The sequence below is a fragment of the Cupressus sempervirens genome, chromosome 7, assembly GCF_028749045.1.
Source record: "Cupressus sempervirens isolate cs-2001-9-10 chromosome 7, ASM2874904v1, whole genome shotgun sequence".
Lineage (NCBI taxonomy): Eukaryota > Viridiplantae > Streptophyta > Pinopsida > Cupressales > Cupressaceae > Cupressus > Cupressus sempervirens.
Genome location: NC_143124.1, coordinates 676,543,447 through 676,687,625, shown reverse-complemented (window position 1 = coordinate 676,687,625; position 144,179 = coordinate 676,543,447). Strand labels below are relative to the sequence as shown.

The 144,179-nt window shown below is 35.5% G+C and overlaps 1 protein-coding gene and 1 long non-coding RNA gene across 2 annotated transcripts; one reads left to right on the top strand and one right to left on the bottom strand.

The window, feature by feature from the left end:
* Positions 1 to 39,587: 39,587 nt before the first annotated feature.
* LOC149548471 (uncharacterized) lies at positions 39,588 to 41,855 on the bottom strand. The gene is made up of 4 exons (XM_089792530.1): positions 41,586 to 41,855; positions 41,037 to 41,437; positions 40,494 to 40,899; positions 39,588 to 40,359 (listed from the first exon to the last, which is right to left on the bottom strand). Exons 1-4 carry the CDS (start codon positions 41,728 to 41,730, stop codon positions 39,779 to 39,781), a joined length of 1,533 nt encoding a protein of 510 aa, XP_089648656.1. The 5' UTR covers positions 41,731 to 41,855; the 3' UTR covers positions 39,588 to 39,778.
* A 22,903-nt stretch (positions 41,856 to 64,758) lies between these two features.
* Positions 64,759 to 85,482, top strand: LOC149548470 (uncharacterized). Its single transcript, XR_016354030.1, has 3 exons — positions 64,759 to 64,997; positions 83,743 to 83,841; positions 84,368 to 85,482. It is a non-coding gene; the product is annotated as an uncharacterized LOC149548470 (long non-coding RNA).
* Positions 85,483 to 144,179: the final 58,697 nt, after the last annotated feature.

Below are 144,179 nucleotides of genomic sequence, written 5' to 3'. Positions count from 1 at the left end.
ATCTTGTCATATATCTATTTTGTACATACCTCAAAGATAAACAACAGAAATGCTTCCTTTGCATTCTTTTACTGCTCTTTGAATAGCTTAAATGAAAAACCATTGCAACAGATATATTTGATCCTTATACCATACAAATTTTGACAAGAAAGGTACAGGCTGATAATGAAAACAAATACTTTAGTTACTTTTGTTTCAAAAGCCCATGAGCAGATCGCAAAATATAACAACCTCATGAACTGATTCATTCTCAGCTTAAGTCTCCTAATACATTTCAAGCTGGACAAGGAACTCATCTGTCTCATTAAGCCTTGTCTAAAATATCACTTCTTTCATACCCAGATCTGATTATATTTGCTTAATAAATCGAAAAGATCCCCCCACTAGATACCAAATTTTACCGTCTCTAATATTGGCAACTCTTCTTCCAGTTCTTGCTTCAATTGCCTTTAGCCCATACTAGGCAATAGCTATTATATTTGGTTGGTTACCTAAATTATAATGATGGTCCACAGAAGAAATAAGACCCCTGCTGTTAAAATCAACATGATCTAACAAATGCAATGGAGGCCCATAACTCAAACTTTTAGGGCTCCATCAATGGCTCTTGCTGGGGACGTATGCCCCTTGCAGGCATAGTGAGAATCTCAGCTATCTCTGGGTGAAGGAGACCTGTCCAAAACAAAAGCAATAATTAGTCCATACAATAATACCAATAGAAATTTAAAATAAGTACGGAAAAGAAAATAGAGAAATAAAAGAGAACTCCCCAAATATCTTTATTGAAAAAATGGCTTCAAGTATTGTTCGTGGACTGGGTAATCCTGCATGCATCCGTCCGTGTCCTACAAAAAATATGAGTTTTTTCCAGCCTTTTCAAAAATGACAAATGGTCCTAACCATAGTTTAAATTCTCGTTCTCTGCCACTTCTTTGTGAGGCCAAAAATTAATTTCTCAGCAAATATCGGTGAGAAATTGGCAACTTCTCGGGAAAATATCGAGAATTTAAAAAATGACTTTAATTTAATTAAAAATGCATTTTTTTCACAAAATTCAATAAGTAGATGCATGTATTGAATCAGTAAATGAGTAAACAAACCAAATAAGCTGATCTAGATATATATAAATGCAATAAGTTACAAAATCGCATCCTCATGTGGAATGGTGATGTAGTTAGAGACTTTGAACTTTGAAGTAAGCTACAAATATCGAATTGTTTTTGTCAGAATATAAGCAAATACAAATGTCAAGTTTAATATGAAACTAGTCTACATCTTCCTCTTCCCCTTCCTAGTAGTTCTAGTAAAAACTATGGGAGAGGGAGGAGGTCTAGCAGCTCTAGCCGTAGTAGTCATCTGTGGTGGTGTTGGTGTTGGCCCTAGCAACGACTCCTCATCCTCACTATCACTGCGCTCACTGTCACTATCGTCATTGTCACTGCTTTCCTCCTAAATGTCATCTAGTCCCATTGCAAAACCACCTTCCTCCATAGCCTCCCTTTCAAACTCATATATGTCATCCTCAGGGAACAGTGAAGGCTGCTCCTATGCTGTCCAATCGCCAAAAGGATCTATGTCATCCAAATCAAGTGGCTCAGTGGCTGCTGACATTACCTTTCTTATGCACAACTTGAGGTTATAATGCACAAAGACAAGGTCATTTAGGCGTTTTTGTGCCAACTTGTTCCTCTTCTTTGTGTGAATAGATTTGAACAAGCTCTAGTTATGCTCACAACTGGATGAGCTACAAAGCTGACATAAGATGCAAAGAGCAAGCTTTTGTAGATTTGGGACATTGCCACTAGAATTTTGCCACCAAGCATCTGCAAGATAAATATTAAAGAATTAGAAAGCACGACGAGGACAATTTTTTGTAGCTTAGTATTTATCTACTTATCATGCATGTGAGAGACGCCAAATTCCAAATATTGTACCTGGGGTTTGAGTGTGTCTGCCTCACTTTGTCAAGGCTGAGGAGAATAGTTTGCCCGTTGCACTTTGATACACTTCCATCTCGGCCACAATGAGGTCTCTCACTGTAATGTTAGGTACCATCCTCTGCATGCATTCACTAAAGCCCTCCATGACCTCTCCATTGGGATCCGCATATGATGGAGAGAAGGGGTAACAAGGGCTGAGGAAATACCCCATTGCATGAATGGGTTGGTGGAGCTGATTGCTCCATCTCCTATCAATAATATCCCATATGGGCTGAAATTTTAGGCTCTCTACCCTGTACTTATTTCTTACAGCCTCTTTCACCCTATCCATGGCCTCATAAAGGGACTCCATTGGGGTTTGTTCCCCATCTACCAAGCAGAGAACTCTAACCAAGGGCTTTACCACCTACAATTGAAAAATAGAAAACAATTATTAATTAGAGAGTAGGGTTATAAATTAATAATAAAAGACTTGATTAATAATTACAAAAAAAAAAAATCAAATTTTGAAGTTTCCAAGTTACCTCCACAATTTTTGTAGCTCAATCAAAAAATGGATGTCAAACACAATGCATGCAACACTCTATCCATCGACCTTCTTTGAATAACTTGACTGTAGCCATTTTGGGCACAAAAACATCTGCCTTAAAGGATTCATATGATGAACACTTTGCGACGTTAAATTTTTTTATTGCAAATCTTGTGATCGTGGGTCTAACCAACTCCTTGTCTTCAGTGTAGTCTCTCATCAAGTAAAGAACCCAAGGGTGATTGTAGATATATTTTGTTACCTTCCTTGCTTCCTCTACAACCGGTCAACCCAATCCAATTTCCCTATATCCTCCAAAACAAGGTCAATAACATGCGTTGCACAAGGAGACCAAAAGAGTATTTTATGCCTTTCTTGTAAGATCCTAACCACTGCCACATATGCCGCTGCATTGTCGGTTATGATTTGCACCACATTTTCTGCCCCAACCTCCATCACAACATTCTCTAGCATTAGAGCCAAAGTCTCAGCCGTCTTCATCTTGTCCGAGGCATCCGAGGATTTAAGAGAGACTACTTGATCCTTGCAAGAAACTAAAAAGTTGATTATGGTACGGTTTCTTCCATCCGTCCATTCACCTAAAAGTATGGTGCAACCATACTGTTTTCATTGTAACTTTTGCTCTTCAACCACATCTTTTACCCCTAGAAACATCGCTCAACAATCTACAAGCACAAAATAAAAAATGAGATTAACTTTAAGTACACAACTTTGATTAAGAAAAATTACTTTCAACAAAAACAAGTAAAATGTAAAATTGTAAAAGTATTAAAGTTAGAAACAAGTGAACTAACCTCCCATGGAAGGCTGCAGAAAGTAGGTGGCTTGTAGCCCTTTCTCGCTACTATAAAACCAGTCATAAAATTCAGGAAATATGGACTTGCTGCAACATTGAAGGAGAGCTTGTTAAAAAACCAAAAATCAGCACATTGAATGTCAAGTTACTCATGCACATTACGGTTCCATCCAGTACCCTCCAATGGTGGTTGTGCTCCAGGTGTGTTTCTATGCACAAAATAACCATCAATATAAGAGTTTTGTGGTCTACTAGAACCAGCAAATGTGGAAGTTGAGCCTAAGGTCTTGGTAGGTGTGTTCTGTGCATAGATCCACGGGCCACAAAAAGAGCCCACTATCCCCTCAAGTGCTTCTTCTTCATCAAGGGTGACTGGGATACCTAGTCACAACCCATTGTCATTTCATTATGAATCATGATAATTGTGTTAGCACGATCATTAGTCGTGATTAGAAAATAATAAATGATTCTTAAAAGGAAACATACCTTGTGATTCCTAAATGGATGCCCTCATGGCGAATTTTGCCCTTTCCCTTTTCATCTTCTTCTCTTCTTGGGCACTAAGCAAAGCAATCATCTCTCTTTTTATTTCCTCTGTAGTTGCATCATAAACCCTTGTGTCACATTTTTTTATACTAGCAAGGTGGTACTTCAAACGAGATATGCCTCCATGAATTTGTTTTTCACATTTCATGCATATGACACTATTATACTTTGTTCCTTCGAAGGCATATTTCCATGCAAAGTCTCTAGCCCCTTTAGGGCACGTGCCTATGAAACCAAATGGACATGCTAGGGGACCATTAGGAGATGTTGTAGCTGACCCAAATGTAAAGGAAGCCATATTTGCTGGAAAATCAGAGAACAAAACAAAAAATGTATTAGCCTTTGGGTTTTGAAATTATTGAGAAAAACTTGATTGTTTTTGGAAAAATTGCAAAAAGATGGTGTTAGATCTTTATCATTACACTCTAAAACGTATTAGAGAACATTACAAATGGTATTCCTACAGTCTTAATTAAGTTAGATGCAAGATATACCAGTATGGGAAGACAAAAATAACTTTAACTCAAAAGAACAAAAACTTGAGAAATTTACTTGTGAATTCGGATTTGCTTGGAAAGAGCTTCAAATCCGCTCCTAATCCACTAGAAATCGCTTCAAATCAATGCCAAACACTTCGATGCTGCTCCAAAACCCTTCTACACCCAAGAAGTTGAATGCAGCAAGCAAAATAATAAAATGATGTTTTTGTGCATAGGTATTTATTGGCATGCTGCTCGCAAGAAGTCAGTAAGTTATCGTGAGAAATAGCGATATATCGCCGAGTTATTTTGAATTTCTCACTGTGAGAAGTTCAAAATCTCGTTCCACAAAAACGATGATAAAATCACAACTTTTCTCACCGACTAAAACTTCTCGCAAGAAAACGATTTATTGCTGATATATTGGCGAGAATTTGAACTATGGTCCTAACCACAAGGCTTCGAACTTTCCATGTTTGCCCTTTTCCTGATCCCTGGCATTCCACTTTATAACCCAATCACCTATTTTGAAAGACCTGTTCTAAGTCCTTTTGTCATGGAGAAACTTTACCTATTGTTGTTTATTAATATTTTTCTCTTGCGCATGCCTCCTAATTTCATCAAGTTCAACCAACGCATTCAGTCTATTCTCCATAAAATCAATATCATCTAATTGTTCTTCAGTAACATACTTGTAAACCGACAATAAATTGTTAAGAGGAAGTCTTGCTTCCTTGCCATAGATTGAATTAAAAGGAGAGAAATTGGTAGACTTTTTCACAGTGATCTTGTCTGCCCATAGTGCTAAACTTAACTTAGAGTCCTAGGCACGTTGCTTGTTGTCTAACATCCTTCTAATAATTTTCAGAATATTTTTGTTACTAGACTTAGCTTGTTCATTGCCCTAAGGATGATAAGGTGATGAATATGACACATTTATACTATATTTCTTGCAAAAGTCAGTAAACTCGTTAGACCGAAAACACATGCCATTATTTGCTATAATCTTCCAAGGGACCCCAAACCTGATTAGAATATTCTCTGTAGGGAACTTGATCACGACTTTGCTCGTAGATTGTTGGGTAGGTATGGCCTCTACCCATTTGGTGAAATAGTTGGTCGCTCATAGGATCCAAATATGACCTCCACTTGATTTGTCAGTAGTTTCCCCAATGAAGTTGATTCCCCACATTTGGAATGGTTCCGCTACTTGTAATGTTCTTAGTGGAAGGGCACCATCATATTTTAGTTTACCTGAAAATTTCTTACATGCTTCACATTTTCGTACATAGGCATGACAATTCCTAAAAAGTTGGGGCCAATAATAACTTGCTCGCAAAATTTTATGTGTTGTGGTTCTTGTTGAAAAATGACCACCACAAACTCCACAATGTATCTAAGCAGTAAAGTAGAACACCATCTTGGTTCTTCCAATACAAAACTCCTTGAATTAGAACATACTTCGCTGCTTGTAACTTAATGGTCATTTTCTGATTATCATTTAGATCATCTTTACATTTCATATGCCTTAGCTAATAAACTATATCATTATACCAAGGACACTTTTCGATACTAACCTCAGTGTGGTCACAAGTGATCTGATTAACTTGCACAGCTTCCAAATTCAATTTTGCCTTAAGATTAGCTAATCCTTGTCCACTAACTAGTTTTGTAATTTGAATGTCTATGTTGAATTCTTGAATCTAGTTTATCCATTTACATCGTCTTCCTATAGTCTCAGATTGTCTAAAAATATCTTTGATAGTTGCGTTAGGCACATAGGCAATGCTTTCGGCTCCAACCAAGTAAGGTCTAAAAGACCTGACCGCTTTAACAAGGGTGTAGGCTTGCTTCTCATTGATATGGTAATTAAGTTTGACGGCTTGTAAGCTTTTACTAGAAAAGGTGATTGGCTGCTCATAACCTTCTTCATTCTTTTGGAGCATCACAATAGCTATGGTATGGTAAGAAACAAATGAGTAGATTTGGAAGGGTTTCTTAAAATTAGGAGATTCAAGAACGGGAGCTTTTTTGATAGTTGTCTTTATTATTGCAAAGGCCTCTATAACTTCATTTTTCCATGCGATTTTAGCTCATTTCTTAAGCATTTTAGCGGCTACTTTAATAATTTCAGGGAAATTAAAAACAAACCTTCTCACGAAATTAATTTGTCCGGAAAATGACTGGATGCCCTTAACTGTTTTAGGAATCTGAATGTTGTCAATAGTGGCTACTCTCTCAAGATCTATCCTTACGCCTTCTTTAGAGACGATATGTCCTAAGAGTTTTCCTTCCGTGACCCCAAAATGACATTTCTTAGGATTAGGGGAAATTCCATACTCAAGGGCTCTTTTAAATTTTTTCTCTAAGTGTTTGCAATGATCTTCTACCCTTTTAGAGTAAGCAGTAAGATCGTCTTGATAAACCACCATGATCAAATCAATAAATCCGTCAAAAGCAACATCCATTGCTCTTAGAAAAGTAGCCCTAGCATTGGTTAAACCAAAAGGCATTTTGGCATAGACATAAGTACCCCAAGGAGTCGTGAATGTTGTTTTATACTCCTCAGATTCTCTAACTTTAACTTGATTATATCCTGAGAATCCATCCATCATAGACAACAATTCGTTTCTAGATACCTTTTGTAATAAGATTTCTATATTTGGCAAAGCATAGTTGTCTTTCAAAGATGATATATTTAAATTTCTAAAATCTACGCACAACCTAATATCACTGTTCTTTTTTCTAACTGGAACTAGGTTGGAAACCCAGGTTGACTCTCTGATGGGTTTAATGATACCGACATCCCTTAACTTAATCAACTCCTTCATTTTAGTGGCTAAAGTTGGGTTAATAGGTCTCTACCTTTGCCTAAAGGGTTTAGCATCGGGCTTCAAAGGTATCTCATGTTGGAATAAACCTTCCCTATAAGCTTTCAACTCATCATAGCTCCATGCGAAAACATGCCTATATTTTCTTAATAGGGAAATCAAGTCAGACCTAATCTTGGAAGGCAATTTCTTTCCTATAAAAACATTCTTAGGCAAATGCTCATTAACTAAGTTAATCTTCTCAATGTCATTCTGAATTTTGGCAGATTTACTAGGTTTTAAACCGTCTCTTTCATCAAAGATTCTTTCTAAAGCTACTAGACCCTTAGGATTTTTATTAGTTTTCAACTGAACTATTTCCTTACCAAATAATATTTCTTTCTCATCCTTTTCTTCTACACATTGTAACATCCAGATTTCCCAGGTCTTAATTAACAACTAACATATCCAAGAATTATAGATATTACTTCTTTTTCATAGGAAGACAATTATGCCAGTCATGTTCATGTGAAGAAGATTTACGGTTAAAATTAGTTAAAGAAAATTTCATAACTTTGAACTAAAAACACCATCAATGAATTAACTATGGAAATTAAAATCTACATACTATGGAATTCAAGATCGAAAACAAACTAGGGATGCTTCTGCAACCAGCCAGGTTAGTTCAAAAATACCATTGTAACATTATCAAATGACGACTACGATCCAATACCGCTATATCAAAATCAAATGACGATTACCATTGGATCGTTTAGGGCATCAGATACCACTATATTTTTTAGGGCTTCAGATACCACTATATCATTTAGGGCATCAATTACCATTGGATCATTTAGGGTATCAGATACCACTGTATCATTTAGGGCTTCAGATACCACTGTATTATTTAGGGCTTCAGATACCATTGTATCATTCATTTCTTTCTAATTTGCTAAACTATGGCATTAACATAAGATTAGAAGATATGCTCATAATCATTATTCTTATATATGAAAAACTTAATTAACAATCCTATATATATATATTCCATATTCAGTTAGAAGATCAACCGATCTAACTAGTTGCCAATTATATTGATGATAAGAATTGCTTTCATTTTAAGAAATAATTGTAACGATGATACAATTCAATTAATCTTACCTTCTACTTGAATATACATCATAAAAGTAAAATTACCTGTTTCCAACAAATGTTTGAATGCATAGCTTATCTTTGTCTATTGCACGTCCAACAACTTGTGGAGAGGTGAAACATTGTCAGAGGCTTAACCACCTAACCTCAGACCATAACTTATCCCCACACAATCTCTAACGAAAAAGACCCTCCCTAACCGGAATAGACATGGAACATCTTGTCATCCAATTAGCATCCTGGTATCTAATCACACCACTCAACTTGGTAGCAGGAGAACACAATAAACATAATTAAGCACGAGCTGTTAAGTAAGATTATTTAATTTATTTAATCATATTTGATTTCCACTTCCGTATTCTTGCAGGTTTCATCTCATCTCTTCACCTTTACATGGCTATACAGCTGGTGAGTCCCTGGTGTTTAGAACTTCTAAGCAATCTGCTTTATGCATAAATTCTAAAAGGATTCGTTGATTAGTAATTCTTAGCACAAATTGTGACTTGGAAGAATATGTTCTTGAGACCAATTGAAAATATTATTGAATTCTGATTTCCAAACAGAATATTTCATTTAGGTTTTATTGCATTTAGAAAACTCTCTTAAGAGGTTCTATTCGACTTTATCTATGATGATTTTGACTGTTATGAAAGTTAAAATAAATCAATAACAATTGACATGGAACATTCAACAAGGCTTATAACGTAACATGAGTGAAATCTGAAAAGTGAAGAAGTCTCTGAGCCTAGCTAGCTTCTATGGAAATTGATTTAAAACATTGGAATAACACAATTTGGAATGATTAACACATGACCTGATATAAATTTGGAAATGCTTGAGCCTTTGCTAGACACTGAATATTTGCTTTTCTTCAAATGATTTCACAGTGTATAGAGGTGGCTTCAACTTCAGCAAAGAGAAAAACGCACGGTAACCAGTACAAGGACGACAACACTTGTAGAAAATCCCGTGTCTGGCAGAGGTTCGATGGTTGATAAAATAACAGAATAAGGGAGGAGTCGGGTTTAAAAAGGAGCCGAACTTGATTATGATAGTCGAGTGTATGGAAAAAGGCAGAATGTTTTTACCAAAGTAACGAGAATCGGAATCGTATCGGAATCGGCACGGCCGAATCGAATCGTGAATCGGGGGTGAATCGCCGGTGAATCGGCGATGAATCGGCAAATTTGAAAAAACCCTTTAAATGTAGAGATTTTAACAATTTAAGACTTATTTCATGCACCCTTTATTGAATATAACTTAAACACACTATAACATCATCAAATAGAAGTTGAAACTTAACATATATAAACATGGAAGTTTGTGTTTACCACATGGGGTAAAGAGTTTTTATAAGACAGCTTCACATCCAACACCTACTCCAAGTGCTTCAAAGCATATAACCCCTCTCGAAAGGCTTGCTCTATTGTTCTCTCCACCACAGACACTCCATGCCTGCAACAGCTTCAGGTCTCATCAACTGGTGAGACTTCCCACGACTGATAACTGCAGCGACTGGGGGTCTAGGGGGCAACGCCCCCAGCGGGATCGAGGGGCAGCGCCCTCGCGGGGTCCTGGGGCAGCGCCCCGGGCGCGCTCCCTGTCGCGATACAGGGCGGGGTCGAGGGGCAGCGCCCCCGTCGCCAAAACCAAATTTGCACTCTAAAACCCACACAAAACTATATGGAACACAGTGTTTTTGTGATTTTCTTCTGATCCCACACTCTTTCTGGGAACCGCTGATGTTTTACTACCTGATTATGTCTTTCCCTTCCCTTGGGCATCATCCGTTATGCATTCTAAACATTTTTTATTTCTCGTCGTTTTTTTTTTTTTTTTTTTTTATAACCTATGGTTCTTCTTTTCTCTTTTCCTCTCTTCCAGTCATGCTTAACAATTAGAAGGCCCTTTAGGGTTATAACAAAGAGGAAAGGTAAAAAAGAAAGCAAAAAACATAAGTGATTTTTTTATTATTTCCAACTAAACATGCATGCTGTTGCCAGCCGATTTTTGGCGATTTCTAATGGCGATTCAGGCGATTTTTTGAGTGAATCGCCGATACATGCGATTCAGGCGATTCACCCGATGAAATCGCCGATCACGATTTCCGACTCCAAAAAAATCGGGGTGCATGAATCTGATCGCTGAATCGGCGATTCACGCGATTTTAGCGCGATTCTCGTTACTCTGGTTTTTACTGAATAATATCGTAACACAACAAGGCAGTCGGGTGTATTTAAAAAGATGTCTGCCTCTATACACGGCTCCAAATTAAAAGGAATAGTTGTGACTTCTTGGCTTTTGTAACTTAAAAGATTATTTGTCAATTTATTTTGCCAAGTGTTTAATTGGTTACAATCAAGAAGAAAAATAATAAGGATGGAAGAAAAGTAGGAAAGTTATAATTTGATTATTGTTATAATTTATTTTTACATACGTTCATGTAAATATATTAATGTGGTGACATCATTTTATTATATTATTATAATATAATGGTGCCATTTCATTTTTATATCTATATGTACGTATATACTTGTATATATTATAATAATATGGTGAAAGATCATTTAAAATCCTTTGAGGTACGTTTTAAATTTTAGTTAGATTATTTTATGTTTCTTAGATTATTTATTTAATAGCTCATGTGCTTCCATCGATTGTATCCTAATGTTCAAGTTGCTAGGTCCTCAACCCATTTGCCTAGTGATGGTGATGCTTTTGTGCCTAATTCTTTTCTGACAATGCTTCCACCCCTTCGATATGCTTCCTACAAGGAAATTCTCCGCAGTTAAATCATACTACCATAACAAGTTATTTAATTATAAATAATCATAATGGCTAACCGCTTATTCAATTCTAAGAATTCGTGATAAATAATCAACTAGCATGTTATCTTTACATGAAAGTATAATGACTAACCATCTTACCATTTCGTAGGATTATAACAAATTTAACTGTCAACTAACTTCATGTGAACCACAATGGCTATATTTTAAATTAGGGCAAAAATTGGGATGTAACACAGATCCATTCTAGTTGATATTTTGGTTCTCGTAATCCTCTTCACATGTCAAGAACCTAATAAGGTCCTTATCGTCTTCCAAAACTTGCCAATTCTGCCCATTGTCGGGTATCGATGGTCTATTCTTCATTTCTACTTGCACAATCTCATCAAGCGGGAGATCAATTTGCCTGATTGCAAGATTAGCAATTATGTCAGCCAAATAGATATTTGATCTATATGTCCATTTAATAGAAAATGCATCAAAATATTCTATCAAATCCCGCACATTATTTCTAAATTGTTTCAAACTTGGTTTTCTAGTTGCAAACTTGTGCCTAATTTGATATACGATCATATCTGAATCCTCTAAAACAAAAAGCAACTTTATCCCATAAACATTAGCATTATTAAGGCCAATGATTAAAGCTTTGTATTCTGCAATATTGTTTGTGCATTGAAACTTAAGCAGAAATGAATATTTAAATGTTTTACCTGATGATGAAACCATAGTAACGTGAATCGGAATCGTATCGGAATCGGCACGGCCGAATCGAATCGTGAATCGGGGGTGAATCGGCGATGAATCGGCAAATTTGAAAAAACCCTTTAAATGTAAAGATTTTAACAATATAAGACTTATTTCATGCACCCTTTATTGAATATAACTTAAAAACACTATAACATCATCAAATAGAATCTAACATACATAAACATGAAACATAAAATCCATCACATACGTAACTATGTTATTATTATGTACTAAAATGTAAATTATATGCTAGCTAAAGTAAATAAAAATCAAATGATCATAATGATTCAAATCATAGAATCAGTAAGATGAAATCATGAAGATCTATAAGACATCAAATCATAAATGTATCTATAAATCTAAGATGAAGATTCATGAAAGTTTGAAACATATGTCTATCAGTGATTCAGTATCACTATCAATATCTATACAGTGTAAACAAAATATAAAAACAAGGCTCCAGCTCAAGCCTTATCATCCTCATCATCATCCTCTAGGTTTGTTGTAGCTTCAACCTCAGCCTCTGAGTATCCAGTTTGCCTATGAGAAAGGCGTGTAAGGTAGGTCCTAGAGGACCGCCGAGCCATGTCCCCTGCATGGGCAATGGGCTCACGAATAACGGCGCTAGGGCCTGCGTCTGTGCGTGCGCATGTGTGTCTACCAATGCCTGAACGTGCTATAGCTGACTCCTCTGTCCTGGCCACAGCCTTAGCTTCTACATCCACCTAGTCAACCCACGCGCGGTCTTCCTCAGTGAAGACTGGGTCCACGGTCTCTGTGATCCACTCTGATTCTGGATCAATCTCCTCCAGAATGATCGGAGAGGAGTCAGCGCCCAAAATCTGTCTGATCCTAAGACGAAGGTTGTAATGAACAAAGACAAGATCATTCAACCTCTGCACTGTCAACCTGTTTCTCCTCTTCGAGTGGATGTGCTCGAACATGGACCAATTGCGCTCACATGTAGAAGCGCTGCTCAGCTGACTCAGAATGCGGATGGCAATTTTTTTAAGGTTTGGGGTTGTGGCCCCAAACATTTGCCACCATCTATCTGAAATAAGGAAAAAACAAAAACAATTAGTCTCATTTACAAATTACAACTCTAAAATTAATGCATTATATAATCAACTTTAAGTTTAGAATCTAGATTCATGAACATTGAATATATTATTTAATTTTTACCTAGCTGTAGTGTTGTTTGAGCATTTATGGCCATCCTGCCAGAGAAAAGTGGCCCCTCCTTATTGTTGAACTGGTCTAGCTCAACAATCGCAGCAGCGCTATTTTCATCACTACTCAATCTTTGAATCATTGTGTATAAGCCAGTGAGAACCTCTGCATCCGCCTTGAACTCAGGACGAAAACGAAATGTCGGATTCAGATAGTAAGCTGCTGCGTGGATGGTTCGATGGAGCTGATTCTGCCATCTCCTATCGATGATGTCCCAAATAGGGCCATACCTCTCTTGCACTCTTGCATACTGGGCTCTGATGGCCTCCTTGGCCCTATCCATGCCCTCATAAATGAAGCCCATAGAGGGCTTCTCCCCATCAGCAGTTTGTAGCAAAGCTACAAGGGGCTCAGTGACCTACATATAAAGTAAAACGAAAAATTTGAGTCAAAACTTAAATATAAAATAATATAACTTAAAGTAAAAGCAAAATACTAAATGTTAAATTGCAATAAATTTACCTTAAGGATTTCTCTAGCGGGTTTCCAAAAACCATCCTCATCAAATATGCAATCCGCCACATCTAACCCTACAGTGGTCGTAGCATAGGAAGAGCAAATCCACTCCTACCCAACAAACATGCTCCTCAATCCATCCCTTGATGTCAACAAGGACTACAAGGTGATGAAATTCGAGGCAAACTTCGTGATACTTGGGCGAGCTAACTCCTTGCTTTCTGTGTACTTCCTCATTGTGCTAAGGACAAATGCATGATTATAGATGAATTTGCATATGTTTTTTGCCCTTTCCACACATGACTTGACAAACTCAAGTTTGCCAATTTCCTCCAACATGAGGTCAATGCAGTGTGCCGCACAAGGGGACCAAAATATGGTGGGGTGCCTCTCTATCAAAAGTTTACCTACAACAATTTTAAGTCAATTAGAAACTCAAATTTCAAAATTCAAATAAATTTATTTTCAAAACTTGAAAAGTTAAAAGTTTACCTGCTGCAACATAATTTGCTGCATTATCTGTCACCACCTGGATCACATTTTGTTCCCCCACCTCTGCTATAACTTCCTCAATAGCCTCACATAAATATGTGGCATTTTTCACATGTGCGGAAGCATCAATGGATTTTATGAACATGGTATATCCTACAAGTAACAAAACAACGAATTATAATATTAAATGGATCATTAACGAATTAGCATTCAACAAATCAAAATTTACAGTTATGTATGTAAGAAAGTAGAATGATCAATCACCTCCACAGGATACAAGAAAATTGAGGAGTGTTCTATTCCTTCTATCGGTCCAACCATCAGTCATGATGGTGCAACCTTTTGCAATCCATTCCTCTCGGTTCTCCTCAAGGTCAACCCTCATGTCCTCTACCATCTCATCCAGGAGGTATCCGCTCAACTCAGCCTTAGTTGGGGCTTTAAACCCCGGACCACAAATAGCAACCGCATCTATCATATTTTGCCAATAAGGAGCCCTGTCACAAATAAAAGTTTAGATGTCAAAGACTCAAATTATAAAACAAGTAGATATAATTAAAGTTTTACTTTTACTTTTAATTTTAATTTTAAAGAAAACAAAGAAAAAAAAATCAATTACCTGGCTGCAATAAATGGAATGTTGCAAAAGTACCAAAATTTGCATATCTCCTTTCTGGCAGCATTGTGAATCTCCTTGTTCAAACCCATGCCCTCAAGCGTAGGTTGGGAACCAGGAATAGTGCAGGGCACAAAGTAACTATCCATTCTATTTTTCTGCACTCTAGGCTGCAATAGGTTGGTGTGGGACTCTGTCTCAGTATGTGACTGACTAGCACTAGCACTAGCACTAGCACTAGCACGAGCAGAAGAACTAGGATAAAAAAGGAGGCCTAGAAGAACCCTCTCCAACACAACCTACGGATGTGGAAGCTGATGCAGATGCAAATGTGGATGCGGCTGCGAATGCGGGAACATGGGAGCCAATACCCCTTAATACTTCAACTTGCATTTTTCTATTTTCTTTGTCTTTTTCAATTTTTTCTAATGCCATTAAGCAAGTGCGTTTTGCCTCAGGAGTTTGGTGAGTGCAAACTGTAACATCGTGTCCAGGTATAGCAACAATATGGAATTTCAATCTACAAATACCCCCGGAAGTTATTTTTTCTTTACAAAACATGCATTTTGTTTGATATTTGGTTCTTCCAAGAAACTCTTCATTATATTTCCAACATTCATCTTTTTTACCCATTGGAATTTGCGAAAAATGAGAGCAAAGGCTGCTGCAATAATTTTTTTTATGTAAATATCAAAGTTTGAAGCTAATAAAAGTTAGAAAACAACAAACTCTAGCTTGCAACTTAGTAAAAATAAAGGACTTTCAAGATTTATACTAAAATTCTTGAAAACTATAGAAATTTAACAAAAAACACATAATACACTAAAAATTTAACAAAAAATGCATAATACACTAACATGCAAGAAAAAAATAAGCACTTACTTCTTGCAAATGAGTTGAGGAGTGTTGATATTGGCTCCTTAATGCTCCCAAAGCAATTGATGGGCTCTCCAAATGGCCTGCTGATCTCTTTGGTGCTCTTCCTTCTTGCCGGTTGGAAACTTATGGCTTTTCTTTTCTATTCTTCTCTCTCACTTTTTCTCTCTTCTACTCATGCTTAACAAATAGAAGGCCCTTTAGGGTTATAACAAAGAGAATAGGTAAAAAACAAAGTAAAAAAAAACAAGTGATTTAAAAAAAAATTTCAACTTCCCTTTTTACATGCCGTGGGCGATTCATACCCGATTTTTAAAGGCGATTTTGGTGATTTTTCCATGAATTGCTTGAATCGGCGATTTAGGCAATTCATGGCCCAGAAATTGGCGATACCGACACACGATGCAAAAAAAATCGCACAGCATGAATCTGGTCGCGGAATCGCCGATTCAGGCAATTTTTGGGCGATTCTCGTTACTATGGGTGAAATGAATATAACGCCGACTCCATTACCCTCTTTACTACATGCCCCATCGAAGTACATCTGCCAAATATTGTCATATCCTTCCTGCACATGCATCTTAATGGGATTATTAACCTTAAAAACTGGTTTGGATACGCTTACCTGAAAATTGTCCATGTCGGATTGGCAAAATTTAACTTCAAAATTTGGATTATAATTTTCGATGAGGTAGTACAACCATGGTTCTCTTTCAATCTTGATTTCCTTACCTCCTACTGGTATGGTAGCATAAGATAAATCGAGTTGCACATGACCACCTACCAAGTTTGACTATTGTTGAGATATTAACATGCCATAACTCGTTGAAACCTCAACTACAATAATGTTAGTCCTATATGATATTGAGGAAATGCAGGAAAACAAAATTCAACATTTTTTATAATACCTACTATGTAATGTCCCCTTTTTCTGGGACATTATAATTCTGTGTGCCAGATCACTTCGCCTAGGTTTCGGGACGGGGTTCAATGTGAGGTTTGGCCTAGACACTTCCAGTTTCAGATCCATCAGAGTAGTTTTGGCAGGTTGTTCGGATACTTAGTATTTTTAGTAAGTAAACAGAGCTTAGTGTTCTTGATATCCTAGTGTTGATTTGGAAACGTCTTGCCGAGAGCTTTCCAACGAGCTACTGCACGTGCTTATCCGAGTTCGTTTGATCAGTTATTTTAATGTTTGATGATTATATGGTTTACTAACTGAGTGACTATTAAAGTTCATTTAACTTGTCACTTTATTTTTAAAAAGGTACTATGTTCACTTAAGTGACTAAAGGACAAAGTTTCTTTATCCCACATTGCTTAAAAGAGCCTGCATCACATTGGGAAAAGTGATAAAGGTACATTAGACTTCACTTGGGATGATATGAAAATATAATATTTAAACAAATATTAATCTGGGAGCTGGAAATAGTTGTTGGTTATTTCTTCGAGGACACAAACCCTTGAAGAAGCTTTGGAGGTTGGACGCAAACCTAGTCTTCTTACAGGTTTTATCTACATTTGCCAATTTGACTGTTTTTACTGTTTTTAAGATTGGATCATTTGGATATTTGCATGTTATTGTATTACTGTTGTAAAATACAGTAACACGTTTGACGGTTATCTAAGTTAACTCTTGGTTTATATATGCACTTTTTGAACATTGGAAGAATAAACTAGCTTTTCTAAGTTTTATTGTATGTAAATTTGCTAATTAGAAATTGATTTAAATTCTGGGATTTAGATTGGATATTGGTTTACTGTTCGGTTTTAAATCTGCACTTTAATATTACGGGTTTTTGGGGAAATATTCGGAAGGGGATAGTATAGTGGTATCAGACCCAAAAATCTTGCCATCTTGTGGAAGTTTGTTCAGAAAGAAAAATCCCTTGAAGTTATAGGTCTATTACAGACAGAGGATTTACACATGAGAAGATTTTAAGAATTAGATGTTGGCAGCATTGCTAAGGGAAGATAAGGCAGAACGTCTATCTGCATTGTGCAGGGATTAGAGTTATCGACAGACTTGAACGTGACCAAGTAGGCCCATATTTGACACATAGGTAGCTCACCGATTGACAGGCACTCACGATGGTTACCCAGCCCTTCATATTTCTTATTAGGGTCTAGGTAGGAACCAAGGGGGAGATACACAAGTTGGGTTTGGTGGCATTGACAGGGCCAAGACGAATAGCCCAGAGTGAAGCTCGTATATATTGGCAAAGAAGTCCTAGTCGTGGGTATCGACAGATCTTCCCATGTCATCGTTTATTACACACAACACACTTTGATGGCATTGGAAGTGCAGGTGTGGTGGTATTTACGAGTTAGGCATGTAAGACAGTATTCTCCAGTTGCGGAAGGTGCCGATTACGCTAATACTAACAAGTCACGAGGTTGATAACGGCAGCTAAGGAAAGATTGAGTCGAGTTCGTAACAGTTGTGGGTGAGCAGGCCATTCGTAATTAACAACTCCAACTCCCATTATCGAGTCGACATATTGCACGTGAACGGTAAGGTCATAGACAGAATGAACACGTTGGTTAGCAGCCTCAACATTGTTAGAGTCATTGTAGTCAGGAAGAAGTTCGAGTGAGGGGGTCATGCATTTGGACTTAGCATCATTTCAAGCCAGCACCCGTCCATTTTAATGAGTTCAGTTTTCATACCGTGGCAGGAATAATATCCAGCAAGAGGTTCCAATGGTGGTTTTGGGATTGCCTTCCAGTCCTCATTTTCCTCTATCTCTAGCAAACTCGGGTTTCTTTTTGAAAGCTATTTTCCTTGGACCTACTGGGCAGATACCAAGGATAGGTCTCAGCGCAGGGAACTCCATTATGCATGTTCGGCAGTTTTGAAGGCATCATGGGTTGAAGGGAAGTGTTACTATAGTTGGCGTTCACCATCATATGCAATACGTGGGTCGGATATACCAGGTCGAGGGATAACCGTTTGTTATAATACCAGTTTCAGATCAGAACTTCCTGATGAGAATCAACCTATAAAATTACAAAGTGGATACTATGGCATTGTTGAACAATTGGAAAGCGGTGGTTTGTTTGGAAATATTGCTATATGGTAATACATTGCAAGGTACAACACTTTGATCATAGAATGCAAGTTTAGATCATTTACAACATTTTGGCCTCAACATTAGTAATAATCACACTACGACAGGCACTAGGGTGAGGACAGTCGGGTTACTCTTTTAACAGGTGCATAAATCAATTCTTTGTTTTTCTTCATTGAATGAACTTATAATTTACGTTGGGTGTGAGTCGGATATACAGGACTATCGTGTTTGCTTGATTGGAAGAGTTGGACTAGATTTTTGCAAGAGATGGTATGCAACGAAAGGATTGGCTTTCCTTGGTTGCTGTGCATAGTGATTCTTGGTTGCTTGCTGTTGCTTTCTACCATGATGCCAGGCTTAACCACAATGATAGGAAACGACTTTTTAATATGATAAATGATCTCCCAACTATTTTTGAAGTAGTTTCTGATAGGAGGTAGATAAAGGATAAGATTCCTACAGATAATATTGGGAAGGAAGTAACTACTAATTGCAGACCTGTGATTTGAGTTTGGAGCTAATCGTGCAAATTTTGGGTGGCTAACGTTCATCTTGTAGCAGAGTTCGGTTTTATACATCTGCTGTTGAGAGATATGTGTTGCTTGTAATTTTAATTGCAAATCAGAGATAGTTTGATTGCTGAAAGGGAGGCTGGTGTTGAAGGAAAGTGTGGTTACAATTATTTTATTATTCCAGCATTTTGGTCATAACTTAGGCAAAGAATATTACAGTGGTACGCTCCAAGTTAGTACATACAGGTTAGTTGGGAGTTTAAGTTTGGAATAAGGGATGTGAGGTTGGAGGTCTGCAAACTATGTATTTTATCATACTAGAATTTACACCACAAATTTAGAGTTCCTAGTGACTTGCATAGTTCAGATAGTTTTAACACCAATGCCTTTTCCTAGTGAATCATTAGTTTTAAATCCAGATCAAGAGTTGGTTGGAACCAGTGGTTATCATCGCCATTTAGAGATATAGGACTCCTGCAACATTGTGTTATTCTTTTGCAGGGTTGTGTAGAGCATAGGACTTTTGAGGACTCAAATCAACAGAAATTGTAGCAAATGAAATTTAGGAAGTCTAAGTTTGCTAAAACCAAACATTGTTTTTAATATGAAGTCAGGTCCCAACACATGAGACTTTAGAATCTTAAGAGAGAAGCTATGGGAGAGATGCATAGTCTAGAAAAATATCTTATTAAAGTGCATAAACAGTTAGCCCAAAATTTCTAATCCAATATGAGGACTGAAATAATGGGCATATATGATGATTACCACAAATTTCCGCCACAGGTTTAGAAAGAATTACCTTTCACGGACTATGTTGACTTTCAGCTAGAGTTGCAAAACAAGACGGATATGATAAGAAACAAATACTATGATTTGGCCCGAGGTCTCTTTGCAGAGGACAGTTACAGAGAATTGCATAGGGAAGATATCAATCAACCTGACAGTAGTACTAATAATGGCACAAGTATACTAATAGGTAATTGGAGACAGAAGTATCTTATGGAGTTGTTTACACTAGTCCTTCTGATGAGCAGGTTAATGGCCCATGTAGTAGAGTTGACCAAACCGCCAATTTTGGCAACTCCAACAACTTTTTTGGTGACACAGAAATTAACTTGGATGAATTTTATGATGATACTAGGTTGGAAATTGTGTCAAGTTTTGAGGAGGAGAAAATGGATTGCAATGTTGGCAGGATAGATGATCTAGTACACATCGAGTTAGAGGATATATCTGAAAATGTTGTTCTCCTAGGTAATGAAAAATCAGAAAACTCTATGGAGAACAACTCATTTGTGTTTGAAGGAGCTGGTCAAAAACCATTATCACTCCTTGAGTTATTGGATATGCTTTTGGTCAAAGAGGACAAGATTGTCCAAGTGTTGACGAGGTTGGATGATTCTGTCCAATTTGATTGAGGATCTCATGCGGAAGATTGTGATAGAAGAGAATCATGAGAATGTTTGCCGTATCACAAGTCCTCTTTTACATACTATTTTTGAAACTTTGAAAATGATTAAATGTGAGTACTTGCAACTATTAATGGATAGAGATTTAGCAATAAAATTTGTAAGGGACAAGGAGAGTGAGGTAGATGAGCTATGTCTTCAATTGAGTTTAACACATTATTCCATCCACAAAGCTGAAAATCAAACAAGTGGGTAGCCACTTATGAAGAAGATGACAGCGGTTCAAGGGTACAAGAAATCACACAAATCATTGAAGGAATTCATAAATTGGATAGATGTGAAGGCAAGCAATCTGATTCAATCACGTATTTGCCGTTTGAGACTATCTATGGTGAGAACAATTTTATGGATCAGCAAGTTGATAAGACTGAAAATTCTGATTTTTATGACAACAACTGTACATTTTCACAAGAGGACACGGTTAGTGATACAAGTGAGGATAATTCAGAGTTTTCAGCTAATGGTGAACCATCCTTTTATAAAGACTTTGACATAAGTGAGAGTACTTATGGTGGAATAGGAAGTTCAGATTTATCCTTAGCATGCTTTGAGGAAATTTTCAGCTTGCCCAGAGTTTTATCACCTAGCTCTTATGAGATGGCCACGGCCTACTTGTTGATTGGTGATTTTTCTTGTTGGTATATTTCTCTTATCAGTGATTTGCCTGTGTATGTTGGTAATATATTCGCTAATTCTATTTGGCTTTCTAGGGTCAATGAGTTATTTGCAGATGAGTGGAGAGATCACACATTACCCTACATTCCACATGAGGTGTCTACATTTTTATTTCAGCAGGGTATTGAAGGCAGTGTTAGCACTCATGATGTTGGTGATTCACCAACCACTCTTTCATTTACCTAGGCTCTTGTTGTTTGGGAAGTCGGGGATCTAGGTGTTAATAGTATCTTACATTTGGCGGATTATGTTGTGTTGCTACATAGACACATGATTATGATCTGTATGTTTCAGCTTTTTGACATATCACAGTTCTAGAGATTAGGACTACTCTCCTCTTACACTAGAGTGATATGGTGGTGGAGTTGGATTGGCCATATCTATCATTGACATCGGAACAGATATTACAGGAGTGGTACAGTAGTACAATGGTGCAGGTATTACAAGAATTGGTTAGTGGTATCTCAGACAACGTACAGGTCCTCACTTGGGATCCAGGTGGAGCATCCCTAGGTATTGCCTTTGGTCGAGGAGCTAGGAGGAGAGTTTGGTTGCTATTATCTTAGGGTGGATATGGGTATATTGTTGAGCCCCCATTTTCACTTGACAGTACAGACTCGCAGGATCACTCATGGAGTGAGGCATTCATTCTGACCAATGGTATTGGCACACAGGGCAACAGTACGTGGGTAGTTGGTGTCCCTTTATGATGAGCCTTGGGATTTTGGCATTCAGTTATTTGACACATTGATTCATTTTATACTGATTCACCCTTCTGAGTTTGGGAAGATGCATGCCGGGGTACATGGGTTGAGGAGTAGAACCTCATTCTCAAGGCGAGTATGGGATCCTGGCATTTGGTTTTTGTAGGTATGAGCGGATCGCTTGAGGGCAAGCAATCTTTAAGGAAGGAGGCTTTGTAATGTCCCCTTTTTCTAGGACATTATAATTCTGTGTGTCGGATCACTTCACCTAGGTTTCGGGGGCAAAAGATTCTTTATGGGGTTCAGTGCGAGGTTTGGCCTAGACACTTCCAGTTTCAGACCCATTAGAGTAGTTTTGGCAGGTTGTTCGGATACTTACTATTTTTAGTAAGTAAACAGAGCTCAGTATTCTTGATATCCCAGTGTTGATTTGGAAACGTCTCGCTGAGAGCTTTCCAATGAGCTATTGCACGTGCTTATTCGAGTTCGTTTGATTAGTTATTTTAATGTCTGATGATTATATGATTGACTGACTGAGTGACTATTAAAGTTCAACTTGTCATTTTATTTTTAAAAAGGTACTATGTTCACTTAAGTGACTAAGGACAAAAAGTTTCTTTATCCCACATTGCTTAAAAAAGCGTGCATCACATTGGGAAAAGTGATAAAAGTCACTTGGGATGATATGAAGATATAATATTTAAACAAATATCAATCTGGGAGCTGGAAACAGTTGCTGGTTATTTCTTCGAGGACACAAACCCTTGAAGAAGCTTTGGAGGTTGGACCCAAACCTAGCCTTCTTACAAGTTTTATCTACATTTGCCAATCTGACTATTTTTACAGTTTGTAAGATTGGATGATTTGGATATTTGCATGTTATTGTATTGCTGTTGTAAAATATAGTAACGCATTTGATGGTTATTTGAGTTAACCCCTGGTTTATATATGCACTATCTGAACATTGGAGGAATAAACTAGCTTTTTTGAGTTTTATTGTATGTAAATTTGCTGATTAGAAATCGATTTAAATTCTGGGATTTATATTGGATATTGGTTTACTGTTCGGTTTTAAATCTGCTGTTTAATATTACGGGTTTTTGGGGAAATATCCAGAAGGGGATAGTAAATACTACTGGAATTGATCTATTGTTCATAGCATAACATTTTCCATAAGGCGTATCAACTTTAAGACCAATTTCTTTCATGACATCGATAGACATAATCAAAGTTTAAAAACTTGATATTGACAATATCTTAGTTGGCCCAATTTTTTTGGAAAACTCGGAATTGACAAAAACTCGGTGAAAAATTTGGCAATAGATCGATACTTTTATCGAACATTTGAAAATATACAATTTCTTAAAATATTCTTAAAAACACATACACACACACACCAAATTTGTAGAATATATAATAATTTGAGATAATGACCATATATCAATCAAAGTTTTTAGTTAAATAGTAATTCATAGCAAGTAGAACTTAGTAGATTAACTGTTTAACACAGTGCTAGAATCATATACCAAAAAACAAGTATAACATCTGAATATAAATAAGTTTAATACATAGAAGTCAAACTCCATGAAACTACTACTTTTGAATACATATTAAGTTCAAGTTTCAGTATCAATGAAAACTAAAAGTAGCAATCATAAATTGCGTCTGCGAGTAAAACTCAAAAGAGATCATTGCTACTCAGTGGGTGGTGTTGAAGTAGTTGTTGTGGCAACATCCTCAATAGGTGCCCTAATAGGTGCCTCACACTCAACATAAGCCTCTAATGGATGACCAAGCTCATGTTCCTCCTCACGTGCTACCACATCCACATCCACTCATCTGCTTCTCTCTCAAACTCAGCTAGCTGCTCATCTATCAATAAAGGTTCACCCACATCTGCATCTGCATCCTCACCATCAGGAGGAGCAATCCAATCGACTAAATATGGATCAATGTAATCCAAGTCTAGTGCTTCGTATGAAGCTTTCCCTTTCAACTTCTTCTCGTGCAAGAGAAGGTTGTACTTCACATAAACCAAGTCATTCAGGCGCTTTGGAGTCAACCTATTACGTTTCTTTGTTTGTATGTTCTGAAAAGTACTCCAATTTCTTTCGCAACCAGAAGCACTACAAGGCTGCGATAAAATTCAAATGGCAAGCTGTTGAAGATTAGGCGTTGTGGCACCATAATCTTCCCACCACAGATTTGCAAGGATTGAAAAAACCATTTATGATGTGGTAAAACTTCCAATAAACTTCACCAGCAAAATAATTGGTATGATAAAACTAAACACATGCTCTTTTTTACCTGGCTGCAAGGTGTATCTCCTACATTTGCAATCAGGAGAAGAAAAAAATGGCCTCTCTTCCCTCTTGTAGCTCTGCAACTCATCAAGTATGAGGTCTTAGAGGTCTGTGTTAGAAACCAATATTCGAACACATGTGTCTAACCCAATTTGAACCTCTGCATCTGCTTTAAAAGTGTTGGAGAAATAGTGCTTGGGGTTCAAGAGGTAAGCAGCTGCATGAATGTGTTGGTAGAGTTGTCGGTTCCACCTACGATCAATGATGTTCTATATGGGTCTATATTTGGTCTCATTTGACCTATACAAGTGTTGAATGACCTCGTTCGCCCTATCCATGGCTTCATATAGAAATCCCATGGGGTTTTTGTCCCCATCCACAATTTGTAGACCCTTCACCAACGGTTCTGACACCTAGATATAAGAAAACATACAAAAATCAGCAAATGAAAATATTTCAAAATTAAATACTAAATCATCAATGAAGACTTGAAAACTTACTTTGAGGGTCTCCTCCATTAGCTTTTCAAAGCTAGCATCAAACACAATCCTCACAATCTTCTCTGCTTTAGGCTTCCTAGCATAAGGACTCTCTAACCGTTTCTTATCAAGAAACATGCGTTTGAGGTCTAAAAATGTCTCAGATATGCTTTGCAAGTTTAGAAAATTAGTAGCAAAGCATGTGACCCCTACTTGTACAAAATCCTTACCACTAGAGTGCTCTCGTGTAAGACTCAAAACCCATGTATGATTGTAGATGTACTTCCCAATATTCCTTCCATCTTCAACCACCTTCTCCACCCAACTCAGTTTCCCTAGATCCTCAAGAAGCAAGTCAAGACAATGGGCAGCATAAGGGCTCCAAAATAATGTGGGATGTCTCTCCATCAGAAGTCTACTGGCTGCCACATACGCAACTGCATTATCAGTCACAATCTGGATGACATTAGCCACTCCCACTTCTATTACCACCTCATCCAACATATCACACAAATTTTCTACATTTTTTACTTGATTAGAGGCATCAATTGATTTTAGAAATACCAACTACCCCCTTGAAGCAACTATAAAGTTGATGAGCATCCTATTCCCGCCATCTGTCCACCCATCAGATATAATAGTGCAACCTTTTTGTTCCCAAACTTTTCTTTGTGCATCCACAAGCTGATGAATATTTTTACCTCGTAATCTAACAATGACCCACTCACCTCATAGTGAGTTGGGGGCTTGAACCCCTTAACAGACAAAGAAATTGAAGTTACCACTTGATCTTAATACGGACTACATAAGGCATTGAAGGGAATATCATTTTGGTTCCAAAATCATGTAATTGCCACCTTTTTCTTCTCATGCATCTCTTTGTTCCATGCAGTAACTAGCAAGTCGGATTGAGCATTAGAAGTGTTACGTGGAACCCAAAAATTTGCAAGAGACCCACTCGTACTTCCCAATCCTTGTATCATAGGCTCAATAGAAGAACCCTCTCCACCTGTTTCTGGTCCTGTAGAACTAAAAGTCCCCATTGGGCTTCCATGGCCTTGAATGTCCTCTTTTTTTTGTCTTACTTTGTGCATATTTTTGTAGGCTTGTCAAAGCCTCTGTAATATCATTGCATGGAATCTTCACAAGATGATTTTTCAATCGGCTTATGCTTGAAGTCATATGCTTATGGCAATGGATACATTTGACATGTCTATTGATTACCCCTGGGATCCCATGTTTCCATAAAGGGTCCTTACCTCTACTGCCACCAGTCACCCTGTTTCTATAGGTATATCACTCTCACTTGAAGTCTGCACTTTGCAAGTATAAGAATGAACAATCAAATATTAAATAAGTTTAAAATTTGAAGGACGGTATGAGGAAAAAGAACTTCATATTTTAAGGCTACTAATTGTTATGTATAGGAGTTTTGTATAACATTTAGTAAGTCATATACAACCTGTGATTAAAATGACTTCTAATTTAGAGTAGGTTAGTTACTTCATCAATATTTACGCTTTATAAGCACACTACATAAATTGGAAATGGACCTATAGGTCTTATGAAATAAATTGCAAGCTTGTCTTTTTAAAAAAAATTCCTTGTATGATTTATTCTCAAACAGGTATTTCTTAACATCTTTTGCAAGTATCTCTTAACAAAACACTAAAACATATAATACTAAACAATATTATAAATTTATAATATTACAAGATAGTAAACAATAAAATATAAAACAAAATTAGTATATATTTAAAATTGCAAAAATATAGTATTATAATTATTTTTATCAAAATAAAATAGTTAAATAATTATATATTTTAATTTTTACAAAATAAATTAAGTTCTAAGCATAACATTTAAGTTTGATTTTAAAATCAAATATATTAAAATTAAAAAAGAAAAACATACTTGGAAATCCAACTGTGAATGCAGTCGTGCAGAGTCTAGATGGAAGTCAAATTGTGAATGCAGACATGGTTAGTTGCTTACATGAAAAGTCCAAATGGAAAGCACAAAAACTCCAAGTCAAAGGCACAAAAACTCTAGGTTGATCGTGAAAGATTCTAGATTGGATGCAGAGCAGCTTGGTCCAGATTGAATGCAGAGGCTCCAAATGTAAATCACCTTGCAGATAAATGCAACCAAATAGAGTTGTAGACAATCGTGTTGCAAAAAAAATGTGACTAAAGAGTTGCCGTCACCAAATGCCCTTCGTTTTTGCCAGCGTCGTGTAAGACAAAAAAAGGAACTAAACCTAGATTCGCCGATGATGACTTTTCAACAGTTTTTTGTAGTGATTTTTTGGATTTATTGCAATATGTTCAAATTAAAGTGCCATGATATCTTCATTTATTTCAGCGCTGATAAATGGTACGTTAAATTCGGCATGGAAATCTACCCTCAAAATATTGCAAGATTGGCGATATCTTGCCATTTTAAAAAAATATGGACATAATATTAATTGCCGCACCAGAATCAATCAAACAATTTTTAACCAACTAGTTATTAATCAATAAAGTTAAATAGAATGGATCAACTTGACTTGAATTCTTATTTAATGCAGTTCCTAAATATATAACTGGAGGATCTTCACTATTTCTTGTATCATTCTCATTAGTAACATCTTTTATGCTAGATAGGATCTTCATAGTTTCCTCCTTGTAGTTAGGAAATTTCATCATCTCCATTAGTAGAACAACAATTTTTAACTGGGATAATGCATTATTAATAAAAGTATGACAATCAGATACTTGCTTACCATTATGCTTGGTCTGCTGTTTGGTCAATTTAGGAGGCTAATTAGTCTCTGCTTGTTTGGCTTGATTTTGTTTACCATTCTTCTTAGATGTCTCTTCGTGTTGTAAATTCTTTGCAAATATATTGGTAGGATTACCTTGATCTGTACTCGAAGTTTTGTTTCTTCGCTGGTATGTTTGTTTGGCCTGCTCGATCATTGCGATGGTATAAGCTTTCCTTTCCAAAGTCGTCAATCTTCGAAGAGTAGGTGTCTCCTCATTTGAAAATACTTGTTGGATGTGGTGTTGCTGATTTGTTCTCAAATGATAATATGAATTTTGATCTTCCTCTGAAAAGTCATCATCTCTGCCCCATAAGGGTTTAGATGATAAAGCATTAATAACATGCTGCTCTTCTCCTTCTTGATTCTTTTCTAAGATGGATTGTGCTATGACAATTTTTAGGAGCATGGGGCAATCTGCAAATTTCACACCATGGACCGTCATCAATCATATTAACCTTCTTTAAAGGATCTGGAGTATCTTTGATATGATTTTGTCTTTTCGGCTTTCCATCTTTCCAACTCGTGTTATATGACATATCTTGCAGTCTTGGTCTATCACTTCTCTAAAAAGGTGGCCTGTCATTCTTGCTTTGTTTCATTTTTATGTCCTTAAGCATATCCATTATTTCTTTTCATTCATCATTCTTAGGTGCTTTAGGATTATATAACTTTGCATCATCCCTCTTGTTTACCTTGCTAGCCACTTTTATGTTGTTTTCTATTGTCATAGCCACTTTGAAAGTGTGTGGTAAGGAACTTGGTCTATGAGATCTTATCTCATATTCGGTCTTGCTGTCAAATGCACTTAGATAGAAATCAATCAGAAAAGAATCAACTAGTCTAGTTTCTCTTGGAATTCTGTTTAATACTTTATTAAATCTTTTGTTAAAATCAGAAACTGATTCATTGGCATTTTTCTTGATACTCTTTAATTTGTGTGAAGCAAAAGATGTATCATTATGATCTCCGAATTGCTCTATGATCAACAAAGTCGCACCATCCAGTTATAGACCTATCTAGGAGACTCCTATACCATTCAGCTGCGTCCTCTGTTGAGGATTGGACAAAAAGTTTGATGAAGAGATCCTCATGATCTTCTTCAAAATCTTCAATTGTATTTCTTAAATTATGATATGTTGCTCAACAAATTCCATTCTATTCCCAGAAAACTTTGGAATAGCAGCTCTCAAATTATTGGAGATCAAGTTGGGATATCCTCTTATTCCATCAAAATCAAGCTGTTTTGATATCTTTCAATAACCATAGGTTGTCTCATGGCTTGATTTCTCATCCCCTGATCTTGTGCCACATAACCCTGGTTATTTTTGGTTAATACTTCTATCATTCTGATTTACACCATAGGGCTGCCTAGGATTTGAAGTATTTTGTGGGATACCTCTAGTATGCTGTCCTGAATTCCCAACATACTGATTGTTGTTGTGACATCTTGCAAAACTACTGTTCTGATTTTTACTTTGTCTATTATCATACAATGGGTTTACATGGCTGGTAGGAAATTACGAGTTAAGTTTTTCCTATGAGGTGGGTTATATTTTGATGATGTGTTCACCTCCTCTTGGACTTGCTATGCTCTTTCCTCTCTCCATCTATCCAACCTTTCTTTATTGCTTTCTTTTCTTTGTGGAGACATAATATTATCTCTTGATATTCCTATCTTTTCCAAGATATCATTTGGTTGCATCTTAAGAATTTTTGCTAATATTGCGTTGCTATCATTAAGTGTTTCAGCCATCTTCTTTATGATTGTGTCCAACTGTAGTAACTCCTCCTGATTGTTGTCATCATCTATTTGAGTTATTTTGCAGTGTGGTTCTTCATCAACTCTAGGGATTTGGAAAAATGGGTTGAAATTTTCTTCTTCGTTTGTAGGACTACTGTGATTTGAACTATTTCTTTCATTTTGTCTTTTAGTCCTTTTCATGAAAATGCTTGCGACCTATATAAAGCATTTTTGATTTTTGCTTTTTATTCTTCTTTTTTCTTGGTTTTCTCTCGAAGGTTAATTGTGCAAATCTCTTAGGTCCTAGATTTATTTACCTTCGGCCCCACATAAATTTTAAAAGCAATGGTTAATTCCTCAATATAAAATAGATTGAACAATTCACAATAGAGTCGCTACCCTTTTAGGGAATAATAAAATAAATGTCTAGGTAATTCCTCAGTAGAGTGTGCCACAAATGACTTCGAACTTTTAATGTAAAAGAATGATTCTGAAAAATTCACACTATGACAATAATTAGAATTTCAGATTTAATCACTTTTAAAGCTTGCGTATTCTGAAAAAGAATTAGAGTTTTGAAAATTTCAATTTAAGAATACTTTCCTCAATTATATGTTGAAAAATTAGAACTTTGAATATAAACTAGAATATTCAGATTTAGAAAGGATTTGAGATCTTATGTGTTTACGCTCAAACGCTGACATACAAAATTTGAATTCTAAAATCTGAATAATATCAAACAACAAATATCGAGTGCTGAAATGAAAGTAAGAACCTTTTCACAACTTGGAATAAGCTTTGATATTCAAGAAAATATTAAATGCTGAATAAACAAAATCTGAAACTCACCAAAGGTTGTGATTAAACTAATCTCTATACTGGTCTGAGGTAAGAAATTCACAAAGCTTACTTGCAACTTTCCCCAATAGAGTCGCCAATCTATTGGTTCCCAAAGCTGCAGTTTGGAATCCTACAAGTCTTGCCAACTTGATGTTGGGATATACAACCGATTATGGCCAATGTGACAGGATTGATCGATACAATCCAAATCCCCCGCGCCTCTGGCTTTGTAAGGCTAAGGCGAGTGTTCATGATCCTGAACGAATCGCTTGAGTCCAAGATACTTATAGCAGATTGGTTAGAATGTGAATGCAACAAAAGTTTCCCAAGGGGCAAGGATTAAAGAAAACTTTTGACTTCCTCAAATAAGTTCAACATTTAATGATAACTTCAGAATATGAATACTTTGAACTTGTAAATTCTGAATTGAAAATGAAACAAATCATTATATAACTAGTAAAAGTAGCTGAAATGAAAAGATATTATAAATTGCAAAAATGAGTGGATATATCAACTTTTAAAGAAAAGACACAGAATGGTTGCCAGCATATGGATTTGGAGCTATAAGAAAATTAATGACTAGTGCTAGAATTTAAAGAAGACAATAGAGTCAATATTACAAGTTTTAACATACAACTTTATGATATCCTATATATTTATACTATAAACAATTTAATTACCAAGATGCGATGAATCAATTGCACTTATGCATATTCAAACTAGTCTAAATTGTTTTTAACTCGCATAGAGACAAAATAGACACAAACATGGAAACAATTTGGTGGTATTTCACAATATCCATGATTGTCAAGCTTTAAAAAGCTATAATTGATTCAATCCACTTATCCTGATAAAAAAATATTTATAGAAAATAAAAAATGATCACAAAGGATGAACTATATAATATTCTAATTCCAACGCTTTAAATAAAATAAAAACTCTTACTGATTATGCCAGAGATAAAATTGCATTGAAGACGCTCAGTGATGATGCTCTATTTGTTGCAATTCAATCCCAAAGTTAACAACATTAAAATTTTGCTCAACATTCCAAGATCCAGCAACTTGGTTCAAGAATCCAGTTTTTTGCCAATGAAAAATTAATATGTCGAGAGTTCGTATATAGAATGCCAAAATTTCGAAAGTATATATGAATTGTTATTTTCTTTGATTTTCCATCTCATATTTATAAATGATGAAGAGGTGCTTGCTAAAACAAAAAATCCCTTCAGAGCACCTAATTACTGTAACTGATCAATTACAATATTTAATTAAGATGCTTAAATTTGTCCAAATAAAAACTAATGCTTCTTTATGTCTGGCACCATTGATAAATAATCCTGAAAGGCTCGGAATTTGAACATGTGATGCTATTCGTTGACATGATACGTGATGTAGGAATGCAAATGTTCTCAAAAGGTATCAAATTAGACGCTTTGAATCCTTGCTTCTGCATGCATTATTTTATAGAAGAGCTTTGTTTCAATATATATTCACACAGGTCTTGGATTTTCCATGCATGTTCACTGTGTATATCTTCAAATAACATAATTCTCACCCCAAGCATTTCGTGACTCCAGACTTTGAATATGACTTCAATGATTTGGCACCTGAATTGCACATAATCTATTCTTTCCACCATCGTACATCTTGTAAACCTGCACAAAAATAATAAATCATTAGATTTAAATTACCGAATAATAATTATTATTAGAAATATAATCTCCTTGCTCAGGCGGCTATATTATGCGCATGATAAAAGATAATCCTCGTATGCCATTGATTGGTTGTGAATTCATGCTCTCCGGTGCTATGAGTATTCGATTGGACCATGAGATCCTTGTTTGCCACACATATATCAAGGCGCTAACTATACATATGGAATGCTCTGCTTTTGTTCAGATAAGAGTTCTTGTTCAATAATGTTTTATGGGAATGACTTCTGGGCACATATATCGTTCCACTTTACAGTTTTCACAAAATCTTTAAAAGACATTAATTCCTTTTGTATAGCAACCTGCAGCAAATTTTAGAAATCATTGCCCGTGGATGAAAAACTATGGGACAGGCTTAGACATTGATACAATCTGCAGAACATAGGGTATATTCTGCGAGGCCACAGCATAAGACATCATTTATTTTGATGCAAAGGTCAGTCCAAGCACTCATGACCAGTATGAATATATCCAACCTGCCTTTAAGTTTGAACATACAATAACGCTTTGTAGATGATCATCCTCGATAATTGTCATGATTCAACTTGTTTGTATGTTAAGTATATTGAGGAAAATATTTTCCCTCTTCATCATTAGAAGATTTGATTTCCATCCTATGGTTCCCTTTGTCAGCCACTAATATATATGTTCACTCTTTTCTTCAAATTATACAGGATGCTGAAACATTTAGATTCTTGCTTTGTAACAGAATATTTATTTCCACGGTTAAATTTATCAAAAACGGCAGGGAAAACATCTTCAGCATGAACCTGAATATAGACTGGTAAAGTAGTTTCTTTCATTTGTCCAAAACCTTAATTTTAATATTCTGATACCACAGTCTGGACAAACTGTTCTAGAATCAAAATCATTCGTTTTCTGGAGAATATCTGATATTTCTTGTAATGCTCCACCAAGGGATCCAAAAAATTACACTAAGTTTGGTAACATTTTTTTTTTTAAACATGAAAGATAAAACCATTCATAACATTTGCGGAAGCAATAGCAATAATTCAAATGAAAATGAACATAACATATATACATAACAGGCTACATTCTTTAAAGATCCCTTAACGTTGAGTTACATCTAAACTAACTAACATACATGAATCTATCTAGTACAACATCCACATAAATAATAATGATAAGTCCAATGTACTTAAACAATATTACAAGTGTCCTTTTTGTAACTACATTTCAGATTGCTCAATCATCCACTATACATATCACAGTGTGTGAAAAAGCTTAAAGGAATAAAGCATCCACGTAAATAAAGTACATCATCATCCAATATTAATCCATGATGCAATTAAAAGTAAATGAAACCACATATCATACATGATACATCATCATCATAAAGATCAAACAAAATAAACTAAGTGCAGAGTTCCTCCCAACCGTAAATAGCATCATTAGATCATCGTGGATCCTAGCCATCCTTCCGTGCGTAACATTCCAAAGCACCGAAAAGATCATCGGTATTAACATAGTAGAAATGTCACTTCTAAAACATCCTACTAACATGCAAAGTAAAGCATAATAAATCATCAACTAACATATGCAAAGTAAAGCAAATCATCAATATAAGAAACATACCAGTAAATACATCCATCATAAGGTATATTATCTATCATAATGCTCCAAGAACATAATGAAGAATAAATACCAACCAAGGATACTCCAGCCACGGTGTCTCGGACGGATCTCAAATGATAAGAGTGAAAATACACTACCACCCGACCGCGTGGAACCTAAGTGGTCCACTCCCACTGTGCTGAGGAGATAATCTCAAGTCCCAAACAGGATATCAATTCACGAAGCACAAATCTCTATAAGTCCAGGAATCCTAAAAGTATACTAACTCAAAGGTTCCATCACACAAAACCGACATCTAATTCCCAGAGGCACAAAAAGACATGTAGGAAACCTACTCTGCAAGCAGGAAAGTGTCATCGCAGTTATCACGTACAAGTTACCCTGGTAGTTAGCTAAACTCCACGGGTCCATACTGATCTCATGCGGCCACTCGTATCCTCTCATACTGACGAGACATACTACGAAATGCATGGTCGCAACCATGCATTCTCACTACTCCCATCCTAGCTTATACAAGCACTCAAGGCATGGGCGAGAACATCAAAACAATTATTTTTTTAGGTTTATTTAATCCTCATTTAGTGTGTAAATGTTATCACTTATTAACCAAACTTACAATGAGTTACCTTGGCAGCCACTTAGGGCCCCGGCCCCCATTGCAAGCCACTTTCCAACACTACAAGTAGATTACCTACCCTAAGCTCATGGAATCATAAATCTCAAAATCATAAAAGATAATCCATAATAAAATCATCAAATATGCATAAAAGCATCAAATATCTATAATAAGAATCATCAAATCTCCAAGATAAGAATCATCAAATCTCCATGAGCATCTAAAAAAGCATCCATAGAAAATCATGACCACAATAGTTCTCTATTGGCAACTGAAGACATCACTGATAATCATAAGTATCAATTGGTTCTCAATAACCAAAATATATCTCAAGATAAATGGTTCTCAACAAGCAACCAAGAATATCTCAAAATCATACTGATCGAAGACACCAAAATGGTCGAGTCAAACATGTCACAACATGACATCATCAAGAAATAAATCCACATTTCAATCCCATCATGGTGACTAGAAAATAATCCAAGGATAACTGATCGATGACTCAAAAATGATTAGTTCAAGCATCTCAGATATATATACATCTCAGCTTCACACATGAAGGCTGAAGAACAAATACAAACATTTCATAGAGCATACGATCACATAACCATGGTTGGGCTTATAAAGATCAAGACCAAATAAGATCAACATGCCATCACATCTCATAACCCCCGAGCCTCTGGTAACATCCTAGGACTGGTCAACACTAGTCAACCCAAAACCCAAAACAAGAAGCATATAAAATACACGATGCAAACACATGTTTTGGTTTACTAAATTCACATAATTGAATAATGTGTAGGGGTTTTTAGTTTTCTGTTTGCAAGTATATTTCAAGTGTTTTAAGTTTCATCATTTGACCTACAAATCAACCCAATTGTTCCCCGCTAGTATTTCCTTCCATTATTAAAAATTACATTCTAAGAATAATTTAAAGATAAATATTCACTAAACTGATCATCATTGACCTTAATTAAATTGTCCTTTATATTTAACTAAGATCCATATTCTAATTGATTAACTCTTCTTTTAAGGTTACTTCCACTTCCAACATAAATCAAGGATCATTATTCGCTACATTATAAGAGAGCCAATTATCAATCTTCAAATAAGAAGATTATAACTTTATTAAAATGATCAATTAAATCAAATAATTAACTTAGGTCCATATTCTAATAGTCCTCAATGAAATATTACTAAGTCTTCACCACCAAATATCTAAGGTCATCATTCAAGTCATAAGAATAAGACCTATCAACTTGATATCAATATTTCTACAATCTTATTAAAAGAATTATATCAATTAAATCTTCATTACTTAACTTAATTGTTAATTAAATCTAATTAACTCTCATTGATTGATTTAATTAATAATTACATAATCATAGCAATGTTCTAATTAATATCAGTTCACTAATAACTAACTATAATTTTGTATGATAAAAGTCAACTATAATTCAATACTCAAAAGATCATATTAATAATTTAATAATAATGATTGAAAATCTTAAATGAGCATATTCGTCATCTTTCAAAGAATACCAACATTCTCTTAACAAATTCGTATTATCATTAATCTTTTCAAATAAGACTCTATCGCACAACTTATTTATTAATATCATAGTTATAATATCAACTCAATGAATATCAATTGATTAAAAATCAATTATAATCCAACTCCAAAAATTATTATCTTTAACCAAACTTCAATCAATAAATAATCTCCACTAGATTAACTCTAATCAAATTTGTTGATATCTATTTAAACCATTATTTATTAATAGTTTGCTAGTCCTTACAAACATTAATAAATAATAAACTCCTCAAACTATACATACTCAATCTATAGAATCCTTCCATAAACTTATTAGTTAATATTTGGCTAACTCTTAACTCCAGTAAGGTATTCAAACGTATTAACCAATAACATAATAATTCAGTCTTAATCCAATATCATTCAGAGTTTTTAAATTTAAATTAACATAATATAAATTATCATCTTACAATTATTTAATCAATATTAAAATCAACCGTTAGACTCCATTTTCTAATTGTTCTAATAATATTTTGTCTATATAAACGTTGTTTGAAAGAGATCCCTATCACAAACCAAGAAGACTCATTGTAGATTTTAACATGAATAATTTCCAAATTCTTAACATTATCATCTTCATTAAACAACTCTAAAATTGTTTAATATATATTAAATAGTATTCAATATACATTATAAAAAGTCCACTATATAAACTATATTAAAATCTCTTTTCTTTTAATTTTCTCTCATTTAAAAATCTATTTACTTCGATTGACTAATAATTAATTACACTTCTTTTACTATTAATTAATCTTAATTAAATTTGATTTAATTAGATTAGATAATAAACCATATAAAACTAATGCATATTAATAAGATTCTAATAAGGGAAGATTGCAATAATATCTTTAATTCATTCCATGCTTTGATATATTATTTTTGTGGAGTTTAAGTATAAAGAACTCTTGGTTATGGAAAATGGAGAAATATCTGTCCTTGAATAAAACAGTCTCAGTACGATGGCCATATCTCTTTAATAAACCGTTGGATCGGGCTGAAATTTAAATATGTTGGAGAGGGCCAAGTTGCGCCAATTCTGACCAGAGCGATCGAATAAATTCGATCCCGATAAAAAGTTATGAATGACTGAGTTCGGGTCTGTCCAAGGGGCAGCGACAGGTCAATTTGTGATGAATTAATAATTTCCTGTTAAAATAATTGTTCTCTAAATTTAACCATAAAAGGGTTTGTTCATATGCATTTAAAAATATAATTTGATAGAAAGATTACATCTAATCATACGAATTTTCAACTTAGAATTTCTATTTTAATTTCAAATCTTGTCTATCTAATTTCACAATATAAATTCGAACCCAAACCCGATTAAGATCTAATTTTTTCTCCTTAATTGGATCTAGGATTTTTTTATTGTTTTCTTCTCATCCAAATAAAATATCTAGATTCCAATTTCAAATACAGAGAGTATTCAGACACACAAAACAGATATAATGAAGACAGGAAGAGAAAGAGTGCAAAGGGAATATGAGAATATCACGAGTGCACCTGGACACTGATGCTAATTTGCCATGCCTCAGAAGTTTATAGAAAATCCCTTCCTTCTCCATCATTCACAATTCTTGCAAGAATCCAAGCCGATCGAATCCTCCAAGTGATTAGAAGAGCTAGAAGAAGCATAGAAGCAAGTATAAAATATATGAGCATATGAATCTTCTCCCATGCACGTAAGCTTTGAAGTTTATATTTTTTTTTTAGCTTGTAGCTCGAGGCTTCCATTAAGCTTGTAGCTTCCATTAAGCTTTTCATTTAAGCTTCTATGAATGCCTGAATATCAAGAGCTCTCAAGAAACCTTTGGAATGCTTCTTGAAACCGCTGAAAGGTGTCACCAACTAAGCATGGGTTTTTTTCAATTCTTTTTGATGAGTCATAGAATTGTAGACACCTTGTGCTTAATTGATGCACTAACCCTCGTGTTGTTGACACATGTTAATTCCCATGCAAACTTATAACTCCAATTTACTTTTTAAATAATCTCTATTTAAATTTTATAACTTTCATTTTAATTTTTATAACTTTTATTATTATTATTTTTATTTATTACTTTATTATTATTTTCTAATTATTATTAATTTTAATTTTTAGTTTTCTTTTATTTAATTCCTTTTTCCCAGTAATTCACATTTAATTAATTACAATCAAAATATCAAAGATCATGATATTTTATTAATTTTCTCAAATAAATAATTTATTAATTAAATCTATTTATTAAGACTTAATTAATGAAAAATTCACCATAGACCTCCAAGATAAAATATGAAAACCCATCATAGAACAAATCATACAAAATAAATCTAAAGGGTTAAAAATCACGAAATATGTCATCCGACACATTCGGTGGGTATTCAACTCAGATACTTGTCCTAATTTTCCAATTAGGACAAATGGCTCAAAGGGTTGGGATTTGGACTTGAGAATTTATCTCCCCTCTCTTATCATTGAGATAATGTGATAGGGTACGCTCATCCTGACAATTCAGGGAAGTCGATACCCGGTACCTGCAACCTGCATAAAAACCATGCATGTACAAACACAATATATACTAAACTAAACAGACAATGGTAGGAAGTGGTGCATCGTGTAGATCCCGACTAGCAGGTGACTGCGACTCCCTTCCTTAACCACATCAGACACGCTATACAAAAGTAAACACGCAAGGCAAACACGCACACCATACACATGCAAGTATGGGGTAAGTATCCATAAGAAAGCACATATGATAATAAATCATCTTACTAATCATCATTAATAATTGAAAGCAATGTAATAATCATCATCAATAATTGTGAACACTAAAAATAATCATCATACATACATGAAATGTAAAGTCTAAGTAATCTCATCACATAATAAACTGAATCCATAGCACAATATCTGATAATCTCAAAAGAATGCTGCTAACCAACAACATAAAACTAGTTCTAAAAGAGTTCAGCAATGATAGCAAAATGTGAACCAGGGTCAGGCACTACATTTCTATTATCTCCTCGATATGAGAGTATATGTCCTTTTGGAACAAATCCAAACTGGATTCTGATCTGAGTAAGTGCGGATACAAATCTCTGCGAACCTTTTTGTGAGGTAATTCATGTTTAACAATTCATGCAATTTGTGCTTACATATCTATATATAAGGATAATACTGATAAAGGTTGCAGAAGTCCTTATATCTGCTGAGTGCACTTGCTTGGAAGCTTTTCATCTTGTCATATATCTATTTTGTACATACCTCAAAGACAAACAACAGAAATGCTTTATTTGCTTTCTTTTACTGCTTTTCATGCTTTATTTGCATTCTTTTACTGCTTTTTGAATAGCTTAAATGACAAACCATTGCAACAGATATATTTGATCCTTATACCATACAAACTTTGACAAGAAAGGTGCAGGCTGATAATGAAACAAAGACTTTGGTTACTTTTGTTTAGAAAGCCCACGAGCAGATCGCAAAATATAGCAACCTCATGAACTGATTCTTTCTCAGCCTAATTCTCCTAATACATTTCAAGCTGGACAAGGAACTCATTTGTGTCATTAAGCCTTGTCTAAAATATCACTTCTTTCATATCCAGATCTGATTATATTTGCTTAATAAATCGAAAATATCTCCCCACTAGATACCAAATCTTACCTTCTCCAATACCGACAACTCTTCTTCCAGCTCTTGCTCCAATTGCCTTTATCCAAAGAAATGTGAATCGGAATCGGATCGGAATCGGCAAGGCCGAATCGAATCGTGAATCGGCAATGAATCGGCGATGAATCGGCAAATTTGAAAAAACCTTTTAAATTTAAAGATTTTAACAATTTAAAACTTATTTCATGCACCCTTTATTGAATATAACTTAAGCACACTATAACATCATCAAATAGAAGTTAAAACTTAACATACATAAACATGAAACATAAAATCCATCACATACGTAACTATGTTATCTAAGATTCTAAAATGTAAATTGTAGGCTAGCTGAAGTAAATAGAAATCAAATGATCATAATGATTTAAATCATAGAATGTATGTAAGATGATCCATAAGACATCAAATCATAAATTTATGTAAGAATCTAAGATGAAGATCCATGAAAGTTTGAAACTTTGAAACATATGTCTATCAATGATTCAGTATCAATATCTGTAAACAAAATATAAAAACAAGGCTCCAGCTCAAGCCTCAGGCTCATAGTCATCATCATCCTCAACATCATCCTCAAGCTCGGCTACAGCCTCAGCCTCAGCCTCTGAGTATCCAGTCTGCCTAGTAGCAAGGCGTCTAATGTAGGTCCTAGAGGACTGTCGAGCCATATCTCCCGCATATAAGATGGGCTCACGAATGTCGCTAGGGCCTGTGTCTGTGCGTGCACGTGTGCGTCTACCAATGCCTGAAGAACGTGCTCTAGCTGCCTCAGCCTCTATATCCACCTGGTCAATCCACGCACGGTCTTCCTCAGTGAAGACTGGATCTACAACCTCTGTGAGCCACTCTGATTCTGGATCAATCTCCTCTAGAATGATCGGAGAGGAGTCAGTGCCCAAAATCTGTCTGATCCTAAGACGGAGGTTGTAATGAACGAAGACAAGATCATTCAACCTCTGCACTGTCAACCTGTTTCTCCTCTTTGAGTGGATGTGCTCGAACATGGACCAACTGCGCTCACATCCAGAAGCGCTGCTTGGCTGACTCAGAATACAAATGGCAATTTTTTGAAGTTTTGGGGTTGTGGCCCCAAACATTTGCCACCATCTATCTGAAATAAGGGAAAATAAAAATAATTAGTCTCATTTACAAATTACAAATTACAAGTTAACTCTAAAATTACATAATCAACTTTAAGTTTAGAATCTAAATTCATGAACATTGAATATATTATTTAATTTTTACCTGGCTGTATTGTTTCCCGAGCATCTATGGCTACCCTGCTAGAGAAAAGTGGCCCTTCTTTATTATTGAACTTATCAAGCTCAATAATTGCAGCACTGCTATCCTCATCAGTACTCAACCTCTGGATCACTGTATATAATCCGGTGAGAACCTCCTCATCCGCCTTGAAGTCAGGACGGAAACGAAATGCCGAATTCAAAAAGTAAGCTGCTGCATGGATGGGTCTGTGGAGCTGATTCTGCCATCTCCTATCAATGATGTCCCAAATAGGGGCATACTTCTCCTGCACTCCTGCATACTGAGCTCTAATGGCCTCCTTGGCCCTATCCATGCCCTCATATATGTAGCCCATAGAGGGCTTCTCCCCATCAGCAGTTCGTAGGAGAGATACAAGAGGCTCAGTGGCCTACATATAAAGTAAAATAAAAATTTGAGTCAAAACTTAAACATAGAATAATTCAATAATATAAGGTAAAACTAAATCATTAAACAATTAGCATAGTAAACTGTAAAATATTAAATGTTAAATTGCAATAAAATTACCTTAAGTATTTCTCTAGCAGGTTTCCAAAAACCATCATCATCAAATATGCAATCCACCACATCTATCCCTGCAGTGGTCGTAGCATAGGAAGATGAAATCCACTCCCGCCCAACAAACATGCTCCTCAAATCATCCCTTGATGTCAACAAGGACTGCAAGGTGATGAAATTCGAGGCAAACCTCGTGATCCCTGGACGAGCTAACTCTTTGTCTCCTGTGTACTTCCTCATTGTGCTAAGGACAAATGAATGATTATAAATAAACTTACATATGTTTTTTGCCCTTTCCACACATGACTTGACCCACTCAAGTTTGCCAATTTCCTCCAACATGAGGTCAAGGCAGTGTGCTGCACAAGGGGACCAAAATATGGTGGGGTGTCTCTCCATCAAAAGTTTGCCTACAACAATTTTAAGATAATTAGAAATTCAAATTTCAAACATGTTAGAACTTAGAACTTAGGAAACTTAGAAATTCTAAGTTAGAATTAGAAAAAGTTCAAAATTCAAATAAATTTATTTTCAAAACTTAAAAAGTTAAAAGTTTACCTGCAGCAACATAACTTGCTGCATTATCCGTCACCACTTGCACCACATGTTGTTCCCCCACCTCTGCTATAACTTCCTCAATAACCTCACATAAGTATGTGGCGTTTTTTACATGAGCAGAAGCATCAATGGATTTGAGGAACATGGTATATCCTACAAGTAACAAAACAACGAATTATAATTACTATTAGCAATCAACAAATCAAAATTTGAAATAGTCAATCACGATTCAAAATTATGTATGTAGGAAAGTAGAATGATCAATCACCTCCACAGGATACAAGAAAATTGAGGAGTGTTCTTCCCCTCCTATCTGTCCAACTATCAGTCATGATGGTGCAACCATTTTCGATCCACTCCTTCCGGTTGTCCTCAAGCTCATGCCTCATATCCTCAACCATTTCCTCCAGGAGGTATCCACTCAACTCAGCCTCAGTTGGGGCTTTAAACCCCGGACCACAAATGGCAACTGCATCTATCATGTTTTGCCAATAAGGAGTCCTGTCACAAATAGATAATGATATTGATTAGAAATTTAGATGTCAAAAACTAAAATCATAAAACAAGTAGATATAATTAAAGTTTTACTTTTACTTTTAACTTTAATTTTGAAGATAACAAAGAAAAAAGAATCAATTACCTGGCTGCAATAAATGGAATGTTGCAAAAGTACCAGAATTTGCAAATCTCTTTTCTGGCAGCATCATGAATCTCCTTGTTCAAACCCATGCCCTCAAGCGTGGGTTGGGAGCCAGGAGTAGTGCGGGGCACAAAGTAACTATCCATTCTGCTTTTCCGCACTCTAGGCCGCAATAGGTTGGTGTTGGACTCTGTCTCAGTATGAGACCGACTACCACTAACACTCACATGAGCACTAGCACTAGGATGAAAAGGAGGCCTAGAAGAACCCTCCCCAACACAACCTACGGATGCGGAAGCTGATGCAGATGCACTTGCAGATGTAGATGCGGTTGCGGATGTGGGAGCACGGGAGCCAATACCTCTTAACCCTTCAAGTTGCATTTTCTTAGTCAACTTGTCTTGTTCAATTTTTTCTAATGCCACTAAACAAGAGCGTTTTGCCTCAGCGGTTTGTTGAGTGCAAACTGTGACATTATGGCCAGGTATGCCAGCAATGTGGTATTTCAATCTATAGATACCTCCCGAATTTATTTTTTCTTTGCAAAATATACATTTTGTTTGATATTTGGTTCTCCCAGGAAACTCTTCATTATATTTCCAGCATTCATCTTTTTTACCCATTGTGGAAATTGGAAAATGAAAGCAAAGGGCTGCTGCAATAAAAAAATTCATGTAAAAAATCAAAGTTTGCAACTAATAAACAAAAACTACAAAACAACAAACCCTAGTTTGCAATTTAGTAAAACTAAAAATAAAAAACATTCAAGATTTGCAAATGAACACTAAAAAAATTTAACAAAAAATGCATACTACACTAACATGCAAAAAAAAAACCAACACTTACCTCTTGCAAATGAGTTGAGGAGTGTTGATATTGACTCCTTAATGCTCCCAATGCAATTTATGGCCTCCCCAAATGGACTTCTGATCTCTTTGGTGCTCTTCCTTCTTGCCGGTTGGAAACCTATGGATTCTCTTTTCTCTTCTTCTCTCTCACTCTTCCTCTCTTCTACTCATACTAAGCAAATAGAAGGCTCTTTAGGGTTATAACAAAGAGGAAAGTCAACTTAGAAAGCAAATAAAACATGTGTTTTTTTTTAAAAATTGAACTTTCTATCCTTGCTGCCGCGGCCGATTTCTGGAGATTCACGATGGCGATTTTTGCCATGAATCGCCGATTTTGGCGATTCAGGCGATTCACACGAAAAAATCGCCACCAGCGATTTCCGATTCCAAAAAAATCGGGAGCCATGAATCTTATCGCGATTTCGGCGATTTCGGCGATTTCATGGCGATTTTTGGAACTATGCCTTTATCCCATACTAGGCAATGGCTATTATATTTGGTTGGTTACCTAAATTATAATGATGGTCCACAGAAGAAATGAGACCCTTGCTGTTAAATCAACATGATCTAACAAATACAATGGTGGCCCATAACTCAAATTTTTAGGGCTCCATCATACTGAGGATTTCTTCTTCTTAAGTTTTTGGTGATCGTGTAGTTCATGCATTTCCAAATGTTTGTCTTTGCTGGCTATCGTTTCTCTTCCTTGGATGAAACCCATTGCCTCCTTGTTTTTCTCTCTAATACATTTCTCTTGGGATGTGATACATGAGAGTTCATCTTCTACTTGAATGTCTTTGTCATTAAGTTCAACCACACTAGCTTGTTGCTGGTTATTTTCTTCTTCATCCTTTTGGTTTCCAACTTGAGTGATGAATGTCATCATCATTTTCTTCTTTTGACAATTCCTCATACTGCCCCATTTGAATTCTGACTAGGTCTATGGTATTTTGACATAATAGACAAATAGATTCCAAATATAATATCATGTGTGGCACACCAATAATGGCACCAACTATTTCCTCCATATCCGTTTCTTGATTTCTCCTAAATCTTGTCTTTAAATTCATGGAGCTTTCATTCTGATTTCACGCATGGCAGCGGTTTATGCACATTTGAATAAGAGTTTTTTTCGTTGCAATGCTAATTCCACCCTCAAAAGAAATACCAAACAATGCATCTCCTCACGCTCAATGTTGCCATATATCCTACACTGCTTTGTTACTGCAAGTTGAGATAATCCATGTGGATGTACCTTCTTATTCAAATCAAACCAAATTGGAAGAGCATTAACCTGTCTGTCCATTGAGGAACCTTTTCTTTTTGGATTTTCTGATTTTTCACTTTATTTTTTGGATTTTTTCAAGTTTCACTCTTTTTTCTATGCTTTAGTAGTAGGAGTAGTGGTCTTAAGTGGTTTTAGTTGGTAGCATTTTCAAGTCTCCAAGTAGAGAAGATTACTTTGAGCAATTTTGGCTTGCTGAGAAGTCAAGTTTGTTTGGGATGTGAGCGAGAGTTGGGCTAAGCTAGTCAAGGATATGGAGTTGAGACCAGGTGATTTGTGATGAATGAGTTAGAACCTTTTGAAAACCCTTGTTCCAACTTCAGTTTGATCTTAGAAAGTTAGGAAAGGTTATCAGAGGTAACATTGTTTAAGGCGTGCTGAATTCTGAATTTTGGCTAAGTCTGGACTATTTTGAATGTTAATTAGGGTCAATTTGAATTGAAGAAGGCAAATATTGTACAAGCAACTTGATGTCTACCTTAACATGCATAGTTTTGAATTTCAATGATGAATAAAAGAACTCTTTTGCTTGGATGAAGATGTTCAAATATGTCTCATTAATGTAAGAGACTTGAAAGTTACATGGATCATTGGATGCCTTGAGATCTAGAAAGAATGTGATGGAGGCCAAGTGAGAGTATTTCAAGGAGCTTGATGGATCAAGCTACAAGTTGCAATGGTTCTAACAAAAGCAAGGACAAATTCCAGAATATTCACATTGCAGTTTTGGAAACAAGCTATTTTATATTTGATACCTCTAGAATATCATGGTGATAATGTATTATCTTGGAGGGCTTCATGGTCATATTTGGAGGAAATTGCAGCCCTCCATCCATGCATTTCCTTATTGCTGTTTCTTAGCAGGTCTCTCCATGATTGCTTTCACTAGGCAGGTTCTGATACCAAATTAGAGCGCAAACAAAAAATTTGATTTAATTGATTCAATTAGTCGATCTTACATTAATATCTGAAAGGCTTTATAAAGCCTTATTTTCCTGTACAAAAACTTCCTACAGGAATAACTTCCCATAAACTAACATAATATTTATTAACCAAAATTACCAACTTAAACCTAAACCTAAACTGATGTAATACTCCAAGAGTGACATATTGTGGTTGGTGATGAACATTTGGATCTCCACAACTTATGCATATAACTCTTTGATCCAATCAAATTCGTTCCTCTTTTGTAGGATAGATTGAGAGAAGATTGCACAAGGTGTCCAAAAGATGTGTGAATAGCATTCTTCAATTAACTGTTAAGGAAATAGGTGTAACATCCCCTTTATCCGTGTCTTAGCTAACAACTAGCATAACATTGAATTACAGATACTACTTCACATTTATGAGAAGACAATTATAAGAGTTATGTTCATGCGAAAGAGATTAACGGTTGCAATCCATTTAACTAAAATATCATAACTAACCATTGAAGGCATCATCAATAAATCTAAAATAGAGGATTTAAGTTTTCCATACCCTAATTCCGAATCCAAAATTCTAGGGCAGCATCTGCAAAACATAGGTTAGTCCACATATACCACTTAGGGCACAAATAATTAATGACCAATACCATTTAGGGCATCAAATACCACTGTATCAAAATCACCAATATCATTTAGGGCATCAAATACCACTGTAACATCCCTTTTCCAATTGCTAATTATGGCAATAACATATAGTTAAAAGATATGTTCATTTTTGTTGATCACATAAAAGGACAGTTATAACATCCATCAAGTAGGCCTATCTCAAGCATACAAATGTATTTCATGTTCAATTTGGAAGATCGACTGATCTACCTATTTACCAATTACATTGAAGAGGAAAAGTTGATTTCATTGAAGGGAATAATTGATTCAATGATGTTAATCAATCTAACATATCTTCAACTTGTAATTTCAAATATCATAAGAGTAAAATACCTGTTACCAGAAGATATTGAATGCAGATCGTATTTCTGCCTTGTGCAAGCCTTGGCATCTGGTGGCGAGGAGAAGCATTGTTAGGGCTTAACCTCCCAACCACTGACCCTTAAGTATCCCCACACAATCTCAATCAAAAAAGACCTTCCCTACCTTGGGAATTGGCCTGGGACATCACAATCCAATCACTGAGCAACCTGGAGCTAGAGTTAAAAAAACCATCGCTCGACTTGAAAACAAGAATCCTTACAAGGATTTCCATGAGCTATTGTTATATGTGATGTAGATGTTAAATTGATTATATCATTTCTTTCTTTGTAGGAATTCTTCCCACTCTTTCCTCCCTTAGCTTTACCTTGTTGGTCTTTAATAGTTGGAGGAAAATCTTAGGATTTCGTGATCTCTTACTCATTTGCCATGCATCATGCCTTCATCAGCCTATGGCATCATAAGATAGTACGCTTTATTTCGGTTTTATCATATTCGGATCATATAGTTAAAGAAGATCGCGGCACAATGTCAAACTCGCAGAGTGTAGCAAATAAAACAACAAGAAAATTGAGATCATTATAGATCATATAAGTTTGGCTCAGAACTCTTGCCGACGAGTAGTATGCAAAATAACAAAGCTAGTAAAAGAAAACCATATCATATATGATAGTTAATGACACAAACATTCCAAAAGGATTCGCAAGTCATGACCTGATTTCCGATATTGATATGAAGCAATGGAAATTGTAGATTGTTTCCAGCACCACGACCTCTGTATGGGTTGATAATAAATTACGGATCAAAGCTCATGAGCTTTGGCTCTAGCGGTGCATTTGGATTAGCCAATTCAATGCGACTCTTGTATACCACTTACTGTGTAAAACAACTTCAATATGCTTGGAGATATTTGTAGAGAAAGAGAGCTGCAAGACTATATGGCATAAATAATCAAGTATCGGTCAAGATGGTTATGGCCTCTTGCATGGGTTCAATTATGAAAGAAAGAAAAGGTGGTGGAGAGTTTCAAAGGAAAACAAGGAGCCATTGGCTATTACTTGGCAGCATTTTATAAAGAAAAAATAAAAGTGTCATCAGCACAAATATTTAAAATGACCATCTCAAATTATAAGGCTTGATGGAAAATAATATAGAAATATGAAAGGTGGCCGCACATGAAATAATGTTAAACCATAGCCAAGGTGAAAGAAATAATAATATTGTCTTAGTATAAACATCATGGTATCTATAGATACCTATATATGTATGTATGTATATATGTGTACGTGTGTAAACCCCAACCATATATTTCTTACGTATATGCCAAATATCAAGTATGTGTATACGTCCTTATATATATATATATATATAATTGGTTTACGTATGTACACATATACATGTATAAATATTTAGGTATCATGATGTCGATATGATAAGACATGCTTATACCCCAGAAGGCTCCAACCAACAACACAATTAAAAAGGTACAAACTTGCTCAAATTTCAATTCATGCTTAGTAATTTCTTTTAATATGAAATGATATATAATTTAATAGGTAATCTCATGGTTGTCCAATGTATACTCTTGCTTGCCTAGCCGTTTACCCTTAGCCATGGTGGTTTAGGCCTCGTACCTATTTGCTTAGTGATGGTGGTGCCCCCCTCATGCTCAATTTCTTTCTGACAATGCTTACCCCCCTTTAATGTGCTCCTGCAAGAAAATTCTCCACGATTATATCATATTCCTCAATATAATAACAATTTACCATAACAAGTTATTATTCATAAACCATCATAACGACTAACCACCATTCCACTTCTTATGATGAATAACCAACTTTCCAAGATTTCAAGATAACAATATAATAGCATCATAACGATTAACTAACATGTCATCTTCATATGAAGTTATAATGATTAGCCATCTTGACCATTTCACGTGATCATAACTAATTTTACCTATCAACTGACATCGCATGAATCCTTAACGGCTGCATAAACATTTTTAAATTGAGTCAGAAATTGGGATGTAACAATAGGATCAATTGTAATACCTTTATTTCAAATTTATATGATTGATCTACAGAATCTTATCTTGATGATAAGACTAACCTATTTTCTTATGCAGATTTGGACAGGTATATATGGCAGCCAACCTGTATGTATACATTGAATTTGCTTGACTGAAAAGTGTTGATATGTAAATTAGATCTCTGCCACTTTGTAATAATGCTGATTGGATTTATGTATTTTCCAAGTTCCTCATCGATCTGATATTAATACATGCTCAAAGAGACATGCCTCATCTTGAGACATGACTCTTCGTGGCCCAAGGCCATGTAGGGTCATGCCTCTATATGAGACATGTCCGGTCATTATCAGGGACCGTTTCATAACAAATAACATGCTAATAATGGAAGTGGCTAAGCAATGTTAAACTTTCCGATACAATAATAGTCACTGTTGAAATCTTCATGTTATAGAATATGATACCCGATTTGGGTAGTCGCTGTTGTATTTTGTTTGTTTTGTACATTATATAGTACCCGATCTGGGTAGTATAATGAAGATATATTAATCAGATCGATAATGACATATAGTCGAGCATAAGATAGATGTTGCATAATGACCATTCATAAATAAGGTCGATATAGTGATCAGTAATTTACATTGATTGATAATCATTAAATAGAACTATCCTATGTATGTATGTATGTATGTACGTATGCATGTATGTACACACATGTATGTATGTAGGTATGTATGTACGTATGTACATAGCTATGTATGTAGGTCTCTATGTAGGCTAGTATGTATGTATGTATGTAGGTAGGTAGGTAGGTAGGTTTGTATGTACTTAGGTATGTATGTATGTATGTACGTACGTATGTATGTAGGTACATAGGTATTTATGTAGGTCTATATGTAGGTTTGTATGTATGTATGTAGGTAGGTAGGTTTGTAAGTACATAGGTACGTATGTATGTATGTAGGTAGGTAGGTACATATGTATATATTTACGTACACATATATTTATGTACATACATATGTATGTTTGTATGTACGTATGTATGTAGGTATGAATGTATGTACGTTGGCATGTACGTATGTATGTATGTCTATTAATCAGTGATAATTTCCAATTGACAAACATCATAATTTGATTTAACTAATATGACTAAAGCTAAAACATTAACACTAACAACTTAAAAAATCCACAATTCTTTGCATTGTTTGTTATGAATTGAGGAAATAATGAGGTCCTAGTTTCTTGATGGATGTGATGAGGATTTCAGCAATAAATAGTCACTCTTCACCTCCCCTTGATAATCCATAACTCTAAAAAACATTGAACTTTTAGGAGAGATTGTTATGATATTGATCAAGTGTCATGTCCCTTCTGATTAGGTAGGCTCCCAACCCACTCTTTGCGTATAGGTGTTTTTAAACACCACTTAAGTACATTAATTAATATATATTAAAATAAAAATATAAGCTAACAAATAATAAATATAAATAAAATAAAATAAACAAAGTAAATTTTAAATGAATCTTTGGTGCCCATTTTATAGCATTGGGATAACTCAGATATGGATTGTTTATATCTTGAGATTGTTTTAGTGGCAATGCAGAAATTGTTAGTTGGCCTTGTTTGTGGTCATTTGTACATTGCATGTTGCGTTAAAATAGGAGGATGGATATATAGAGACTTGATTGTGGTTTTGACTCATATATTGATGGCGTGAAGTTCTATCTATGATGGTGTACCCTTGTTTGAGGTTTGGTTACCTTGGATGAAATGGAATTCATTGTGTTTTCTTTCTAGCTGATCTGAGTAAGGTAGCTACTCATAGCGTTTGTCATCATTTGAATTTGCTGCTTGTTTATGTAAAGATTGGTGTAGATTTAAATAACATTGATATGATTCACCTTGACATGTTCTCGTTTATTCCATAGGTGGTATGTTGGAGGATGCGAGGTGTTTTGCACTCGATGGTGGTTATCATGGTTGCTTTTGTAGGTTCCATTTTGGAGCATGAGCATATAGGAAGATTCAAGTGGTACATGCTTGGCAATGTGATTTTTCTCCTTGTTTTTTATTTATATGAGTGTATTGACAATGCAAGATGTCAAGTGGGAGAATATCAGGACTAAGGTGCCATATACCCTGTAAATTCTATGTTATATTGCATGGTTCCAACATCCTTGGAAAGTTCCCTTAAGTACCTGATGGGGACAACAACCCAAGAACAGAATGGACACAACAGAAGAGGGAAAATTGTATTAACTGAAAAATAAGCTAGTACATTTAGTACAGAGAAAATAAACTTCAAAACATGCCCTAAGGGCTTACAATAGCATAAATGTGGAGATAATTTCTCCTTTCAGTACCTCCTCTCAAACTCCACTCCGAACTGCCTTTTACAATGCCAGAAATCTCCTTAAGTAGACCCCGGAGGGTTAAGGACTAGGAGTACATTCTAGAATGTGCTAGTAGGCATCCACCGACCAAATAAAAGGTTCCAGAAGCTGCGTTAGAAGTCGACGCAAATCTAGAAGAATTCAGAAACGGTAACTGAACTTCCGGGAGGCATAACTTTTGAACCGTAGCTCCGATTGACGAACCGTTTACATTTTCGGAAAGCTCTCGAAGCGCTCTATAACCTTATGGACCAGCTTCGCTCGTCCCCCATTTTTCGGCCTTTTCCGAGGTCATTTAATGCCCCTAACCTGACTTTGAAGCATTCTTAGGAGGTCTCCACAACCCGAAAAATTGCAATAACTCTCAAACCGTGGGGCCTTTTGACCTGATTATTTTTCTGGAATGCTCTAAATTACAATTACATTCATCTAGCCAATTTACACCTCCTAGTTCACCAAAATGATGGCTCAATTACATACTCCTATTCTTTCGGGATTTACACGAACACTGATAGTGGAACTGTGAGAGTTGGAACCTTTATTTGACCCAAATGGATATCCAAAAATGAAAACACATGAAACAGAAACTAAGTCTAAGTATATTTTTTTGGGTGACACAGGATTGCCCTTATACCTCTGGATGCTCCTCATCAGACACCCAGGGTAGATTGAAAAGTGACCCTGTCACTTTATGAATGGTAGAGGAAATCCCAAATGGGAAACCTCAGCTGCTGAAATCCAAGTTGAGTCCTCGATCGGTCGTCCTTTCCATTTGACCAAATACTCTTCATACTGCCTGTTTCTGGTACTCCTACCCACACGATGATCTAGAATGTCTTCTATCTCCTTCTTAGAAGCAGGAATTGGACATGGCTCTAACACTAGCTCCTCATCTGCACCATCATCATGATACTCTGTTAAATCTGCAATGTTGAAAATGGGAGAAATGTGAATACCATCTGGCAGCTCCACCTCATATGCATTTCCTGAGTCATGTTTCTTCAAAACTTTGCAGGGGCCAAATTTCTTCATTTTCAGCTTGTTGTAAGTACCGGCTGGAAATCTTTCTTTTCATAAGTGCACCATGACTAGATCCCCTACTTGGAATTCCTTATGTCTTCTCCTTTGATCAGCCCTAGCTTTATACTCTTGATTCATCTTGGTAATGTGTGCCTGAACCTCCTCATGTAGACGCTTGATATGTTCAGCAAATTCTTCCGCTTCAGCACTTGTCCTCTCCCCTTGTTCTATCTTCCTCAATTCTGGTGTAGTCCTTGGGCTATTCCCATATACAATTTGGAATGGTGATTTTCCAGTACTCCTATTCATAGAGTTATTGTAAGCAAACTCTGCTTGTGGTAGAATCAAATCCCATCCCTTGGGCTTATCCCCAACTAAACATCTCAGCAAATTGCCCAGACTTCTATTTACCACTTCTGTTTGGCCATCAGTTTGTGGGTGATGCGTGGAACTAAATTTTAGGTCTGTTCTCAACTTCTTCCACAATGTCCTCCAGAAATACCCCACAAATTTAGTATCTCTGTCAGAAACTATACTCCTTGGAAGACCATGTAGTCTTACAACCTCTTTGAAAAACAAGTCTGCAATATGGACAACATCATGAGTTTTGTGGCATGGAATGAAATGTGCCATTTTGGAGAACCTATCAACCACCATGAATACTGAGTCATTACCCCTTTGTGTCCTTGGCAATCCAAGAACAAAATCCATACTTATGTCCTCCCATGGCCTTGATGGAACAGGCAATGGCTGATATAGGCCAGTATTGTGACTAAACCCCTTGGCAACTTGACAAACCTGACAACTCTGTACAAACTTCTTCACATCCTGTGAAATTTGAGGCCAAAAATAATGTTCTCTAAGAATGGCAATGGTCTTATCTCGACCAAAATGTCCTGCCATCCCTCCATTGTGTTTCTCCTTAATCAGATTTTCCCTCATGAAACTCCTTGGAATGCACAATTGACTACCCTTGAACAACATGCCATCCTGAATCAAATAGTTTAACCACTTGGTTCTATCTACAGCAATAGTCTCTTTACAAGCTTCCCATGCTTCAGCAAAATCAGGATCCTCGGGGTACAATTTTTTGAGTTTATCAAACCCAACTACTTCAACCTGCATTACTATAAGCAACAACTGTCTTCTACTTAGTGCATCTGCAACCCTGTTAGATTTTCCACTTCTATGCTTCAACACAAATGTATAGCTCTGCAAGAACTCTACCCACTTCATATGCCTCTGATTCAATTTACCTTGGCTATTTAGGTATTGTAATGCCTGATGATTAGTATACAAAACAAATTCCTTTGGCAGTAAATAATGCCTCCATTTCTTTAAGGTCTGAACTATTGCATAGAACTCTTGATCATAAACAGAATACTTCTTTGCATCATTCAATTTTTCACTAAAATATGCAATAGGCTTACCTTCTTGGCTTAATACAGCCCCAATAGCGCTGCCACTGGCATCACAATCCACCTGGAAAACCTTTCTAAAATCTGGAAGTGCCAACACAGGTTGTTCTGTTACCTTCTTCTTCAGCAATTCGAAACTTCTCGCAGCTGCTGCAGTCCATTTGAACTCTTTTCTATCCCCTCTTATTGTATCAGGTAGGGGTGCACATATGCCACTGAAATTCTTAATAAACTTTTTGTAAAAACTAACTAGACCATGAAATGATCTTACCTCAGTAGCAGACCTTGGAGTAGGCCATTCCAAGATGGCTTTTACCTTCTCCGGATCTATTTTGACACCTTCGGGTGATATAACAAACCCCAAATAGACTAACTCCCTTTTTGCAAAGATACACTTCTTCAGATTAATTAACAGTTTCTCTTCCCTTAGCCTTTCAAGGACACTACGAATATGCAATAAATGTTCTTCCAAAGTTTTGCTGAAAATTAAAATATCATCCAAATAGACAATAACAAATTTTCCCAAGAACTTCTTAAGTACCTCATTCATGAGCCGCATGAAGGTGCTTGGGGTGTTCGTCAATCCAAGGGCATGACTAACCACTCATAAAGACCCTCCTTGGTCTTGAAGGCTGTTTTCCACTCATCTCCTTATCGAATCCGTATCTGGTGATAACCACTCTTCAGATCTATCTTTGTGAAGTACTGAGCTCCACTCAAGCAGTCCATAAGATCATCCATCCTTGGCAAAGGAAACCGGTACTTGATGGTTATCCTATTTATAGCTCGAGAATTTGTACACATCCTCCACTCTCCATCCTTCTTTGGTGCGAGTACTGTAGGTACTGCACATGGACTCAGGCTCTCTCGAATCAAGCCCTTCCTCAATAGCTCCTGAACCTGTCTATTTAGCTCCTCTATTTTAGTAGGAGTCATCTTGTGAGCAGCCTTGTTAGGAAAACTAGCTCCTGGAATCAGATCTATCTGATGACTGATTTGCCTTACTGGTGGCAATCCATCTGGAACATTATCAGAGATAATATCTCCAAACTCCCCTAGTAAATCTGAAACTTCAAGTGGTATTTCACTACTACCTTCTTTATCTTTCTTAGGAATCAAAGCATAGCACATATGTTGATGTTTCATGCTATCTAAAAACTTCCTTTCATCAACAAGACAAATCCTAGCACTGCTACATACCTTTTCACCTTCCTTTTTCATGGGCTTCAATTTGTGGCGAACTTCATCCTTTGTCAGAGAGTATGTGTTTGCATGTCCATCATGACTGCATGTCTATCAAACTGCCATGGTCTACCCAACAATAGATGGCAAACATCCATCGAAATAACATCACAGAGAACTTCATCATGGTAACTCCCAATTTTGAATTTTACTAAACATTGTTCACTTACCAGGACATTATGATCATCTTTTACCCAAGCAATCCGATAGGGCTGGGGATGTTTCTCCCTCTTGAGCTTCAGCTTAGAGACCATCTCTTCTGATACCAAGTTATCAGTGCTACCACCATCAATGATCACGTCACAACATTTATCCTCACACTTACATCTGGTACGGAACAAATTTCTCCGTTGTCTTGGTTCAATCTCACCACTTAGTAGGACTCTTTCATTTACCAAGGTCTCTCCTCTTTCTGCATCCTCTGAATGTGATGATTGTGCATCCTCATCCACATGAGCAACCCTAGCTTGGCCCTCAGCTCTCCTATCTTTCCTTCCTTGTCGTTGAGGGCATTCAAAGGCACGATGACCTTCTTCATTGCAATGGAAACAGGTACCACGGAAGCCTCCTCTTCCTTGTCCACGTCCTCTACCTCTTCCTCTCTGATTTCCAAAGTCTTGATCATGGGAGCGGTTGAAACCCTCATTCCTCTGGTTCCTACTAGTACCCACATCTTCATTTTTCTTTTGGGTTTCATTGTGGCCTCCAGAGGATCTACCGCTTCCCCTTCCTCCTTGACCGCGCCCTCTTTGTCTTCCTTCAAACCTTTTTCAGCTTCTCTTCAACTCGTAGGGCAAACTTGTATGCCTCTTCAACGCTGGTCATTCTTACCAGACTTAATTCCTCCTAGATGCTAGGTCGCAACCCACTGATATAACGAGCAACCTTCTCCTTATTTGCTTCTGCATGCCCCGCTCTAATCAAGAGTCGGTAAAATTCCTCTGCATATTCTTGGACTGATCTTCCTGCTTGCTTTAACCCATGCATCTTCTTAAACAAATCAAGCTCGTAGTCCACAGGAATGAACTGCTTCTTCAATTTGTCTACCATGCAATCCCATCTTGTGATCTTCTCCTTTCCTCTTCTATTTCTTTCCAATTGGACCTCTTGCCACCAGATTTTGGCATGGCCTTTCAGTTTGGCCTTTGCAAACTTAACCCTATCTGGGTCCCTGTTATCCTCATACTCAAAGTATTCTTCCAGTTCATTGATCCAATCGATCAACTCATCTGGTTTCAGATTTCCTGAAAATACACCCACTTCAATTGTAGGTCTTTTTCCAAACTTAGTAATGGCCCTAAAAAGCCTTTCCTCTGCATGATTCAGAACTTCCCCGTCAAATTCTCCTTCTGGTCCAATTTCATCTTCTTCGTTGTCATCTTCACTTTCATCACCTGCGGCCAAAGTTGCTCCTCTACGGAGCTCCTCCTGCAATGCTTGTACCTGCCTTTGGAGGGCTTTAACCTCTTCAGGATTAATAGCTCTGGCCCTTCTGCCACGCTCTCTTCGTGGAGGCATCTTCTTAACTCAAACTCACAACCACACAGTCCTGGTGCAAATTGCCTCATAGTCGGCGCTCTGTCTACACACTCAGGAAAACCAGCTCTGATACCACTTGATGGGGACACAACCCAAGAACAAAATGGACACAACAGAAGAGGGAAAATTGTATTAACTGAAAAATAAGCTAGTACATTCAGTACAGAGAAAATAAATTTCAAAACATGACCTAAGGGCTTACAATAGCATAAATGTGGAGATAATTTCTCCTTTCAGTACCTCCTCTCAAACTCCACTCCGAACTGCCTTTTACAATGCCAAAAATCTCCTTAAATAGATCCCAGAGGGTTAAGGACTAGGAGTACATTCTGGAAAATGCTAGTAGGCATCCACCGACCAAATAGAAGGTTCCAGAAGCTGCGTTAGAAGTCGACACAAATCTAGAAGAATCCAGAAACGGTAACCGAACTTCCGGGAGGCATAACTTTTGAACCGTAGCTCCGATTGACGAACTGTTTACATTTTCGGAAAGCTCTCGAAGCGCTCTATAGCCTTATGGACCAGCTTCGCTCGTCCCCCATTTTTCGGCCCTTTTCGAGGTCATTTAATGCCCCTAACCTGACTTTGAAGCATTCTTAGGAGGTCTCCACAACCCAAAAAATTGCAATAACTCTCAAACCGTGGGGCCTTTTGACCTGATTCTTTTTCTGGAATGCTCTAAATTACAATTACATTCATCTAGCCAATTTACACCTCCTAGTTCACCAAAATGATGGCTCAATTACATACTCCTATTTTTTCGGGATTTACACGAACACTGATAGTGGAACTATGAGAGTTGGAACCTTTATTTGACCCAAATGGGTATCCAAAAATGAAAACACATCAAACAGAAACTAAGTCTAAGTATATTTTTTTGGGTGACACAGGATTGCCCTTATACCTTTGGATGCTCCTGCATCAGTACTTAGGGTGTATTGGGGAAAACATGTAATATATATTCTCAGTATTGTTTGTAATACATTTAAACAAGGTGATGGGTCCACTAGTTGCGGTAAAGGTGACAGATGAATATTTAACTTTGTTTTCCACTTATGTGGACACATAGAATGCGATGGTCAATAACAAGTTAAGAGGACAAATGAATGAATGATTGTTGGGTTTTTCCAAGTGTGACTCTTGGAAAGAGGCAATAGGTATCTATAGGCACCTTGTTTGGGGCTTTAGAGCTCATGAAATGTCTATAGCTTCTGCTCCTTGGATGTAGAAATTAAAAGGAACAACTGAATGTAGAGTTGCTTTGTAGGAATAAGGACATGCTGAGGCATAAAGAGGTTGATCACAGGTACCTAGGTGGTTCCATGTTGGAGCCAAAGTGGAAAATGGAAGGAAATGTGTTCTAACTTGTAATCTCATTTTTTGAAGATAATGCATTTGTCGCATCTTTCTTGGTGGAGTTTTTTTTCCTGCAAAGCTTTCTCCATGTAAATCATCTGTTATTTGATGCTTTTATCACTGTCTTGTTGATATATGCCTTTTTGTTGCTATCTTATGGTGAAGTTATACCTTTTTTATTATTGTTATAAGGTCACATAGGGCAGTGTTGTTAACTATAATATATTAGCTGATTTTTAGCATAATCTAATTGTGGTAATTCCATATAAGGCACTAAATTTTCAGAGTTTTTAATATTTTAGTAGTCAAAGCTTTGTGTCTCATGATTTATCCATTGAAGTCATATCCTGATTATTTGCATAAAGATTGAAATTTCTCAACATTTTGGTATCAGAGTGTATATTTCTCAACAGATTTGACCATACTCTTTCGTCAACAAAATTAATACCTAATATTAGACTTGAAATGCTTAATTCACCAACAAAGCATTTGTGAAGTTGACCCCTCTTTTTACCAATCTTCCTTTTCCTTCCTAAAGCAATTGTTTTCCATACAGTTTATCAAAATCTCTATCAGCTTCTATAGTTGTTTGATTGGAAGTTTCAACAAATGTACCAAATGGAGGAGGAAGACTCTGAAGAATGATTATTACAGCTTTCCATTTTTTATGTGATGACTGCCTGTCAATCCTTTGTCCTAATGTTAGCTGATGTTGTATGAAGAGATCTCTGTTCATACATATTTAATGGAAACATCAAATTCCTCTAGTACCATATCCTCAGAATATTAGAAATTTCATATTTGTAGTTTCTTTCATACCCCTGCAGCATGCGAAACCTGACACTTCAGCAAATGTTTCATCAATAACAGATGAACTGAATAACAATCGAAGCCTCTCTTTTTTATGGAATAATGTTCTTATATTGATTTAATGTAATTTCTTTGGCTATATTTGCAGTGAATTCCTTATTGGTAACATTATCCAATTCCTTATACAAAAACATGCATGTTCCTCATTCTAGTTCTCCAAATCGTGAAAGTTTTGACCATTAAAGCTGTGTGGGAGTTTGACACCATAAGGTTACTAAGTTTGCCATTGCCAATGTGCCATAGTCAGAAATAACCACCAAACACCTAGACAAGTCAAGGCTCACTGAATCCTAGAATTTTTCTTTTAATCAATGAAATTTTCCATAATAGAAAAAAATGATGTCAAATGAATCTCAACAAATCATGAAGAAATTGAAAGCTGATTTTTAAAGCCAGAAACTACTCAGAACTACCTAGATACTTGTGCTGCGAAAGCAAAAGCTGCATACTGCTAAAAACATTCAAAATCTTTTTTTTTGAAAGTTCATATCTGTATATGCCACAACCACTGCACTAAACAATTCAATTTTCCCTCCATACCCTATGAAAATGCCCTGGAATTCATGATGCTTTTCTGTTATCAGAATTCAAAGGGCTTTAGACACGTAAGAATTTGACCATACAATTCCTTTTCTATGCTTCTCCTTATCTTTTACAAAATCCTTGCATTGAACTTTGATATCATGAGAAAAAGGCTAACAAAGATAGGAGAAAATCTCTAAAAATAGAGAAAGAAAGGTTTGATGTGCTACTCTCCACTGAAAGTAGAAATGAATAGTACATGAAAGTGAGAGACAGCCTGCAAAATACCAATTAAGTGGAGTCATTAACTTTGAATAACTTTAGGTATTTTGTAAAGAACAATGCTGTATTACATATCATGCAATCATTATATGTCATTTTTAACCTAACAAGTACTTGACTTATTTATGATCATTATTTTTTGCTGATTCGCTTCTTAGCTAATCAATGTATCAGCTTATTAACACCTTTGCCAACCTGTGAATAAATATCATAAGAAAATTCAACAAAGAAAATTGAAAAAAGTGAAGTTCTATGTAATTGGATTGCACAAAGAATATTTAAATTTTTATCTATCTGAGCGCATGTCCTTTACTTTCATCGAATATAAAGGAACAGTCTTTCATTTGTCTTACTGCCCATCGAGTGGCTTGTTGGGAATTTTATATGCAAATGGGTTTGGAATGCCATTGAATGACCATGGCATATATATTTACCTCGTTTATATTGTATGGAAAATCATTCAACGATGGAGCTATTTGATATATTGAAAAGTGCTGAAGAGTCAACAGTTCAATGTTTAGAAGTTGAGAGAAGTGATATAGAGCAAGGTCTGAGGGTCCAATGAAGGACTATCAAACCAAACAGCTTGGCCAAGCAACACAAATTGAAGCAAGCAATAGAGAAAAAATAGAAGCATTCAACAAACCATATCATTTCTTATTGGCCGAGTCATTGCGACATGGCACACAAACTTACAACTTGTCAAAGCTAATTGTAAAATCACTTCAAGTTTTGATAGATAAATTTTTTCTGGAGTAAATGATGTTTATATAGAACCCAGAGATGTGCGCTTCTACACATTAAGAGCATAACAGATGAAGATGACCAGCTTATTTTGGCACATTATTCTAGATTCACCATTGTCTGATTAGGGGTATCAATACAATCCTGGATAATTTGAGATATATTGCAATGAAATTGGGACCGAAGAAAGTGGTTATTGTTGGTCCCAAGCTATGGCTTAAGTTAAAACACCATGCTTAAAATTTGAATTTAAGCTTAAGAATTCATTCACAACAGGTCATAGCTTCAAATGACAGGGCTTCACTTTGAGAATTGAGGGATAGGAACATGAAACATGAAGTACCAAAGTACCGGACAACCAGAGAAGGTAGACTGAGATACTGCTATTGCACAAGTCAATACTAATCCCAAGGAGAAACTAGCATCACCATTAGAACCTTCTGTAAAAAATTACAGCAAGAGTTCCACAGTGAGATGTTAACGCATCAAGGCAACATCCTTCTGAAATCCTCTGGATCATTCTCCTGGAGGCACACACTCCAAACTATGGTGCTAAAGAGAAACCTGCCAAAAACTGAGATACATAGAAAATAAGGCAGAATATTTCTGGCTGATGCAATATATCTGATGCTCTTGGAATGCTCCTGCATTAGAAAGACATCAATATTGTAAACTTACTATTTAAAGGCATGGATGCATAGTCATCACTAGGGAGAAATGCATGCTTTTTTCATCCATAATAAAGTTTTGATGAAATTTGAGGTCTGCCAAAAGAGATTGATCTGGCTTTTACAGTCTAAATTTGTGTCTCTATATGAGGAAGCCCTGCAAGAGATTAAGCTGACTGAAAAAGAAGTGGAGACCATATATAATCACTTTGCATGATGGAGCTGGTGTTTGGATGTTATAAGGGATAGATAGATTGAAAATTGTTCTTGTGGTCTTAAACAAGTGTTAGGTAACCAAATTTGAGGTTCCCTTGAACCAATATGCTTATGACTTTGTGTTAGATGCTAAAAACTATGTGCTTCACTGGGGCATGGGACTGATTTAGTAGAAGCAACAATTGACATGGGTAACCAAAACAAGTATATGATCAAATAAATGCTAAAGTATTACTCAATGGATTAATTTCTAATTATTAAACTGATGAAATCCTATTTGACTAAGCAATTTAAATTACTTATTGAGCAACTAAATAGTAAAAATCATGTACCTAATGTAATTCAAAATTTCCCAATATTAAGAAAAATTTCAGAATTCAGTGGTTTACTTGATTAAATCAATGCCTTACTAATGCCTCATGTAAAACTTGTTTTCATTATATGCTTTCTACTTTTATAGGGCAGGAGGTGTTACATCCCAAATTTTGCCAAATCTTAAAATTGCTTATATAGCTGTTGAGCATTAATATGAAGTCAGTTGACTGTTAAAATTAGTTATAATCATGTGAAATGGTAAGATGGTTAATTGTTAGGATTTAATGTGAAGCTGACATGTTTGTTAGTTGTTATGATGTTATTATATTGTTATTTAGAAATATTGGAAAGATGGTTACTCATTCATGAGAAGTGAAATGGTAGTAAGCCGTAAGGATGTTTTGTAATCAATAACTTGTTGTAGTAAATAATGATTATTTGAGGAATATGATATTATCATGGAGAATTTCTTCTTGTAGGAGCATGCCGAAGGTGGGAAGCATTGCCGAGAAAGGAATTGGGCAAGGGACACCACTTCACCTATGAGTCAACATGTATAAATTCTAACCACCAAAGCTAAGGAGTAAATGACTAGGCAAGCAAGAGTATACTAGGGACTACCATGAGCTACCTGGTCAATAAATATGCATTATTAAAGAACACTGAACATTTAATTAAAATATGTTACCTTATGAATTGGTGATCTCAGAGCTTCATGTGATATTGCCATGCCTTAGTACAATAATATCATATTATTTACGTATGCTTGCACACACACACACACACACACACACACACACACACACACACACGTGTGTATGCGTGAATTAGACGTATGTATATGTCCACTTAATATAAGACAAAATGTTGTTAAAATACCATGCATATATATATACACGTGTTGTACACAAGTATAAGTAGGTGGTACATTATGTTATTATACTAAGGTAGATAGCATGGATTAATATTATTCTTTGGCAATAGTTTATCTTTCCTCTCGAGCGTCTATAATTCTATAATTTTTTTCATCGGCCTTATATTATTTTGTTATGGGTGGCCACATCTATATTATTTTATTTTCCACATTGAACCGATGACCTTGTATCTTGTAACTCTTGCAACCTTTGCAATCTTGCTCATAACTGAGCATGCAGCTGAGAAGGCTGTCTTTTGTGCGAAAGCTCATTGAAGATATACAATATTCTCATCCCTAGCAAAGCATACCATTGCTCTCAGAGTTACTACCTTCTCTCTCTTTCTTTTCTGTAATAATCTCTAGTCGGTAATAGCTCCAACACACACCATTTTCTTATGCTAAGTAGAGGTTTGACATTTTGTCAAACACTTGGCAAGCAAGCTCTAATACCACAATAATGAGCCCTACTAGCTCTAAAACAATTTGTGCTGAAGAATTGATTTCTTTTTTGGTTTTTGGGGTTTTGCAATTTTTGATACAACACTATTGCAATAATAAGTTCAACTCAAATATTCAAATATTACATAGGGAATATACAACTGAAAATTCCAGATTTTAATATCAACTTAGATACTGAATATTTTTACAAAATACAAACAACCTAGTTGATAAAATATGCCCTATTATCTAAATCAACAATACCCAAAAAAATTAGAAGTTACAATCCATGAAGAGGTAAGACATGCCTTGAAACCCTCTGAAATGAAGATTAGCAACAACAAAAGAATTTTTCAACAAACAAATGCAACTGCATATTTGGAAATGTTGCTCCCAAAGTGCAGATAGAAAAACAATGCCCAACAAGAAATACAAATGGGCACTCAACCACTCCAAATTAACCAGCACACAACTACTTCTTAGCAGCAATAATAACAATAAGAAAAAATGCTAAAATCTAGATTCTCAACACCACAGTATCTCCCAACAACAATGTATACATCAATGGAGATAAAGAACAATCTCAGAAAACTAATTCACAATACCTCAGCTGTGAATTACTATGAACTTCTCAAGGACAAACCCCTATCTTCAACAAGGGCAAAGAAAATCAGAACTTCACGAAATGTCATAAAGAGGACAAAGAAAAATAAGATAATCAAATGATCGGATGCCTTTCCCAGCAAATGGCCTCATATTTATAATCTCCAGATGGCACAAGTTTCCCAAATGAACTTCACTTACGAAGCTTCCTCCACACAACATTAAAATATAATAAAGTGCCATTATAATATAATTTATTAATTGCTTTTGGCTCCAAAATGACATTTTCCACCATAACATAATATTCTGACACACAAGGCCATTGTTTCTTGTGCCCATGATTTAAAACTTTTCATCCCGAATCCAACAAGCTATGATACTAAGGTGACCAACATACAACACTAACAAAAATAACAACCTCAACATATTTATATGAAAAATAATAATAATTCGCTCGTCTTGTGAAAACAACTGAAGAAGCATCAAAATTGAAATTTGACAACACTAGAGTGATCTTGATGAAGAAAGACGATGAATGAACCTGATGGAGGTGACTTACTATTAATATATGCTCCCTCCAAGATTCTTGGAGCCCAAACTAGAAGCCCGAAATAAAAACTGAGAGCGTCATTCAACTCCTCTAACTAAATTGAGCTCATCAAAACTAACAATTTGACTTATTATAAATAGTAAGTCTCTCCAATAGAGCCAAAACACACCAGAAAGCCTATAACCCCACAACTGAAATTCTCAAATCCCACTGTTAGCTCACGAGGGTCACGATGGTGAATTGACCAAGCCAACTACAGGAACCTGCTAAAAATGGGGACATTACATTTTCTGCTTCACAAATATCCCTACATACGCTCTTCTATAGATGTTGCGTCAATCATAATTCCATATTACGGTGTATAGACGATCACTGCTTCTATAACCTTCGGAGTTGGGCATTTCGAGTATTTATCAAGTGATGTTCATACAGTGCAAACAAGATCGTCAATTAGGTCATGGTATCATCTTTGTTTTGCTTGTGTATTATGTACAAATGAATTGTGAGGTTTTGCAGAAGTCGTTTTGAAAGATCATATAATGATGTTTGCATCGAACATGAAATGAATCGATGTGTTTACTCTTTATGCACACACTATATGAATTTACCAAGCTGTGACATCTCTCATCTAAGAAAATCTCTTTTAGAATCATAATCGATGAGAGTGTGACTTATACAGGGGTATTTGAAATATACTCCTTGAGATAAGACATCTGCACCTTGTAAATCAAGATTTGTATATATTTCTAAATTCAATACCATTGTATAATAATAGAGCCAGAATGGCAAAAGTAATGACTCCAAGTATAAGTGCTTAGATATTTAAAAAAACTATCTTTATATTGCCAACGCCACAATGGCACACGTATTGGCTATGCATATGAATGCTTAAACATTTCAGATATTATTTTTTAATGCCAACACCAAAATGGCACATGGATTAGTCGTGCATATAAATGCTTTAAAATTTAGAATTTCCTTTATAATCTCAAGGCCAGTATGGCATATTTTAATATTTATTGGCTATGTTTACAATTAATCATACATCCATCAAATGAATCATCCACAAAGACCAACATGGTTGAGATGAAAGGTGTGAGAGAGAAATCATTGAACTATGGTTACTCCTGCATGATAAAAAGAAAAGAACCATCAGTAATTCAAGCAAGTAATATGATTTGATTAAAAACCTATGTCAGCTCATGATAGTCCTCAGTGTAGTCTTGTTATCAAGTTGAGTGGTGGGTGATCGGGTACATAGTGCCCTCACAAATCCTTGGCCAAGGTAGGTTAGTGACATGCTTGCTCCTGTGATCACTAGAGGTTAAGGTTCTAATAGTTGGCAGATAGGTGTATGGAAGGTATCCTAAGCCTTGTTGGTTGTTTAGCTGACACTCTAACACCAGGATGCTCAGTGGATGGACAGTGGTGCCCCAAGCCTAATTCCCAGAGTAGGGAGGGCATTTCTCGATAGAGATTGTGTGGGGGTACTTAAGGGTCTGTGGTTGGGAGGTTAAGCCCAATGGAAATGCTTCTCCTCTCCTCCGATAGCCAAGGCTTGCACAACTCAAGGTCAAGGTCTACATGCAACCATCTGAAAGTCGGGTACTGTACTTTATATTTATGTTCTGCATTTTCAATTAAGTATTAAAGTTAGATGATATGGTTAGTTTCTCTTTATTTGGATTAAAGCAATTAATTTAGTTACTTCTTTACTTGTTTATGTATAAAAGGAAAGGAAAATGATATCCATGCATAGGTAGTTATAAATGTCTTTCATGTTTTATTGAAAAGAAATGTTATTTTTTGATATTTCCAGTTCATTAAATTAGTATGAATTTTTAGAATGTTATATATGGTATCAGAGTGTCGTGTTTAATACTGAACCTTGGGCTCATCACTATCCTAGCTAGAAAATTGAAAAAATATAGTGTTAAATAGAAAATAGGATGCATATCCGGGCTATCCTTGAAAGAAACCCCATCACCCTGTATTCCTTTATCTGATTAAAAACATGCCAAAGTATGACTACTCTCTCTGTTTTGTACCAAAGGATGACGAAACATTAGCCCAAGCTCTACTTCGGATTAGGAGAGGACTCTAGCCAAGAAGGAAATCTTTAGAACCAAACTCATTGAGGCATAAAATGCCAAGCAAACAAATCCACTCATAATTTATTGTAAACCTTCTAAAGGGAAGGATATGCCCAAAGATGGAAATAGATAGAGTACCCACAAATAGGTTGTCCAATTTCTCAAAAAATCTATGTGAGCTATTTTGATGTATCCTTAGAAGATGAAATTTTGTAAATAAGATTGGTTACAGCTGTAACAAGAGAAAATATTCTGGTTTGTAATAAAATAAATGACATTTTGCATTTTCTGAGCAAATAATTAAATTTTCCTTTTCCTTCTTGAGTAAATGCATGAAAACATAATATTGATAAAAAGAACCAATTGTATGTATTAGGCAAACAAAAATCATGAAAGACAACAGAAACAACATGGAGAACGAGATGTTCAGTGGGACCATTCCCTAGAATTCCGTTCCACAAAGTTTTGTTCCCCAAAATTCCCCTCTACCGAATCCCACAGACTTGTTGGTCCAAGTTTTATGGGAAACTAATGCAGAGAGCACAACTAGAAAGGTGTAAATGGGCTTTCCCACTCTATCACCAAATCCCCAACCTTTTTGCGTTATAACAAGTTCAGATCCTCCAAATGCTGAAGAAAACAAGACTATCAACTTCTTCAAACACCCATTGGACTAAGGATCAAATTCATCCAAATTTTGGCTTCAGGACCTAATTCCCACAACTAGGCCAATAAAAGGAAAACTAAAAAATGATTTTCTCCAATGGTTCCAAGGCATGAAATGGACTTTAGGGCATTCACATAACACAAAATACATCATTGGTTTGATCCCCACACATCCACAATGTATCAAACCCAAATTCACCTAGTAGCCCTATTAGGCCTCCTTAAGAGATTTTTGGTGTCTAACTTCCAAAAGTCCCAAACAAACCTTAAAACAAATCAGGGTTCCAGATACCCTTTTCAGAGTTATATCCAATCCCAAAGCACCAAGACTCAATTCCATTCTAGCACTCCCTTTCCTTCACTAAGCAACACAATCCTAATTTGCCTAATTAGGATTGGTTTACAAAGAAACCATGAGAAAGTGGGGTCATGGAAACACACCCAACACTCAGGAATATCTATTTACCTTCCTCCAACTTACTTCCAAACACTCAGCCCTTCAACAGGTCTCCTCCTCCTGTTATGCTCCAAACAACACGCTCACAAGGTCATATCCTCATAGGCACTTGACCTAGGGCTGGTTAGGAAAAATAGCAAAACATATTGCCCAGTCTTGAAACCCTTGAATCAATGAGAGAATCCATCTAACTATCATTCCCCAAGAGGCCATTAAAAAACAACCGTGGGAGTCATAGTTATGGGCCCATCTTTGAAGCTTGCACAAAATTGTTGTCCTACAAACCCTCCTGTACAAAAATAAAATAACTTGAATAAAACTCCAAACAAAATGATGAAACCAAAAGAAATGGAAAGGTAAGACACAAATATTCTTCAATCAATCATCTGATCATGCCTGCCAATCCGTACAATACAGACAAAGTACAAGAAACCAGTAAAATTACTTCAAAACTGAAAAATCTCTTATTGCAACTTCTTCCAATCCATACAATTTTTTCTTTGTGACCTCACAAATGAGGTATACATCCTTCCTACGTTCATCCCAACGGTTATAACTATTGTTTGAATAGTTACAACTCCTTTTCAACTAAGTTGCATTTTTAAGCAACTTCTACAATATTGCAATTTAGCAATTTTGCACAAAAAGTGCAACTTTTGCAATTCTCATAATTCTTCAATTCTAAGACTTGGAGAAGGTTCCAACTTATTTAGAAACAACTAAAAACACCTAATCCTAGGCTATCTTAACCAAAAACTCAAAAAGACTCAATTTTGCCCAACTAGCAACTTTGGCTTATAACTTGCCCAAAGTGACCTAGGCATACATGAAGGTGTCTTTTCATTACATACATGGATATCTATCCAAGATATATTTGTCCTAGCAAGTTTAGGTGACAAAAAAAAACATTAAACCAAAATCCACATTAGTGCCTTGGTGCTCTGCACCATACTCCCCAGGTGAAAAGGAACTCAAGTCCCTTGAGTTGGGATATCTTCAAGTCTGCTCCCAAGTTTGATGATGTCTTTCTCTGAGAGCCAGCTTGCATCCTCTGGTGGTTTGTTCTTCCATTTGACCAAGTAGTCAAAATATCCCTTCCTCCTTGTCTTTTGTATCTGCTTCTTTCCCAAAATGGCTCCAATGGGTGGTTTGGGCACTTGTGGTAATTCTTGCAACAAGTCAGCTTGTTCTTACTGTTGTACTACCTCAACTTCTTCAGTCTCCCCTGGACCTTTGAAGGCATAAATGTCTGCAACATTAAATATAGGAGAAATTCTTAAATCATTAGGTAAATCAATGCAATAGGCATTGTTGCCACACTTCTTCAAAATTTTGAATGGTCCTCTCTTTTTCATCATTAGCTTAGTATATTTCTCCCTAGGCATCCTTTCTTTCCTTAGGTGAATCATGACTAGATCCCCTACTTGAAAATGCAACTCTCTCCTCTTTTTATCAGTGTGTGCTTTATATTTATCTATTGTAAGGTCTAATCTGTCCTTGACCTGCTGGTGTACCTCCTTCATCACTTTTGCAAAATCCTCTGCCTGGGCACTCCTCTTGTCACTGTCTCTCAGATCTCTCAACTCCAAGACTCCTCTTGGATGATTTCCATACACAATTTGAAAAGGTGTCAAGCCTGTACTTCTATTAACTGAATCATAGAATTCTGCCTGTGGAAGTACAACATCCCATGCAACTCCATGCTCCTTAGTTAGACATCTCAATAGGTTGTCCAATGATCTATTAATTACCTCAATTTGGCCATCTGATTAGGGATGATATGCTGATGAAAAGGACAAATGTGTGCCTAGTCTTTCCCACAGAGTTCTCCAAAAATGCCCAAGAAATTTGGAGTCCCTGTCAGATACAATATTTAATGGCAATCCATGATGTCTAACTACTTCCTTGAAAAAGATACCAGCTATATGGGAAGCATCATGATTCATGAGTTTGCTTGCAAGGCAAAAAATGAGCCATTTTAGAGAAACTGTCAACAACAACAAATATGCTATCAAAACCATTTTTAGTCCTAGGAACCCCATTACAAAATCCATGCTGATGGAATCCCATGGCTTATTGGGTGTAGGAATGGTGTTTACAGTCTTGCATTAGATGTCTTCCCCTTGGCTTTTTGACAGACCAAGCAACATTCCACAAATCTTCTTACATTTGCCTACATTTTTGGCCAATAAAAGAACCTTCTAACCTTCTCCAATGTCTTGCCAATGCCAAAATGACCTACAAGACTCCCACAATGTTTCTCCTTGACAATATTTTCTCTTACTGATCCCTTAGGAACACAAAGCTGATTACCTTTAAACAATATCCCATCTTGTAAAATAAATTCAGAAAAATCAATCTGGTACTTACATTCATAGCTTGACAAACCTCATATGCCTCCTTGAAGTCTTCATCTGCTGCATACATGTTTTTCATGGCATCCACACCTATGCTACTCAACTGAATTTCTTTAATGGTCAAGTTGCTTCTGCTAAGGGCATCTGCAACTTTATTTGCTACCCCTTTCTTGTGTTTTATTGAGAAGGTATATACTTGGATGAACTCCATCCACTTCATATGCCCATGGTTCAGTTTTTCCTGCTTGTTCAAGAAGCTAAGAGCTTGATTATCAGTAAAGACAATGAACTCTTTAGGCAATAAATAATGTCTCCATTTTCTCAGTGATTGTACCAAAGCATATATCTCCAAACCATATGTAGAATATTTTTCTTAGCTTCATTTAGTTTTTCACTAAAGAAGGCTATAAGCCTCTCTTCCTAGCTTAACACACCTCCTATTGCTTGGTTACTAGCATCACATTCCACTGTGAACACTTTGTGGAAATCTGGTAATGCTAAGATAGGTTGCTCTACAACTCTTTTCTTGAGGTACTCAAATGACTTATCTGCCTCCCTATTCCACATGAACTTATATTTTCTCCCTCCTTTTATAGTATCAATCATAGGGGCACAAACACCACTAAAGTTTCTCACACATTTTCTATAGAAACTTGCAAGGCCATGAAAGCTTTTTACCTCAGTGGAAGTCCTAGGTGTAGGCCATTTCAAGATTGCATCCACCTTGGATGGATCCATCTTCAACTGACTTTTGGAAATTATGAACCCAAGGAACACCAACTCTTCTTGCAAAAATGAGCACTTCTCCAAGTTTATCTTAAATTGGTCTTCATGCAATCTTTCAAGGACTAAATCCAAGTGCTTTAGGTGCTCCTGCTGAAAACAAGAATGTCATCCAAATAAACAACACAAAACTTGTTAATAAAAGGTTTTAAAAATTCATTCATGAGTCTCATGAATGGGTTAGGTCCATTAGATAGACCAAATGTCATTACAAGCCATTCATACAGTCCCTCATTTGTTTGAAGGCTGTCTTCCATTCATCACCTTCCCTTATCCTGATTTGATGGTAACCACTCTTTAGGTCCATCTTGGAATAATAACTTGCACTTGCTAAACAATCCAATAAATCTTTTATCCTTGGCATGGGGAACCTATATCTGATAGTTATCTTATTGATGGCCTTGGAATCAATACATAGCCTCCATGTACCTTCCTTTTTAGGAGCTAGTATTGCTGGTACATCACAAGGACTAACACTCTTCCTTGTAAAGCCTTTGGACAACAATTCCTCAATTTGCCTGGCTAACTCTTCGTTCTGCTTAGGGGTAAGCTTATAAGCTGCTTTATTTGGTAATGTAGCACCTAGTACTAAGTCTATGCAATGGCTTATCTCCCTCTGTCGTGGTAGACAATCTGGTTGCCTACCTACAACAATACCTTTATACTTTTCTAAAAATTCTCTAACCTCTCTAGGTCCTACTTGGTGCTTCACCTTCTTGGCTCGGGGAAATCTTTTGACTTCTTTCTTAGGTCTAATGATGATGGCAAAACATGGTGTTTTCTCTTCCTTAATGGTCTTAAAAAATTCTTTCACCCTATGGTTTCCATCACTAGGGAGGGGCCTCAATGTGAAATTTTCTCCCTCCTTGGTTATACTGTAGACATTTTGTTTCCCATCATGCCTAGCATTTACATCATACTGCCAAGGCCTTCCTAAGAGTAAATGACATGCATCCATCTTAGTCGCATCACACAATTTTATCTCTGTTATCCCCAATATTAAAGTCTACCCACACTTGCTCACAAATCAAGGCATGTTGCTCCTTGTTTAACCAACATGCTCTATGGGGGTAAGGGTGAGGAATTGTTTGCAATCCTAACTTGTCTACCATCTCCTTGGAGGCCAAATTATCAATAGAACAAGAATCAACAATAACTTTGCAAACTTTACCACTTACCTTGCATGTGGTTCTAAATAGTGACCTCCTTTGTGGTGGCTCCTTATCAGTTGGTACCTTCAACAGAGTTATCTTGAGCATGAGGTACTCTCCATGCTTTGGACTTGCATTCTTGGCATGAGAGCTAGTGCTTTGCACATCTTCATCCTGCAACAAGTTGATTCTTCTTTCATTTGTGTGGCTAACAGATCCCTGCTTCTCTAGACACCTAGAAGATTGGTGACCCACTTGGTTGTAGTTATAACACTTGCCTGTGAAGATGCCAGGACTTCTACCACTAAATCTTCCTCTTCCATTAGGCCTTCTTCCTCTAAATCCTCTTTTGTTTCTTGCATCAACTTCTTGCTCAAGACCTCCTGTCTCTCCTTGAGGCTTGAATGAGGTACCTCTGCCTGTGAACCTTCCTCGACCCCTAAAACTTCCTCCCCTGCTCTTACCTTGCTGATCACTCTTTCTCTTCTGCCTTTCTTTTACCTTGAGTGTTAACTGATAACACTTGTGAACACTATCAGGTTCAAACAAATTCACTTCATCTTCGATGTTGTATCTCAGCCGATTGAGATACCTTGCCAAATTTTGAGTCTCACTTTTAGTCACCTTGGATTTCAAAGTTAACTTTTGGAATTCCTCAGTATAGGCATCCACATCAAGGTCCTTTTGTCTCAAGTTCTGCAACTTCTTGTGCACCATAACCTCATAATTCTCTGGCACAAATTGCCTCTTCACTTCTATAGACATTCTCTTCCAATTGTTTATGTGCCTCTTATTATTCTCTAGCCTTTCATTCTGCAAATATTTCCACCAAGGGTTGAACCGTTCATCTTCAACTTTTCAATCTTCAACCTTTGATCATCAGGGGTCTCTTCACAATCAAAGTAGCTATCTAAGGCTTCTATCTAGTCAACGATGCCATCAGGATCCATTTTACTTGTGGAAATAGGTAAATTTGCCTTATTGTCTCTCTTCCCTACCCTCTGAAGCGCTTCTAGGAGTGGCCCCTGATCTGTAGATATTTCTTGCCTTGGGTTCTCTTCACCCTCTTCATCTTCAGAGTCTTCAAAAACCACCCTCATGCCTTTCTCTTTCAACTTGGCAATTTCTCCTTCCATTTTCTTTGTCTTTAATATGTGGTCCCTTAATAGTCTGGCTAATTCATCATTAGTGACCCTAGGAGGGACCTCCTCCTCTTCTTCTCTTGACATATTGTCAAACTCCAGATCTACTATGCTTTGATACCACCTGATGTAGAGAGCACAACTAGAAAGGTGTAAACTGGCTTTCCCACTCTATTACCAAAGCCCCAACCTTCTCACAAGGTTATAACAAGTTCATATCATCTAAATGCTGAAGAAAAAAAGACTAATAACTTCTTCAAACACCCATGGACTAAGGATCCAATTCATCCAAATTTTTGCTTTAGGACCTAATTCCCACAACTAGGCCAATAAAAGGAAAACTCAAAAATGATTTGCTCCAATGCTTCCAAGGCATGAAATCAACTTAGGGCATTCACATAACACAAAATACATCATTGGTTTGATCCCCACACATCCACAATGTATCAAACCCAAATTCACCTAGTAGCCCTATTAGGCCTCCTTAAGAGGTTTTTGGTGTCTAACTTCCAAAAGTCGCAAACAAACCTTAAAAAAAATCAAAGTTCCAGATATCCTTTTCAGATTTATACCCAATCCCAAAGCACTAGGACTCAATTCCACACCAACACTCCCTTTCCTTCACTAAGCAACACAATCCTAACTGGCCTAATTAGGCTTGGTTTACAAAGCAACCATGAGAAAGTGGGGTCATGAAAACACACCCAACACTCAGGAATGTGTATTTACTCAGGAAAATCACCAATGGATCTTATTCGAGGGCTACCCATGACATGAAACTAGTGTAATACCATTATGGTAGTTTTGGTCCGACTAACCAAGGTAGCACATTTCATCCTTGGCAATTTAATAGATGGAGTGCCAGAAATAGCTTACAAGTTTGTGAGAAATTTTTCAACTTCATGGAGTCCTAGAAAAGATCATATTTGATAGAGATGCTACGATGACATCTAGATTTTGGTAGACATTATTTTTTAGATTTAGGAACAAAGCTAAACATCAGTTCAACCTACCACCAAGAGATGGATGGTCAAACAGAGGTAAATCAAGTGTTGGAGGACCTTTTAAGAGTATATTGTATGGATCGACAATATTAGTAGGAGATGTATCTTTCGTTGGTTGAAATTTCCTATAACAACTCATATCAATCTACTATTAAAATGACATCATTCGAGGCCCTATATGGCTGTAAATGTAGAACCCCTGTAAGTTAGAATAGAATTGAGGACTGAATCATAGCCGGGCCCAAAATACTTCTAGAGATGGAGTAATAGGTATATTAGATCCGTCAGAGGGTGAAGGAGGTGAATGATTGACAAAAAAGTTATGCAGATGCAAAGAGGATCCCTAGGGAATTTTTGGTGGGAGAAAAGGTTCTTCAGAAGGTTAAACCCCAAAAAAGCACTACTAGTTTGGTAGGAATGACAAATTAGCCCCTAGATATGTGAGACCCTTTGAGGTGTTGCAAGTCATAAATCTTGTGGCCTATAGAATTGCTCTACCTCCAACCTTTGCCAGAACACATAGTGTATTTCATGTGCTATCTTAAGAAATATGTAACCAATCATGAACATGTTATTGACTAGAATCTCTTGCAGGTGCTAGAGCCAGGGGTGGTGGAAATAGAGCCACTCAAAATACTCGAGGTGCATAAGATTCTCTTGTGGAATTGAGATATCACCCAATGCAAGGTCTAGTGGGACCAATATACCAATGAGAATGCTACTTGGGAAGATTATGATGAAATCTTCTAGAAGTTTCTACATTTATTTCTAAAAACTTGAATTAGGAATATATTTTGATTCAAAAATTGATAGTGTTTAATATGATGTAAATGGGGTAATTCTTTATCATTCTCTTTTATGTAATTCATTGAGGACGATAAATCACAAGGGGAAGGGTATGTTACATCCCAATTTTTCTGAAATCTTAAAATTGCTTATATAATTGTTGAGCTTTCATATGAAGTCAGTTGACTATTAAAATTAGTTATAATCATCTGAAATGGTAAGATGGTCAATTGTTAGGATTTATGTGAAGATGACATGTTAGTTAGTCATTATGATGTTATTATATTGTTATTTAGAAATATTGGAAAAATGGTTACTCATTCATGAGAAGTAAAATGGTAGTCAGCCGTTATGATGTTTTGTTATCAATCACTTGTACTAAATTATGATTATTTGAGAAATATGATATTATTGTGGAGAATTTCTTCTTGTAGGAGCATGTCAAAGGGGGGAAGCTGATGCAGGAGCATCCTGGGTTACACTTATGTCTTGCACGTTTTTAGTTTTCATAGTTTCCTGCCGAGTTGCAATGTCTTGCATTGCCGATTTCTTAGTTGTTGCCAAGCGTATAATGGATGTCGAGCATCTTGATTCGTGTCGAGTTCCTTTGGTTGCTGATTTCCTTTGGTTGCTGAGTTCCTGTGGTTGTCTAGTTCATTTGGATGTCGAGTGTCAGTGTTTTGTGTAGTCTTTGTTTATCGAGTTGTCTATGGGCGGTTTCCTATTGAGGCCAACCCTTGCATTTAATTTAGTGTTAGATATCTGTTGTGAGCCAACTTGTGGCTTATCCTAGTATTTAATATGAGAGTTTATTTGGTGGTATTTGCGACAGGCCGATTTGTGGCCATGCATATATTTAAGAGACCTTGGTTAGAGTCTTAGGGATCATGCTTAGAGGGCATAAAGAATGCGAAGTTTGATCATCGAAGATTGTAATTGAATTGATATATGTGGCCGTAATCTAGAAGGCCTTACAATTGGGCATGTAATTGATCATTGGATGAATATATAAATAAAGGCATTTTCTTCCTCTATCTCTCAAGTTATTTGTATTTGTTGTTTTTTCCGCTATGTTGACTCTGTGCAGGTGGTTTGAATAGCTGGGTGTGTCTTTGGCCCTAGTTCTTTAGCCCTCCTTACGTCAGGTGGTATCAGAGCTGAGGTTCGTCTTTGTGAAGTTTGGATCGTGTAAGACCCTAATTGAATTCAGTTGTAGGGTTGCAAATTTGCGGATTTGACCTATAGCTTGTAGAGGGTTATGATCTTGTAGGAACCTGATTTGCAAAGATGGTTCGAAGTAGAGGAAATGCTGATAATACAGTATTAGATACAGTGAGACAAATTACAGCCAGATTAGATGCTGTAGAGACAACCCAGAGGAGAGGAGCACATCTTGATGATGTAAGTGATGATGAAGCAATAGCACCAAACCCTAATCCAAAACCTAAAGAAGATCATGATGAAGCAAGGTTGTTGAGAGTATTGTGAAGGGCTAATTCAAAGCCTATTGCGGAAGTTGTTCCTTATGATGGAAATTGGATACCAATGCTGTATTGGATTGAATCTTTGATATGGAGAAGTCCGTTGAGTATGAAAACACTCTTGATAATAAGATGGTGAAAATTGCAATTACTAGGTTGAAAGGTCATGCTTCACCGTGGTGGGAGCATTTGCAAACTAATAGACAAAGGAGAGGAAAAGAAAATATTAAAACTTGGGTGAAGATGGTAAACAAAGTGAAGAACAAGTTCCTTCCTACTGATTACCAAGTTAGTTTGTTGAGAAAGATGCAAAATGTGAGACAAAGAGACATGACTATGAAGGAGTATATTGAGGAATTCTATAGATCGGACATCATATTTGGACATGTGGATGATGATGTTGAGAAAATTGCAAAATACCTACATGGATTGAGATCTAGAATTCAAGATGAGATAAGTTTTGTGAAATTGGAAAGTGTGGAGGAAGCATATCAATATGCCTTGAAAGCCGAGGAGATCTTGACAAAGAAGCATGAGCAAAGACAAAGAGGTAGAGGTGGTAGATTCCAGAGAGGCAGAGGTAGATCTTATAGAGAAGGTGGCAGATTCGATGGTTTTGTGCAAGATAAGTGAAAATCTAAATAGAAGAATGATGACGAAGGCAAGACTAAATGGAAAGGTGGTAATTCTTACCGAAGAGTTACTAATTCTTACCAAGGAAGAGGTAATTCTTATTCTGGAGGTGGTTTTCATAGTAATTGTTTTGGATGTGGTAAAGAGGGACATAGATCCTTTGAGTGTAGATCCTCTGAAACTGGGCAAGGTAACAGAAACGCTATGATTCAAGGAGATGATGAGGGTTGACCAAGTGGACTTGAGGCTGGAGAGAATCTGATGTTGCGAAGAACCTTATGTAATAAGGGAAGTGATGAGGAACTTGTTTTAAGGAGAAGTCTTTTCAAGACCAGATTTAAGATGGTTGGAAAATGTTGCATAGTGATCATTGATAGTGGAAGTTCTACAAATTTGGCATTAGAAGAATTGGTTACAAAGTTGTAGTTGTAGAGGTTGGAACATCTTAAACCCTATCATGTTTCATGGATCAAAAATGAACATAAGATACTGGTAAGGGAACAATGTATTGTGAAATTCAAGATTGGGCATTACTTTGATGAAGTTTTGTGTGATATTATGCCTATGGGTTCTTATCATATTCTATTGGGTAGACCTTGGCAATATGATAGATATGCTATACATGATGGAAGATTGAATCAATATACTCTTTGGGTGAATGGGAAGAAGCAAATATTGTTGCCTTTGATTGAAAGTCTAGATGAAGTTAAATGTACTACTGTGAGAATTTGTATGGTTAATGGAAAACAATTTGAAAAAGAAATGAAGAAGAACCAAGTTTGTTTTTCTATCATTCCTAGAAGACTGAGTTGTGCCAAGAACAACCGAGTGCCAAAAAATAGTGTTAACTGAGTACTGGTCAGTAGTGACCGAGTGACAACAAAAACTGGTAGTATTGATCGAGTGCCAGTAGAAATTGCATAATTGTTGGATAAGTATATGGAGATTGTTGCAGAGGATATACCTAATGGTTTACCTCTGATGAGAAGTATAAGTCATTGTATGGATCTGATTCCTAGAGCTAGTTTGCGAAATAAAACACCATATAGATTGACACCTACTAAGAATGAAGAACTTAACAAACAAGTGCATGAGTTGTTGGAGAAAGGTTTGACCAGAGAAAGTTTGAGTCCATGTGTTGTACTTGCTATATTAGCACCTGAAAAGAGTGGAGAATGGAGAATGTGTACTGATTCCAGAGCTATTAACAGGATCACAGTGAAATATGGGCTTCCCATGCAAGGATGAATGACATAATGGATTGTTTGAGTGGAGCAAAGTATTTTACAAAGATTGATTTGAAGAGTGGCTATCATTAGATCAAAATTAGAGAAGTTGATGGATGCAAGACTACTTTCAAGACAAAAGATGGTTTGTATGAATGGTTGGTTATTGCCTTTTGGTTTGACTAATGCACCTAGTACTTTTATGAGGTTGATGAATGAAGTTTTGAAAAGATTCTTGGGAAAGTTTGTGATTGTTTATTTGGATAATATTTTGATATTGAGTAAGACTAAGGAAGAACATATCGAGCATATTAGACAAGTATTGTAGAGACCGAAAGAGGAGAAGTTGATGATTAATCTGAAAAAGTGTTCTTTTATGCAAGAAGAGATTGTGTATTTTGGATTTGTGATATCTATTGATAGTTTGAAGATGGATCCAGAGAAGGTTAAAGCAATTATGGAGTGGCCTACACCTGAGAACATGGGTGAGGTAAGATCATTTCATGTTTTGACTAGTTTTTATAGAAATTTTATAAGGAATTTCAATTCTATTTGTAATGCTATGACTAAGACAATGAGAGAAGACAAAAAAGAATTTAAGTAGACAGATGGAGCTGATAATAGTTTTGAGACTTTGAAACAAAAGGTTGCTGAATTGCCTGTATTAGCTTTGCCTAATTTCAATAAGGTATTCCAAGTTGAATGTGATGCAAGTGGTAGTGTAATAGGAGCTGTATTAAGTCAAGAAGGTAAACCTGTTACTTTCTTTAGTGAAAACTTGAATGATGCTAAAAGGAAGTATTCTGTGTATGATCAAGAGTTTTATGCTATTGTTCAAGCATTGAAGAAGTAGAGACATTATTTGATTCCTAAGGAGTTTGTGTTGTATATTGATCATAAAGCGTTACACTATTCAAGAAGTCAACATAAATTGAATCAGAGACATATGAAATGGGTTGAGTATTTGCAGAGTTATACATTTGTGATTAAGCATAAGAGTGGAGTTACTAGTAGAGTTGTTGATGCATCGAGCAGAAGACATTCTTTGTTAACTGAGTTGAAGGTTGAAGTTATTGGTCTTGATGACATGAAAGAGTTGTATGATACTAACCCTGATTTTTCTGAGGCATGGAGAGAGTGCAAAGCACCAAATTTAACATATCACATAAGTAAGTATGATGAGTATTTTATTCAAGAAGTTATGTTATTCAAAGGTATTCAGTTGTGTATTCTTAGAAGTTCAATGAGGTTGAATTTGATTAAGGAAAAACATAGTGGTGGATTGGCTGGACACTTTGGAATTGATAAAACATTGAGTTTGTTGAAGGATAAGTATTATTAGCCACATATGTATAAGGATGTTCAAAAGTTTGTGAAGAGTTGTGGAGTTTGTCAAATTGCAAAAGGAGTAAGTCAGAATACTGGTTTGTATACACCTATTGTTGTTCCTAAGAAACCTTGGAGTGACATTAGTATGAATTTTGTTCTTGGATTGCCTAAGACAGTGAAGGGGTATGATTCTATATTTGTTGTTGTGGATAGATTTTCTAAAATGGCTCATTTTATACCATGTAAGAAGACATTAGATGTTGAGAATGTTGCTGAACTTTTCTTTAAAGAGATTGTGAGATTGCATGGATTACTATGAAGTATTATTTCTGACAGAGACAGTAAGTTTGTTGGTTACTTTTGGAAGGCTTTGTGGAAGAAGGTGGGTACTGAGTTGAAGTATAGTTCTACTTTCCATCCACAGATAGATGGACAAACAGAGGATGTGAATAGAAACTTGGGTAATTTGTTGAGATGCTTAGTTGGGAATGAATCACATAATTGGGAGATGGTGTTAGCACAAGTTGAGTTTGCATATAATAATTTTGTGAATAGGAGTATAGGGAAAACACCTTTTGAGATTGTTACTGGAATGCAGCCTAGAGGTATATCAGATTTGAGGGATGTTGTTGGTGAAGAAAAGAGAAGTGATGCAGGGGAAGAATTTGCTGATTTTATGGAGTCTTTGCATAAGGAAGTAAAGTTGAGGGTAGAACAAAGTAATCATAAGTACAAGGAGAATGCTGATAAATCTAGAAGAAGTCATGTTTTTCAAGTTGGTGATGAAGTGATTGTTCATTTGAAGAAAGGAAGATTCCTGTTGGAACATACAATAAGCTGAAGATGAAGAAGTTTGAACCTTGTAAGATCTTGAAGAAATTTGACAATAGTAATGCTTATGAAGTTGAATTACCAGATGACATGGATATATCTCATATATTCAATGTTGTTGATTTGTATAAGTATCATGAGTTAGATGATAAAGTTGTTGCATCAAAAGATTATCCTAAGAAGCACATTAAAGAAGTTGACCATATATTGGATTAGAAAGTTGGTAAAAGCACAAGAGGAAAAGACTAATATGAGTATTTGGTAAAGCGGAAAGACAAACCTAGTGAAGATGCTACATGGATTTCTCAATCTGAGTTGGATTCAGCTTGGGTTGTGACATCTCAATGATTCAGGAGAATCATTTTCTCCAAACTCGATTGTCTGATGTAGGAGCATCCTGGGTTACACTACTATCTTGCATGTTTTTAGTTTTCTTAGTTTCTGCCGAGTTGCAATGTCTTGCATTGCCGAGTTCTCAATTGTTGCCAAGCATATAATGGATGCCAAGCTTCTTGATTGGTGTCGAGTTCCTTTGCTTGCTAAGTTCCTATGGTTGCTGAGTTCATTTGGATGTAGTGTTAGTATTTTGTGGAATCTTTGTTTATCGAGTTGTCTTTGGGTAATTTCCTATTGAGGCCGACCCATGCATTTAATTTAGCGTTAGATACCTGTTGTGAGCCGACTTGTGGCTTATCCTAGCATTTAATATGAGAGTTTATTTGGTGGTATTTGCAACAAGATGACTTGTGGCCGTGCATATATTTAAGAGACCTTGGTTAGAGTCTTAGGGATCATGCTTAGAGGGTAGAAAGAATGTGAAGTTTGATCATCGAAGATTATAAATGAATTGATATATGTGGCTGTAACTTAGAAGGCCTTACAACTGGGCATGTAATTGATCATTGGATGAATATATGAATAAAGACATTTTCTTCCTCTATTTCTCAAGTTATTTGTATTTGTTGTTGTTTCCATGGTGTTGACTTTGTGCAGGTGGTTTGAATAGCTGGCTGTGCCTTTGGTCCTAGTTCTTCAGCCCTCCCTGCATCAGAAGCATTGTCGAGGAATTGGGCAAGGGATACCACTTCACTTATGAGTCAACAGGTATAAATTCTAACCACCAAGGCCAAGGGGTAAACGACTAGACAAGAAAGAGTATACTAGGGACTACCATGAGCTACTTGGTCAATAAATATGCATTATTAAAGAACAATAGTGAACATTTAATTAAAACATGTTACCTTACGAATTGATGATCTTAGAGCTTCATGTGATACTGCCATGCCTTAGTACAATAATATCATATTATTTACATATGCTTGCATACACACACACACACACACATATGTATGTATGCGTGAACTAGACGTATGTATATGTCCACTTAATATAAGACGTATACATTAAATACGTTGTTAAAATACCACTCACACACACTCACACACACACACATATATACACAATGTACATACAGATACAAGTAGGTGGTACATGATGTTAATATACTAAGCTAAATAGCATGGATTAATATTATTCTTTGGCAATAGTTAATCTTTCCTCTTGAGTGGCTATAATTCTATTATGTTTTTCATTGGCTTTATATTAGTTTGTTATGGGGGGCCACATTAATATTATTTTATTTTCCACATTGAACCGATGGCCTTGTATCTTATAACTCTTGCCACCTTTGCAATCTTGCTTATACCTGAGCATGCAATTGAGAAGGCTAAGTCTTTTGTGCGAAAGCTCATTGAAGATATACAGTATTCTCATCTCTAGCAAAGCATACCACTGTGATCATAGTTACTACCTTCTCTCGCTTTCTTTTGTTCTTCACAAATATCCCTACATACACCCTTCTTTAGGTGTTGCTTCAATCATAATTCCATATTACTACACATAGCTGATCATTGCTTCTATAGCCTTCAGAGTTAGGCATTCTGAGTATTTATGAAGTGTTGTTCATACCATTAAATCATGACCATCAATAAGGTCATGTTATCATCTCTATTTTTCTTGTGCATTATGTTCAAATGAATCGTGAGGTTTAACAAAAGCCATTTGGAAAGATTATATAATTCTATTTGTATCGAACATGAAATGAATCGATGTTTAATCTTTATGCACACATTGTGTGAATGTATTGAATTGTAGCCTCTCATATAAGAAAATCTCATTTCAAATCATAATCGACGAGAGTGTGACTTATACAGGGGTATTTAAAATATACTCCTTGAGATAAGAGATTCACACCTTGTAAATCAAGATTTGTATATGTTTCTAAAAATAATACCATTGTATAATGGCACAACTAAAATGGCAAAAGTAATGACTTAAAGTATAAGTACCTATATATTTTTAAAAAACTATCTTTATATTGCCAACGCTAGAATGACACATGTATTGGCTTTGCATATGGATGCTTAAACATTTCAGATATCATTTTGCAATGCCAACGCCAGAATGACAGATGGATTGGCTATGTATATAAATGCTTTAAAATTCAAAATTTCCTTTATAATGCCAAGGCCAGTATGGCAATTCATTGACTATGTTTACAATTAATCATATATCCACCAAATGAATCATCTAGGAAGACCAACATTGTCGAGATGAAGGGTGTGAGATAGAGAAATCAATGAACTATGGTTCCTCCTACAGGATAAAAATAAAAGAATGATTAGTAACTCAAGCAAGTAATATGATTTGATTAAAAACTGGTGTCAGCTCATGATAGTCCTTAGTGTAGTCTTATTGTCAATTCGAGCAGTGGGTGATCGGGTACATAGTGTCCTCACAAATCGTTGCCTAAGGTAGGTTAGTGGCATGCTTGCTGCTATGACCACTTGAGGTCAAGGTGCTAATTGCTTGTGGATAGGTGTATGGAAGCTATCCTAAGCCTAGCTGGTTGTTTAGTCGACTCTATAACATTAGGATGCTTAGTGGTTGGACAATGGTGACCCAAGCCTAGTTCCCAAGGTATGGAGGGTCTTTCTTTCTCAATAGAGATTGTGTGGGGGGTACTTAAGGGTCCGTAGTTGGGAGGTTAAGCCCAATGAAAATGCTTTTCCTCTCCTTTGGTAGCCAAGGCTTGCACAACTCAAGGTCAAGGTCTTTATGCAACCATCTGAAAGTTGGGTACTTTACTATATATTTATATTCTGTATTTTCAGTTAAGTATTAAAGTTAGATGATATGGTTAGTTTCTCTTTATTTGGATTAAAGAAGTTAATTCAGTTACTTCTTTACTTGTTTATGTATAAATGGAAAGGAAAACGATATCCATGCATAGGTCATTATAACTGTCTTTCATGTTATATTGAAATGAAATGTTATTTTTAGATATTTTCAGTTCATTAAATTAGTATGAATTTTTAGCATGTTAGAGGAGGGATCTATTAATGTTCTATGCTTGTGTTGGCACATATTAATTTGTTTCTTGGCATTCTCTATCTTATTAATTTGTATCTAGGACACTGGTAGGAAAGCATTAGAAAAGGAAATATATGCTATCCTTTATTTTAATGGGACACTAGCGACGTAGATAATTCTACCATTTTGCATGAGAGAAGAATAAGTGGTGACTTTTATTGGCATGGATAAAGTACATCTGTAAAATAATTAAGCCTTTGTTTACTGTAGTTTTTGGAGACATGTTAGTATAGGTATATTTTTAAAAACTAAAAGGTGTATATCTTATAAAGCACTATCACAAATTCTAAGGAAAATTGGGAATGATTCCAGCTTTAACATTCATAGTCATTAAAATTGATATGTAGTAAATTGGTCATCCCAAATATATCTATTTCCACTAACTGAACCTATTTGTAATGAAATTTGTTTGGAAATGCTTACAGGTTTATTTTTTTGTCTCTATATTGTTACCTCTATTTTACAATGCAGACATGGAGTGACATGACTGAAAATAAAGTTGAGGTTAATATAATGGTTGACTTCTTAGTATATTTTGGATAAGTAAATCATTGTCTGTTCTAAGCATCAAAACAATATTCATTCTTTAATTCATGCATACATGAAATCTTCAATTTTTGTTTTCCTCTTTATATTATAAAGTTGAATTCAGTTTCAAAACAATATCTTAGTGTTAAAAGTTATTGATAGAATATTAAATACCAATTATTGCAAATGGTTACTATGAGTGTTGTTCTGTTAAATTACAAAATTTGGTTACAGAGAGTAAACTTTTCCTATAGCATATGTTCTTATCTGTGTGACCTGAATATAAAAATGTATTTTATTTCTTGTCCTCACTAGAAAATTCTATTTAGGCCATATCAAATATGAATAAATTCCACTTGTCAATATCTGTAGGTAGATAGAAACTAGTTGACATTGATTTCAATTTTTGTGTTCTTTTTTGATCTATCCAAATGATTTATATCTGTTACAGGAACATCAAAAATAAGAGGTATTGGTACAAGGACAGATGCTGAAAGCTCACCTTAGGAGGCATTCACTTATGTGCTTCAATCTCGATGCAAAAATGCAGGTGTGTGACAGTGACTCTGCATTATTTCACAAGTGTTGCCTTTCTGTACCCTCAACCATTTAACAAATTTCCAGCTTTTGTGTGTATCTATCTCTAGATTTAGTGTCTGTCTCTTGTGTTTAGGTAAGCATGGCATGCCTGGATAATAGGTTTTAAGTACCTTAGAAGCTCTTATTAATATAACTTCTTGGGGTGGGAGGTATTTACTTTATGCATATTAGGAGATTGTATATCTTTCTATTTCTATTTTCGATAGCATAAATCATTGATGCCAGACCCATCTTTGTCAAGAACATCTCATGCATGAGAAGCCTATGGATACCATTTCTCAAAATGATGGCATGCACTGTGTCATCTAATCATTTCTGATGGTTAGTCAAGAGCATATGTTTTGAGAAGGTATTGACTGCAATGAAGTCTTCTCTGAGGTGATTACAAATATGCATTGAAAGGAAGTGTACAAATAGAAATTTTATATAGTTATTTGGAAAGGCCTGGACGTGCCTAATAGTTTAATGACTTCCAGGATGAGTTTTCTACATGTTGGTGGACGGAAACAACATAAATCGACAGGTGCAGCTTGCAAGCAATTAAAGAAGGCAATATTAATTGGAAATTCTCACAACTTGTTTAATCTTTCTTCATCCTCAATTTGCCTCTTTATCTACAAACATTCTTATTATTACAACCTTTTTTCCTGAATTATACCTTGCTTTGCAAAATTCCAGGAATTTCATGTAAGTTCTGCTGAAAGTTTACAAAGAAAACATCTCTAGTAAAAACGAAAACAATATCTCTTTCTGTGGGTAAATGCATTTTTTCCATGGATAAAAGAATATATTTACGGAGTAGAAAGAGGAATATGATGTACAGTGATAGACTTGCTTCATTTTGTTTTCCCCTTATCAGCTTACAGCTGCTGGAGTGAATTGTTGAGCTTGTTGTGGTTGCCCAACATGCAATAGCTGTATCAAACAAAGGCAGATGCAAATAAAGAAACATAGATTATGGTAATATAGTGTGGGATAAAACGTGGCAGCTATGTGTTGAAAAAATTGTACACTGGCATTTGAGTAGGGTTTAATCTCTATGGTATTTATCTGCCTGCTGAGAAAAATGAAATTAAAGAGACAACTAATCCACAGACAATAGTGGGCACTGTACTGGAGGCTGAATGCTTATAGAACCTATAATATTCTGAGAGTAAGCCCTTTCAGATAACTATGGAGATACTGTGATGAAGAATGAAAATAGATGTGGAGACAAATGAAGACTTAGCTATGGATGGCCTTCCAATAGAAATTGTTATATTCAAAGAGTAAGCACCGTTCCATTGACATGGTCAGAAAGATTCTGAGTGAAGAAGAAAAGGAAATAGACACAATTTTCCATGGACAAGGAATTGTGATTTATGCTCAACAAGGAATTCTGATTTTTGCAGGACAACGAATCCATAAATGACTAGAGGATCTCAATCAGTGATGAAAAGGATAAGTTTTACATACGTTGCTTGAAGAAATAATTTATTTTCTATTAGAGCTAGACCTATTTGTCTTTGCAAATTAGAGTCCCTAGTGAACTATTACAAACAAGCAATATAAGTATATGGGAGAAAATCAAACCAAACCCATTTTATGATAAGATTGGAGATATATAATATTTTCATGTCTGATAATAAAATCATATCTTTGTTGATTTGTAATGTCATTTTTTTGGGACATTAGAAAAAATTCATAAAGTATTAAAATAATTTATTTGGAGCTTAATGAAAATTAATAAAAGTCATTTTAATTTTAAAGAGGGGTTTTGAAAAAGGGACAAAAGAAAGAAGACTAAGAGAGAGGTAGAGGGAAAACTAAAGAATCACTGCATTGGGCTCTAAAAGAAGAATGGTAGATTCATTTCAGCATGCTTGTTTTATGTTTGATTATTGTTCTATTTGAGAATTCAGAAGCTTCAACTTTTAGAATATTTGAGGATAGAAACCCCTTGGGCTTGGAGATAGTGGACGAAAATCCATTGTCTGTAGGAGATATCTTCCAGGTTTCTCGCGTTTGCTTTAAATCCATATTCCTGGTTATCTAATCTGACTATAAGTATTGTGTTTACGATTGGGTATTTTGTTATTGTTCTACTGAAGGTTTAAATGCGAAATTCATATCTCATTTCAGAATCTCTATTTCAGTTGGATATTTTATAAATTTAGGTACACTGTACTAGATACAACTGTATGCAAATTATCTTTTTAAATTTCTGCGGTAAAATCTAGAAATAATATCCAAGGGGGATATAACAGGATCCTCAAAGATGTGCATGAGATGCTTCTGGTCTTGTAGGAGTACTAACTTACAAAGTTTAAGACATTTCATTGTCTTGATGGATCTTGAAGTACTCAAAGGCTTTTTCAGTTTTCACCCACAAGAAATCTCATGTGCTTGTTATTTGGATGATGGTAAATAAATAAGCTACATTTTCCACATTAAGATGCAAGCTTTAGATTTAGGAACTTGAAAAAGTTGCACATTAAGCAGATGCGCTTGGGATTGAAAATATAGCATTTAAGTTAAAAAAAAAGAAGAAGTTTACAAGTAGCACTTTGGTCTAAATTTACCCTTTAATGTTGTTTTAAGTTCTTGTACGATTTAATGAAATTTTATTGATTTCTTCATTTTAAATTTGTTAATTTATGCCATTTGTACAATCGAGTGGGTAAGGAGGTTTAGTGAACTATTGAGCCCAAACTTGAATTGAGAGGTTAAGAACAATATAATTAGAAGAGAAGATGATGGAGAAGCTGGGTCCTAGAAGTTGGAAGATGCAGTAATGTAGCCAACATCTCATTTTTGGAAGAAATACTTGATAGGTAAGAAAACATGATATTGGTTTGATAGAAAGTTTGGATCTGCCAAAGGAGTGCAGAGTTCGTCTCTTATCTCCATAGTGCCTATTCACTAAATGCTATGTGACTTTTTGTTTTCCAAATCTTTTACTTCATGGTTTTCTATCTAACCCTACTATTACTTTCTAACCATTGTATCAATGTTGAAATCCTTTAATCAAGGTTGACTTAGTAGTCATATGTAAATTATTTAATCCAGGTGGCATTCTAATGGAATGTTCTAAAATCCTCTAACAAGGCCACTCATAACAGGGTGATTAAATCCTTTAATAAGGTCACATTTAACAATGTGTTTTGTAACCTTTAACAGTGTTGACTTCTAACAAACCTTACTTTAGAAGAGTAAAGATTGGTGACATGTTAGTGGTGGTTTTTTCTAAATTGGGTTTTCATGTTAAATCCTAGTGTCAAACTTGTGTGGATGTTATTTGTGATGATTTACTGTTAATGTTTTACATTTTGCAAATTTGTTATTATTAGGGCAATGAACTACTAATTGATGTTATTAATAATCTGCAATAGAGGCCAACCTAATGGATGTTAAGATTTGAAGTAGTTGAAATGTTTATTTGTTGAATTCGTACATCTGGATCTTGGATAACTGATTCACCTCCCCTCTAAGTTATTTTAAACATTCCAACAATTGTTATCAGAGCTTTGGTGCTTGTAGAGAAAAGTTTGAAGGTAATTGAAGGTAAAGATCAAGATGTACAAAAAGGAGGTGCCAAGGTTGAACAAAGAAAACTTATCTTCATGACAAAGTTTGATGAGGCTACATCTAGCAGGAATCAGAGATGGTGCAATATATTTTGTGGATAATGCATATGTGCAGATAACAATTTTTCCTCTGACAACTCAACAACTAAAGGAGAAGCAAGAACAGAACCATGCTATGTTGGAGATTGCATCAAACCTAACCTATGCCAAGTTTGATGACATAAAAGATTGCAAAGATGCCAAGGAAATGTGGGATACACTGCATACCATCTATAGAGGAGACAACATTGTCTTGAGGGCAAAATTAGAAAGCTTGAGAGGTAAGTTTGATGAAATGAGAATGACAGAAGGTGAGAATATTGTCCAATATTGTGGAATAATCAAAGAGGTTGTTAATTCTATGAGGAGCAAATGGAACAATTGATGATGAGACTATAATTAGCAAGGTATTGAGAACTCTACTTCTTATTTATGCTATTAGGGTTTCTGCAATACAAGAATTGAGATGTACTCCTGGTTATAACCTAACTTTAGAAGGTGTGATTGGTAGGCTTACTGCTTTTGAGATGTCAAATTTTGATAACTTCACTCCTACCACTATTGAATCTTCTTTCAAATCACAATTAGTTCTTAGTAAGAAAGGAAAAGAAAAATGCGTAAAAAGTGACAATGATGTTTCTGATGATGAACTTGATGAGCTTGAAGCACAGATGGCTAGAAGACTTCCAAGAGGCAGAGGAAATTACAAAGTTAAACTTCCTATAATCAACTTTTCATGTAACAAAGTTGGTCATATTGTTGCAAGATGCCTTGCCAGAGAAGATGCAAATGAAAGAAAGGAAATCAAGTATAAAGAAAGAAGAGATGGCCAAGACAATAGTAGAAACAAGGACTACAAAGACAAAGGTAATAAATCTTGTTACATTTCTAAAGAAGAAAATGATAATGAATATGAAAGTAATGACGAAGTTGTCTATGTTTCTATGAAAGACGATTCTGATGAAGATGAGAAAGCTGCATTAATCTCTTATATAAGTAAAGGTGATAGATCGATAATTGATAGTGGTTGTTCACATCACATGACTGAGGATAAAAGTAAATTTGAAACCATTGAACCATACAAGGGTAGTTGTGTTAAGTTTGGACACGATGCACCATGTCTTGTGAAAGGTCAAGGATCAATACATTTGACTGATAAGATCAAGTGTGACAATGTTTATTAGGTTGAAGGACTTAACTATAACTTGTTGAGTGTTTCACAGTTGAACAAATTAGGATACATGATTGAATTCCATCACAAGAAAACCAAGATATTTGATGCTACTAGTGAACTAATTGGAAGTGGTGATCAAACAAGAGGTAACTTGTTCTATTTGGATCTTTTTGATAAATATGTCTGTTTGCATGGTATAAAGATATATGGTTATGACATAAGAGGGTATGTCATGAGAACATTGACATTTTGGTGAGCATTAACAAAATGAAAAGAGTAAGAGGTTTGCCAAAACTGAACAAACTTGACAATGTTATGTGTAAACAATGTCAATTAGGAAAAATGACAAACTCTAGTTTCAAGAGCAAGACATATTCATCTAATGACGTTTTGGAATTGGTTCATACTGACCTTTTTGGACCTATTGGGTGTTCAAAGATTTTGTGGAGATAGATATTTCATTCTATTTGTTGATTACTATTCTAGGATGATGAATGTGATGTTTCTTAAAGAAAAATATGATGATTTTTAGTTATTTAAGTGGTATTTAGCTAGAGTTGAAAATGAAATAAGTAGGAGTCTAACGTGCTTGAGATCTAATAGAGGTGGAGAATTCATCTCTAATGAATTCAATATATTTTGCAATGATAGAGGAATCAAAAGGTAGATGTCAACACCTAGTATCCCTCCCTAAAATGAAATAGTTGAAATAAGAAATAGATCAATTGTGGATTGTGCTAGAACACTGATGATGGAAAAGAATATATCACAAAAGTACTAGAGAGAAACTGTAAGTACAACAATTTATACTTTGAACAGAGTGCAAGTCAAGAAAGGTACAAATGTCACACCCTTTGAATTGTGGTATGGATATGCACCTAATGTGAAGTATTTTAAAGTTTTTGGAAGCAAATGTTATATACTAAAGGTTAATAGAAATGAAAAACTTGATGCTAAAAGTAATGAAGACATATTCCTAGGATATTCCACTAAGAGCAAAGCTCATAAGTGTTTGAATTCTAACACTGACAAAGTTGTAGAAAGTGCAAATGTGAAAGTTGATGAATAAGCAGAAAAGAATGAAGTTGAATGCAAGACAAAACTTGAAGATTATAACACATTCATATATGTGAATGAAGGCATTCCCCACACCCTACCTGAGCAAGAGAACAAAGCTATCAATCATCAACAAAATGTGAATGCTGAGTTGCAATAGTAGGTTGCTGAGCAACAAATCGTGGGTATCAAACAACAACAAAATGATTCTGGAGAACATGTAGAAGATGTCAAATATCAGGAAGACAATGCTGAGCAAGCAGAACTTGAACTAGAGAGACAAAGTGACCTTGAAATCATTTTTCAAGATGAACCTATGCAAGAAGAGAGAAGGAAAGAACCTATACTAGCAAAGTATGTGAGAAGACACCATGCACCTAAGAAAATCATTGGAGATAAAGAATTTGGAGTTATGACAAGGAAAAGACTCAAAAGTGAGACATGTTTACTTTGTGAGTTTGAGCCCAAATTAGTAAAAGATGCTTTGGAGAATAAAGATTGGATTCAAGCAATGAATGAAGAAATTGATTAGATAGAGAAGAACAAAACATGGACACTGGTACCTAGATCTAAGGACAAGAATGTTATTGGAACAAAGTGGGTATTTAGAAACAAGCTTAGTAAAAAAGGTGAAGTCACAAGGAACAAGGCTAGATTGGTATGCAAAGGATATGCACAAAAAGAAGGAATTGATTATGGGGAAACATTTTCCTCTGTTGTGAGATTAGGGGTTAGAACACTACTTGCATATTCTATTTATAAAGGATTTAAGGTGTACCAAATGGATGTCAATTATGCTTTTTTGAATGTAATACTTGAAGAAGAGGTTTACATTGAACAACTTGAAGAAATTTGTTGACCCCAACAAGAAGAAGATGGTATGTAGGCTACATAAGGCTATATATGGTTTGGAACAAGCCACTAAAGCGTGGTATGAAATGTTACACACATATTTAAAAAAGATTGGATTTGGTAGAACTAATGGTAACAACAATCTATACTTGAAGACTAGTAGTAACAATGAGATATTGTTATCTAAAATCTTTGTTGATGATATCATATTTGGAGGAAGTGATGCATTATGCAAATCATTTGTAGATGAACTGAAGAAGGAATTTAAAATGTTTATGTTTGGTGAGATCAAATTCTTTGTTTGTTTACAAGTATATCAAATAAAGCAAGGTATCTACATTATTCAATCAAAATACATCAAGGAGATATTGAAAACCTTTGGAATGGAAGATTCAAGACTATTTAGTACACCAATGTCTACATGACATAATCTATCTAAGAATGACCATTCAACTGATGTGAACCAAACATTGTATAGATTAATGATTGGAAAACTACAATATGTTGTTCACAGTAAACCTGATATTGCATTAGTAGTTGGGATTCTTACAAGACTTTTTGCAATTCCTAAGGAGAATCATATGATTGCAGTGAAAAGGATACTAAGATATCTAAAAGGAACAAAAGATTATGGATGTATTACAAGAAGAATGAAAAGTTTGAACTGCAAGTGTGCACATATGTCGATTGGGCAAGGAATGTTGATGAAATAAAGAGTACAAATGGAGGAGCTTTCTCTCTAGGCAAAATACAAGTTTCATGGACAAGCAAGAAGACAAATTATATTTGTCAATCAACAACTAAAAATGAATATGTGGTAGCAGCAGTGAATTGTTCAAATATCATAAGGATCAAGTAGGTGTTGAAAGGGATGAAGGAAGGCATCACTGATCCAATTGTTATCTATTGTAATAACACTAGTGCTATAAACATATTAAAGAATCATATGATGCACACAAAGACAAAGCATATTGCTATCAAGTATCATTATTTTAGAAAGTAGCTCAAGACAAATAAGTGAGATTGGAGTATGTGAACACTAAGGAACAGATATATAATATTTTCACTAAAGCTTTACCTAAGGATGCTCATGAATATCTAAGAGGTAAATTAGGGGTGATTCCCCTAGATAAGGCTACTTAAGGTGAGATGGAGCTCTGCATCAAATACGTTGATCATATCGTCTTACAAATTGATGCAGAAAGTCCTAATTTAGGAGTTGCCTAAAGTAGTAAAGAGAGAAGCAGAGAGTTTAGGAAGGAGGACACAATGTTGTATCAGTCATACACAAATGACAAATGATGAATTCAATACTCACATGAAGATATCTACATGATCAAGATGTAAGAGACAAATGAAGTGTCAAAGAGGGAGAGAATGATAGTTAACATAGAGTAATAAGAAAGAGGAAGAGATTGTTTTGAAGATATTGCAAAGAAGGAGAATGTTTATAAGGTGTTGCCAGCCATATAGAAGCATTTGATTGATTTCATGATGTGATATGATAGAGGGAGCTTATGTGTTGCATATCAAAGCTATATGGATAAGAATCAAAATGAAACTAGAAGAGAGGAAAAAGAGATTGTTGGACACAGAGATGAGAATCAGAATGAAACTAAGGATATTGATGAATATCAAATATTAAGAACAAAGGGAGTTTGCTTGAAGTAGTACACGTTTTGGATTACATAGTAACTAGAGGTGTTTCCATCAATGCCAAAGAGGGAGATTGTTAGAAACTACAATTAAGACAATTGTTATGTTGTCATTAATGTCAAACTTTATTGGCAAGATAGTTTGCTATTTGATTCGAGTGTCATATCTAGTGGATTGAAGAAGAGGATTTGAGAAGTTAGTCAGAACAATAACACCTAGAGGAAAGGTTGAGTTATGAAGGAAACTACAATGAGCACTTGATTAGTAAAACTTTGACAAGATAAAGTGATTGTTTAATTATGATACAAAGTGAAGAAGACAGTTGTACTGAAGCCTTGAAGAAGTGATCAAAGATTGACTAAAAGCATAAGCTTGATCGAGCAATAGAGCAGAAGATTAAGGAAATTGCAATGTTTGTCTGAGCAGAAGTAGTGTCGACTGAGAATCAATTTTGATCGAGTGTTAGTATATGTGTTGAACAAGATGTTAGTAGTGACTGAGTAACTTTGTGATGAGTAAGCGTCAGAACACAGTGGTGGTTGAGGGACAACATTTAATAGTTTATGAGAAAATCATGATTTGTATCTGATAGCTAATTTCTTGGAATATGTAAAGCATGTTGAAGATAAGGATGGATGATCGAGAACATTTAAATCAAGGTAAACCATGTTTGCACATTTCTATGCAAGGATTCAAGGAGAAGTTTGGAGAAGTTTCTAGAAGAGAAAAGAGGAAACAAAATGTTGGAAGGATTTGATGAATATAATAAAACCCTAATATCTACGGTAGTGTTTAAGTAGAAAAAGATTAGAATTACCTATTTAAGGAGGTACAAGGGCAACCTAAAAAGGTTGGAGTAGTTGTTGATGCTATTGATTCACAAACTTGAGTAGGAGGCTGTGAAGAGTTATGAAGAAGTGAAGGGTGATTGCTTAGAGATAAAGATGACAATGAAGGTTAGTTAGTGGATCAACATGTGAGTCAAGTTGTGATCTATATTTGCAAAGTGAGTTGTATTTGTCAGATCAAACCCTACTATCACTTTCTAACCATTGTATCATTATTGAAATCCTTAAATCAAGGTTGTCCTAACAATCATATGTAAATCCTTCAATCAAGGTGGCATTATAATGGAATGTTCTAAAATCCTCTAATAAGGTCACTCCTAACAGGGTGATTAAATCCTTTAACAATGTCACATTTAACAGTGTGTTTTGTAACCTTTAAAAAGGTTGGCTCCTAACAGAGATCACTTCATAAGAGTGAAAGATTGGTGACATGTTACTAGTGGTTTTTCCCATATCGGGTTTTCGTGTTAAATCCTAGTATCAAACTTGTACGGATGTTGTTTGTGATGATTCACTGTTAATGTTTTACATTCCACAAGTCTATTGTTACTAGGATAGTGGACTACTAGTTGATGTTATTAATAATCTGCAATAGAGGCCAAGCTAATGGATGTTAAGATCTGAAGTAGTTGAAATGTTTATTTGTTGAATTGCTACATCTAGAGCTTGGATAACGGATTCACCCCCCCCTCAGTTATTCTAAACATTCTAACACATCTTTCAATTTTTTCATAGTCCTTCATTGCCATTTATAGTCCTTTCCCTCTTCTTTAGTCTTTTGCACTTACCTTCTCCTTTATATGTGCACAATTCAATCTATCAAAAGCGACATATATGTAACTACTGTGATGATCTTGCAAGCTTTGAGACTTTTACAAAACCATTGTGTAACTTTGATAATGTTTGTCGTTTTGAATTTACCATTTCTGAAAGCTAGTGGCTTTATTGAAGTTGTCTATATGAATATTTCAAGTGCTAAACAATCTGATTCTATCTTCTCTCCCCTTTAACTGTTGCTTTCTCTTTGCAATTGAGTTTATTGATTATTCCCCTTGATATCACCATTCCCATCCATAAATGCTCCCAAAATATTACTCAAGGCCAAAAAGGTCATGGTATTAACATAGAACTCTGCCTAAGCTCTTGGGGCCATAATAAGCTCAAATTTTCACCATAGTTGTGGCATTAATAGCTTTACTAATTCACTTTTGTATATTTAAAGTTGCTAGTAATCATCTCATCCTTTTGAAAGTCTTGCATATCTTATCATAATCATAATCAACAAACTATTAGAGTCTCTTAATCTATTGAGGTCAATTTAAAGTGATTTTGCAATCATCCATATGTTTTTTTTCTAGTCATCTGTAGGTATTGTACAACTACCTATACTCTTGGATTTCATCATTCATTAGTTGCATGTAAGAATAAAAGGGCTATTGTGAGGACAAAATTCACTAATCTTGTTGACAACTCAAAGCATGCTATTAATTTTAGCAGTAATTAGTTTACATGGTAATTAAGTTAGAATTAGTTAGAATAAGTGTAATGTCTCATTTTATTTAACCCTAGCATACAATTAATTAATTAAATTTTAAGTTGTGGACAAATGATGATTTGATTTAATTATTTAATAAGGCCATAAAATGACTTATTTTATGCCAATGAAGAGTTAAAAGGTTATTATATTATTTCCTTTTTAATTAAGGTCTAAAATTTAAAAGAAAGTGAAATGTGAAAAGTTTTCCAAAATTTTCTTAAGAGGATTATGTTAGGCTTAGAAATGCAAAAGTTTAGTTTAGATAATCAAAACATTATATCTTGTTGTTCATAAAGATTGAATCTATAAATAAGACAAGCATATAGCAGTTCAACTACTATAGAAAAACTCCCAAAACTAAAATATATAAACTAACTTATAAACACTAACAATTGATACATTAACCCCAACAGCCCCCCCCCCCTTAATCTAAAGGAATTATCATGAAATCAATGAGTATTTTGAACTCCTCAAACTTAGATTTAGCCAAGAACTCTATTGGAAACATTTGTCAGTTGATCTAAATCATCTTTTAAAATTCCGTTACCATGACACGATTTAAAATCTATTTGAACTTACCATTTATTGTGATAGGGGTCAAAATTAATACTTGAGTATGTTGTTTTGGTGGTCCTTGAATTTCGATAATGAGCCTATTTCTTTGATAGGTCTCAAATTGAGATTCATTTTGTCCATTTTGAATTAGTAGACTTTAGGTGTATAGTTGTTGCAAATAACACATATTGTGTAATAACCCTAATAGGTTATAACTTCTTCAAACACCAAAAATCTTTATACTTCAGTGGTTTGACATTCCGTCAAACACTTTGCAAGCAAGCTCTGATACCACTGTAATAACCCTCCTCAAATCTGCTCTCAAAAATGCTGATGAAAGCTCAAGGAATTTTGTCAAACACTTTGCATACAAGGGGTCATATGACTGATATAACCTTTCAGATTGCTGCAATAACTCTTGTTTCGATTTGCATCAAAGAGAATGCTTACAAAAGACTCCAGATTGTCTAAACAATGACCTAACATGAATGTGCAACTGATTTTGGCAATATTCAATAAAAATATGTGACTTAAACTACTTACAATATGCAGCTACAACAACTAGTGATTATGACAAATACTTTGGATGCAACTTAAGATGGCATTAATGCACTTACAACCAAGTGGCATTAATATAAACACTTAGTATGCAAAATTATGACATTGTTTATGCCAAAAAGAGAACTTACAGCCAATTGACATTTTGTCAAACAATTGGCATGCAAACTAATAAGTTGATCATCAAACTCTAGGTTTGCAATATAGATAGTCTAAAAATTACAATGCTCTTTCAATTGCAAAATCCCAGCCTTTCTTTGATACCAATAATGCCAAATGGCAAACAAAGACAAGTACAATATGAAAATAGTGAAGTGTTGAAGCTATATTTTGTACTCAACTGAAAACCTACATTTCTCAAAAAATATGCCAAATGAGAAGTGAAGAACCTGATTGTAGATGGCTGTAATAATTTTCTACAATGCTGCCCCTTCTGCTTTTCTTTTTTCGATTTGCTTTTTCAACTTCTTTTTCGGATCCGTTTTTTGAACTGCTTTTACGGATTGCTTTTTTTGCCTACTTTTTCGGTTCCGCTTTTTTCGGGTTGCTTTTCTGTATCTTCTTTTTTTCAAACTGCTACCATGTTGAATCTCAAGACCATATCTTTCAATGGCGTCAAGATTTCCAACTTTAAGGGATTTCGTCTTTCAAACTATTGAGACATAATCTCCACAAAATTTTCCAATTTCTTTGATATTTCAAACCATGCTAAAAAGAAGCTCTTCCATTTCTTTTGTAGTGTTCTCACAAGAGCTCCATCTTTCGTTTTCTCAATGTGGGATAAAAGATAACTCCCTTTATGTAACTTATGTCTCCAATGTGTTATAAAATAAAGGGGACTCTTTTAATTTAAATATTTTTCACAAACTATAGTCTATGCATTAATAAAGTTAAATATTTAAATTTAACTTTATAAAATAGCTTTATCAATGCATAACAAATCTTATCAATGATAAACAAGTCTTCTTGTCGATTTTAAACAATTACCATCGACATACCGCTGCCACTGGATGTCTGACCATATCCAAGATGACTTACTATAAATAGTAAGTATGCCGAAAGTTGCCTCAAAACCCCTCAGAAAGACCTGCAACTGAAACTATCTAGGCCAAATGACCTCTAAGTCCCTTTAATGTCCTGGTTAGCCTACGAGACCATGGGAAAATAGGCTAACGACAACATCATGCTATGAATGCTAAAAAAGGGGACATTACAGTCTGCCCTTCCCAAAATTGCTTGCCCCCAAGCAATGGTCGAACAACAACCCAATCAATCCACCTGGATCCCAAATGTAGTCATGAACTATACTACTGTCAGTCAACATAGGCTCCTGCAACAACCTCTCAAAATTAACCAAGAGGAATCCATAATCAAATTGGCGAATACAACTCACCCAAACTCCAAAGTTAGGAACCCATGAGAAACAAGCTCTCGAAATATCAGAACCCAAGTAGAGTAGATAACCCAAACTGCCAACATAGTAAATACCATCAACACATCCCACTAGCCTATACGGAATGTATAATCCAACTCTGCAATAATGGTGAATGCTCTCGAATGAAACTATACCAAGTATGGAGAATCCACACACTGTACAACTCCTGCAGTCAACACAACTCTACAGATCACCGACCACTGTCTCATAACCATAACTCCCTTGCACCGCTGATGGTGAAAAGACATCACAAGATAAACAGCAAGAAATGGAACCCAAACGAAATTTGCTTGCCATCAACTCCTCAACACACGGATCAAATGCTAACTGATGTACATACCCTGTAGTATAATACTGATAAAAAGAACCAACCTCAGTCAACAGCTCACCATGAACAAGTGATACAACCCACTGTGACTGATCACCAGTTAAGTCAGGAGATGTCATAGCCAAAGGCGTAGAATCAATAACAACAACCGCTGAAGCATCACTCCCAAACTCCTGCTCTAAGTCATGTATTATCAAGTTGTCAACCGCAGAACCTATCGCCATGTCATGCCCATCAAAACTCTCATCCCGAGGCGTCAAACCGTCCCATAACTGATGACAAGCACTAGGAACCAAAGTACATCTCTGTATCATCATCTCATCAACGGGGTCATCAAAGGTAAATTGATGAGCATACCTCACAGTGTAATGCTGATAGAATGCGCCAATCTTAGTCAATGGCTCAGACTGCAATCGATCATTAGCCATGTTGGAACTGACTACTACCTCCAAAGACATCACCAAGGGAGTAGTATTACTAGCAGGAACCATGCCAACTGCCGGCTCACCAATATCACACATGATCTTTGATACAACATCTCTAGTCTCCGTGCCATCAGTACTAGAGGCCACCACCATGTCAGGCATACCACAACAATCTGCTGCAGCACCCAACTCAACTGATCCTGACTCTAGTGGGAACGAACCCGCTATGCCAATGTTAGTATCAAGGATGGATGCATTCCCATCTCCACTGTCTTTGATTATCTCGACCATGGACATCCTCAGATCACCAGACACCACAGCTTGTGACTGTATAGAATCTGGTAAAGACTTCAGTCGCTCTAACTCCATGGTCACCTTAGCCAAATGAAATTGTGACTTCTCGAAAGCCAACTGTGTACTCTCAAGAATCTCAGAAGTCATCTCGAGCTGCTAAGTAAGCTCACTCACCTCATCTTCCTTGGCCAATAATGCTTCATATGCTGTACTCCCCCACTCCATAAGATAATCTCTGTCAGCTACCAACTGCATATAATTCTGTCTCAAAATCCGAATAGCCTCCCATAAAGAGTGGATCTCTGTCAAGGAAAGATAACTGCCTCCCTGCTCATCACTAGTAGAACCCCATCCATAAACTGCTAACAATTGGCAAGCAACATCAAAATGTTCGCACACAATAGCAATGTCTCGCTTGCCAACTCTCAGTTGACTAGACACATGATTGTGCCGATTGGTCAAACTCCTATACTCTATCCCTGGTACACTGTCCAAAGGAGCAACCTCAGAATAGCTATCATCTGTAATACTCAGATCCTGGGACTCTCCTGTAAACTCTGTCATCTCTAAGAAATCATCAACATGTGACCTGACTGTAAAAGGAAACTGAGTCCCTGCTATATGCGCTAACTCCCAAACTGAGCTCACCTCAAGACAAAGCTCATCCACATGTCTCTCAGAATCCTGGAGAGCCAACTGAATACACACCAAGGAATTCCGAGTATCCTCTAGCTCATGAGAAAGCTGGTCAACCTCCTCCTCCTTCTTCAATGCATCTAAACAGATCCCTGCAAGATTAAGGAGATGATCGCAATCTGAAAGTAGGTGTATGTAACTTACCTTCATTGCCTCCATGCCTTCCTTGATCTGCTGTAAGTCATCACAAGAAGAACCTGTTGTGACTCCTTTCTGTCTCTCCTGCAGTTGAATCATCCAAATGTGATTCTCAATCAATCCATGCATCTTGTCATGATGAGATAAAGCCGTGACAATATCCTTGTCCCTTGTCTTCAGCTGGCTTGCCAAACCAAGTGAAGAGCTACTAGCCTCTATCTCATGTGAAGAAGCATCCAACTGTGCTTGATACTCATTTTCTAGCAAAGTCCTGAATGCTCACTTTCTGATCAACTGTACTATCCTCAAACATGACAATATCCTCAACAACTGTAACTTCATCTAGCCCAACTGTACTGGAATCACTATTTGTGTTAATCACACAATCTGGTGTGCCTATGATATCACCTTTTGATGCAACTGGCTCAACCTGCACAACATCTGAAACCCCTTCTACTTGTGAAGATGATGCAAATAAACCATTACCTGAAGATGCGCTAATGTCTCTCTGTATTGAATCAACATGTTTGTTAAACTCCTCATACAAATTTTTGCCTGTCATAGGGAAGGTACGATCCTTAGGCCGATCAAAACGTTCAATCAGTCTCTCCTTAAACTCCACATAGGAGGTAATCTGTGCATGAACCATAGTGACCATACCATGATGCCACCACTTGTGTGCTAACCCATCCAGGTGAATTGCTGCATACTTAATAGCTTCTTCCTCAGGCATAGGGTTCATTTTAAAATATGTGTCAAGCTTTTGAACCCAAGCTCTTGCTGTAGACTTCCCCGAGCCATCATAATATGGTAACTGAAGTTTCCCTACTCTCTTCTGTAGCTCATAGCTCTGGTTCTTGTCATGTCCACGTGGCATATGCTTCATCCGCACATCTATATACTCCCTAAAGGTAATTGCAGCTATAAAATCTGGACCTCCGGCTTCCCAATCTCTCCTCAGCTGGTCTTGTATATCAATGATCTGGGGCTCTGGTACGGGCTGCTCTGGAGCTCTAGGAGGAAATGTTGGAACCATGGGCCTCGAACTCACTGTCCTAGTTTGTTGGGGTGCATGACTGAATTTTCTCAACTTGTTTGCCTCCATTATGTGCCCCATCTTGATTATTACCATTCTGATTATTTTCTCCAACCACATTAGCATTCAACCCCATTTGACGAGCCATCATTTGCATCATAAGCTCAAATCTCTGACTCTGTTCCTGTGCTCTTTGCTCTGCTGATCGCTGTCCCTGTGCTAAGGTGTCTAATAATTGTAAGAATCTTTCCTTTCCCTGATCTAGATCGGCATTCATTTTGTCAAACATTTTTCTCTCTATCTGGCTAATCCAAATTCCCAATAAGACCTCCACAAGATGGCAGGAAATCGCTCTGATACCATTGTAATAACCCCAATAGGTTATAACTTCTTCAAACACCAAAAATCTTTATACTTCAGTGGTTGGACATTCCGTCAAACACTTTGCAAGCAAGCTTTGATACCACTGTAATAACCCTCCTCAAATTTGCTCTCAAACATGCTGATGAAAGCTCAAGGAATTTTGTCAAACACTTTGCATACAAGGGGTCATATGACTGATATAACCTTTTAGATTGCTGCAATAACTCTTGTTTCAATTTGCATCAAAGAGAATGCTTACAAAAGACTCCAGATTGTCTAAACAATGACCTAACATGAAAGTGCAACTAATTTTTGCAATATTCAATAAAAATATGTGACTTAAACTACTTACAATATGCAACTACAACAACTAGTGATTATGACAAATACTTTGGATGCAACCTAAGATGGCATTAATGCACTTACAACCAAGTGGCATTAATATAAACACTTAGTATGCAAAATTATGACATTGTTTATGCCAAAAAGAGAACTTACAGCCAATTGACATTTTGTCAAACAATTGGCATGCAAACTAATAAGTTGATTATCAAACTCTAGGTTTGCAATATAGATAGTCTAAAAATTACAATGCTCTTTCAATTGCAAAATTCCAGCCTTCCTTTGATACCAATAATGCCAAATGGCAAACAAAGACAAGTACAATATGAAAATAGTGAAGTGCTGAAGCTATATTTTGTACTCAGCTGAAAACCTACATTTCTCAGAAAATGTGCCAAATGAAAAGTGAAGAACCTGATTATAGATGGCTGTAATAATTTTCTACAATGCTGCCCCTTCTGCTTTTCTTCTTTCGATTTGCTTTTTCGACTGCTTTTTCAGATCCGTTTTTTGAACTGCTTTTACGGATTGCTTTTTTCGCCTGCTTTTTCGGTTCCACTTTTTTCGGGTTGCTTTTTCGTATCTGCTTTTTTCAGATTGCTACCATGTTGAATCTCAAGACCATATCTTTCAATGGCATCAAGATTTCCAACTTGAAAGGATTTCGTCCTTCAAACTATTGAGACGTAATCTCCACAAAATTTTCTAATTTCTTTGATATTTCCAACCATGCTAAAAAGAAGCTCTTCCATTTCTTTTATAGTGTTCTCACAAGAGCTCCATCTTTCGTTTTCTCAATGTGGGATAAAAGATAACTCCCTTTATGTAACTTATGTCTCCAATGTGTTATAAAATAAAGGGGACTCTTTTAATTTAAATATTTCCCACAAACTATAGTCTATGCATTAATAAAGTTAAATATTTAAATTTAACTTTATAAAATAGCTTTATCAATGCATAACAAATCTTATCAATGATTTGTCGATTTTAAACAATTACCATCAACATACCGCTGGCACTGGATGTCTGACCATATCCAAGATGACTGACTATAAATAGTAAGTATGCCCAAAGTTGCCTCAAAACCCCTTAGAAAGACTTGCAACTAAAACTATCTAGGCCAAATGGCCTCTAAGTCCCTTTAATGTCCTGGTTAGCCTATGAGACCATGAGAAAATAGGCTAACGACAACATCATGCTATGAATGCTAAAAAAGGGGACATTACATATTGGGTGCAATGAACTTTCTTTGTCCACGTTACAATTTGATAATAGTGCACACATTGGGTGTAGTGAATTTATTTTGTTCATACTACAATTTGGTAATAGCATACATTAGGTGCAATGGACTTTTTTTGACCATTTGTTTGAGAATATTATACATTGAATCATTGTAATTACTACTCACTTGAAATTGAATCCGACATATACATGACATGCCTTCCTTTTGGTAGATGAGAGAGAATAAGGTTAACAACATTATTTTACTAATGAAGTTATTGGACAAGAGGTGCCATTTCAATCTTCATAGCCTCAAATGGTAAAATGCATTAGTATGGACCAATATCATCATAATCATCACAAATTTTTCTCCAATATTAGCACAATCATTTTCACCAATAAGATCTTTATCACCATGAATATTGTAATCAATAGTAGCCTTATTTGGAGCTTCTTTTTGAATTTCTACTAAGGATGCTACAATTGCAAAATCTAGAGAAGTCTCTGATGGCCACCCCGGTTCTTGTTCAAACATAACCTAGATTTTTGCACGTTAAACAATGGATTAAATAATGAACATCTTGAACACATAAAGAAGATATATGTAAATCAAAACATGAAACTGATGTATGGTCATGCCTTATCCAACTACCATCTTGCAATTGGAAAATGACATCCACTAAGCTCAATACTAGCACACTCAGATTTGGTTTTGTCAACTCAAATGTTACTTGAGAATCATCCTTAGCTACACCAATATGTCTAAAGTATTTGTTGTTTCTTCCTCTTTTAATGTGGCAATTGTTCTTTCTAGTGTTGGTGTTGTAGATGGTTCACATGTTCCTATACCTAAGGTGCCTGATGTCCTTGTTGTTGGTGGGGGAGGTGTTATTTTTGTTGGTGCTTTCTCTTCTCTTGTTTCTACCTTTGCAATACCCACTACTCATAAAATGGTTGATTTTATTAGTTTTGTTGTCCCTACCTTTGTAGAGTCCACTGTCCCAATCATGGTTAGGTCTGTAAGTTCAGTGGACCTAAGTACTTAGCAAGCTCAGGTAGCCAAGGTTGAAGAAGGATGGATTATAGATAAAGGAAAACACTTGAAGAAATCCTCTCTTTTCGACATGACCCTTAAATCCCATAAGAAGGAATCAAAGGAGAAATTGTAAGCTTTATTGGCTCCTTTTTGTTGGAGCAGACCATAAAATATTTGTTACATCTTTTCTTGCATGTCATTTTTGTCTTAGGGGAGAAAGTGTGTTACTTGGATCCCTCTTTCTCGATTATCTTGTTTTGTTTGTGCCTTGTTTATATTTGAAGAGCTTATTGCTTATCTTTTGATGCTAAGTTTCATGCCCCTTTGTTAAAAAATTTCTTTGTATTGGGGTCCAAGATCCCTTAAAATCTTGTTTTACCTTAATCAAAACCTGTACCAACATGTCATAAGCATTCCTCGATGCACATGCCTCTTCAAGTTGTTGCTTCTTCTTTACAATTCTGAACAACCTCAATGATAATAAACCTAACTCTATCCTTATTACAATCTTTTTCATACCACTATCTCCATTAGCATTGCTTGTACAAATTTGAGTACATCTTGAAGTTTCTCAATATTTGAAACTTGCAACCTGCAAAAGCTCCTTGTTCGTTTTAAGAAATATATATCTGTTGATAAGAAGACTAGAATTTCATTTTTATAATCCCTACATAAGCCTCTATCCTAGTAAACACTGATTTTAATAGAGATGAATTCAAAGAGGAACATTCCCCTTTACATGCTTGTTATCTCAAAGACAACATTTCCTTAAACCACTCCTATCACCAAATCAATTTTCCATCCTTGATACTCCAAGGCTTCTAATCACATGGTATAAACCTTAAATGTCTCCACGTTATGCATTGAAAGAACCAAAATGGAGATGCTAATGTGGTTGCTTTCTCTTAATTTTTAATATTATATGCAAAAGAAATCTCACCCAACACCATTTCACATGGGATATAAAATGAAAGAAATTAAAATTGAATGAATATGTCATTGGTCAAACAAGTTTACATGTCACCAACAAAATACAACTTGTATATACAATCTCCAAAGGCAAAATAAACCTTAAACAAACTGCAATCACTTTACCAAGTTCGATAACAAGAATATGTTATCAATTATTTAGCAAGAAGATGCTACCATACACTAAGGATCTCTTCAACTTTATTGTGTGACTTGTTCACACAAGCTTAATCTTATGCTAAAGAGTTGAAATCTTACATGTTGCAAAATCCAATTGTGTGCTCCTTTTCTGAACTAAATCTTGAATTATTGTGTGAACCAATTTGATAAGTATTCTTGTCACTCTTTTGTTCCTTTTGTTCCTTCTTGGGCAGAGTTGCACTATAGATATTTTTCTAAGATGTATATGCAAAAAAAAATAAAAATCCTAAACTATCTCTTAATATTTAACCTTTTTAAATATCCCTAAAATCCTATCCTACTTTTATCACTTTCCAAGATCCAAAACAAATGATAAAATAAAGGAAATATAATTTTAAATTCTACACTAATTAATTAACATTTCCTACATATCATCCTTTTTCCATGACTTTTAAAAAAAAGTATAAACTAAAAGCAAGCATATTTTCCTACACCCCCTATCCCCTAGCTCCTACCCTTTTTCACTCGAGGACTACTCCATCCCAAGGCGCCAATTTCCTAGATGGGTACTTTCTCTCTAGCCAAGAGTGGAGGTGGCTAGCAAGAGGTGGTATTGACATTTGTCAATGAAAAGACCCTTCCCCATATGCCTAGTTGTTTTCAAAGAGGGTGTGTTTTATAATAATTTTGATTTGGAAGCTACTAGCCTATTCCACCCCCAACACCTTTTAATATCCTTTCCTATTACCAAGGCCATGCATTTTGGGAGGGAAGAGTGGTCAAATTTGAAAAGCCATTGACTTCACATGTGTGGAGAGGAGGGTGGTACATTAGGGTGGTCAGCTAAGTCAGATTTTGGTTGATCTCCCTCTGTTTTGTTAATTATTTAGGAATATGTGATGTCCTTAATGGGTGAGTGGTCTTTTCCACTTTCTTTGCATATATGAATATTGTTTTCTCTTTATTTATTTTTTTGGGGCACGTGACCATAAATTTTTTTTTGTAATTTATATTATTACCTCTTTACAAATTATTACCAACCATGCTTCATAAGGCTATTTAGGAGTCAAGATCCTAGGGAATATTCTCTAGGATTAATTTATTGGTTTGTAATGGGGAGTGAGATAATTTTTCCACTTCCCATAAAATTTCCAAAGAAGAATGTGCATCTACAACTAACTTTTCTTATAGATTTTTAAGCTAAGTCATATAAGGTGTATTTTCTTTCACTTCAACTATGAAGCTAAGGTGATTGGTTGATGATGAAATTGATGTAATCCCCAAATCTATATAACCTTAGAGGTTTGATGATGCAAGGTAATTCAAGGCTTATCACTCCAATGTATAGTTTCTATTAGGACTTGACAACCAAATGAACCAATTTCCATGCATCTACCATGAACTGTCAAAAATCTAATAACTTTCTTTCCATTGTATCTAATGCATCATATATGATTTTACAATTCAATCACCTATGTTTTCGAATTGAACCAACCATATCAATAAGAATCTCTCACATGACAAAACATGAACTATTTCTACCAATGGATTTATAGATCAATATGAGGAGTGTCTCATCACATGACTTCTCCATATTACATTCAATCACATAATTGTGAAACTTACAATGATTTACTCAATCTACCTTGCATAATTTTTAGAAGGATTATCCTACATGAAGACCCCATAAGATGTAACTTTAAACTAAATGCATACATCTTCGTAGGTGCAAAAGCTTGATCATCAAATTTTAACACACCTTTCCTTACAATGGATATTTCTATACAAAGACAACTATATTCAATTTTCTCAAAAACTTCACTTTACACAATCACAACAATATACAATAAGAAGTAGATCCAATTTTGTTTTACAATGAAACAACAAGGGAAACTCAACATCCCAACACATTAGGAAGTGACATGGGAAGGATTAGTCTTCCCCCCCCCCCCCCACACACACACACACTTGACTTTCACATCTCCAAGAGTGAAACTCCAACATCTTCATAGGAACCATCCTTTCAAAACCTACAAAACAACACAAACTTGGAACCATGGGGGCTCACCTCCCATCCTAGGCTTCTATGAAGCCACCCATTGAGTAAGGGATGCATGAAGACACAATACATAATAGTCCCTTCCAAGGTTTACACATTGATTCACCATTGGAATCATGAAACAATGGGTGAAGGTGGGCTCTCCAAAGAGGAGAATGTCATATCCATATACACATATACATTTCTAATTGCATAATGTCTATTCAAGGCTATCAAATACATCCTCCTCATCACATCACTACACTTATACCTCCCATAATACAATTGCCTCTTCAAGGCTATCAAACAAGGCATATGGCTTCAATGGAGCCCATACTCCATGAACAACAAAACACTTTCCAAGAGGAAAATCTGTCAACTTCAATGTTGAGCCCAACTAACTCCTTGACCTAAGGCTTCTCTTCCCTTCCAAGGGTGAGTGAACCCTTCACACCCACGAACAAATTCAACATTCAAAACAAAGAGATCAAGGAAGAAAACCAAGAAAATGCATGAAACTCATTGCACAATCACAACACAACACAAAGATTACAATAAAAATCCATGATTCCATAACAAAATTTCATACTTGTAGATTCATTATGCAATGCTGAAACAAAATGGTCATAGTTTGAGCACCTACCTTGATCCAAGCTAACGGTAATGATAGTTGATGAAGAACTCCCTTAGCCTCCCTCCAAAACCCTAACTATCTCTAAACTTAGAGAGTGGGTGGACACCCCACTAGTTTGTCCAAGACTCTCTAAAAAGGCTTTTCCACTAACTATTTTGGCAAAAACACCAAGCCACTCCCTCTTACAAACTTATCTCTCCGTTAAGTTTGCTATTTTTGACTTAGTGGAAACATGGGAAAGAACTCATGTGACAACTTCATTTTCGAATTGGTGGAAGAAGACATTGGTAAAGGGCCCCCCTAGGCTATCTAATCAGTATCATGGTCAAAATTAGGTCCCTAACATGTTATACTATCATATGGGTAGCTTATTTTCACACAAAAGGCACCTTGGGACCACCTAATGACCCTTCAAAACCCTAGTCAAGTCTAATTTCAAATTTCCTTTGATTGTGACCCATCTTTCTCCTTGTCAAGTGGGTTTACTTAGTCATTAACAAGGTGATTAGTTTAAAGATAAAATACTACGATGACCAACCCTAGGTGATATGCCATTAACACACCAAAAACCTACAAGTGTCAAGTGACACACTAAAGCACATTACACATAATCATGACATGTCTCTAATGCATTTTTGAGATTAAAAATTTCATAAACATACAAGCTTACATTTATGAAATAAAATACATCACAAAGAGGCTTTTGAATGTTCCAAAGATTTGCCTTGGCTAAACTATGTTCACATAAGTTTGGACCTTGTTTCCCCCAATAGTTTCCATGGTTCCACTTCTTGCACACTAAACTTGAGCATTAATAGTCCAAGGAGGTCATATAAAATACATATCATAAATGCATATGAATTTAAATGTTATGTAATCCATATTAACATAATTCAATAGAATTCCTTTACTTAATCATTTCAAATAAGACATTCAAACATTCAAATATCAAAATTTTCACATCACATTTAATCATAAATCATCATAGTCAATTTAACATCTCTCATCACATCATAATCCATTTCATATCATAATGATGAAATGTTGAATCTATATTGCTAAATTAGCCAACATGAAAATTAGTTTGAATTACATAACTTAGATCAAAACCACCAAAATGTAATCATCACAACTAGTATACTTGATTCAATTAAATATAGTTTGATTACTAACACTATTTCGTTATCATTATGAGATATTACATGATAAGGCACATGTCTCTAAAATCACTAATGTCAGGAAATCAAGATGTTTTCAAAATCATGTCTACATAGGTTCAAAATCAGTCATTAGGTAAACCCATTATATCTGTTAGTCAATACATTATATTTTCATCTTAATGATCATTCACTATAGCCTATCCACCTAATATTGCTTGTACAACAAATTGACTTATTATATTTACATCATGTTGAGTTCTTCTGACTAGGCCTTTATCTAAATTGGTAATAATTTTTATAATTATTATTAGTACTCACAAGGGCAGGTGTTAATTCATCTTTTCACAATGGCCTCCTAAAACAACTATCCTAATATATCACAACATACGATGAACCCATCGGCATAGTTTTCTAAGTTATAACATCTCGAGTCTTTATTCCATAGGGTCTTAGCTCACCAACCTGATAAAATTTTGAATATGATACTTATGACAATAATGACTACAATGTAAATTAGTCTTAATAAGATCTCAGGTCCAATATTAATAAGAAGGATGCCAATCATGAAATACTTAAATCCTGAAACCTACTTATCATCATTCTATTGTAAGGTGTATGGTAACAGTCTATATTTCACATACCTTGCATGAGAGACAAAGACATGACATCTCACCTCCTTACGCTTCCTAGATCTGACCATATCCATGTTATTTAGGTTTTATAATCTAGTACTGGGGAAGGGGCCTTACAACTTGTTGAGCACTCTTTAATATGGACACATGCACTAAGTTTCATCCTTCTTATGCACCATCACAATAGGTGACAAGTATGAACTTTGGCTATGCCTAATAACTTCTACCTCTAGCATTTCCTCAATATTTTTTTCTATCTCACTTTTTTGTATGTGTGGGTACCTATAAGCCCTGATGTTTTGTGGTTGGCTCCTTGGAACTAGTTGTATAGCATGGTCATGATCCCTTGTAGGAGGAAGTCCTTTAGGCATATCTCCAAGAATCATTTAGTGACAATCAATTATTGCTTGTAAATTTGAATGAGTAAGAGCATTAGATTGAGATACTTCTAATGAACATAGTTGGGCCACAAATCCATCCACTCCTTTCTTAAGAAAATTTTGGATTTGATGAGATCTTACCATCTATGGGTATTTTTCTTTCAACCCCTTTAACTCCACTACCTTTCCTTTTGATTGAAATCACATGAATAGTTCTTGGAAGTTCATCTCAATTTTTCCCAATGTAGTAAGCCATTGTACTCCCAAAATAATATCCTTTGCACCCATGAATATCACATACATTGGGGCATCAAGTTGATAATCTCCCATGGATAATTTGATGCTATGACACTTCCCTAGACAACTAACTGGCCCCCATTTGTAATAAAAAACTGAAACTCTAGGGTTGGATATATAAAATAATTTCGAAGAGTTGCCAACTTTTTGTTGATGAAATTATGAGTACTACCTAAGTTGATCAACACTGTTTCTTTTTGCTTCTTTAAGAAACCCATTACCTTGAGAGTTTGTGGTGCACTAAATCTTGAAAGTGCATGACAAGAAATGATTGGTTGAGAATCATGTGATTCCTCACCTAACTCTCTATCCTTCTCTAATATGGGGTCATCCTCTTCTTCCTCACTTGGACCTTTAATATAGAATAATTTTTTTTCTTTACATTTATGTCCTTGACTCTTTTATCCTCAATTTGTTGTGGAGTCAAACTAGTAGGTCGAGGAAGAGAAGGTGTTGAATAACCTTTTTCTCTTGTCACATTATCCCCTTTCTTTCTAGGAATCAAGAACTTCTCCTCTACCCTATGTACCAATATAAAAGACTCATTTACTGAGCTAGGACTAAACATGTGTACCTCATGTTGAATGCTATCCTTGAGACAACCCAAGAATAAATCATTCAAGTTCTCCTCTCTAATTTTATCCACTCTTAAGGATAGATTTTGGAATTTTTGAATATAATCCTTAACTGATCTTTTTTGTTGAAGCTTAACAAGTTGGCTAATGGAATTTTCTATCACACTATTGCTATATTGTGCTCGGAGTTCTTCTATAAAAATTGACCATGATATAGTGAGACCCTTTTTCCTCATATGAGTACAAAGCCAATGATACCAAATGAATTGATTCGATTATAGATATAAGGAAGCCATTGTGAGCTTTTGTCCATATGGGGTTTGATGTACCTCAAAAAAATTCTCCATTTGACTTATCCATGTTAGAGGATCCTTGCCATCAATTTTGCCCATATCCACCTTTGGAAAAAAAATTCCTACGGACTATAGGAGTATTAAAATTTGTATAATTATTATTTGACTTGAAGGTTTCACCTTGATTGCTTGAGAAATCCTTCCTTATTTCATCCATATAGGCACTTAACATGCTTAATAAATCTCCTCGTAGGTCACACATATCTCGCTTAACCTCTTCCTTGAACTTACTTATTTCCTTAGTGGGAGTATTATCCTTTGTTGTTTCCCAATCCTAATAAGAGGATTTCCTCGGTGTGGTAGCATTCTTTTTGCCTCTTGTTGGAGGTCCTCTCATGATGGAAACCAATATTTTTGAAATAAATCACACAAATCAAATGTAAATTCTCTGATTTATTTTTTATTTTTTATTTTTCTAACTGTAACTTAATAGTGCCAAGATACCCTTACTCAGAAAAAATAAAAAAATTAGCAAATTTGTTGCCTTGAGAGTGAATTTTCCTAATTTTGTAATAACTTTCTTATTTCTACTTCAATTTCTACAAGATTTTAAATGTAGGCTCCTCTACTATGTATTCAAAAACCCAATACAAGTTATACTCAAATTCAGCAAGATCTGAGAGTTATGCAGATCTCAATAAATTGTGTAGAAATAGTAATTCTACAATAATTTGCTCAAATTTTCTCTAATTCCTTTGAATTTTGGATTATATCTTCTTTAATATGTTTTTCAAAAACCCTTTAAAAATCTTTGAAAAATTCTCTAATATCTGAAAGTTATGCTCTTCCCAAAATTGCCTCAATGTTGAGAAATTTTTTTGCATCTATTGTGCTAAGATCATGCTCTGATACCACTTGTAGTGAAATAGCTTACACAATAGAAGAAATAATATAAAATATTATATAAATACTTGATAATAAATGAGAATAATACGCCACTTTGAGGGGGCAACCTCCAAAAATCTCCAATGAGAACACACTTCACAATATGATGTTGAAATAAACTCACAACCTCCTATATATATCTAATTATGCTTAGGCTGAATAGACACATACATAACACCTAGGCCAACTTACCTAGCTAAAAAATAATATAATAATGATAACATGACTTAATTAAGGATTAAGATAGCCACACATCGACCATTCATAACCTTATATAGACCAATATTAAGGGTGTGACGCTTTTGCATTAGAGGTAGTTAATCAAATTACATTGCATGAAAGAGGCCTTTATTATGTACTTAATTAATAAAAATTAAGTTTGGTATTAGCATCCCTTCATCACACTTGAGTTTTTCTAGTCTAACCTAGGTCTTATTGAGAATTATTCTTGTAATCCCCTCTTTCTCTTGTATTGAATGACTTAGGGTGATAGTGCTAAACTTTCTACACCTAATGTCACTTGATTTCCACAATCCATTTGTAATACATCAAAAAAAATTTGGAATTTGATTGTGTCAAATTTTTTAGCATCAACGTTTCAGATCACACACAGTGATCCATAATTTCTCTATTCTCTTGCACTCTTCATCCTGATGATGGATCACTGTGTGTGATCCAAAATGTTGATGCTAAAAAATTTGACACAATCAAATTATAGAATTTTTTTGATGTATTTCTACACCTAGTTTGCATTTTATAGATATTGATGATATTTTCCACTCTAACGGGTATCATATTTGTTGTATCTCATTAGGGAGGTGTAATTAACATCAAAGAGCTTGGATCATGGTAGAAGACTTGTTTGTATAGCTCTATTCATGATAGCATGACCTTGGAATAATTTTGGAAAGGTCATTATTGTGTAATATGTAGTGTATTTTATTGGAAGTCCACTCCAATGAGGAAATATATTAAATATCATTGTAAAATATTATGTTTGTATTGTGACATGTAACAACTTTAATGTAACATTTTTAATGATTCTTATGAATGAATGTATGCCTTAGCATGGACTTAGATAATTAATTGTATATTGGGAAAGCCTTAACAAGATGACCTAATTAATTAATTGTAAGGATATAAAGGAAGGATGTTTTCTTTAGGTTGAAATCATCACATATGTCACACGTATCATGTACGTCACAAGTAGATGTGATCTTTTATATTAGAGCATAGCATTTATTATATTGTTGAGCTTCAAAGCAACTATTTTAGCAAGTACATTTTAGATCAGTCAATTTGGATATGTTATCATGAAGATTTATTCTTCACAGTTGTTGAAGCATTTAGGCAATGGGTCTATTTGTTTATTTATTAATATTTGATAGGGTTAGAATATTATAACCAATGTTAGGGTTTCCTAACATCTATTTTTCCTCTAACAAGGACTAATGTACTGAATGCAATATAATTGGCTCTTACTAGGGACACATCCCTTCACAAGGAGCTTATATATTGGTATATTATCTTGTGAGTGCCATTACTACCATGTTTTTCTTAGTGATCAAGGGTTTCCCTAGTAAACAAATCATTGTGTTAGTGTATGGTTTCTATTCTTGAGCATCATTGTTTTAATTGTTGGAGTTTAGATTTAAGTTTAATTAGTCACAAAAAATTCACACACAAATTCACACACCCCTCTCCCTTGTAGTTATGTGTGGAATTTACAATTGGTATATGAACATCAAGTCCTATTGATGCAATGGATGGTAGTCAGATGAAGGTCCAATCAGCAAGAGTAAGGAAAATGCAAAGATTCACAAGTTTCAAGGTAAGGTAATGCCCTACAATGCCTCAAACACCTAAATGGTTATCCAAGACCTATACCCTATTCCAAGGTGATTTAGACAGTCTTAATATATCAATTATAAGATGACTCAAATGGTTCTTCCCTTCCAAAAATACTTTTGTGGTCATAAATTGAAAAATGCACAAATTAGGCCTGATAGCCTTGCCAATTAGGTCTCCAGTGGGCTTGTAAAATGGATAACACTAAAAACTTCCAAAATACCAAGCCAAAAAATTAACTTTTCAAATACCATTTAAGGAGTACTTTGACATGCCAAAAGTGTAGATAGGGTTACTTTGGAAGACTATCTCTGATTCAATGTTTGATCAACAATCTAGGCTTCCAAAATAGTGGATTTACAAAGTGACTATGTCTCACACTTAGCTCCAGACTTTAGGACTCTCAATAGTCTCATAAGATAGGATTAATTAAGGGAATCTAGAACCAATTTCAATTTCTTGGTGCTGCAAGTGCAAAAGCCCTAATTCATGACTCCAAACCCTCAATAACTAGGGCTTTGTCAATCTCTGCTCTTCTAATGCTTTCTCCAAGATCTAAAGGATGTAACACCTTGTCATCAATATGTATAAGCATAATCCAACATAAAATTGGCCTCTTCTTAAGGCCAATACACTACTGCTATAACTTACCAACAACTTTCAATGCAAAACACTAGCAATTAATATGGTGATCACCAATAACCTTAACTTCTCCCTCACAAATGCATATTAGAAGGTTGGTATGTTATGATACATGTTAAAAAAGACCCATTCCATGAGATTCAAGTCTTCATATCCATGGAATGCCCATTTCCATAAAACTTGTCAAAATTGCTTATTAAATTTGGACAATTTATGACGATCAACAATAAGGAATAAAAAATTTATATGAATCCTAAATCAAAGCATGAAATAGGAGTTTAGAACATATACTAATGCCCTTGTTTCATCCAAAGTTAGAACACTCTCACAAACAACAAGAACAATGAACCAAACTCATCAAATTTGTCAAAATAGAGGGTTTCTTTATTAATTTTAGAATGTAATCCATACTCTTCACTTCTTGTCTCTACAATGGGATTCTATACCTTATATAGAACTTCCCTACAACCTTTCCAGCCAACTTTGGTCGGTACAAGAGTCATTAAAAGGTTAAAACACAAATAAACTCCTTTTCCCTCCTAAAACCAATCGTTGCAATTCAAAATTTGAATTTACAACTTTATAAATTGGACATTTAAAGGAAATTTTGAATGTTCTAACCTTTCCAAATGGCTCAAATAGTCTTATTAATCATTCCTAAAGACAAAACTAACTTAATTTAATCCCTGTTACATCTATATCCTCAATTTTCCCTTTTTGGACTTCTAGGATTAGGAATTACATATTTTGCATATTTGATGCCATGATAGGCTTTAAAAATTCCTAGTTGATTCCACCGTGATATGAGTGAGTTGTCTTCATGCTTGGAGTCCTCTAGTTGACCTTGTATTCTTGGAGTGTCTTAGGTGCCTCTGCACCACCTCTTTGAGAAGAAATATTTACATCTTGAGGAGATCTATGGCTTACAATAAGGAAAGCCCTAAGTTTCATGGTGAGAATTATGGAAGCTAGAAGAATAAGATGTGGAACACTTGATCTATATAGGATTTGAGTATTGGTTGATTTAGACAATTAATTGTATAATGGGAAAGCCTTAACAAGATGACCTAATTAATTAATTGTAAGGATATAAAGGAAGGATGTTTTCTTTAGTTGGAAATCATCACATATGTCACACGTATCATGTACGTCACAAGTAGATGTGATCTTTTCTATTAGAGCATAGCATTTATTATATTGTTGAGCTTCAAAGGAACTATTTTAGCAAGTACATTTTAGATCAGTCAATTTGGATATGTTATCATGAAGATTTATTCTTCACAGTTGTTGAAACATTTAGGCAATGGGTCTATTTGTTTATTTATTAATATTTAACAAGGTTAGAACATTATAACCAGTGTTTAAGGTTTCCTAACATCTATTTTTCCTCTAACAAGGACTGATGTACTGAATGCAATATAATTGGCTCCTACTAGGGACACATCCTTCCACAAGGAGCTTATATATTGGTATATTATCTTTTGAGTACCATTACTATCGTGGTTTTCTTAGTAATCAAGGGTTTCCCTAGTAAACAAATCATTGTGTTATAGTGTATGGTTTTTTATTCTTGAACGTCATTGTTTTAATTGTTGGAGTTTAGATTTATGTTTAATTAGTCACAAAAAATTCACATACAAATTCACACACCCCTCTCCCTTGTAGTTATGTGTGGGATTTACAATTGGTATAGGATCATCAAGTCCTATTGATGCAATGGATGGTAGTGAGATGAAGGTCTAATCAGCAAGAGTAAGGAAAATGCAAAGATTCACAAGTTTCAAGGTAAGGTAATGACCTACAATGCCTCAAACACCTAAATGGTTATCCAAGACCTATACCCTATTCCAAGGTGATTTAGACAGTCTTAATATATCAATTATAAGATGACTCAAATGGTTCTTCCCTTCTAAAAATACTTTGTGGTCATAAACTGAAAAATGCACAAATTAGGCTTGATAGCCCTGCCAATTAGGTCTCCAGTAGGCTCCTAAAATGGATAACACTAAAAACTTCCAAAATACCAAGCCAAAAAATTAGCTTTTCAAATATCCTTTAAGGAGAACTTTGACATGCCAAAAGTGTAGATAGGGTTACTTTGGAAGACTATCTCTGATTCAATGTTTGATCAACAATCTAGGCTTCCAAAATGGTGGATTTACAAAGCAACTATGTTTCACACTTACCTCTAGACTTTAGGACTCTCAATACTCTCATAAGATGGGATGGATTAAGGAAATCTAGAACTAATTTCAGTTTCTTTGTGCTATAAGTGCAAAAGCTTCAATTTGTGACTCCAAACCCTCAATAAATAGGGCTTTGTCGATCTCTGCTCTTCCAATGCTTTCTCCAAGATCTAAAGGATGCAACACCTTGTCTTCAACATGTATAAGCATAATCCAATGCAAAAATGGCCTCTTCTTAAGGCCAATACACTGCTGCTATAACTTTCCAACAACTTTCAATGCAAAACACTAGCAATTAATATGGTGATCACCAATAACCTTAACTTCTCCCTCACAAATGCATATTAGAAGTTTGGTATGCTATGATACATGTTAAAAAAGACCCATTCCATGAGAATCAAGTCTTCATATCCATGGAATGCCCATTTCCATAAAACTTGTCAAAATTGCTTATTAAATCTGGACAATTTATGACAATCAACAATAAGGAATAAAAAATTTGTATGAATCCTAAATCAAAGCATGAAATAGGAGTTTCAAACATATACCAATGTACTTGTTTCATCCAAAGTTAGAACACTCTCACAAACAAAAGAACAATGAACCAAACTCATCAAATTTGTCAAAATAGAGGGTTTCTTTATTAATTTCAAAATGCAATCCATACTCTTCACTTCTTGTCTCTACAATGGGATTCTATACCTTATATATAACTTCCCTATAACCTTCCCAACCAAAATTTTTCAGTACAAGAATCATTAAAAGGTTAAAACACAAATAAACTCCTTTTCCCTCCTAAAACCAATCGTTGCAATTCAAAATTTGAATTTGCAACTTTATAAATTGGACATTTAAAGGACATTTTGAATGTTCTAACCTTTCCAAATGGCTCAAATAGTCTTATTAATCATTCCTAAAGAAAAAAATAACTTAATTTAATCCCTATTACATCTATATGCTCAATTTTCCCTTTTTGGACTTCTAGGACTAGGAATTACATATTTTGCATATTTGATGCCATGATAGGCTTTAAAACTTCCCAGTTGATTCCACCGTGATATGAGTGATTTGTCTTCGTGCTTGGAGTCCTCTAGTTGACCTTGTATTTCTAGAGTGGCTTAGGTGCCTTTGCACCACCTCTTTGAGAAGAAATCTTTACATCTTGAGGAGATCTATGGCTTACAATAAGGAAAGCCCTAAGTTTTATGGTGAGAATTATGGAAGCTAGAAGAATAAGATGTGGAACACTTGATCTACAGAGGATTTGAGTATTGGTTGATTAGAAAAAAATACAAGTGTAGTTTTAATCAAAGAGTGATATATATTTGAGCAAAAATGATGAAAAGAATATTTTCTAATGTAACAAGATTGTAAGGGAATCCTTGATTAAAACCATTAGAGTTAGAATTCATTGAGGCAAAAGGTCTTGATCTTGCACATGATATATTTGGAGTACATTAGAAAGTTTATATTAAGGTGATTAACATACAAAGAAGGTAATGTTTTAACATATGAGTAGAGGATTACTAAGATTACTATAGGGATGAAGAGATCTGGAAGAACTATAACATAAGATGAACTATTGCTAAAGATTCTAAGATATTTGACTCCCTATGATAGTAAGGTGAATACTATTTAAGATGTTATTAATCTTATTAAAAAATTTAATAGAGAAATGTTAATTGGGAAATTTCAAGTTTTGAAAATGTTAGATTGAAAGATGCTTTTCCTAGAGGAAAAACTACTTTTAGAGCTAGTGCATGTAAATATAAGAAAGTACTAACAAAAAGTACAACCAATAGTGGATATTATGAAAGTGATTTGGAAGATATTCAAGAAGACGAAAGTAAGCTTGATGAGTTTTTGCCACTAATTGCAAAAAGATAACGTAAATTTTAGGGTAATTTCAAGAATGCATCTCATTTTGTTTGTTGGCATTGTAGGCAAATTAATGACTTGTTTGAAATGTCTTAAAAGAGAATCTAAGGTGAAACCTAGACATTACAGATCTAAGATTCCTAATGTTTTTGTATTAGCGACGATGAGATTGAAGTCAAAGAAATCAACATTTTAGATAATGATGATGAATATGAAATTATTATTTTTAATAAGGAAAGAAGTCTTGTTAAAGAAGAAAAATCATTTATTTCACACATTGAGAAAAAGAAATCAGAGTTAAGAGTTAGAGTTATTATGGAGGTGCAGTTAGAGTTGATAACAATACACCTTGTCCTATTAAAGGAAAATGTTTTATTATTGTTGATGGTAAGATTTGTATGTGTCAAAATGAGCTACACACACTTCAACCTGGTCATTGCATGTTTGATGCATCTAAGAATGAACATGAGATTGTTCATACCAAAAGATCTAAAGAAGGAGACATGTTTCTTTCTATCTAGTTAGGGTTTGAATATTTTCTCTCAAAATCAAGAGCATAGTGACCATAAATAAATTCTAGAATGAAGGATTTTGTAAAGAAAATGAATGCAAGATTGAGCTAGATTTATTTTTTGTATTTTCTATGTAAATAGATAAGATTTGAACTATACAAAATATAGATTTAATATAATAACAAATAAAAAAGAATCTAAACTAGGGTACATGCAAGATTAATCTAAATTGAAGCTTCAAGCAACTATCATGAACATGAACACTAGCAAAGAGATTTAACTAGAATGCATGCATGTTTAAGATATATTTTTGAGATTTTGCATGCAAGAGAATGAGATAAAATTAGATGAAATGCAAATCTAAGCTATCAAAGGAAGGAACAAACTAATCTAGAATGCATTTAATATTGAACTACAATGAGAGTACTAAGAAAAATGTAGCAAAAGCCTTGGGTGCACAAATGGTTAGTGTTCAATTTGACAAAGTTTTCTCACTTGCAAAATTACATCCCTATGAGAGACAAGAGCACTTAGTTTAAAGAGAAAATGAATCAACGGTTCAAAAAGAGTAGTAGAGGGAATTTGGCTAATATTGAAAGATTCCACTTGAGTGGGAATCAAATGACATGTCTTCCCTTTTCTCTTTTTTTTTCGGAGATATTATTTGAAACTTGTCTAACATTTGAATATTTTAATTCAAATAATGAATATGTGGAGACATTTTAATTCTTTTTTTTTAATAATTTATTTGTCATGTATTTTGGCCAAAAGAGGCAATTAATTTTGTCATAGAACTAGGATCTTTAAATTAACTTGATTAATTTAGCAGGTTTAATAGCCAAGATGTTGATAATTAGGAATTTATTAAAGTTTGGTGATTATTGCAGATTAATTATTTTCTGCAATTGATATTCAAATCAAGTAGAATCAATTTGGATTAGAGATGCCTAAAAAAATTAGGACTTTGTCAATCATTGATTGATATTTTGAAGTTAGGAGCAAGTTCATTTCTAAGCCCCATTTTCGGGGTATTACATTTTTCCCTCTTTAAATTGATATACGAGCAACACATTGATTCAAAGAATAGTCTAATTTTAAAGCATAGAATGAGAACTAAGATCATTTCTAAGGCTGATGATACAAAGACTGATAGATAAGATATAATTGATTCTGAACTTGGTTGGATGAAAGTCAATCCTTAGGGGTTCAAATGATATAGATGGCAAGAAATTGAATACTTGTCCATTGACAAGAGTTTAGGATTATCTCTAGAAGGAAGCTTAAACCTTAGGAGTCTAGATAGAACACCTAGATACTTATCCATTGAAAATAATTTAGGATTGTCTCCACAAAAAATCTTAACCATTAGGAGTCCAGATAGAACACCTAGATACATGTCCATTGAAAAGAGTTTTAGATTATCTCCAAAATGTAGCTTAACCCTCATGAGTCCAGATAGACAACCTAGATGCATGTCCATTGAAAAGATGACAAGGCCTCTCACAAGTCATACGATCATCACTAGAGCGAGGCTTAATCCTCAAGAATCTAGATATAATACCTAGATATCTTCCCATTGAGATATGACAAGAATTGTTGTGAGCTAACCAAGATGATTGGTAGAATTCAATCATCTAATGAATAGATAAGACTATATCAAATTGATGTGAGTTACAAGAATATAATATGCCCCTAGATATTTGAGATAGCCATGAGTAGATCATGAGATACCTAGTTTGAAATGAGAAATGAGTAACTCAATATGCCCCTAGTGATGAGTTGCCCCTAACAACAAGGACTTTGAATTTTGATTAGATTAGTTTGAAGTAAGATCTAATTGATGCAAGAAATGTGTTCATCCTGCCCCCTTAGGAGTGAAATTGAAAGATTGCAAATCAAAACAAGGATGTAGGATAGTTAATTGATGTTAGAAATAAGTAATACTGAGAGGGGGGGGGGTGTGGGGGGTGAATAAGTATTCTACATTTTTTTTCCCACAACTGAATATTGTTAATTACTTTGTAAAATGCATATGAAAGTAAACTGACAAAGTTGAACAATAATAATAACCATACACAAAGATAAATCATAACACTATATTTTGTTAACTAGGGAAACCCTAGCCAATGGAAAACATTGGTCAGGATGGTACCCAAAAAATGGTCCACTAAACAAAAGTATCATATTAAGGACATTGACCCTGTTAGGAGTCTATTAAGTACATATAGTGTCTCTATCATTGTTAGAGGACTAGGCCCTATTAAAAGCCTCAACTTTGTTAGAAGTTGCTTCAACCCTATTAGGAGTTAGTACTACAATTAAAATGTATGCAAGATGAGCCCACTGCCCAAACATGCAATATACAATAAGTTTTGTGATACAAAGAGAGATAGATACAAAAACCTCTTTCATTGTTGATAACTTCAATATCTAATCTTTCTTTTGTTTCTCTTCACACACCTCTGATCAGACCTCAGATTTCACATCACATCTAGTTTTCATAATATGTATACAGTTTGCATTTAATTTCATATATTACATACAACACTTTTTTTTGACTTCACATATCTTGATCTTTCCTTTATACCTTATATTTTTAACAAAACCATCATGTCAACCTTCAAGCTTTCACACACTTGGAAAAATATAACTATTTCTAACTTAGGGTTAACATATAGGATGTCATCCCTAATTAGTTAAATAATTATTTTGTACACAAAATAATTCTTTAACCTGTAATTCATATTTCTCTATCATGTTCTATTCTTTCCTGTACACTATATGTCTGGTAAATTAACCATAACTCTCTTTGTACTGTTTGTATTGATTTGCACACTTAACCATGTCATCATGACACTCTATGATTTACATACCTAATTGCGCACTTGCCAATGTTTAACCAGTGAAGCTTGCCAATCAAAATTCTATCTACTCTGCTAGATAAACTCCATGATACTTAGACAATTTTCTAAGTACCACCACCTTGAATTAATTTTCATGATCTATCATGTTCATACTGAAATCATGTTGTCATAAATGACAACATCAATTGATTACCTTATCCAAATTTTCAACAATCTCCCCATTTGTCATTGATGGCAACATGAGGGAATATTGGCAAAGTCTTGAAAATAGACTTATCACTTTAAAATTTCAAAAAAATTAATTGATCTTTACAAAACAATTTCAAAACTGCAAAACCATGGATCATTATATCAACCATCTTTCCTTATAACTCTTAAATATATTATATTACTCCTCGTTTGACTAATCTCTCCTAAAAATATTAATTACTTATCTATACAAATTTCCATACCTTTTCTCCCCCTTTGACATCATTGACAAAGATGTCTAAACTTATTTACAAGTCAAAATTTTGGATCTATACCTTTTCATTAGATTGATAGTCATGTCATACAGTCAACAAAGCTTGTCTTTAGACTCTTGAAGTTCTTCCATGAATCTATGACTCCTTCCAATATAATGAGAAGGGAGCAAAGTCCATAAGATGCAATGTCAACTACATTTAAGTTTGAATAGAAAAATGTCTCAAATGATCTTATCCATAAGACGTTCTTCTATATGTTGCTCCAATGTTCCAATTTTCAGAGATAGATTTTCTCTCAAAAGTGAGAATCTCTTTGTGATTCTTTCCTTATCCATCTTAATGAGCCTTATCTCATCATAAATATTCTCAATTTGTGCCTGAACATCTTCAATCTTTTGATTTGGCTGCTGAAGCTAACTTACTAGTGCTTTAAGTTTTTCATTTTTCTTTTTCAACTCATCATCTTTGTCCTAAGTGAACTTAAATTTTAGTGCACATTTAGCATACCCTGCCTTTCCTTCTATTCACATCTTCTTAGTTCCTTGATACATGCATCAAGGGTTCCCAAACGATTTATGATATTCTGATAAATAATGTTGAACATTTACACATCATGCTTAGCACATGCTTGTATCTTTGCAATGCCATATAGCTTGGTAAATTTTGCATCAAAAGCTTGTATCACAACTTTTTCTCTATCTTAGGGATTTGATTATGTCATCTTTATAGTTAAGGTTTTCTCAAGTCTTTGTGTTGTTTGCATCAAAGTGTTTAGTAGACTTTTCACCTTCCTATTTTTCTCTATGATTTTGCTAAGAGATGGGATCAATTATGTAATGCCTACCCCTAGTTTACTTTTCATGTTGGATTGTTGGATTCTTTTAGGCCAGTTTTATGATTAGTGGTACTTGGTTACCCAATTTAATTTTGATATTACTTCATACTCAGTTGATATATTTGATGAACTACTTGATACTCAATTATTTCATGTGTTCATGATTATTCTTTCAATGATGATACATGCATGTTTATATAGTGATCTCAATTATTTCATGATGATAGATGAATGATTTATATGTAGTTTCTATGGTTACTTACCCCATACTTGCATGTGTATGATGTACTTGTATGTTTTATTTTATGTTTGACATTTTTGATATGGTTGAGGGAGGGAGTCGTAGTCACTTACTAGTCGGAATCTACATGATGCACCACTTCTTGCCATTTCTTGTTTAGTTTGGAATTATATGTATATGTACATGCTCGAATTTTATGCAAATTGTAGATACCAAGCATTGACTTCCCTAAATTGCCAAGATGAGCATGCCCTATCATAGTATCTCAATGGTAAAAGAGGGGAGATAATTCTTGAGTCCAAATTCTAACCTAAGCCAATTGTTCTAGAAAGTAGGACAAGTATCTGAGTTATGTACCCTTCCAAATTTGTCAAGTGACATGAATCTGTGATTTTGACCCTTGAGTTTGATTTAATACTTTATCTTTCATAATGAGTTTTCATATTTAGTTTTGGGAGTTTGTTGTGATTTTCAGCTACAACTAAATCAAATAAAGAGATTATTAAATGATTTAATTTAACAAATATTTATAAAGAAAAATTAATATTTAATAAATAAAAGAATTAAATTTAAATATTTAATTAAAGTTCTAATTTTGGTGTAATTATATTTATTTTATTTAATAATAATTTATGTAGGAGTTTCATTTTTATAATAAACTCTAAATATTATTATTAGTTAAATTGATAAATATTTTATTAAAAAAGTCTTATTATTTAATAAGAGAGAGAAGGAATTAATTTAATAAAGTTTATTTTAATTAAAATTCAAAAGTTTCCACATGAAATTAAAATAAAATAAAATATTAAAGAAAAATGTTTCACGTGATTGCAAAATTGAAACCCTAAGAGGGAGAAAGCTCCTTATTTTGATATTAGAGCTCATTTCTCGACACATAAGTTTGGAGGAGCCAATTTTTAAGAAACAAGGTTTTTGAAAGGAAGAGAATTTTCTTGCTAGCTCTGAGCATCTAATCGGTTAGCATAAGATAAAAGTAGGATTTTGTTGAGTTTTGTGCAATACTTCCTCTTTGCAATCTCTATTTTCTTTGTGTCTAAATGAATTTTTTTTCATAACTTAATTCGGGTTAAAACCCTTGTGATGAAAACTATCATTTTTAAAAACATCTATGAATAATTTTGATATTGGAAACCCTTGTTTGATAGTTTTGGAGATTCATTATGTGATTGCTTGGATTCGGGATGGGGTTTGGGAAAGAATACCAGAATTAAATTTACAAATTTGATAATTTGTATTTTTTTCTATCAGATCTATTATGAAAATTTTATTTTAAAAATAATAATAATAATTTAATTACCACAGTAATTGGTAATTACTATATATATATATATATTACAATTCATATTTGGAGGTCAATAATTAATATATTTGTTTTGTTTTTAACTAAACAAAATTATGTTTTGAAGAGGGGGCGGGGCCACTAACTCCCCACCCACCCTAAGGTTGCTAAAGCAAGCCACACGATAACCTATTGTTGATATAGTAGCAAGTATTTTCATAATGTGGTACGTTATTGTTGTTGTTGTAGCGATACTACCACGATAGTACTGTGTCGGTTGGTGGGCCTTAAATGCTTGGGCAAAAAATGAAATTTCATTTTAATTTTTTTTTATATTATGAAAATATTATTTAATAATTTTTTAATTATAGTTTATTTTAATATATTTAATTATTAATATTTATGTTAATAATATTAATAAGTATTTACTATATTAAATAAGTGAATATTTATTATTATTAATACAATTATAATATATTATTTTATTAATAAGTTGGTAAATATTACAATTATAATTAATAATTATTATTAAATTTTGATAATAATATTTAACTGCATGAATGTTTTAATACTAGTTTTTAATTTAATATTTTATTAATTACTTATTAATAATATATTTTAATGAAGTAAATTGATAATTGTAATTCAATTTGGAAAGATTGAGATTTTTGAATAAGCTCAAACTTGGTGATATGGTTTAGTTTAAATGAGACAATTTTTATTACTTAGTAAATTTTATTTCTTTTGTAAATTTGAAAACCTTAGTAATTATGATGCTTTGGAAATGAAAAAAAAACTGAACATTGTTTGTAAATCGGACATGTATGTTTTTGAAAATAAATGATTTATGAAATTACTTCTTGATGTGATGTATGGTTTGCTGGTGTGGGTTTCAAGATTGACTTAGTATGTTGACCAGTCAGGATGTTTACCAGAAGCTTGGGAATTTTTGTTCTATGATGATGTTATGTATATGATCTTTTATGCTAGACCACAGTGATATATCACATGTTTCTATGATGAGTTTTGATCAGTTACTAGTTAGTGCTTTCTAATTGCTTGTATAGAAATGAGGTGAATAGTTTGATTTTTTTGATATAACCTTTAAGTTTTTGATCAGTTATTCTTTGATGCTTTCTAGTTATTTATATAGAACTGAGGTGGTTATTGTGACTTTCTTGTTGTAACCTTTGAGTTTTTGACCAGTTATCTTTTGGTGCTTTCCAGTTGGTTGTATAGGACTCAGGTGATTATTTTGATTGGTCTTTAGGTGCTTTCCAGTTGGTTGTATAGTATTGAGGTAGTTACTGGGATTGGTCTTTAGGTGCTTTCCAATTGCTTGTAAAGGACTAAGGTGAAATTTGTGAAATTTATGAGTTGTACTTTTCATGAGCTTAGGGTAGGAAATTTATGTGTACATTGGGAAGTGGCTTGCAATGGAGGTCAACGCTCTAAAGAGGCAACCTAGGTAACCCATTGTAAGTTATTTTAATAAGTGATAACATTTCATTAAATTAGAGTAAAATAAATTAATAAGAGTCAACGTTTTTCCTTGCCACTGCCTTGAGTGCTAGTATAGGCTAGGATAGGAGTAGAGAAGATGCTTGGTTGTGACCTTGCTTCATTAGTATTCCTTGTCTGTACGAAAGGATACTGATGCCACATAGAGACACTAGGGGTAGAGTCCATAAAGGCTACCAGGGTAACCTTAGAGTTGGCTCATATGATGCCACTTGCTCACTTACATTGTAGATTTCCTACATTTATTTTTTGCCTCTCGGTTTAGATGTTACTTGTGTCTTGGCACCTTTGAGATAGATTGCTATCAGGATTTCCCTTACTTAGATGTTGGTTATGAATTATGGATTGATTTCCATTTGGAACTTGAGACTATCTCCTTAGCACAGTGGGAGTGGGACATTTAGGTTCCATGAGGTCGAGTGGTAGTGTTTTTTCTTATACCATTGAGATTTGACAGCTGGATATCATTACTGAATGCCCTTGTATAGTTACTCCTTTCTTTCTGATCTTGTGTTTTCTGATGGATGATTATATATTTTTGTATTGTATTTGATTATTAGAGGTATTATGAGATGATGTATTTTATTCATGATGCATATTCTTTGAGCTTTTCATACCCTATGACTTGTACGCCAGATGATTATACATTCTAATTTTGCCAAGTGGCATCTTATATAATTATATATTATTTAAATGGATTCACACTTTTGGTTTATCTATGATGTGGATTGGTTATATATCAAATTTAATATTAATAAACTTATATACGTGATACAACGTCATGGGACCCTTAAGAGATGTAATTTGTTTATGGATGGTTAGTATGTGTGTGAATTATTGCTTTTTCTATATTATCTCTTCTTGTTGTTATCTTTCAAAAAAATTTGATTGGCAAACTTAGTGAAACTTTAGGTTATTTTCTTTTGGGTTCTCTGGTGGGGTATTACAAGTTCAATCTGGTCATTGTCATTTGATCTTGTCAATGTTGCTAATGTAACATGTGTCCTAGATGGACTAGGTACATTCACCTTTTTCTCATCTTCTTCACATTTCCTCTTTCTTCTTCCTTATTCCTTCTTCTTCTCTTCCTCTTCTTCCATTCTCTTTTTCTCCTTTTCTTGCTTTATCTTTTTCTCCTCTTTCTTTTTCTTTTTCTCATCCTCTTTATTTATTTATTTTCTCTTCTTCTATCTTCATTTCTTCCTCTTTCTTCTTCTTACCTTCTTCCTCCTTTTTGTCCTCATGTTCTTTCTTCTTTGTCTCCTCATCCTCTTTTCTTTTATTTTCCTCTTCCTCCTTTTGTTTGTTTTCTTTTTTCTTCTTTTCTTCCTCTTCATCATCTTCAGAACTAGTATAGCTAACCAAATTGTCAACAATACCTATTCCATAATCCTTGAAAGGATCTTCTTCCTCAACATTAACTATGATTCTAGTACTGTCGACTTGCATGGTGCTAGTACTGATAGATACCTGCAATGAAGGATTTGGGATTACAGTGTCTTTGCTAACCTCTGAAATTGACAAATTTTTTGTTGTGGATTTTGTTAGGGTCTCTTCTTCAACCATAGCCTCTGTTTATTCTATTGATTCTTGTATCGTAGGGACTACTCCCCCTAAGTCTTTTCTTTCCTCTTCTTCTAGAGCCACAAACTTTTTGATTGCTTCAATAGTCTCTACTCTTACCTCCTCATATTTTCCACCCATTATTAAAATTTCTCTTCTCTTGTTTCTAAGAAGAGGCTCAATAACCTTCTTTATCTTCTCCAAACCATCATCATTATTAACCTTGCACAACTTCCTAATTTTGTTTTCTCTTAGTTTCTATTTTCTTCTACTACTCTACTCCTATTTACAAGTCTATTAAACAAATCTTGAGGAATATCCTTTTGAATATCTTCAAACCTCTTTACTTGTCAAAATCATGTTTCTTACTACCACATTCTCTAATTGCAATCTATCCATATTATTGTACAAGTGATAAAACTTATTTAACAACTCAAAACTATTGTTGTCAATGATTTGGACATTTAGTCTTTCTACCTTAGGTTTCCAAGATTTGTTACCCAAAATCTTCTTTGCCTCTGTCTTAACCTTCTCAACTAGTTTATCTTCTTGATCTTCTAATTCTTCCTCATCTAATTCTTTAGACTCAATCACCCATAGTGTCTTTCTTCTCTTTCTTGATCCACTTGATTTCTTTTTTTCTCTCTTCTTTGATAGGGATTTAGTAGGTTCTAACTTTACTTTAGAAATTCATTCAAAGTTCCTTGTGCTAGGAGCGGTGACAATTTATTCTTCAATTATTGTTACCTCCTCTTCATCCTTCTTCTTCAATATAGCTCTTTTAGTAGTGGGTTTTAGTTAAGATACTATTTCATAGGGAGCACTTGGTATTTGAGTGGATGGACCTGCTATTGTGACTCCTCCTCCCACTCCTACAACTTTTAGAGGTGTAGCAACTAAAACATCACTTTGTCCACTAGCTCTCATTTCTAGATCTATTCCCAGTGCCTCTCTAAATTTTTGAAGACTCATTCCCAATTCCTTTCTCATGGTCTCAACCTTCTTCTCAACTTTATTCTTAATCTCTTTCTTGTGGAGCTCACTGTATACCTCTTTCACTTTTTCCTCATATGTCCCTTATCTAGGAAATTTCAAGTCATTTTAAGGCTCTAGGATTATCTTAGCATAACCCTCAATTAATTCCCCAATCATTTCATAGCCCATAGGGTCAATGAATTTTACCCTTGGTTCCACTACCTCCATGCATGTGACATCTATCTCTACCATAAAACATATGTCATTCTTATATTTTTCTACTAATATTGGTGGAATTATGATCCTTTTCTTCATCATCTTTGAGATATATTATGTTATCTTTTCTTATGATTGTCTTCTATAGTGTCTATTTATCATGCTCATTGTACATTGATTACAATCACATTCTTGATTAATTGTACTAGGGAAATGTCTAATCACTTGGAAAAACAAATGCGTCAATAGTGATTCAAATCCAAACACTGCATTCTTGGTTTTCTTATGTCTTTCTATGTTGTCTAACAATTATTCTTTCACAATTTTGTATATGTTAACTTTCTCCTTCTTTTCTACCATTAGATAAGTTGCATGGATGAATCTAGCAAGGACATAATTCACTCTAGAGCTATAGCTCAACTTGTAACCAAATAATTTTGCTAATCAATTTGATATCATCTATCTTTATCAAATCAGTCCTCATGTTCCTTCCGGGTATGTGCAGGATCATGGTCAACCAAACTATGGCCTTAAGTGGCAATGAAAAACTAGCAAATCAGGGTTATGTCAACTTGACACATAGTTTTAAAGTGGTTCTGGACTTTATATCAAAAAGTTGTAAGAAAATAATTTGTAGAAAATTGAATGTAGTTTCTAAACTACTAGACCTTATTTGGAGAAAAAAAAAATTGATTGGTCAAAAGTTTGGATTTTAATGCAGTACTACGAAAATTTCAGGGCAAAAATAAAAAAAGGTGTATGTCTGACCACCTTAATCAAAATCAAATAATAATATCTTTTTAATATAATTATAGATATAAAAAGTAGACTCATGCCTAGATGTGATGCATATTTTTGGGTATTTTTATTCCAAATAAATAATTAAATATGAATTTCCTACTAAAACTTTTTCAGAAAAAAAAAAACTCCCGTGTCTGACCACCTTACCGAATAGAAAAATTTACCCATTTTTTTTCTTATACTAGGTGAAGCATAGAATGTGACACAACTTTTGGATTTAAATAATGTTATACCATTTAAAAGTTATAGCTTTTTTTCAATCAGTATGTCAGTCAACACTTTACAATTATTTTCATTGAAAATTAACTAATAAATACTTATTGAACTCAGAATTTGACAGATATTATATCGATGGAATCTCGAGAGTGTTATAAAAAAACTCTTTTCATTTCATTCAATTTCAATGAAAATAACATTGTCAGATGGCTATCTGAAGTTTGAGTGTCAGTGAAACCTTCTCAAACACATTTTTTGGGTTGACCAAATAGGCTTGGTAATTACCGAGCCTAATCGGATACTAAAAATAAAATCGAGTATCCGATATGAAATCGGGTATCCAATTAGACTCGTATTTTTCAATTGAAATTTGAAAGGAAATTTGAGAGGAAAGATATTCCAATTGTAATTTTGGAGGGAGGCAAATTTGAGAGGGAAACTTTCGAGTATTTTACAGGGTAATTCATTTGGGGGAAGTGTGGACATTGATATTATTATTATTATTATAACTAAATATAATATAGTAATATATATGATAAATATTATTATTATTAAATATATAGTAATATTATATGACTATTATTAAATATAATAATATATATGGTTATTATTATTAAATCTATAATCTAGTAACATATATGATTATATTATTGAGTTGGATCAACTATATGGGAGACAATGAATATATACTGAAGAAGACATTTTGTGTCTTGAAACAAAATTCATGAAGGGTGGAAATGTTATCCCCTCTCATAATTTAACAATACCAATATTACAACAGAGTAAGAACAACAATTGTATCCTAGTAATCTTGCCGCTCTTTTTGAATTTGAATTTTGAATTTTGAATGATGGCATGCCCTAAGCCTCTAGATTTTCCATCGTCCCCAGACTTGCAACTCGTGCTTTCAGTGTGTAGGGACATAGAGGACTTGTAGGATGGCTGTGGGTCCACTAGGGTGGACGGGTTGACTTATGCTGACACTGTTGCTTTAGGTAGTGGAAGCCTTGTTGGTTGTCCACTGGAGGGTGGCTAGAATTTAGATGATAGATCACTGCTGGGGTGGAAGAATGTGTTTGTTGGCACCTTGATGGTTAGTTTCCCAACGGAGAATCCCAAGATTACCCGTGGTCAGGAGGGTCCTGTGATTTCCCTCCCTGATAGTGTGGTGGATAGTGTAACCTTAGGCCTCAAACTTTGTGTTGTTGGCATATTTGTTGCATTTTGTCCCACTATTGAAATGGTAGATAAGTGGGTGAGTCAGAAATCGAAGGTCAAAGGGAGCGTAAGTATTTCTGCTATGCCTAGTGGTCTCTTTTGTTTCAAATTTACCACTGAGGAGGATTTCAACTCCATTCTTTTTGGCACTTGGTATTATGGGAAGCACTGTCTTGCCTTAACAAGATGGCATCCAGGCTTTGATGCTAGCATGGAGTTGAACAAACTTGTCCCAGTTTGGGTTAGGTTACCTGGAATCCCCCTAGAATTTTGGGATGAGAAGATCTTAAGGTGGGTGGGGAATTCTTTTGGTCATTTTGTCACGGTTGATAAAGTGACTATGCAAAAAACATGGCTGGTTTATGCAATGTTTTGTGTGAATGTAGCCCTGAATAGAGCACTCCCCACTGTAGTTACATTGAGAACTAAATGGGGTGAGAAAACTCAGCCTATAGAATATGAGAATGTGGGCCTATTTTGCCAAAGATGTGGGTAGATTGGACACCTTTTCATGGATTGTAAAGCCCAAATGTAGAAAGACAAATAGGAAGAGGGCTCTCCAGGGATTGTTATTGAATCCTTGGGTGAACCTTTAGAAATACCAGAAAAAGTGGTGGAGACTCCTCCTAAGGCTACTCCCACTGTGCCCCCCACTCTGGAAAAAAGTTTGAACCCTGGGGCGGGAGTAGTTCTGGAGGACAAGATGAACTCGGATGAATACCCTTTCAAAAGGGATATAGAAGAATTACTGTGCTCACCTAAGGAGGAACCTATTGCTTGTGGGTTACTGGAGGAGGGTGAAATAGATGTGTCACACTTGTTCCCGAGATCCCCAACAACCCAGATGGGTGATAGCCACTAGGAAATTCTGTCCATAGGCTATGACATTATGGAAAAAGTTTGTACCCCTTTGAGGTTGGTTAAAGCTTCCCCAACAGAGATTGGTACAAAAGTACTGGAAAGTATTGAGAAGGTGGAAATGGAGCTTATCCATACCTCACCATAGGAGGAGGATAACGGGGAATGGGAGGTCCAAAAGAAGAAGAGGAGTGGGGAAAAAAAAAAGATGTTGGTACTTTTGGGATAGTAGGAAGAATGTCTAGCAGAGTAACTAGGACAAAGCAAACAGCTAGGGATGTGGCCAGTGGTAAGCAACTTACACTGGAGACAATTACTAGAGGTAAGAAATGAAATTCCTTTCTTGGAATTTGAGGGGGTTAAAAAATCCCCTGAAGCAATATGCTTTGAAATAATATATTTTTCAAGAAAAAGTTGACTATGTCTTAATACAAGAGACTAAAATGTCTTGTGCTAGTTTTGATAAAATAGCTAGTTATATTTGGTTGGGGGCTGGGTATTTACATATAGATGCTGATGGAGCTTCGTGGGGTATTGCCACTATGTGGAATCCAAACTCTATGAAGGGTACTGAGCTTTGGAAGAAAAATAATTTTATCATTACTAATTTCCAGTCTAGCAGCCAATGTTGGGGGTTGATCAATATCTATGCCTCTAATAGTAGACTTGGGAGGAAGGATACGTATGATAAAATGGCCACGATTGTAGAAAAAATAAAGGGGGAGCAATTTATGTGTATGAGAGACTTTAATACCCCCCTTTACCATTTAGAGAAGCTGGGTGGTAGTAGAGAATGTCCGAAAAGTTTGCAAAATCTCAATGACTTCATGAGTAGGTTGGACTTTATGGATGTGGAGTTGAGAGGTAACCTGTATACTTGGACTAATAATAGGAAAGGGGAGGACCTTATTCAGGTTAAGTTGGATAGATTATTGGTGTCAGGGAACTGGAATAGACTGGGGAACTCCCACCTTGAGAACCTCACTAGAACTATTTTAGACCACTCCCCTATATTATTCCATTGGAAGGATGATTTTAAGGGCGGACAAAAACCTTTTTCAGATATGAAATTATGTGGCAGTCTCATCCAAAATTAAAAGGGAGAGTTCAGGATTGGTGGAATATAAGGATAGATGGTACCGCAATGTACAGACTTACACAAAAATTGGATAATATTAGGAGGGATGTCAGGGTATGGGCTAAGAGTTCATTTGGTGACTTATTCAAAGTTAAAGGTGAAGTGGAGGAAAAGCTCAAAAAACTCCAAGGAGAAATTACAGAAAGGATCAACCTAGAAAGTGCAACTCAGGAAGAGGAGGAGTATAGAAAAAAGTGGAAGGATATCCTACTGAGGGAGGAATTTTTTTGGAAACAAAGATCAAGAATTCAATGGCTTAAGGAAGGGGATAAGAACACTACTTTCTTTCATAGGTCAGCCTCAAACCATAAAAGAAGAAACACAATCAATAGGCTGAATGATGAAGGAGGAAGGGTCTTAAAAGAGTAGGAGAAGATGGGAAGACATGTGGTGGAACACTTTAGTAAAGCTTTTGTTAAAGACAACTTTGTAGGGAACTCGATTATTAGAAGAAGCTTGATTAATTTAGTCCCATAGATACTTGGTGTGGAGGAGAATAGTTAGATACTTGGCAATATCGCTGAGGAGGAGGTAAAAAGTGCAGTATTTTCTATGAAAGCTTATAAGGCTCTAGGCCCGGATGGATTTCCTCCAGTGTTTTTCCAGCATTTCTGGGAGGTAGTTAAATCAAAATTGATTTGGGCCACTAGGGAATTTTTTAGAACCGAAAAGATGCTAAGGAGGATCAACAAAACCTTATTTGCTTTAGTTCTTAAAATCCCTACTCCTTTGAGCCTGCTTGACTTTAGACCTATAAGCTTATGTAATATTATTTATAAGATCTTTGCCAAAGTTATGGTGAATAGAATTAAGCCTTTCTTGGAAAAAATTATTGGTATCCCTAAGAAAGGATTTGTCTTAGGAAGACATATATTGGATGCGGCTATAACCACACATGAGGTTATTCATTCTATGGAGAAAAATAGAAAATTAGGGATGGCATTTAAATTGGATATTTCCAAAGCTTATGATAAGGTCAATTGGGATTTCCTTTAGGATGTGCTGGAAAGAGTGGGATTTAATAATAAGATTATAAACTTGATCATGATGATGGTTGGCTCAGTGCAATATTCTGTCCTGCTTAATGGTTCCCCCTGGGGCAACTTTGTTGGGGAGAAATGATTAGGATAGGGTGATTCACTTTCCCCTTACCTCTTTATAATGGTTGCTGAAGTTTAGGGAGGTATTCTATAAATTAGTGAGTACGAGTTGTGTCAAAGGGGTTAAAACTACTAGTACTACTGAAACTAAGGTCATACAACAGTTTGTTGATGACACTTTCCTATTTAGAGAATCTTCAGTAATTGAGGTAGAAGCTTGGAAGATGATATTACATAATTATGAAGAAAGTTCAAGACAATGAGTGAATTACCATAAGAGTAAGATTTATTTCTTTAATATTGAAGCCTCATTACAAAGGAGGATAAGGAAAATTCTGGAATGCCAATCTGCTAGCCTCCCAGATACTTATCTTGGATTACCACTTACTACTAAGGAAGTGACTAATGACTTCTAGAATACGATAGTGGAGAGAATTTAGAGGAAGCTTGCAGGGTCGAAAGGGAAGATATTAAGCAATGCTGGAAAATTACAACTGCTCTTTGCTGCTCTTCAGGGAATCCCTATTTACTTCTTATCCATTTTCAAAATTAATCAAATTATGGCAAAGAAAATTGAGAGAATACAAAGGAATTTCCTTTGGTCAAGGACAGAGGAGAAAAATAAATTGAGCTTAGTTAATTGGGAGGAGGTGTGAACCAAAGAGTAAGGGGGGGTTGGGTGTAAGAAGGCTTCGGGACCTTAACAAAGCTCTCCTTACGAAAGTTGGCTGGAGACTAGCTGAAGAGAATACGGATTGGGGCAATATCATGAAAGCTAAATATTTGTCTAATACCTCCTTTAAGTGGAATCTATTTAGCAATGACCTTCTAGGAGGTTCAAAAATTTGGTAGAATATTGTTAGAAATAGAGGTTTATTAAGAGAAGGTTTGAGGTGGATTGTGGGGAATGGGTTTAATATCAGATGGATGGGTGGGAAACAACTGGTCTTTAGTAAATTCAGAAGATTAATGGAATTTCTTAAAGAAGATATGGGGGGAAAAGTCAGAGACTATATTGATCAGGGGAGGAGGTGGAAGAAGCTTTATAAGGAAGATTGCTCCCAAGAGGATATTCTTCTCCTTAAGGAATTGGAAGAGTTGATAAATGAACAGAGACTCCCCTTACTACCTCAGGAGGACACTACGGCTTGGGACTTAACTCCAAGTGGTAACTTCACTGTCAAATCATCATACAAATTCATGTTTATTAAGGACCCCTGCCCAACATTGTGGCATAAGGTATGGATTATTGACCTTATTCCTAAAATTAATTTCTTTTGGTGGATGGCTTAGCATGGTAAAATCTTAACTTTGGACAACTTGAAAAGAAGGGGTTTTTATATAACAAATCGTTGCTATCTTTGTAAAGAAAAGGAAGAAAGTATCTCCCACCTCTTCTTAGAATGCCAATATGCTTTAGGGATTTGGACTAAGGTTTGGGAAAGATTTGGCTTGGATTGGATTATGAAAGATAATTCGGGACAGTTTGTGGAGAATTGGTGTTGTCCCTTTTATCACCCTAGATTAGTTTTTCTATGAAAAATTGTTCCACCATATGTTTGCTAGCACATATGGAAAGAAAGAAATAACAGATTATTTAGGGAGGAGAGTAAACCAGAGGAAGTGGTTTTTGGAATTATGGACAAATTGTTGAAGGAAAATTTAAGAGTGGCTAAATGTAAAATGCCAAAGGAGGAATTAGTTAGACATGAGGCTTAGTTGCTGAAAGATGGGGTTGTCATGGGGATTTTTTCCTCTTTGATAACTCAAAAATGATAATGAGAGAGCAGATGAGATGGAGACCCCCCACCCTAATGCAATATAAACTGAACTTCAATGGTGCTGCTAAAGGAGGTTTAGGAGCAGTAGGAGGAGTGCTGTGGGACATGAATGGTGATGTGTTGTTGATGTATGTAGGAAAGGTGGCAAATGAAAGCAATAACTTGGCTGAGGCCATGGTACTATTATGGGGCCTTCAGCTGATTAGGCAAATGCAAATTAAGGAGCTAACCATTGAGGGGGACTCCAAGTTAATCATTGACTCGGTTAATAGAGTGGTTAGACCGGGCTAGAATATTCAAAACACCATTATGGACATCAAGCAAGTCTTGAACAGAATGGGAAGAGTCCACCTGCAACATATCTATAGGGAAGGGAATAAGGTGGCAATGCGGTGGCTGCAATGGGGTTTAATGCTATGGCAATCACGTGCTGGAGGAATTGGGTTGATCTCAACGAAGATATCAAATCGTTGATAATCAAGGAAAGAGGAAAGAGTAATATATGATGATGACTATAAATTTTAAAAGTAGGGCCAAATTTGGCAACATGGTGATAATGTTCACTAAATTTAACAATGGCTTTTTGGAAATAAAAGGAAGATGTGGCTGTACAAATAGTAATAAGAGTGATTACAAATTAAGAAGGATGTCATTTCACAATTATGGTAACCCATTGCGAGTTTCAAATTACTTCCCAATTGGAAGTATGAAAGATATCATTAATCAGGCTGTTAGAAAATGTCAGGGTGCGAAAATTATGATTTTATACATTCACAAATCCCATAATTATCTCGCATGGGATTTTGGAGCTTATCAATCACGGGTCTACAAATTTTATTTGCTTGTTGTTAAAGGGTTTAAGACAGAGAGTAGTTGCAGAGAGATTGTAATTGAGAAAGTTCAGATGTGTATTACTCAAGAAGGGGAGCCAAAAATTAGTGAAATAGAGATGGGTGGGGACTTGAATAGGCTGGAACCCACGAAAATGGAGAATTTTAAATATAGGATGGCCACTTGGGTTCTTCTTAATGATGGGGTTTTTTTGCCCTACATGTAGTCGATGGTGGGGTATGACGAGAACTACATTCTCGAGTTTGTTAATGGATGGAATGATAGAAAGGTCACCATTAATGGAATCACCTTCCAAGTCACCGAGGAAGTGATTGCCATGGCGAATGACCTCTCAATGAAAGGGAAAAAATGGAGAAAGGTAACCAAATTTTTTGATGAGGCTAGTATGAATAGCTTCTTTGCAGAAGATGAGGAACTAATTCGTTACAGAGGAGGGTTTAAAAGAGACAAGTTTCCTGCCCCATGGGATGATGTGTGCCTAGTCCTTATGAGGTATTTGACGCTAAAGGGCAAGTTTAGTGTCTTCTATTACTATTATTTTCCTTTGTTAAATCATTTTAGGAATAGGGATTTCATTTCTATCCCTTTTTATCTTCTGCATTCTCTTGAGGATATGGTTGTTGATGTTAGATGAAAAAGGAGTAAAGGTTTAAATTTTACCATAATTCATCAAGGTTTAATCTTCCACCTCTATTAGTTTCACCTTGCCCTGTGCCCTCCCAGGGTGGTGGTGGTGGATAACCAACACCACTACCAAAATTCACTCCTAAGCTCCAGTACAGGCACTAAAATTCACACCCCCCAACCCTCCCCTAGTAGGGAAAACAAGAAAAAGAAAAAAATTGATATAATAGTGGAACAAAAGGGAAACAAGAAGATAAAAATTTAAAAACTGGTTAAGGTTGATGGAGAGGATTTGGAGGAGGAGACTAGTGGTAAGGCTAGGTGGAGATTTGGTAGGCTTGTACAATCTCAGGCTAAGTGCAAACAAAAATCCATCAAAGATCTGGTTGAGGAGGTTAAGGAAGATAGTTCTGAAAACAATAATGAAGGAAGTGAGGAGGAAGATATTTCCAACTCCAAGAAGGATGATGGAAAGGAGGGAGAGAAATTTTTTAATTTGGGGGATAATTCAGTGGAGAATACTCAGACCCAGGCGTCTGTTAGTAATGCTGTGAATACAAAGATCACCCATGTGTTTGCCAGCTTTTCCCTCAAACCCATTACCTTTTGTGAAGAAAGCAACAAGATGGACACCACCCCCATAACTATTTCCTCCTTGGTTAAGGATAATTCTAAGGTTTCCTCTAACCCAAGGGTTTTACATGATGATATCCAGGTGCAGAAAGCTAAGGAGTAAGCATTAAAGGTGGAAGCGACGACTAAGGAAGCGACTGAGGTGTTGGAAGACCAGTATGCTAATCTGGATAGGAGGGTTAAAACTTTGGATGAAGGGATTTTTACCTTCTCCAAATTTGGCCTCAAAGTCACACATGTTGTGGTTACCACCCTCTAGTTGCTGGCACAGGAAAAGGAGGACACAGGTATGGATATGAAGGACCACAAGTTGCTCTTCAAGTTTCTTACGGATGACTGGGCCCAGATCCTGCCGGACACGAAAGGGAAGGGGAAAAAAGAAAATTATGTTTCTTACTTTACTAGGATCCTTGGATCCAAGACTTTTTATGTTTTACTATTGGTTAAGGTTTTGCTGGTATACAATTGTTATTAAGACTCGGGTTGGCCTGTTATGCCAATTTTGGTTATGTTGAACATTTTTAGTTTGCTAGCTATCTTTGTTTGGTTTTAGCTTAGTTGCTCTTAAACTCTGTTGGTTTTTTGCATAAATTTAGAACTATGTTGATGTTTAGTTAGTCTTTTATCTGCTAGTGGTTTCTTTTGGTAATGTGCTGCTTACCAGCTTTTTGCTTGTATGGGCCGACCTCATTTTGGTCACTTTTAATTTCAATAACATTAATGATTATTATTGTTATATAATCTAACAATATATTATTATTATATTAAATATACAATTATATTATTATTAAATATAATGTTGTCATAAAATGCATCGAAAGGAGTCATAGGTTAACCTATGACCCCTTTTGACACATTCCTAATGGGTCCCTAAGGGTCCATGAGATATAAATTATCATGAAATGCGTCGAGAGCCTATGATCCCTCTCGATGTATTGAAACCAACCAAATGCATCCCTAGGGGTCGTAGGACCCCTAGGGACACAAGTTGTGATAAAATGCATGGAGAGAGGTCATAGGTCATCCTATGGCCCATTTCAACCAATATAAACAATTATAATATGTTCCTAGGGGTCCTACGACCCCTAGAGACATATGTCATAATGAAATGTGTCGAAAAGGGTCATAGGTCATCCTATGACATTTTTTGACCCATATAAACGATTATAACATGTCTATAGGGCTCCTAGGACCCCTAGAGACATATGCCATCATATAATGTGTTGAAAGAGACTTATGACCCCATTTGACCCATATAAATAATTCTATTATGTCCCTAAGGGTCCTAGGACCCCTAGAGACATATATGTGGTCATAGAATGTGTCGAAAGGGGTCATAGGTCATCCTATGACCCCTTTCGACTCATATAAACAATTATAATATGTCCCTAGGGGTCATAAGAACCCTAAAAACATATGTCATCATGGAATATGTCAAAATGGGTCATAGGTCATCATATGGCCCCTTTCGACCCATATAAATGATTCTAATATGTCCCTAGGGGTCCTAGAATCCCTAGAGACATATATCATCATGAAATGTATCGAAAGGGGTCATAGCTCATCCTATGGCCCCTTCCGACCCATATAAATGATTATAATATGTCCCTAGGGGTCCTAAGATCCCTAGAGACATATGTCATCATGGAATGTGTCAAAAGGGGTCATAAGTCATCATATGGCCCCTTTTGACCCATATAAACTATCCTAATATGTCCCTAGGGCTCTTAGGAAACCTAACAACATATGTTGTAATAAAATGTGTCGAAAGGGGTCATAGGTAATCCTATGGCCCCTTTCGATCCATATAAATGATTCTAATGTCCCTAGGGGTCCTAGGACCCCTTATGACATATGTCATCATGAAATGTGTCGAAAGGGGTCATAGGTCATCCTATGGCCCCTTTAGACTCATATAAACGATTCTAATATATCTCTAGGGGTTTGAGGACCTTTAGAGATATATGTTATCATGGAATGTGTCGAAAAAGGGTCATAGGTCATCCTATGACCCCTTTTGACTCATATAAATGATTATAATATATTCATAGGTGTTCGAGGACCCCTAGAGACATATGTCATCATGAAATTTTTCCAAAGGGGTCATAGGTCATCCTATGGCCCCTTTGATCCATATAAATGATTATAATATGTCCTTAGGGGTCTTAGGACTCCTAAAGACATATGTTGTCATGACATGTGCTAAAAGTGATCATAGTTAATCCTATGGCCCCTTTTGACCCATATAAACGATTTTAATGTCCCTAGGGGTCCAAAGACCCCTAGAGACATATGTTGTAATAAAATGTGTGGAAAGGGGTCATAGGTCATCCTATGACCCCTTTCAACTCATATAAACGATTGTAATATGTCCCTAGGGTTCTTAGGACCCCAAGGGACATATGTTGTAATAAAATATGTCGAAAGGGGTCATTGGTCATCGTATAGCACCTTTAGACCCATATAAACGATTGTAATACATCCCTAGGGGTCCTAGGACCCCTACTGACATATGTTGCAGTAAAATGTGTCAAAATGAGTAATAAGTAATCCTATGACCCCTTTTGACCTATATAAATGATTCTAATATGTCCCCAGGGGTCAAAGACATATGTCGTCATGGAATGTGTTGAAAACCTTTCGACCCATATGAATGATTATAATATGTCCCTAGGGGTCCTAGGACCCCTAGAGACCTATGTCATCATGGAATGTGTCAAAAGGGGTCATAGGTCATCCTATGACCCCTTTTGACCCATATAAACAATTCTAAACATCCTTAGGGGTCCTAAGACCCCTAGAGACATATCTAGTAATAAAATGTGTCGAAAGGGGTCACAGGTCATCCTATGGCCCCTTTCGACTCATATAAACGACTGTAATATGTCCCTAGGGGTTCTAGAACTCCTACGGACATATGTTATAATAAAATGTGTCGAAAGGGGTCATAGGTCATCCTATGGACCCTTTCGACCTATATTCAACCCATATAAATGATTGTAATATGTCCCTAGGGGTCCCAAGACCCCTAGCAACATATGTTGTAATAAAATGTGTTGAAAGGGGTCATAGGTTATCTTATGGCCCCTTTCGACCAATATAAATGATTGTAATATGTCCCTAGGGGTCCTAGGACCTATAGAGTTATATGTCATCATGGAATGTGTCAAAAGGGGTCATACATCATCCTATGGCCCCTTTTGACCTATTTAAATGATTCTAATATGTCCCTAGCTATTGTAGGACACCTAGAGACATATGTCATCATGAAATGTATCGAAAAGAGTGATAGGTTATCCTATGGCCCCATTCGACCCATATAAATGATTCTAATATGTTCCTAGGGGTCCTAAGACCCTTAGAGACATATGTCATCATGGAATGTGTCCAAAGGGGTCATAGCTCATCCTATGACCCTTTTTGACCCATATAAATGATTCTAATATGTCCTTAGTGGTCCTAAGACCCCTAACGAGATATGTTGTAATAAAATGTGTCGAAATGGGTCATAGGTCATCCTATGGCTCCTTTCGATCCATATAAACAATTGTAATATGTCCCTAGGGGTCTTAGGACCCTTAGAGACATATGTCATCATGGAATGTGTTGAAAAGGGTCATAAGACATCCTATGGCCCCTTTGACCCATATGAATGATTATAATATGTCCCTAAGGGTCCTAAGAAATTTAGAGACATATTTCGTAATGGAATGTGTCAAAAGGGGTCATACATCATCCTATGGCCTTTTTCATCCCATATAAATGATTCTAATAGGTCCCTAGGGGTCTTAGGACCCCTAAAGACATATGTCATCATGAAATGTGTCGAAAGGGGTCATAAGTAATCCTATGGCCCATTCAACTCATATAAATGATTATAATATGTCCTTAGGGGTCCTAGAACCCCTAGAGACATACGTTGTAATAAAATGTGTCGAAAGGGGCCATAGGATGACCTATGGCCCCTTTCAACCCATATAAATGATTCTAATATGTCCCTAGGGGTCCTAAGACCCATAAAGACATATGTTGTAATAAAATGTGTTGAAGAGATTCATAGGTCATCCTATGGCTCCTTTCGACCCATATAAATGATTGTAATATGTTCTGAGGGGTCGTAGGACCCCTAGCGACATATGTTGTAATAAAATGTGTCAAAAGGCGTTATAGGTAATCCTATGGCCCCTTTTTACCCATATAAATGATTTTAATATGTCCCTAGGGGTCCTAGGACCACTAGAGACATATGTCATCATGAAATGTGTCAAAAGGGGTCATAGCTCATCCTATGACCTGTTTCGACACATATAAATGATTATAATATGTCTCTAGCAGTCCTAGGACCCCTAGAGACATATGTTGTAATAAAATGTGTTGAAAGGGGTCATAGGTCATCCTATGGCTCATTTTGACTCATATAAATGATTTTAATATGTCCCTAAGGGTTGTAGAACCCCTGGAGACATGTCGTCATGTAATGTATCGAAAGGGGTCACAGGCTATCTTATGGCCCCTTTTTACCCATATAAATGATTCTAATATGTCCTTAGGGGTTATAAGACCCCTAACGACATATGTCATCATGTGTCGAAAGGGATCATTGTCATAGGTCATCCATTGGCCCCTTTCAACCCATATAAAATATTGTAATACGTCTGTAAGTGTACTAGGACCCCTAGTGACATATGTTGCAATAAAATGTGTCGAAAGAGGTCATAAGTAATCCTATGGCCCTTTTCAACCCATATAAATGATTCTAATATTTTTCTAGGAGTCCTAGGACTCATAGAGACATATGTCATCATGAAATGTGTTGAAAGGGGTCATAAGTCATCCCATGGCCCCTTTTGACCCATATGAATGATTATAATATGCCACTAGGGTTCCTAGGACCCTTAGAGACATATGTCATAATGAAATGTGTCAAAAGGGGTCATAGGTCATCCTATGGTGCCTTTCAACGCATATAAACAATTCTAATATGTCCCTAGGATCCTAAGACACCAAGAGAAATATGTTGTGATAAAATGTGTCAAAAATTTTGACTCATATAAATGATTGTAATGTTCCTGGGGTTCCTAGGACCCCTAGGGGCATATGTTGTAATAAAATGTGTTGAAAGAGGTCATAAGTCATCATATGGCCCCTTTCGACCTATATAAACAATTGTAATTTGTCTCTAGAGGTCCTAAGAATCCTAATGACATATGTTGTAATAAAATATGTCAAAAGGGGTCATAAGTAATCCTATGACCCCTTTTGACTCATATAAATGATTCTAATATATCCCAAGAGGTCCTAGGACCCTTAGAGGCATATGTCGTTATGGAACTCATATAAATGATTATAATATGTCTTAGGGGGTCTTAGGACCCCTAGAGACATATGTCATCTTAGAATGTGTTGAAAGGGGTCATAGGTCATCCTATGGGCTTTTTCGACCCATATAAATGATTCTAAAATGTCCCTAAGAGTTCTAAGACCCCTAGACACATATGTTGTAATAAAATGTGTCAAAAGGGGTCATAGGTCATCCTATGGCCCATTTCGGCCTATATAAATGATTGTAATATGTCTTGAGGGTTCTTAGCACTCCTAGGGACATATGTTGTAATAAAATGTGTCGAAAGGGGTCATAGGTCATCCTATGGCTCCTTTTTACCCATATAAACAATTATAATATGTTCATAAGGGTCTTAGGACTCGTAGCGACATATGTTGTAATAAAATGTGTTGAAAGGGGTCATATGTTATCTTATAGCCCCTTTCGACCCATATAAACAATTGTTATATGTCCCTAAGGGTCTTAAGACCCCTAAAGACATGTCATCATGGAATGTGTTGAAAGAGGTCACAAATCATCCTATGACACCTTTCAACCCATATAAATGATTCTAATATGTCTCTAGTGGTCCTAAGACATCTAGAGACATATGTCATCATGAAATGTACTGAAAGAGTTGATAGGTTATCCTATGGTCCCTTTCGACCCATATAAAAAATTCTAAGATGTCCGTAGGGGTCCTAGGACCTCTAGAGACATATGTCATCAGAAAATGTGTCGAAAGGGGTCATAGGTCATCCTATGGCCCCTTTTGACCATATAAATAATTATAATATTTTCTTAGGGTTTCTAGGACCCCTACCGACATATGTTGTAATAAAATGTGTTGAAAGAGGTCATAAATAATCCTATGGCCCCTTTCGACCCATATAAACAATTGCAATATGTCTATAAGGGTCCTAAGACCTCTAGAGACATATGTCACCATGGAATGTGTCGAAAGGGGTCATAGGATGACCTATGACCGCTTTCAACCCATATGAAAGATTATAATATGTCTCCAGGGGACATAGGACCCCTACAGACATATTTCATCATAGAATGTGTTGAAAGGGGTCATAGGTCATCCTATGGACCCTTTCGACCCATATAAATGATTCTAATATGACTCTAGGAGTCCTAAGACCTCTAGCGACATATGCAATCATGGAATGTGTCGAAAGAGGTCATAGGTCATCCTATGGCCCCTTTCGACCCATATAAATGATTATAATGTCTCTAGGGGTGCTAGGACCCCTAGAGACATGTTGTAATAAATTATGTCAAAAAGGGTCATAGGTTATCCTATGGCCCCTTTTGACCCATATAAATAATTCTAATATGTCCTTAGGGGTCCTAAGACACTTAGAAAAATATGTTGTAATAAAATGGGTTGAAAGGGGTCATAGGTCATCTTCTGGCCTCTATCGATGCATATATATGATTATAATACATCCCTAGGGGTCCTATGACCCCCAGT

Coding starts and splice junctions, on each gene's coding strand:
- LOC149548471 (XM_089792530.1), bottom strand. CDS start 41,730: ATGTTCCTCAAATCCATTGATGCTTCTGCTCATGTAAAAAACGCCACA. Junction 41,438..41,585: donor AGCAAGTTATGTTGCTGCAG/GTAAACTTTTAA, acceptor AAATTGTTGTAG/GCAAACTTTTGATGGAGAGA. Junction 40,360..40,493: donor TCGGGAAACAATACAGCCAG/GTAAAAATTAAA, acceptor CCCTTATTTCAG/ATAGATGGTGGCAAATGTTT.